The sequence below is a fragment of the Staurois parvus genome, unplaced genomic scaffold (assembly GCF_062004578.1).
Source record: "Staurois parvus isolate SC_StPar_1 unplaced genomic scaffold, SC_StPar_1.0 ptg000078l, whole genome shotgun sequence".
Classification (NCBI taxonomy): Eukaryota; Metazoa; Chordata; class Amphibia; order Anura; family Ranidae; genus Staurois; species Staurois parvus.
In genome coordinates, this window is record NW_028317874.1 from 10,353,995 (window position 1) to 10,498,173 (window position 144,179).

The window sequence follows — 144,179 nt, forward strand, 5'->3', positions numbered from 1 at the left end:
TAACAACAGAAAAGAGAGAGCGCACTAGCCTAGTGCAATATCCAAAAGATGTTTAATATAAATCCAAAGTAAAACTACTCACAAACATAGAAGAAAGCACTTTCATGAAGCCACACTCCCAAAATGATGAGTGGGCTTGATGAGCATGTTTTCTTCTCTGCTTATGAGTAGTTTTATTTTGGATTTATGTTAAACATCTTTTGGATAATGCACTAGGCTAGCCTTCTCTTTTCTGATGTTTTCTTCCAGTGGATTTGGGTAATATCTGTAATAAAGTATTCTGTAAATGAACTCCTTTTCTATTTCACCTTATTTATTTAAATTGGTCTACTCATTTAAATGCAGACCAAGTTTTCCAGCAAAAGTGATAGTTATAGACAGGGGGATGCTTACCCGGGTCAGTTTTAATTTTTATAGTTTAAATCCTTTTCAAAAAGAATTAAAAAAATTTATGTTGTAACTACTTATAAAGTGTTTGCAAAGCTGAGTTTTAGTTTCTCTCCTCCACTAAAGCTGGCGATACATATACTGTGTAGCTTTTTTTGGTTCAGCCAGCAGGCGGATTCTTTCCTCCACACAAATGAGGTGGATTGGGGGCAGCACACAACCAAATACACCACTACTGGTAGTGACATTGTTAGAATACAATGGAGCGGCAAGGGACATTGTATTCTAACAGTGGCACTCCCAGCAGTGGTGTATTTTGGTTGTGTGCTGACCTAGGCAAGAGTAAAATCACCCCCCCTCCATGAGAGTTGGACACCCTTAAGCAACCCACAGGCAGCACTGCTGTGCCTGTGCCTCACCTGCTCCCATCCTCAGTCACTGGCTGCCACATATTTCACTTCTGCCAGGGGGTGGAGCACCCCCCCCTAAAAAAAATGCTGCACTTGGCATGTTTGCCTTGCAGTAATACGCCCCTGACTCCCAGCTGTCAAATATACTGACCAGCCTCTGATCAATGGAAAATTTTTCAACATGCTCCTTAAAAAATCTTTTCTGTCAAGTGAGGGAGCCAACACAATGGATTGCTGGACCAGCCATATCGATCAGTGCATGGCCAACTTTAACCACTTGACATTGGAAAGGTGTTACCCCTTCAATGACCAGGGCATTCAGCACTGTGCTACTTTAAGTAGTAATTACTCGGTCATGCAATACTATACCGATTGAAATGTATATCATTTTTTCACATAAATAGAGCTTTATTTTGGTGGTATTTGGTCACCACTGGGCTGCATATTTTTTATATATAAACAAAAAAAGACTACATTTTGAAAACAAAAATATGTTCTACTTTCTGTTATAAAACATATCCAATAAAAAAAGATTAAAAAAAACTAATTTTCTCATAAATTTAGACCAAAAATGTGTTCCACTACATGTCTTTGGTAAAAAAAAAATCCCAATAGGTGTATGTTAACTGGTTTGTGTTAAAGTTATAGCGCCTACAAACCATGGTATATATACTGGAATTAATGCAGCTAAAGACCCTATACTGGTAATGGCAGTGATCAGCAACTTATAGTGGGACTGTGATAGTGTGGCGGGCAATCTGACGCTAACACTGGCAGGGAGGGACACTAACTGAATAACTGACACTGATATTGCTAGTAAAACTAATACAGTGATTCATAATAATACTCCACACTGTACTAATGACACTGGCTGGGAAGAGGTCAACTAAAGGGGAAATAAAGGGGTTAACTGTGTGCCTAACAAGTATAATGTGTCCTGGTTTTGCTCACAGATCTGGCTATTTTTTTCCCCTGATTTTCAGGGAGAAGAAACTGCCAGATCACTGTGCTGTGTAAACAGAATTCTGTGTGTTTGCAAACACAATACTCTGTCCTGTTATTGGACACAGCTGGTCAGTGGGTTTCAGGCAAAATTATTGGCTGAAACCTGCTGACAAACTGACAGTCCATTCATAACATGGGCCAACAGGAGGAAGCCAGAAGAAGCCGCAAGAAAGCCAGCAATGTACATGCACATTGCTGTACCTGCACCTGCCGCCCGCTGGTGGTACATTTACTGTGAATGGGTTGGCAAGTGGTTAAAGTCTGAAACTACCAGTCAATCTAAAACTACCCACAGTTCCTAAGTGGTTAGCACTTCTGCCTAGCAGCACCAGAGTTGTTGGCTCAAATCCCAACAACGGCACTGCCTGCATGGAGTTTGCATGTTCTGCCTGTGTGGGTTTCCTTCCACACTCCAAAGACCTGCTGGTAATTGGCCCTAGTATGTGTGAGCTAGGGACCTTATATTGTAAGCTCCTTTACTGAGGGCAGGAAACTGATGTAAAAGTACAATATATCTCTAAATCTCTAAGTAAATTGGCATTGCTATATACAGTATGTACATGTAATAAATATCCTGTCCACAGGGTGACAACGCTGTCGTGATTTTACCACACAACAGTTGTTGCAGAGTTGCCACCCTATTAAAGAAAGCAGAAACTCAACAGATAAAAAAACAAACAAACAAAAACTGCTGCGTCCATGCTTTCGACCAATGGCAGCATATACAGCCAAAGTGTCATTTTGGATTTTGCTCATAGTTCCATTATATGTAGAAGTTTAACTGCTAATATCAGGCTAAAATGATGCAAATATGGTCTCCTACTTTTAAATCATTAATAGAAAGATTTTTGGTTTTACATTCAGGTGGTATTATTTAACCTGTGCTAGAGAGAGATAGCTATAACAAACAATGTAATACTGTAATATAATAAATGTAATAATGTAATAGGAATTCCTACATAAAACAGGTACTACTGGTGTTTTGCATTTTATTGTCAATGAAAAATAAGAAAATAAAATTAGATAGCCATATCATGTAAAACAAGTCATATTACATGCAAATTAAATAATCTACTTTTCCAAGATCTTTTTATGTAGACATTCTTGATTTGCATGTCCATTTTTCTAAAGATATTTTTTAGGTTAAATTTTAGTTCTTGGTAAACCTATGTGAAAAATGTGAATCCCACTAACAAAAATGTCAAGGCTTGTCACTGATTTTCAAATGTTTTCACAGAAAAATAAATACCATAATGCACCGTGAATTTAGTAGAATGCCTTGTATTGAAGGCTATACAAAACCTATTGACATAAAAGAGGGATCTTTCCAGACACTGATTCCACCCTTCTCAGTAGGAGGTGGCACCACTACACAAATCGTGTGCCTTTAAAAAAGGTCACTGCCTGGAATTTAGAATGACGATGATGATGATTCATTCTATGTCATAGCGGTACATTTAAAGTGAATCCATCATTCGTGAGTTAACATCATAGTTTCCAATGTAGACTGAAGAGGTGTAGAAATTGTAAAAGAGAAAAAACTTAGCGAGCGCTTACAGTAGCAGCTATAGCACCAAAAAGGAACCACAGACCTTTTCAAGGATAAAAAAGGGGAAAAACAGTGCAGTGCTAAAACCAAATTAAAAACATAATAAAGTATCTCAAAGGGGTAATATAAAGTCCTGTAACTGCCAACTATTAAAAGTGGTATGTATAACGGTGACTCTGAGATAAATCAAAGTTTTCATTCAATAAAAATACAATATTGTACAGGGTGCGGCAAGATAACTTCCTTTTTTCAAAATGCAATAAAACCCATTTTATGAATCAGAATTGTTTTTATTGTCTTTAATAATGTAGGTACATATCTAAAGTTCTGTTTTACACAGTTTTGAAAATCATATCAGGTAGGTGACGCCACCCATTGTCCATACACTGAATAAGCCGATTTCTGGCATTTTTCATGACCCTTACCAGCATAGCAGCAGGTATGTTGGCAATTTCTGCGCGGATGTTGGCCTTCAGGTCTTGTAGGGTCCTTGGACGGTTTACATAAACGCAGGATTTCACATACCGGTCTGAATTCACTGTCACTGTGACCTCATTTTCTTCAAAGAACCAGGGACCAATAATCCCAGCTGAGGCAATTGCACACCACACTGTGACTTTAGATGAATGCAAAGGCCTTTGATGCAATTCTCGAGGATTGGTGTCGGCCCAGTAGCGCATGTTCTGTTTGTTGATGCATCCAGTCAAGTGAAAATGGGCTTCATCACTGTAAAAAACAATTGTGTCCTCAGGGATGTTTTCGAGTACTGCCTCACATGCGTTCCTCCGAGAATTGAAGTCGCGTTCGGAGAGTTCCTGCACAATCGCCAACTTGTATGGATGGTAATGAAGGTCATTGTGAAGAATTCGCCTCACTGAACGATCCAAAAGTCCAAGGGCAGACGCCCTAAAACAGGGGAATCTAATGATCAACTCCTCTCAAACAGGACTGAGGTATAATCTCATTTGATCAGCACATGCAGCCAATTCGCAGCAGAGCTAATCAATGTATTCTGACAGAGGAGGAGTCCCGCTGTCAGAATAAAATAGCACAGCGGGGAGGATAGGGGAATCCGTTCAATTTTTTTTTCAATCAGCCCTCTGGCATCTATGGCCAACTTAAGTTCAGGTTATTGTTTGCCTCTGTTTGCTCTTGGGGAGTGTCCCGGGCATAAATATATGAAGATCCAATAACCTATATATGAATTTATAATAATATAAGTAATTAAATCTCCATGAAATACTACTAGGAGGTTTATTTCTAGTGGTGCATGCTTGGGAATTGTATAAATATTTGAGAGAACCTTCTGTAAGCCTCTCAAGCTTTACCTGGAGATGATGTGTTGATTTGTACTTTAACTTCTCTGGCCTACTTCCTGTGGAGGAGACTTGTTCTTACAGAAATTAGGCCTAATTTTTGGAGTCTAGCAGCTTCCACTGCCTGCCAGTCTACCTGGGAAGAGTGAAGCTGGAACCTGGATTGGCTTTACAGGGGAGGATCTTTTTCTTCCTGAGAGTACTGTCCGTGATACTTTTTTATTTGCACTAACACCCAAAATTTCAAGACAAGATTTCCATGTATACCCCCTTCTTCAAGGTCCAAGCAGTACTGCTTGGACCTTGAAGAATGGGGTACACCCCAAAAACATGGACTTTGAGGAAGGGGATACACCCTGAAAACCTGTCCTGAAAATTTGGATGCAAACAGAAATTTTTTTTTTTTTTCTTTTTTTAGCACGATAAATGCTTTTACACAGCAAGTCTGGTGGCTCCTCTAGAGGGTTTGTGTGCTGCTACTGCTTAAAGTCAAAAGAATACAGGGGGCCAGTCTTTTTTCTTTATGGATGTTAGCAGATCTGGAGTCTGTGTCTGTCATTTTGGGTATCCTGTGCTCTTATCTCTCTCTCCCAAAGGTGTTTAACCCCTTTAACCCTTTAAAAAGTGACTAGCGACAATTTTTCAAAACCCAATAAAAAATTCAACAGTGATAAAAAGTCAGCCCGCCGAGCCATTGGGGGTCTCTAACAACCTCTAGAGGTTAAGGGGGTGCAACACCAATAAGCCCCACCCTCTAATCAATGTAGGTTATTTTTTATACATCTGCACTTTAATTGCACACTTGCCTATATTATTTTCCGATCAATATTATTTAGTAAGCAAAGAGGTATATGTTATAATAGCATTGAAAATGGATGGACTTTCTAGATCATAGGTGTGGGGTTATGCAGATGGCAGTATGAATATATATACAGCCCTGGCCAATCCCAGGGAGCTGGGACCTGATGGCATGCTGGGTAACTGTATGTATTCTCTGAGCACACTGTGCTCTGGGTCTTTTCCAGTAGGAGAACAACACACTCTACCATGTGCTTTCTGTCTGAAAGGCCTCAGGTGGAAGACCTGAGAACCTGGGTGTGGAAGTTACTGAGAGCTGACTGAGGGGCTGTCTATTGATGTTCTAGTCTGGAGCAACATGTTGCTTGGAAGTTGGAAGAAGGCAACCAGCTGTCCCTGAACCTTTCATGAGTATAGACTGCTAAGAGATCTTAGAGACCTTTTGGGCTTCTGCCACCCCACCCCTCTAGTGCTAGAGAGTCAACTGAGTGTGTTTGCTAAAGGGGACATTGCCTGAAGAGCTTAGTCTGCCTAGTTCTCTGTGAAGGGAGTCTGCTCTTGTTTGCTCTAAAGAAAGCAGCCTGTGTGCTTTATTGATCTTGTTAATCTATAGAAGGAAGTCTGTCTGCTTCTACTGTTCTACTGCAAGCCAAATCCACAGTTTGCTATATGCAAGGACTTCTGCTCCAGCCTTGCAGAAAAGAGTTTACAGTCCTCAATTTCTACATAGATTCTGTTTTTGGAGTATTCAACTCAATTCCCTCATCCCTATCCAAGTTCTCAAAAAATAAAAACAACAAAAACAACACCCCATGACTGGTTATTGAGGAAGCAAGCAACTCTGTTACTGTGCCTGGCTGTGGTGCAATCCACTGGGAAGAAACCTGAGCAAAATTACAGTGGCTCATATGGAAATAAGCGCTACACCCCCTTTTTGTGTGTCCCCTCTTTTTTTTATCTTATGTAATGGATAATTTTCGATTGGAAGTTCATCCTATCTGGATGTCTAATTTCCACTGGCAGGGATTGAAAAAAATATAGCAGCCTGGGCAATATAGTCATTTTCACTGTATTAATTCTGCATATTCAAAAAGATCAAAAAGTGACCAGTTAAGAAATTCTTCTTCCAGGCGTTTATATAGGGTAGGATAGTTACAATCGGGGCGGACTGACCATTCCAGCACTCGGGCACTTCCCGAGGGCCCAGGGTCACTAGGGGGCCCCATGAAATTCCCCCAGTACCTTTTATAGTCTTTTTTTAGGTGTTCTTTGAGTGTGGGCAAGAACACAGGGGCCCCATGATCCCCTATTACCCAGGGGCCCCATGAGTTGTCAGTCCGCCCCTGGTTACGATGATAGAACTGTGGAACGGAAGGGATAAGGTGAATGACCAAGTATGAGAGAAACATCTTGCCAGATAAAATGAAAATGTTCTTGCGGTCTATCCAATGTGTACTTAGTGACATTAACATTCATAGCCATCTACTTTGTCTCCTTCCCCCTGAAGCCAGAAAGTCTCCAAAAATAAGGTAAAATATTAAAAATATTAGAAGTAGAAGTAAAGGAAGTGGCAAATAAAAGCAAGTCATCCTCAAACAAAGTGAACTTATGAGTTCAGGGGCCACATTTAACTCCTTTAAAGTTTGGACCATCTGTTATGGTGATAGCTAAAGTATTTTCACTAATACCTTAATAAAGAGTTTAAGATCATTATTTATCAGTCAAATGGGTCTATAGGTTTCTACCTCTCCAGGATCTTTTTGTGGTTTAGAAACCACCAAAATATAATCCATATTTAGGGCTGGGTCTAGGGAATAACCTTTTCTAAGGGCATTGAAAACCCTTTTCAGAAGGGGTACCAATACCTTGTGAACTTTCCAACAATATAAGCTCCGGAACCCATCCAGGCCCAGTGCAGATACTGTTCGAGTTTGTTTGATCAACACCAGAATTTACCCACCATGATAGGATCATTTAAAATATTATGGTGACTAGTAGATAGTGAAGGATATCAAGATCACCAAGGAAGGTAGACAACTGGTCCATGCTCCTGGACACTTGCTTTTATTAAAGTAATATGTTATCTGTCATAAACGTTTGCGTTGAAGCAAAACTCTAGTTTAATTACTAGACATATTTAAGAGTAATAAAAAGAGTAGCTGTGGCTGCAATACTCTCCTCCTGTCTGGCATTATGACCTACAGAAAGTCTTATGTGAGATCTAGCATTGATCATCTTCCAAGTTGAATTACGACTAGCATAATTCAACCTACTTCCTTTGAGTTGTCAATGACATGCCTTGACGGAATGTGTCATACAGCTGGCTTGGGCATATGGGGAAATGATGTAAAGAATGGCACTCACATCACTGCGTAAGTGCTGTTATCTGGATTCTAGATTATTAAGGATCACTGCCGCCCAAGAAAAGACCTGGGGAAGAAAAGGACTATGTGTCAAATGCCTGGCTAGAAAACAGATGAAATTGCATGTATACTTATTTTTTTAAGGAGTTGTGTTCCAATGGAGAGGGGGCAGCTTAACCTGGAGGTGGGATTCAAATATTCTACTGAATTAATTAAAAAAAAAAACAGACTGCAAAGAAGGCATATAGTACTTACCTCTAATGCAGGTGCTTAGCCCTACCCCTGGCAAAATATGCCACCATTCTGTGATTCTGTGTAAAGTGATTGTAAACCCTCACCTTGTAAAACAACCCTTTCAGTTTAAATTAGATATGAAAGGCATTTTGTATAGATCTAAAAACAGTCAAAATAAATGTTTTCCTCCTTTTTGAGTGATCACATTACCGCTGTTCTCAGCTGCAATCAGATGAGGGGAAGGAGAAACAGTGATACACTGAGCTTACCAATGAGCGGCTGTGCAGGGGGCTGTCAGGACAAGTCTGATCATTGGAGGAGAGCACACTGAATTCCCATTTTTTGTTAGGAAAGCAGAGTGACTGGCAGGAACACCAGGGATTTCACACAAAGGAAGAAAAAAGGAAGAGAACAGGATACTTTTACTTACAAGTACATGGTACAGCAGACACCTATCTAGAATATGAATTGTTGGTTTCACATATTATTTAATGTAAGGGCTGACAGAGGAAACCACAATGGGCAGGAGGAGAGATGCAGGCATTCTACAAACCTCAAAGTGTTGGATGCAGGAGATTCTCCGTAAGGCTGTAGCTCTTGAAAACAGAGAAATGAGGACTTTCAAAGTCTGCTTTATTTAGAATATTTTTTTTAGTTGCTTTAAAATAACTGTCTTATGGACTAATTCAAAGATTCATTAGTTCAATTTCAAAATAGCTTCAAATATGAGGTTATAAAGTAATAAATATATGCCTGCAAATATGTCCAATCTTCCAATTATTGAATCACAATTGCCTGGATTCCTAAATCAAGTAAAGCAGATGGACGTGTGTTAAAAATTTTAAGTAAAATAAAAATTGATAAATAACAGATTTTGTTGATTTGATTGTCACTAATTATAAAACAATAGTACTCATTTAAAATATAACCAACCATTTGCCATAAATTGCTGAAAGAAAAAAAATTCCTACACTAAAATTGTGGCCTCTGTAATTATTTTGTTTTAAAAAACTTCATTTTAAGTGTTTGAAACATCTCTTTAAAAAATGTTGCCTAAATAAATAAGAATATTATAATCCTTGTCCTGTGGAAACACCTTGTCCCACAATAAAAAGTCCAATAAAAAGCAGTCCATTAATCAATTTGTTCACCTAAGATTCACACAAACTTTACCCATAATTTACACTTTTTTCTAATTAAATCTTGTAAAAAATCTTCTGCATATACTCCCTGCGTTTGGTCATGAGACATCACGGATCAAGAGACAAAATGCAAGGACTGATCATTGTTGTCTGCCTTGGTCATTAACAGCTTCTCTAAGCAGCTCTACTGTGGGGGCATGGGTCCAAAATATGCACAGGACCCTGTAAATGTGTAGCTTTGCCACCAGTACAATGTGAACTAATACTTAAATAAACATTATACTGTGCATATTTATAAATATGATCAATTAAAAAGTCCCACAATATAATACATACAAATCTCACAACACATATATACATATTCATCAATCTCTCTAATAACCTGCACAGTATGCTATACCAGTTATGATGTCTACAATAAAAAAGACCCTCTTTTGTAAGTAAGTTTTTGTTAGTAAGCATCTTCCTATAGTGGTTGTGGTCATAATCCCTTTTGGCTGTTTTAGAACCCCTGCTTTTATTTCAAGAGAATCATTTTCAGTCACACCCACTAGAGGCTCTTTGGGAGTTTTACCGTAATTGGAGATACAGGTAGAACTAGGAAAAAAATACAATATAAAACCTGCCAGTATTGAAAAACGGAAAAAATGAAAATTTTCTTTGGTAAAGGAACCATTTGAAAGCGTGCAGAAAATTTGCAAAATGCATGACAGTGATCCTTATTAGATGCGGAAAGGGTTTTTGTGCTTCAAGAGCACTGTAAATAAAAATGTGACTTTGGATAAAAACCTCAGCATACCAAAGAACACTTATAAATATACACAAATATATAAAATTCCAAATGTTTAATATCTCAACATTAAAACATAGAGGCAAAAAGAACACCTCAGATTTAAAATAATAAAATGGAATTGGAAATAATAGCTTCTAAATAAATTGTTATTCTGTCAACATATTTTGCAGGAGCTGCTTCATCAGGACAGAGGTGTCAATCTTCAAGATGTTGAGGCACAACTATAAAAATAGATATTCAGAGAAAATATGTTCACACTAAGCGTTATCAAAAACGAAATATATATATGTAAAGTATATATAGGACAATAACAATAACAAAATACAATCTCCAACAAAGAAAACTGTCCATACTCCTAAAAAAAAAAACACAAACAGAACATATACCTGTCTGACCCCAAATGTTAGAATGACAGGTTTTTGGGGGTAGTCAGTTTACCCCAGCCTGAGGGGAGGATACAGGGGCACAAACACATAGACTCTGCAACAAAATTCAAGAAAGGATTCATAACTTAAAACTAGAGAAATATTCAAAATATATATCTCAAATGTAGCTTAAAAGGTGAATAAATAAAATAGAAAATTGCTGGATGCTACCAAAAGTCATATACTCACAGAGGAAGGTGCACTCACAACCCAACAGTATGGTCATAATATGGCACATGTACTAGAAACATTCCCAAAATCCAATGTCCCTTATTAATTTAACCACCAAACTGAGCACTGCGGTTAGTAATGTGACAAAAAGAACTAATGAAAGAAAAAAAATCATGCATATTGGAAAGGGGACCTAACTAATATAGTTTTTAAGCCTGGGTTTTTGTGTCAATCAATAAAAATCCACTTTGAAGTTTTGATCTGTAACAAAATGTAATCCATATCACCACCTCAAGGTGGAGAATGGACTGTCTGTCACAAAAAGCGTAGGTGTATCAACATAGTGATGATAATCGGCAAATTGCCTAGCAATCGGGGTCTCAAAATTGCCTCATTTGATCTCATAAACATGATCAGGGATATGCTGACCATGCCTCCTTTTTGTCTTGCCAGTGGAAAATTAATCACAGCCGCAAGTCAATAAATAGACCACAGCCATGGTCTCACAGTTGACAATGTGCAATAGAGTGAATGGCATATGGTGAGGTAAAATCGGATTATTTTTGGTTCTGATGTATTTACAGTATGCACAGGAACCACAACAAAATGCTTCTTTAGGAAGAGAAAAGCAAGGGTCCTGTGACCTGGATCTACAAATGTGACTTGAAACCAAGAGATCTTTTAAGGATTTACCTCTCCGGAAAGTAAGTAAGGTGTGGTCTATCATCCACAAAATGACATGATAGGATCATCAGTGGGGAGATGACAATGGGTTTTCAATACTTTAAAAATCTCATCATCCTAACTATTAAACCTAGTAATGGGTTGAATTTCATCCATATTGGAATTCTGCTCACCCTGAAACAATAATAGAACCCTAGGTTTGTCCATAGCTTTCTGATAGATTTTTAAGAGGTCTGAGGCTGCATCCTCTTTTGAGGAAACGATGTTGAAGTGCCTTGTTATTTTTTATAACTGTTTGGCCTTTGTATGGTATTTTTCTCTTGCCACAGGTTTTTTCTTTCTTGATTGTGCAGGCCAGAATATTTTGCTTTGGGACCCCCCCCCCCCCCCCGTTCTTCTTGAAGGGACATAAAGAAATGCGAACATGCTTTCAATATATAAGCATACCATCTAGTTTATGACCACACTGTTGGGTTGTAAGCAGGGGTGGACTGACAACTCATGGGGCCCCCGGGCATTAGGGATCATGGGGCCCCTGTGTCCTTGCCCAAACTCAAAAAAGCCTATGAAAAAGGTACCAGGGGCATCTCATGGGGCCCCCTACTGACCCCGGGCCCTCGGGCAGTGCCTGAGTTTCAAAATGGTCAGTCCGCCCCTGGTTGTAAGTGCTCCTTAACCTGTGAGTATATGCCTTTTGGTAACAATCAGCATTTTTCTAGTTTATTTTTCCCCCTTTTTTATCCACAGTTGAGATATATATTTAGGGTCTTTCTCCAGTTTTAAATTTTGAATTCTCTCTTGAATTTTGTTGCAGAGTCTGTATATTTGCTCCCCTGTATCCTCCTTTCAGTCCGGAGTAGACTGGTGTCAGACAGGCAGAGGAGTCCCTAGGGTTGGTGTCACCCGGTGCGGTAACACTTGGTGACACCCCCTCTGACGATCTCTGCAGAATGGATCGGATCTGCGGATTGAGCATAATGGATCGGACTTAAAACTTACCTTTTTGTGGAGTTGGTCCGGTGTCACCCCGTGCGGTCGGTGTCACCCCCCCCCCCACACCTGCCTCGGGATGCCACTGCAGACAGGTATGGATTCTGTTTGTGTTTATATGATTGATTTTTTTTTCTTTTTTTTTTTGAGCAGCATGAATAGTTTTTTTGGGGGGTTTGTTTGCTAAAACTGGAGAGTGCAAAATCTAGTGCAACTCTGCATACAAAACCAATCAGCTAATCTGGTGCAACTCTGCATACAAAACCAATCAGCTTGCAGGTTTTATTGTCCAGTCTTAATTGAACAAGCTGAAGTTAGAAACTGATTGGCTACCATGCACAGCTGCACCAAATTCTAAATGCACCAGTTTTAGTAAATCTACCCCTGTATTTTTCTGTCTGTATTGTTTAGTGTATGTGTTGATTTTCTCTGAAAATCCTTTTTTTAGAGTTGTATCTCAACATCTTGAAGATTGGAACCTCTGTCCTGATGAAGCTGCTTCCAGACAACAGATTGGCAGATTAACAATTTGTTTCAGTGCTATTATTTCCATTTTCTGTATACATTTTATTACTATACATCTTAGGTGTTCTTGTCTCTGTTGCCTCTAAGTGTTGTCTGGTCACCTGAGGTTTATATCTAAAGTCACATCTTTTCTTGAATTTCAGGATGGTACTTTCAGAATACCAGTTTTAAATTCCGCTATGCAAGTTCTACCGTGTGTGTTGAAGTTGGTAAAAGAGTTTTGTGCTCATATGAGAATGAGCTGAACATTTAAAGGAATATGTCTAGCTTAAATATAGATCTGTTCGCACCAGGGGCGGACTGACCATTTGGAAACTGCCCGAGGTCCCGGGGTTAGTAGGGGGCCCCATGAGATGCCCCCGGTACCTTTTTCATAGGCTTTTTTGAGTTTGGGCAAGGACACAGGGGCCCCATGATCCCCTATTGCCCGGGGGCCCCATGAGTTGTCAGTCCGCCCCTGGTTCGCACCTTAAAAACACCATATCTACTTTAATGTTGATGGTTCAAACAAATCACGGGGTTGTTCATCAGTATGAATCTTGTTAACTAGAAGGAAGAAGGAATGGTACAAAATACAGAGGATACATTAAAGGGACCCTTTTCAGCTTGAAAATAATTTATTATTATCATACAGGATTTATATAGCACCAAGTTTGTGCTGCACTTTACAATATAAAGGGAGACAATACAGCAACACTACAAATTCACAACAAGAGGGTTAGGAGGGCCCTGCTCCTGGGAGCTTACAATCTAATAGGGAGAGGCTGGTGGAACAAAAGTTAATAACTGTGGGGGATGAACTGATGGGACAAATAAAAGATTCAGTTATTGATATTATTTGGATAAACAGTCGTTTTCAGTATGTCAGCAATTCTAAACACAATTCCAAAGTGTCACTGGAGTGGTTTGAGAATAAAACAGGTGAGTGACTAACATCTCGATGAATCCAACAAAGCCTTGATTCCGGTCAGAGTGAGAATGTATGGCACTATTAAAAAATTGCAGTGTACAATATAATGTCATCCAGCTAAGCTGAACAACCTGGCATATATCTGCTGGGTGAATAGGCCACACTCACTGCCAAGCACTATGCACAGCTGGTACATACTCATGCCAGATATATGCCAAGATGTTATTTCTGAAAAATGTGGCTCTACAAAGTAGTCAATTATGGTGGGAACGGATGAATATTCAACTCATTTTGTTTTATTATGCTGAAATTGTGAATATGATAACGTTTATAGAATTGATGTTAAGTGAGCTTTTATATATATATATATATATATATATATATATATATATATACATATATATATATGTATATACACTATGTAACTATATACAGTATGTAAACGTTGGCAGCCGTTCCTTCTCATTACCATACTCCTTGGTTGTGGCTGACTGATCCTCTTATCTAACTGGAAATCTGTCAGAAAATATCTGACCAGTAGAAAATAATGACATCTCTGCAGTCTCCAATGACAAGAAACATCCATAATAGTGCTGGCAGCCAGAGATCCTATGATCTATATTGTTGAAGCTCTGGCTTAGAAGGGAGATGAAGGACATTGTTTCTCTTTTATAGCAAACAAATTATGTAATTTTTCTTTAATGGCAAGAAAAAAAAATAGACATAGAAACAAATCATCTTCCATTTTTTTTGGCAAAGCTTAATTGAACAAACTGAAGTTAGAATCTGATTGGCTACCATGCACAACTGCTCCAGTATTAGTAAGGCTCCTTTGACACGGGGCAGAAACTGCCTGCAATATGCTTCCTGTGCAGGGGATCCGTCTGCTGATGCCCGCTGAGCAGGCAAATGACAGGTCCATGTCCATTCTGCAAAAGAAATAGGAGAACTGCTCAAGAACCTGAATATTTTTGCAATGTCCGGTATATATAGACAAGGAAAATATAAAAATTCAAATCTTATACTGTAACCTGCGACATTTATCTGACTTCTTTAGTCAGTCTAGAGATTTTTCATTGTTGTTGTCTTTTATGTAGAGTATATTTACTACTTTTTACTATTACTCTTAAATGATAAGTTCACCTTTTAGTAAAAATTAATAAATGCACATTTTGTGCACTTATTTTTGTCTGCAGGAGCCTGTAAACCATTGCATCAACGATCAGCAGATTGCTGGCACCATGCAGGTCTCCTGCAGATCTGTCAGTATATCTGCTTGTGCAAGCAAGCAGATATACTGACAGAAAGAATGTCCCGCTAAGGCTGTCGGGACTTGTAGTCTCTCATTCACAGAGGACTGTAAATCAGTGATGTGGCTGGGTAGGCAGTGCCCCGCACAGCTGCGTTTTTAAAAATTTGACAGCTAGTAAAGGGGGAGAAGATCCTCCGCTAGCTGTCAAAGCGGGGAGTGGGGAGGAGTGGGGGCTATCCTAAATATGGGTTTAACATGTAACATGTTATGGAAGGTGAACTTATCCTTTAACCATTTGCCCTCCAGAGGATTTATCCCCTTTCCTGACCAGGCAATTTTTTCAATATGGCACTGCATTACTTTAACTGACAATTGTGCGGTCATGCAATGCTGTACCTAAATAAAATTTATGTCCTTTTTTCCCACAAATAGAACTTTCTTTTGGTGGTATTTGATCACCTCTGTGTTTTTTTATTTTCTGCGCTATAAGCAAAACAAAAAGACAATTTTGAAAAAAAAAACAATATTTTTGAATTTTTGCTATAAAACATATCTAATAAAAAAAAAATTTTAAATCAAATTTCATCATAAATTTAGGCCAAAATGTATTCTGCTACATGTCTTTGCTAAACAAATCACCAAGTGCTGACGGGTAATCGCCAGCCGGGACCTGGTAATTGACATCTCTAGCTGCCAATGGACCTCTGCTAAAAAATATATAATGTTTCTAGAAAAAAAGGCTGATTTTTGCATTTGAACAAAAAGTGTCAGAAAAGGTCTGGTCTAAAAATGGCCAATCAGGCTCCAGTGAAGATTTGTGTTTCTTCAGATCAACAGACCACATTTTTCAAATGTTAAATCAAGTTGAGTTATAATATGTAAGCTTCTGCTACTAATTCAACATTTGGAGATTTTGTCTTACTCTGTCATCCAGACATACATCATATGTTGTTTCATACGTGGCTAAAAAGTATCTGCATACTACACTTGCATTTCACAGTTTTATGTTCAATTCTTTTTCCACAATCTGCCAGACGCAACCTGTAGAGCAGCCAAGGAAAGGACGTCTAAAATTACTAATCCCATGCAATAAAATGGTATTCAGCCATTAAATTTCAATGTAACATGTTGCCTTTAAACATGGTCAGATATATGCTGCATAACTAATCATTTCCTATTTTAGAATGTCACACTTGCCATGTATTTAAAATTTAATTATGCATGTAGGTATTTAACTGCTGAACAGAATTCCTATTGCTCTTAGTCTTTTGGCAGGATTCAGAATATGTATAGCTCATTCCATTTATTAAAATAAGACCAAAGTGGCTGGCTTGTTATAGCCATCATTTCTACCCATATTTGTAAAAAAATTGCATTTTCCCTGAGACGGATTTCCTTAGCTATTAAAGACAATCTGGAGTAAACCTTGCTAACAAAAAGTTTAAGTAAATCATCAATGCAATATAAGGAACCTCATCAGCCTTCATATGACAGGCTGTAAATACCACAAAATTTACCATGCTTTCTCATACAGTGTGTCATCTTTACTGTGTGAGACCTATTTGTCTCTATGATGGACAGATATTTGGACAGACAGACACTGACCAATGCAAAATGCATCTCTCTGTATTTTACAGCATAGCTCTGTACAGAGCTTCCTGTTCATTCACAAAACTAAAGCATGGTAAACACAGTTTACTATGTTTCAGTTATGAATGGACACAGGAGAAATCGGTACCGATCACTGACTATTTCCATTCAGGAAAGGAAGGGGCCGGTAAATGGGGAGGGGGGCAAAAAAGCACACAGCGGTGCAGGAGAGCACACAGCAGGGAGAGCACACAGGGGTGCAGGAGAGCACAGCTGGGCAGTAGAGCACACAGCAAGGCAGTAGGACCTAAACAAGAGGGGCGGTGAGGATGGCATGTAGAGAAAACGATCCCTTTCATTTTCCTCCCACAGCCACTGAATGTCTGTGGGAGGGAGAGGAGGGGAAGTGGAATTTCAGCGGCTGCAAGAAGAAAATGGAGAGGATCAATTTCTCTACATGCCGCCTCTGCCACCCCTCCTATCCAGGTGTACAGAGGGGTTGCACGGGCCTCCTGGAGCATGAGGCCAGGTTGCAATTGCAATCCCTGTATTTATGCCCCTGCCTCTTCTAATTAAGTCATTGAAATGTATTAAATTTATTGACATTAATTCTGTGCAGTAAGTTTTGTGATCTAGACACCCTTCATATAGTATTACCAGACCCTTAAACATTATTGTAGCAGCAGTAAGCTTGGTCATGAAAACACACCCAGTCTGTTGGCCAGACAGTGAATAAACAGTAGCACACAAATAACTCATCACTAGAGATGAGATTTCAGTTCAGATTGATGCAGAGTTCAACCAGAGCTTTGCCTGTTTGCATTTCACCACAGCAGCACACTTGCAATGGATTGCATTAACTGTGAACTTTGGTCAGGTGACATTACATGAGCAACAATGGGGTTTTCAAATGTGCCAGCCTCTCCCTATAAAAGTCACCTCTCCCATCAGCATTGTGTTAGTATGCGTTGGAATTTGAGTAAATAGGGACAGCTGACAGCAATTTTATTTTATTTGGTTTTCTTTTTCTTTTTTTTCGTTTCTGTCAGTAAACCAAAATAAATAAATAAATGGACCTGAGTTAGAGTGTTTTTGGGTTGGTGTTTGGGATTGATTGTTTTAGTTATTTTTTTAAATAGAGGTATATATATATATATATATATATATATATATATTAGCGTCAACAGCGTGGACGTACTGCTGACGCAGGCAAAGCTGCCCTTTGTAAGCAGCAAACCACTGCATACTATTTTGGTGCACTTTACTGCACCAAATCACCACACTGTGATGAGATTGAAAGAATCACGTCATCAATCCCCCTTTTTCCATAGATGATAAGAAAAATTAGGCATTCTGCCATTGTCCTCATGTGTGGGAGGCCTAAATGGAGAAGCAGAGGTTCTTCATGTGCAGCTAGTAGGGAAGTGAACAGGTTCTGTCTCCATAGGCCAAAGTGGTCATCCAGCTGCTTGACAGGCAGGGAGCATATGTCTTTCAATCTGTTAGAGAGCTATGAAGCAAGAAGACATGGAAGAGATGAAGTCATCTCAAGGTGTCATCATCCTTTTTCTCCTTCTAGTTGTGCAGTGAGATCAAAAGCTGTAAATTTGCTCCATTCTTAATCCTCTTCTACAGCTAATCTCATGATTGCCTCAAAAACTGACATTTAGGAGTCAGTTTAATTATTTTAGCACACTATAAGTTACTTGCATCATGAAGATGCTCAAGAATTAATTTTATCAGATTTTGAGGAAAAGAGTGCCAGGAGCATAGAGGGAGGTGAAAACAGGCAGGGAGAATCAATTATCAGTGATGTTCACTGGAGGCACATGAAGAGGAGGAGAAGAGTTGGGGTGTCAATGGTGTAGAAGGAAATGGAGCAGGCCTCCAGGGGTGAGATGCTTGGGGACATGATTGCTATCAGCAATTTGCGGCAGATTGGCTCATTCATACTACAGTGCTGCCCAAGGATTGCACTGATAGACACTGAATGGCCACTTTTTTAAAAACACATTACAAGAGGAAAATGCAGGAGCTCATACTGCCATCACAGAGGGAGCAAAATTGCACCATCAGAAAGAAGTGCTGCTGCATAGGAACTTGTAATGTCATTTCTAGTGAGTGGCAGAATCCCCTTTCATGACCAAGTACCTCAGATACTTAGCTTGTTGAAAGATCAACAGTGGCTGCCTAAGTGGGGCTGTCAAGTTTTTCTTCACAATTCTTCATCCAGGCCAGGCGGTTAACTGCAGACACACATAACATCTAAGCTAAATAATTAATAATTATCTGGTGTCAATGGCAGATTTGGACATCCTTAAAATGGATTGCCCCCTTAAATACTGGATGTCTAGGATGACCCACTAGTCCTACTAGCTCTGATGCAGAGCTGTTCTTTGTCCAGTGTGCTTTCAGAATGTGTACTTAGTGCAGCAGGTAGTTTTGTGACATGAGATAGAATTTACCTGTTCTGAGATACAGTTGACTGGATAACATTTATAAAAATGAACCAATCCTGGATTAACAATGAGTACCAAACCCATTCAACTGATGTTATTCAATTCCTCTGATTTTGGACCAACGTTATTGTATTATTTTATCATATATTATTACCCTCTCCTACTACCATTGCTGGCCTGCCATCATTACAATATCCTGCCACTAATGCCATTGTTTAACCTTGCTGCTGGACCACCACTTTTACTATTTCCTTTCACCAATACAATTTCCTGACACCAATGCTGGCCTGTCACCATTACCATGTACTGCCATTGCTGCTTGCCTGTTATCATTAGCATCTCCTAACTGCAGGTCTGCCAACTTTACTGTCTCTTGCCAACACTGCAGACCTACCAGCATTACCATCTTGTGCTGTCTCTTCAGCTGGGACACACTTAATGTTTCAGCAGTTTATATTCAGCTCCCAAATTTTGCCAAGTTTTCCTGCAGGGTGAGGGTATTATGCTTCTTCAGCACTCTTGGGAGTGTCACACCTAATTTTATTTTGCATTTGATCCTCAGCCTTGAAATTTGGTCATTTTTTTCTACCATGTCTAGACTTTGAATAGTTGTATCAACTATTATTAGTGAGGGATTATTTAATCCATTTTTCCAACCTTAGAACCATTCAGTAATAGGGTTTTACCACTATTTTATTCCTGTGGTTTGTAGTATATTCAGGGATTCAGCAAATTGTTGTTTTTTATAGTTTTTTTATGCAACTTCTTTTGAGTCATATATCGTACAATTTTATATGTTGTATTGTTTTAACATTTTTGGGGGGATACTGACACACAATTAGCACAATCTGTGAAGTTGGGGCTCCACTTTATATCTGGAATTTTCAATGACTGATGCAGATCTGATTTGGTTGATGTAGTGTTGATTATACATTTTCATTTAAATATTATAATTTTTGCTTTATATTTTTATATGTTCAATGTATGATTTATAGTGTACATTTAATGAATATATCATTGATATGTAAACCAGCACTTTATGTTCAGAGAACGCCCGAATAGCCAGAATTTTAGTGCAGAAAAAGTTAAACATTGGCTTACAAACTTCTATATCAGAGTGGTTGCCAGGCTGTACAGCCAATCCCTGGACAAATCTGGAATGCCGACATGCATCAGGACATGGCTGTATGGCAACTGGAAGTGACATAGTACATAGGACCAGAAATGACATTCAGGGAGTGACAGAAGAGCAGCCAGGTGAGATGCCAACATAGTCGGCTTGTTCTGGCGTGTCCGATTACTAATTCTGAATGTAAGCCAATGAATAAACTAAAATTGCAACAAATGAGCAGGGTGTCGCTGATGATGTCCCAGTGAATCTTATTGTTCTGTAAGACTGTATGTAACTTAACAGCATTTTGCAAGCATGCAATCTGTAGAGTTTCTGTTTTTCCCATTTCACCCTTGAAAATTGCATAAAATGAATGTCATTATCTCCACTAAATGGTATTTCTTATAATTTTTTTTTCATTACTTTGCATATCCCTCCTAGCCTAGGTGCCCAGCTCTCATGCCTTTTTTTGACAATCCTTTGCCTGTCAGCTTTGAAAATGGCCAGAATTGATTTCTAAGATTCACCTCCAATTGACTACAATGGGCCCAAAGAATGGAGCATGAATCAAACGACAAAACTAATACCTGGTGTTTTTATGTTTTTATATTTGCTTGCAGTTCAGCTGTAAATCTAATCTCTGACCTGACAAAAACGCCTCCAATTATTATTAATTATAAATTAATCATACCATTATTATTTCTAGTTATTCAGAATTATTTCTTATATTATCAATATACTTATAGCTACATATGCAAAATTATTTGTTAAAATTATATTTTACATTCTAAATTTTTTTTCAAAATACCCTACATTATTATGATTATAATTATTATGTTTTTTCTTTTATATTAGGCTCATGCTGGAAGTTTCTGGATGCATTTTCGTTAACTGATCATACCTATAGAGGTGGATTTATTATCACTGAATAGTGCAAAATCTGATGCAGCTGTGCATGGCAGCCAATCAGCTTCTAACTTTAGCTTGTTCAGTTAAAGTGTTACTAAACCCAGAACCCTGCTTTCCGTATATCTGGTATCCCACAGTACACAGAACATAGAAATGCAATTATTTTAGTAAATATAAACTGCTAAATACCTTTTTTCATCAGCAGTTAGAGTAGTCTTGTGAGTTCAGCAGGGCACTGGTTAAAGCTTGTAGGAGACATTTTCTTTCTGCTCTAGAAGGATGTGAAACCCCTGACCCTCTGTCTAGACAGTGCTGATTGGCCTGTGCTGATCACATGCACCCTCCCAAGAAAAAAAAAACCCTCTCTAGCAATACACACAAAACTGAGCATGTGCATGTGACTACAGATTCAGTCTGTATCAGGTGGACATTTCAACAAGAGGAGCGGCAGAGATGAAAGGATCAAACAGCCTTTTTACACAATGAAGAGGATTAACCCCTTAGGTTCCACAGTGAGTCTAACAAGCATGCTTTACTGCATGTATACAGACTGATTTTACTGTTGTGGGTTCAGTAACACTTTAAGCTTTGACAAAAAAAACTGGAAGCTGATTGGTTTCTATGCAGAGCTGACCAGATCTTGCATGCTCCAGTTTTAGTAAATCAGCCCCATATTGTTCATAGTGAGCTACACCACTTCTGAGGATATTCACTGTTTGCTTGCTTGAACGCATAAGTAAGTGAGCATTCTTTTTTCAGTGAGTGTGAAAATTGCTTATCCTCTCTTGAATTGTCAACACAATGTTAGTAAATCAGACTCAAAGAGGAAAGGATTATATAACTGCCACAGATGTATTCTATTAAATGTCTCTTGTGTAACATTTAAAAAAAACTAGTTTCCCACAGAACTATTTAAAATAGCATGACAATGTTCACAAAACACAGAAACTTTATATTATTGTGAAGACTGTTTACCAAATGTTGCTTCCGTATCTGTATGAGACAAAATATTTCATTTCATCCACTGAGTTATTCAATATTTCTCAGATCATTTGCTCGTTCTGTCTCATTGGGGATTTGCATGAATGAAATATTTTTTACTGTAAAACTGATAGTCAGTAAGGCATGTTAAGCATGTGTCTCAAAATGCTAATGTATCAGTGTAATATATATTTTGACTGAAGCAAGCCTAATAGAAGAAGCTTTAGACATAAGCCATATAACTTTGATTCTTTCTGTTGCAAGTTTCCATATGTTCCCATGTAATTTTTAAGCAGAGGAATGAAGTGGGGGTAGGGGGCTAAAACCAATTCAGCATTTTGATGATTGAAAGTGTGTATAAACCCCAAATCTACATTTTTCCCATGTTTTTCATTATGGCTCACAGTTTTTTAAGCAAATTATTTTACCTAGAGATCATGCCAGTCATATCACCACCTATTTCAGACTGACAATGCTAATCTGCTACCAGGGGCAGACTGACAACTCATGGGGCCCCCGGGCAATAGGGGATCATGGGGCCTCTGTGTCCTTGCCCAAACTCAAAAAAGCCTATGAAAAAGGTACCAGGGACATCTCATGGGGACCCCTACTGACCCCGGGCCCTCGGGCAGTGCCCGAGTTTCCGAATGGTCAGTCCGCCCCTGACTGCTACATTGCATTATCAGCAGCATTGTCATCCTGCCTCCTGCACTCATTCATTAGGCCTTTGAGTTGCCCTTCAGGTCTGCCCATGCCTCCTCTAGATCTCCTTTGCAGCCCAATGGCCAATAAAAGTAGGTTGTATAGCTTGCTTACAATACTGCTGCTTATTGCAAGGCAGTGGCTTAGCATTGTGGGCTGGCTACAGCAGCCAGGAGTGTGTGTTTTTACAAGTCAACTGTTGACTTTCTATTGGAAGTGATTGGGCATCTGTGATTTTACTGACCCTTAGAAGTGTGCCCCCAACCCAATCCTTCCACCATGCTTCCTGGCTCTGCCTCTCCCATCTTCAGGCGGGTGCCTCCGGGTTTTCTCCCCTAGCTGCCAATTTTTTCCCCTAGCTGCAAAGAACCTGGAAGCAACTAGTGTCCTGTCACGTCTGGTTTCAAGTGTAATTTTCCCTGGTTGCTGTGGCCAGGGAAGAAGCTAATGGAGCACAATCTGCACTGCAATAACTTCAATGGAAGTCAAATAAAGAGAACATGTGATAAAAAAATCATATCACATAGGGGACTTTTTGTCCCTTAAGTGATATAAATTAAGATGGGTAAAGAAAAAGAGTGTTACAAAATAAGGTTACACCCAAGCACTTAAACCGCAACCATGCCCCCCCCCCCCACTCCGAAAAAATTTTGAGCCCACTCCACCCCTTTGTATATACACATACAAAACTAAATACACCCATTGGGGGTGCCTACATATGAAAACATCACTTGTGCTACTAATGTTACATATTACCGCACATGCCAGAGTAAGTGCAATAATTGTAGGGTCAATATCAATGATTAACTCTAAAGTGATGACATGTAGGGACTTTCAAAAATGTCCTTTATGGAAAATAGTAGTGAAGTTTGCCATGAATGTATGGGTGTGCAAATTTTACATCTTTTATAAATATTAGGTAGTATATTGTGTTTCTGTGCACTGAAATTATTTTTCTTTTGCTAAAAATGTGCAAAAATATGTACAAATACTGTGTGACATGAAGAATTGGAACAACGCTATTTTATTTTGCAGGGTCTCTGCTTTTAGGAAAATATATCATGTTTGGGGGGTTTTAAATATTCTTCAGGCTCAAAATTATTTTTAGAACATGTGTGAACAAAATGGACAAATGGCTCTGGCAATGACAGGGTTAAAGGAAAGTTCAGAAACATTCAGTTGTAAATATGGGAATATGTATACTTGTGCTGTGCATAATATTACATTCAGCAGAGTAAGTTTTTAATGTTATATTGCTGGTTGGGGCATAATGCTAGTGCTGCCTCCTGTCAATATAATCATAGTCAAAGAGTATGCATCAACTTAATGCACTTATTAATGAACAAATACAGGAAAAAAAATTTCAAAAAATGATTTTTTTCCATAATATGTTTATTAAAAAAATATTTTTTGCAAAAATATCAAAGTACAACACAGTGTCGAACAAGAAAAGAAAAAAAAGGACATGAAAACCAGAAACTGGAACACACTACTAAAAAAAATATTGTATCTACCTGCTAGTTCAAACGGGAACATTGCGGTTTTGTTTGCTCCTTGAGCTGATCACAGGCAAATACTGGGTATAATGTTGTTCAATGAAATAGCACTACATCAGCAGTGTTGAAAACATCATCAGTGATACCATTTTTTTTGCTCTAGGTAGACTTTAGTGATCTTCTTATGGTTTTTCTTAGACTATAACACAATATATCAGACTATAATCTTTTTGTAGACCATTCATTTTTTTCTCACTTTTGAAGACCACTCAGGTTATGGTAAAGTGGGCTAAAAAGAACCAAAAAGCCCTTAGAGCAGTGTAACCTACAACAGAACATTTTACATGTTATCACTTTTATCACCAAAAAAGGGATGTATTCTCAATTCATGAACAGTGCATAAAACGATGCAAGTCATTTCATTATGTACATCTAGAACTGCTGGTTTATAGTACAGATGTAGCTTAATACTATAAAGACTTTTATTTCAAATTGCAAACATCTGTTTCTGACTTGTTGACCATTGCTTGCACTATACTTCAGAGCCTTGCTTGGGTATAATTGTAAACCAATAAAATAAAAAATATGGTATACTTACCTGCTCTGTGCAATGGCTTTGCACAGAGAGGCCCATCACTCCCTGCTCACAGGATGTGAGAGGAGAAGAACTGCCACAGGTTGGAGAGCACTGGATTGAGAGAAGACTCAGGTAAGTGTTGGAGGGAGGGTTGCTGGGGGTAGCTGCTGTTGAAAGGTTTTTTACCTTAATGCAGAGAATGCCTTTTGACTTTGCCCTTGGAACCATTTTAAAGTATAAGCCAATAATAGTTTTTTTTTTTATTTGAAATTACAACCCATGCCATTTTTGTGCCATCTGTTTCTTATTGGGGAGATTTCTCCTCACTTCCTGTCCTGTAGTCACAACAGGAATTAAAAGAAAATCTCACCAAAGGGAGTTAGACTGTAGCCACCACAATATTTCCAAATGAAAGGTTTCCCCTCTATTTCTGATCTGGTGTCAACTACAAAATTTTATTTTTCTTCTCTTTCTGTTTTGGTGATAAGGGTCATCAAGGCCAATACAGAGATTGTAGTGGGAACACAAACATCAACAGACATCTAAAGGTTACATCATGCAATATGAAGTCATATAAAGCCATTTATATTTACTAAACTAATTGCATTTTCATGTTTTGTGTACTGTGGGAGACCAGATATAGTGAATGCAGGGTCCTGGGTTTAGTAACACTTTAAAGAAGAATTTATTAAAAATATTCAGTGGAGAGTGCGCATGCACATGTGGCCGGAGTGGATGTCCTACTGACTCCAAGGCTTCCTCGGCTGCTGAGAGATCACAGCGGCACTCACAGGGGACTGAACCTCCTACATCTGACCCTGGATGTTGGGATGACAGCTCCTGTGCAGCCATGGCTCATGTGAGTGATCTCCCTGCACCTGCTGGCTCCTTCTCTAGTCATCCCGGGTCTGCCTCACAGACCGAAAGCCTCTCTCCAAACTTCGTCCCTAAAGGACAGGGAAATGGCAGATATTTTTATTAGTCATTTTTATTAGTCAATCAGGCAGCCAGGAATCCAAACATGATGGTCTAATGGATTCTCCTGCCTTTCCTCCTGCACCCTCACATTATTCCGTGGATTTCATACTTATTGCATGTTTTGCTGATTTATTGCAGCAGGAAATGATGCATAATGCTAGGGAACGTCCAGATCTTGAAGTTGATGTATACCAGATTCAAGTCTTTGCAGACATCTCTCAGGCTACTATCCAAAAGAGAAGGGCCTTCAAGTCGCTACTCTTGCTATTGATCCAGAGGGATATTCGTTATTGATGAAATTATCTTTTTTGTCTACAATTTATTTATAATGGAAAATCCTACTCCTTCTCTACAATTCTTGAGGAGGAACGACTCTTGCTGAACTTGGGTTTTATCTCCCTTAGTTCCTCCTCCCGGAACCAGCCTAAAATTAATGGACCCCCCCACTCTCACCTCTGTGGTCTCCAGCCTCCAGGAAAGAAAACTGCAACACCACATCGAGTGCCTTGAAGTCTCTGTTTGCTAATGTTTGTTAAAGTCTAATGGAGGTCTCTCAGTGGTCCCATTGTGGGGCATTGGCCTCTAAGTGTGCAAACTGGTTTATGGTTCTGTTTGTTATATTTTGGTAAAATGCTCTGGTGGCTTTAAAAGGCTTATTGATGTTACATGTGGACCCAGGGGTATCGGGAAAAGTCTATGCGCTCTCCCTATTTTAAAGACTCTCCCCATTGTTTGACTTTGTGGAGACTCTTTCGGTCCTTGACCTAGTGTCCCTGAAAACCCACCTCTTCAGGGAAGCCTATCTCACCCTCACCTAACTGCTGCTCTCCTTCATTCCTCCTACCACTCCATCCCCCACAGCCACTTCCTCCTGTACCACTACCCCCTCCCTCCTAGATTGTAATCTCGAAAGAGTAGGGCCCTATAACCCCTCGTGTGCTGTTTGTAGTTGCTGTAATGTTTCATGTATTGTCCCCCCCTCTATTGTACAGCGCTGAGCAAACCCTTTGGCGCTATATAAACTCGATGTAATGTAATGTAATGTGTCTAGGATATTGGTATATTACTATCTCACGTTGCCTATTATCAGTTAGCCTGTAGTTGGATGTGGCCCATTTTTCGGCCTTGTCATCCTTGGTTTCTCTTTTTTTACTTTCTTTCTTTTTCTAACCCTTTCCACTTTTTCTGTTTGAGGGTCAACCCGGGAATCTTGAACTGCCCCTGGATACTTGATACTCCATGCGGACGGGTGAGATTGCCTGATGATAGCCATGCCACTTGCTTCCCATGTCTACCCTAAAACAATGCACTGCCATGATCCGCTTGCTCTCTCATAATGTCCATGGGTTGGGCTACCTTTCTAAGTGACTCAAAATATTCTCCCATTATAAGTCTCTGGGAGCCAACATAGTGGCCTTGCAGGAAACATATTTTGCCCCTAATTTTACCCTCAGATATATTCATAGGGATTTTCTGACTTGTTTTTTCGCCAATGCCTCCGAAAAAAATCATTTACTGAAACTAAAGTTTTAAGGGATAGAGAGGGGTAATACCTTCTGGTAAAGTGTCATTTGGAAGGTAATATGGTGTCTTTTCTTATTTACTATGCCCCTAATACGAACCAGGTGGCCTTTTTCAGTTCACTTTTTAAATCTCTGTTTAAAGAACTGGAAGGAGATGTGATTTTGGCAGGGGACTCAAATCTAGCTTTAGACCATATACTCGATAAATCCCATGTAATCAAACTTAAATCACCTTCTAAAGAAAGCCACAATTTTGTGCAGCTTTTACATTGCTTTAAACTTATTGACCCATGGCTTACACCACAGCTGGGGGACATACTCCCCTTTGGGTTTCTATCAAAGCTCTTTCCTGTCACCCTCTAGCTGTTGGGGCATTACTTTGGCTTCCAATCGATTGTGCCCCCCTATATTGTGCCCCACTCTGTCGTTTTTTCTTTGGTGGTTTGGGATGGGGTATGCCATCGCAAGTCATTAGCATCCCCACATACACCTAGTGTTCCTTTTTTTGCAACCCTGAATTTGTGCCTGGATTAGCACCGGCCCCCTTTCAATGGTGGATCAATAAAGGCTTTCTGCGGATAGGAGACTATCTTAACGGTGCTTGTAAACATTCTCTGCAATATTTTAAGGACAAGCTGCATATGCCTACCACTGAAATCTTCAGATATAACAAGATTGTCTCATTTCTCCACTCAAAGCTTGCTTTATTGGATGAGTCACCTTTGTTCACCGCCTTTGAACTTTTCTGCCTGAACAGTGATTCCCCAAGAGGCCGTGTCTCTACAATATATGCTCTCCTCACTGATCCAAATTGTAAATTCCCTTATATGGAACATTGGGAAAGAGATTTAGCTGTTAATTATGAATTATCGGATTGGCAGGACATTGCCTTGGCACTGTCGAAAATTTCTATCAATACTACCTTAATTGAAGCACATTATAAAAACTTTGTTGAGATGGTATTTGGTTCCTACCCGGATTGCAAGGATGCATCCGTCTGCTTCTTTGATGTGTTTCCGGCATTGTGGCCAGGCGGGGTCTATGCATCACATCTGGTGACAATATCCGCTTGTAACTAGATTTTGGATTCGCATGTTCAGTTTGGTAAATTCAGTGATGGGAATAAATATTCGCAGATCCCCGGAGATGGCGCTCTTTCACAAATTTCCAGATAATGTTCCCAAGAAATCCCATAACTTGATCTCCTATATATTCAGCCAGCTCGGAGAGATGCTAGATGTCATAGAGGGAGTGATCAAGGCATCTGGAACCCTGGGCATCCTGCAAGAGATGTAAGACAGTTGTCCTGGGTGCACACCCTAGGGCATTTCTGACAAGCTAGTTAGTGGAGCCAAGTACTGGAACTTGTTCTGGTACTGGGCTCTGGAATTTAGTCTGAAATCCTGGGATGCCAGGATTTAGTTCAGATCACAGTCCAATATGTCGAATCTAGGAAGGTTGGGATATGTGCTTTAACACTTGCTCCACAGTGCCTGCAGTAGCAAAGGTCATTGAGGTCTTGTTTTAAAGCTTGTTAAAATATTTAAATATTTGATTTTCCATATCTCAGTCACAGATTCATGTTATGTTTCTCTGCATAGTATGTGATTACACAGCTCATCATCAAAAATTAAAGGAACCCTTTGAAATCAGCGTATAGCATCAAGTCAATTGAACTCCTGGGATATTGATCTGGTCAGTTGAGTAGCAGAGGGGGTTGTTAATAAGCTTCAGCTGCTTTGTTGTTAATCAAATTAACAACAGGTGCACTAGATGGGCAACAATGAGATGACCCCCAAAACAGGAATGGTTTTACAGGTGGAAGCCACTGAAATTTTTTTCGCTACTCTTCTTCTCTGACTATTTTCACTAGTTTTTAGCTATGCTCAATGTCACTACTAGTAGAAGAGGTGAAACCTGGACTCCTCTTGGATGGCACATCAATATGTGCCATTGCCAGAAGGTTTGCTGTGTCTTAAGAACATGGAGGAGATTCCAGGAGACAGGCAGTTACTCTAGGAGAGCTGGACAGGGCCGTAGAAGGTCCTTAACCCATCAGCAGGACCGGTACCTGCTCCTTTGTGCAAGGAGGAACAGAATGAGCACTGCCAAAGCCCTACAAAATTGCCTCTAGCAGACCACGAGTGTGAATGTCTCTGACCAAACAATCAGAAACAGACTTCATAAGGGTTACCTGAGGGCCCGATGTCCTCTAGTGGGCCCTGTGCTCACAGTCCAGCACCATAGAGCTCAATTAGCATTTGCCATTGTACACCAGAATTTGCAAGTCCACCACTGGCGCCCTGTGCTTTTCACAGATGAGAGCAGGTTCACCCTGAGCAGACCCTGACAGACATGAAAGGGTCTGGAGAAGCTGTTATGCTGCCTGCAACATCGTTTAGTATGACCGTTTTGTTGGTGGGTCAATGATGGTCTGGGGAGGCATATCCATGGAGTGACGCACAGACCTCTACAGGCTAGACAATGGCACCCTGACTGCCATCAGGTATCGGGATGAAATCCTCGGACCCATTGTCAGACCCTACACTGGTGCAGTGAGTCCTGGGTTCCTCCTTATGCATGACAATGCCCGGTCTCATGTGGTTAGAGTATGCAGGCAGTTCCTGGAGGATGAATGAATTGATACCATTCAATGGCCCCCATGCTCACCTGATATAAATCCAATAGAACGCCTCTGGGATATCATGTTTCGGTCCATCTGATACCACCAGGTTGCACCTCAGATTGTCCAGGAGCTCAGTGATGCCCTGGTCCACATCTGAGAGGAAATACCCCAGGATACCATCCGTCGTCTCATTAGAAGCATGCCCCAATGTTGTCAGGCATGCATACAAGCATGTGGGGGCCATACAAACTACCGAGCACCATTTTGACTTGCTGCAATGAAAATTCAGCAAGATGGACTAGCCTGCTGCATCATTTTCTCACTTTGATTTTCGGGGTGTCTTTGAATTCAGTCCTCTGTAGGTTGATAATTTTCATTTCCATCAAACGATGGGGCATCTTTATGTTCCTAACACATTACCCAGTCCATATCAGTATAGATATCCAGCGTGATATTTTTCCCCATTGAGATCTGATGTGTTTTCAAAGAGTGCCTTTAATTTTTTTGAGCAGTGTATGTAAACTGTACTTCCTTTCTTTCTGACCATTCAGCACTGACTAGCCAAACGTAAAAATGTTTTTTTCTTTATATCATGCTACCACTTTATTTTTTAGTAAAGCTAGCACACTTCGGCCTTAGGGACATTTTGTTTCAATGACATGTTACATTTTTGCTTAAATGTCTCCTGAGGTTTGGCATCACTTGCTTTCACCGTTTATTAAAGTCTTAAATCTAACATAAAATATCCATTGTTCAATATTCTAATTTCTGTAAAGAATCTGTTGAAATTTGATTCACTCAAAAGATATTTTTTAAAACCTTAGTGCAGGGCAGCTGTGTTTGTTTTAGAGATCCAACCAAGTTTTTTTTTCATTTTTTAGTTCCCGGTTCATAATTTGGCCGAGAGTACCAACTACCTTTGTCACTAATTACATATACTATGCTTAATTTAATAATTGCTGTTCTGTTAAATATCATAATGGGGTTGATTTACTAAACTGGAGAATGCAAAGTCTGGTGCAGTAGTACATGGTAGCCAATCAGTTTCTAACTTCAGCTTGTTCAATTAAGCTTTGACAAAAAACCTGCAAACTGATTGATTTCTATGTAGAGCAGCACCAGATTTTGCACTCTCCAGTTTTATTAAATCCCCCCATAGAAACTAATTGTTTCATTGTTTGTTTCATTATTTCATTGTTTTTTTTTCAGGTTCACACTATAATGCTGCGCTGAGGTGTTTTTTGTTGTGGTGCATTACACAGTACAATGCACCTCATCGCATGCCACCACACCATAGACAGTCACAGTGCAATGTAGTGCATAAAGTTGAGTAAGGTATATTTTTGTGTCAGTTAAAAAAAGAAAAAAGAATAAATTGCATGATACACTATATTGCCAAAAGTATTGGGACACCCCTCCAAATCATTGGATTCAGGTGTTCCAATCACCTCCATGGCCACAGATGTATAAAATCAAGCAACTAGGCAAACAGATTGCCTCTACAAACATTTATGAAAGAATGGGTCGCTCTCAGAAGCTTAGTGAATTCAAGCGTAGTACTGTGATAGGTTGCCACCTGTGCAATAAGTCAATCTGTGAAGTTTCCTTGCTAATGAATATTCCACAGTCAACTGTTAGTGGTATTTATTATGTATTTATTACAGGTACTTATATAGAGCCATCAATTTATGCAACGCTTTACATATATATATTGTACATTCACATCAGTCCCTAACCCTCAAGGGGCGTACAATCTAAGGTCCCTAACTCACATTCATACATACACATACTACGGCCAATTTAGACAGGATCCAATTAACCTACCAGCATTTCTTTGGAGTGTGGGAGGAAACTGGAGTACCCGGAGGAAACCCACTCAGGCACAGGGAAAACATGCAAACTCCAGGCAGGTACTATAACAAAGTGAAAGCAACTGGGAACAACACCAACTCAGCCACAAAATGGTAGTCCACGTAAAATGACAGAGCAGGATCAGCACATGCTCAAGCGCACAGTGTGTAGAAGTCGTCAATTGTCTGCAGAGTCAATAGCTAAAGACCTCCAAACTTCATGTGGCCTTCAGATTAGCACAACAAGAGTGCATAGAGAGCTTCATGGAATGGGTTTCCATTGCTGAGCAGCTGCATCCAAGCCTTACATCACCAAGTGCAATGCAAAGCTTCGGATGCAGTGGCGTAAAGCACACTGCCACTGGACTCTACAGCAGTGGAGACGTGTTCTGTGGCATGACAAATCATGCTTCTCTATTTGGCAAACCGATAGACATTTCTGGGTTTGGTGGTTGCCAGGAGAACGGTACTTACCTGACTGCATTGTGCCAAGTATACAGCTTGGTGGAGGGGGGATTATGGTGTGGGGTTGTTTTTCAGGGGTTGGGCTTGGCCCCTTAGTTCCAGTGAAGGGAATGCTTAAGGCATCAGCATAGCAATACATTCTGGACAATTTCATGCTCCCAACTTTGTAGGAACAGTTTGGGGATGGCCCCTTCCTGTTCCAACATGACTGCGCACAAGTGCACAAAACAAGGTCCATAAAGATATGGATGAGCGAGTTTGGTGTGGAGAAACTTGACTGGTCTACACAGAGTCCTGACCTCAACCCGATAGAACACCTTTGGGATGAATTAGAGTGGAGACTGCAAGCTAGGCTTTCTCGTCCAACATCAGTGCCTGACCTCACAAATGCGCTTCTGGAAGAATGGTCAAACATTCCCATAGACACACTCCTAAACCTTGTGGACAGCCTTCCCAGAAGAGTTGAAGTTGTTATAGCTGAAAAGGGTGGGCCAACTCAATATTGAACCCTACGGACCAAGACTGGGATGCCATTAAAGTTCATGTGTGTATAAAGGCAGGCATCCCAATACGTTTGACAATATAGTGTATGTTGTAAAACTGATCACATCACCCCTACACAATGTACACCAGTGTACATGTGTTTTAACACCCAGGGTGGTGTGAAAAAGCCCTTCAAAAACAATAAAAAATGTAAACACTAAAATGCATTGTTACAATGCATTGCAATGCAGGTGCACAATGTACACCAGTATGTGCATTATACGCATCATAAAGCATGCATATTGGTGTGAATGGGCAGCAGTTGCAAGCAGCAAAAAAGAATTGTTGCTTGCAAAACTGAATGTGTTGTGCGTCTTTTATAATACACCTGTAGATATAATGCATTTCCCCCTGAGGGTCATGGGAGGAGGAACTATTATGAGGGGCTCCCACATTACCTGTTGGACTTTTATTTATTTTATATTAATAGACATAAAACAGGAGGAACATACAGAGATGGGTGGAGACAAACAAAACCTCCAGGGGGACAGGAACAGCATTGAGAATTATAGTATGGGACCTTACTACTCAAGACAACCTGTTACTCAAAAACACTTTTAGATGAACTGGCCATTTCAAAGCTCTTGTATCTGGACTCTGGACAAAACCACGAGAATTCTGAAAGATTGCTTTTGCTTTGATAACCATGCCTTTATATCATTACCTGCAATTAAAAAAATAAAACGAAAATAGCTTGACTTACAAATTGATGTATTAGTTAGTGGCAGCACCAGAGGGCAGACATGTGTGCAGGATGATCTGGTATACTCGACATCCACACTAGCATTTTAAGTCTCTGAGAGCTCTACGGATTGATTTCTGCTTCTGCCTACCTGCCTACCCTCACACTCTGGTTCACATTTTTGCATGCTGTTCACACATTAGATAGGGCTTTTGTGAGTACTGATATTCATTTAGGAGGAGGGGGCATTTCTGCTTCAACATGCATGTAAATGCATGTATAGGACGTTTTACATGCAGTTTCATCTCTATGGCAGATAAGCTTTGGCACACTGTGGCAGAAATGATGCTGGCAGAAATTTCATGAGAAGAAAATCCGTAAGATGAGAACACTGTTATTGAACATCATGGCACAGATCTCAAATTATGCAGATTCTTCTAAATTTTAAAGCACCAAAAACTTGAAAGCTTAACTCTGGCAAACAGCTAATTTTTGCTGTTTGGTAATATTTTTTTTGTGTTTCTGTTCATCCAGTCCAGAAATTTACACAGCTCTGCCAGACAGAAAGCAACACTATAGTTTTAGACCAGTGGTCTCCAAACTGCGTCCCGGGGGCTGGATGTGTCCCTTTGCTTGGCTTTATGCAGCCCTTGAGGCACTTTTCCTCCCTCTGATACAAGACACTATTCCTCCCACTGACACCAACAATGGGGGATAATTCCCGCTACTAACATCAGCAATGGGGCCCAGTGACACCAACAATTGGGCCCTATTTCTCCCACTGATACCAACAACAGGGCACGATTCCTCCCACTAATACCAATGATGAGGCACTCAAACTGACACCAAGGATAGGGCATTATTCCCCCCACTGACACCAGCAATGGGGCACTATTCCTCCCTCTAATACCAAAGATGCATTGTTTACTCTCACTGACACCAGGACAATTTAAACTCCCAATGGCCACAGACTGGCCGCCCTAAAGCCCGAAGGATAGTAAACTGGCCCTTTGTTTAGAAAGTTCGGAGACCCCTGTTTTAGACAGCGAAAAAGATACAGTGATAACTTTTCTCCATCCAAAACTTGCTGACTGGATAGTGAAGGAGCAATAGCTGATGAGGTTATCCCTATGTTCTCTCTGCTTTCTCCTACTATCAGTATATTCCTTATCAGAACATTTGCATACAGATCCCCTGATTGGCTCCCAGCACAGCCCCTCCCTCTACTAGTTATGGCGTTCCTTTACAGAGAATGCATGGCACTGATGGATGTGATTCTCATTTGAGGGATGAGGTATTGGGCCTTTTACTTATGTGGATATTATACACCATTAGGGTGCCACCATCCTGTGAGGTTTGCATCTTCTCCATGGCTTTTGTCGGTTTCAGCCCTAGTAGGCCCTATGTCCACCTAGGAGACTTTCTTTTGTGCAATTGGTAAATCATCTGGTCATGTGAGAGACCATTTAGTCTATTGTTATAGATGATGTTTATGTATGTTTTCCAATATCATGGTATTTAAAGTGTTACTAAACCCACAACCGTAAAATCAGTCTGTATATGCAGTAAAGCTGGCTTGTTATACTCACTGTGGAGCCTAAGGGGTTAATTCTCTGGATTGTTTAAAAATGCTGTTTGATTCTGACTTCACTGATCCTCCCCTTCTTCCAGTGTCTCCCTCTTATCTCCTGATATCTCATATCCTGTGGAGACACTCTGCACATGCTCAGTTTAGTGTGTATTGCTAGAGATGGGTTTTTTTTTCTTGTGAGAGTGTGTATGATCAGCACAGGGTGAATCAGCACTGTCCAGATAGAGGTCAGGGGTTTTGCATCCTCCTAGAGCAGAAAGAAAACTCCTCCTACAAGCTTTAACATGTAATCTCAAAACAACAGAGTGCAGCGCTTAGAAAGATGAAAAGTCAATAAGGTGATAATCAAATATCCACAATAGTACACTGTAGAAATACGAATTCCCACGGCCGCCACTCTGTCAAATTAACAGAAATGCGCACTCACCGGACACGCATGGGTTATGCGCATGTGTGATCATGCATCACAGGCAATGGATACATCAGAAGTTAGGCAGCCAGGCATCTCCCTCACGGTGGGTCATCACAGACTCCTAAGCCAGGTCCAGGGGGTCCCCTTAAGGTCAGCCAGGTGCTTCATGAAAAAACCTTCTCTCAGGGTGGCAAAGTGCTTTCTCTGTGGGAGTGAAAGCTCCAGACAGGAGCCCCAGAAAACAGATGCCCAAGATAGTGTAGTATGTCCAAAAGGTAAATGTTTATTTATGAAAGCAACAGGGCAGTATGCATGTTATACATCATGTAAAAACATATACAGCAGTACTGACCCCAGTTATGATGGCCGCCGGGCCTCCTCGTGGCTCCGGCGGTGGAATGACGTCACGCTCTGCACAGTTCCTCCTTAGGCCTTTCGTGCTAAAGGCACATCATCAGAGGGGAGACTGTACAGAAGCGTTACAGTAAATCCCCTGGGGTCTGTGGCATAGTCAGTAACCGGTACTGGGGTTCTGTGTATTGAGACTTCCCTGTCTCCTCCTTATTATGTGTTAGATCGCGGATCCACGGCAAAATGGCACTGCCGTGCTCGTGCATGCGCAGTGCTTGCTCTCTCCGGGAAAATGGCCGCGGCTCACTGCGCATGTGCCAATTCCCCTATTTTTGGCACTGACGTTGGTCACGCTTCTGTACAGTCTCCCCTCTGATGATGTGCCTTTAGCACGAAAGGCCTAAGGAGGAACTGTGCAGAGCGTGACGTCATTCCACCGCCGGAGCCACGAGGAGGCCCGGCGGCCATCATAACTGGGGTCAGTACTGCTGTATATGTTTTTACATGATGTATAACATGCATACTGCCCTGTTGCTTTTATAAATAAACATTTACCTTTTGGACATACTACACTATCTTGGGCATCTGTTTTCTGGGGCTCCTGTCTGGAGCTTTCACTCCCACAGAGAAAGCACTTTGCCACCCTGAGAGAAGGTTTTTTCATGAAGCACCTGGCTGACCTTAAGGGGACCCCCTGGACCTGGCTTAGGAGTCTGTGATGACCCACCGTGAGGGAGATGCCTGGCTGCCTAACTTCTGATGTATCCATTGTCTGTGATGCATGATCACACATGCGCATAACCCATGCGTTTTCGGTGAGTGCGCATTTCTGTTAATTTGACAGAGTAGAGGCCGTGGGAATTCGTATTTCTACAGTGTACTATTGTGGATACTTGATTATCACCTTATTGACTTTTCATCTTTCTAAGCGCTGCACTCTGTTGTTTTGAGATTTATTGTTTAGGTTTGAGGCATTATGGTTGCCTAAAGTGTTCCAGCTGCTGACATTTATGAGAGCGCTCACTATCTTTTATATTTATTTCAAGCTTTAACATGTGCTCTGCTGGACACTGATAGAAGTCACAAGATTGCTCTAACTGCTGATGAGAAAAGGTATTTAGCAGTTTATATTTACTAAAATAATTGCATTTCCATGTTGTGTGTACTGTGGGAGACCAGATATAGTGAATGCAGGGTCCTGGTTTTAGTAACACTTTAATTATATTATTTTTGATTATGTTTAGTGTACAGCTGTTCCATCAAGGAGAAGCGGAGTTAGCAATAAAATGCATCTACAGTGAACACTGGAAGGATGCCCTGCTACACACCTCAATATTGATTTATGAAACTATACTATTGTATCAGAAATGAAAATGTACGCCTAGGTAGAATGTCCCTGGAGGTAGACCAACGGTGCTCCAAAATTACAATGTCTTCCTGGCATTTGAACAGCACAAGAATATAAGATGTCCCTGATTCATAAAGGGTACAGTGTGCAAGTTACAGCATCTTCTGCGTTTCAGTAAAATTGGCTATGGATAAGGTTTTTTACTGAAACGGGTAAGATGCTGTAACTTTCACACTGTACCCTTTATGAATAAAGTACTTATATCAGGAGAACAAGTTGCCGGTTCTTCATTTTATACTCCTATACTATTGTATCAGGTTTGGGGGTCTCTATTTGGAAAAATTGTACTGACAGTTTTATCTTTTTAAGCAAGGTTGTATCTGTTTTGGATCCTTGTGGAACCTACCTATATTTTTAAAAGATATTTTGAATAAATTATGTGCTTTTATGACAATTTCGGGGGTCTCATAGTCTACCGTAATAATCTGAAATTGTAGAGCAATTGTAATAATGTTCCTCTATTTTGGGGTTTTGGGGTGGTTTAGAATTTACCAATGTGGCAGTGGAAGTTCTGTATAGATACTGCAAGCTTGCTGAATGTTCTTCATAGCTTCCTGAAGACATCACAACACCCTGTTTCCCTCTCCAAAGGCAGTGAGCTAGTTCTTGGGAGGACTTATGGAAATCAAATGCCTTGATGGATGAATATTGGCCTGGAGAATTGAGTTCTCCTGGGCAAGCTCAGGCTACATCTACATGCTTATTGCACTAGGTCATGCTCACATATAATGCTGGACCTCCATTATTGAAATAACTAAAATACAATGATTGAAAGGGGTGGACCAGGGCTAGTAGGATGGAGAGGAAAAAGCTAGATGATGCTGGACATTCTTCAGTTGAGAAATGATGCAGGCTCTATCTAACTTGCTGCAGCTTCTATTTCACACTGTGAGAAGCTCACAGTGTGAAGTCAAATTAGGATAGGCAATTACAGTACAATAGCAAAGCCTGTACAGCTGTGCAAAACTTAAGGGAAGGAGTTCAGCTTCAATGAATATCTAGCTGCATTGCTTTTGTCTTTCATATCTACCTGGAGTTTAGTTTGAATGTGTGAACCCTATAGACGTATGGAGTTCCCCAATAGTGCACATGGGGAATGGTGGTGAATGGCTGTTGGAGGTTATTTCACCCTTAGGTTTACAACAGTTCTTTCTTATGGAATCTTAGAACCTGGCTGCTTTTGTCTGCCTCTTTTTGATTTAATCTGTTCTAATGATACTGAATACTAATGAAACTTGAATTTTTATGATGAACCGTTATGAACTGATGCTCTTAGAAGACTGACATTAAAACATAGAAGCTGACATTAAAACCCCTTTGGTCTCAGGGTGTATGAAAACAGCTATAGTGGTAAACCACCATGCCTTTGTTCTGTGCAGAAAAGACTTTACAAACAATCAATCTGGGTATTTTTTTACCAATCTAAGCTATCATTCAGTAGCTATATCAGGTAGAAAGTCTTTGTTATATGTCTGCTTATGATAGGTAAATGGGAAAAAAGATAATTCAGTTGGTCAAGTTGCACATAACTAAACTAATGTGATCTACATACATTCAAGATCTGGCAGCCAAATAATCTTTCTAAAGAAGGATCATAGTACAATCATGCACAGTGTTACTGGGAGAGCATACATGGACATTGTAAAGGGAGTGCTCAGCATAGATCCCCAGCACTGGCCTCTAGGGTTAACAATGCAATTGGCTGGGAAGAGTCCAATCTGGCTGAATATCTCTCCATTCTAGAAAGCTTGGGCAAAGGATGTCAGCTTTGGTTGTGTAGTGCCTACAGATATCTGAACATTTTTTTTTATTATTATTTAAATATTTATTGGTTTTTCACAGTAATAACAAAAACATTTTCATCTCAATCATAATAAATATACAATTATTTCTTATTACTTTATTTTTCCCCTCTTAAAACATTACCTTCCCCCCCCCCCCCCCGGAACCCCTCCCCACTCTGCATTTTTCACTATTTCTTTTTTTCCAAAGCAAGCGTATCCTCCTCATCTATCCATTCTATGACTTTCTACTTTTCACTTTCTCACGTTTACTACAAAGTTTTCCCATTTTTCCCATTTCGCGGAATATACCTCCAACTTATCTTCTTGTATATAATATAACTTCTCCATCTTACTGATCCAGTTTACTCTTTCTATCCACTCCTCCTCTTTCGGTATTTCTTTTTTCTTCCAATACTTAGGGATCAGGCTTTTTGCCGCATTCAAATAGTACCCTAAACCTAATTTCTTGATATATGAACATTTTTGATACAACCATAAAAAAGGTCTCATAGGGGAAAACTTTCAGATATGAGTATGCACCTTTAGTATAGCTATTACCAAAACTTTTTTTTTGTTTTAACTTAGAGAGAAGGGAATTAGAGTAGGGAATGGTTACAACCTGTTTTTGTCCCACAAGGGAGATTCCCCTACAGTTTTTGCTCTGGAGACACAACAGGAATCTAGAGGAAATCTCTCCAAAGTAAGGGAACCCCAGCTGCCTTCTCTTGAATGAACTGCCTTTTCATAAGTCATTTTCCATGTTACTATACTGAATAATTATACACAATACACACTCACATTTCTTGTACCTGGAAGCAAGATTTCAATATTTTCTGGCATCATTACCTGGAAACTTAAAGTCCTTGCTATTTATAGAGCAATCTTTCATCTGATGAATGGACCATATGTTTGACTAAGACTCTCTTGCATCCATGAGCATTCAATACATATGTTTAAACATATGAGCATTTTATATATATATATATATATATATATATATATATATATATATATATATATATATATACAGAGTGCCTTGAAAAGCTGGTTTTCAACATTTGTTACAAAGAAATATCTGAAAAGTGTGGCATGTATTTGTACTCCAGCTCCCATTACTCTGATAGCCCTATCTAAAATCTAATGGAACAAATTTCCATCAGAAGTCAACTAATTGGTAAATAGAGTCCACCTGTGTGTAATTTAGTCTCAGTATAAATACAGCTGTTCTGTGAAGCCCTCAGAGGTTTGTTAGAGAACATTATTGAATAAACAGCATCATGAAGGCCAAGGAATGCACCAGACAGCTCAGGGATAAAGTTGTGGAGAAGTTTAAAGCAGGGTTAGGTTACAAAAAAAATATCCCAAGCTTTGAGCATCCCATGGAGCACTGTTTAATCCATGATCTGAAAATGGAAAGAATATGGCATAACTGCAAATGAAGACATGGCCGTCCACCAAAAACTTACAGGCCGGGCAAGCAGAGCACTCATCAAAGAAGTAGCCAAGAGGCCCATGGTAATTCTGGAGGAGTTGCAGAGATCCACAGCTCATGCGGAAGAAGCTGTCCACAGGACAACTATTACTCATGCACTTCACAAATCTGGCCTTTATGGAAGAGTGGCAAGAAGAAAGCCATTGTTGAATAAAAGCCATAAGGAGTCTTGTTTGCTGTTTGTGAAAAGCCATGTGGGGGACACAGCAAACACAGCAAACATGTGGAAAAATGTCTCTGGTCAGGTGAGACCAAAATTGAACTTTTTGGCCTAAAAGCAAAATGCCACGTGAGGTGGAAAACTAACACTGCAAATCACCCTTAACACACCATCCCCACCGTGAAACATGGTGGTGGCAGCATCTTGTTGTGGGGATGCTTTTCTTCAGCAGGGACATGGAAGCTGGACAGAGTTGATGGGAAGATGGATGGAGCCAAATACAGGGCAATCTTAGAAGAAAACCTGTTAGAGTCTGCAAAAGACTTGAGACTGGGGCAGAGGTTCACCTTCCAGCAGGACAATGACCCTAAACATACAGCCAGAGCTACAATGGAATGGTTTAGATCAAAGCATATTCATGTGTTAGAATTATCCAGTAAAAGTCCAGAAATAAATCCAATTGAGAATCTGTGGCAAGACTTGAAAATTGCTGTTCACAGACGCTCTCCATGCAATCTGACAGAGCTTGAACTATTCTGTAATGAAGAATGGGCACAATTTTCATTTTCTAGATATGAAAAGTTGATAGAGACATACCCAAAAAGACTTGTAGCTGTAATTGCAGTGAAAGATGGTTCTACAAAGTATTGACTCAGGGGGGCTGAATTCAAATGCACGCCACACTTTTCAGATATTTATTTGCAAGCAATTTTCAAAACCATTTATCATTTTCCTCCCACTTCACAATTATGTGCCACTTTGTGTTGGTCTATCACATAAAATCCTAAGAAAATACATTTACGTTTTTGGTTGTAACATGACAAAATGTGGAAAATTTCAAGGGGTATGAATACTTTTTCAAGGCACTGTATATATAATTTTTTTTTTTTTGGGGGGGGGGGGGGGGGGTTATACATATGAACATTCTAATACAACAGTATTGGTCATTCAAACACGATCATTTCAGTGCATTGGACGTATTGAAAAATTTGCTAAAGCTGTAACATGTTCTATGTCCACCTAGCCCAGTGAGGGCGTACATAGTTCTTTTAACCATACAATCATCTGCAAATATAAGGTCTGTATATATGTTTTTTTTCCTGTTGTTATGATAGGATGCTTGAAATGAATACAGGTTCACTGAGCAAAGCAAACCTTCTGTTAGTCGACTTAAAAGATGCTAAATTAACCCCTGGATGTACTGTATCTTCATAACAATGCAGGGAGTACTATGGATCAGTCTTAGGTAAAGGTACATAGGGCAGGTGGTATAGCAGTCAATTACATTGCTTTTGCTATCCTCCAAACTGTACTGGGAAAGAGAAACATGGTTGTTGAACCTGGAAAATTGGAACAAAGAAAAATGAGGCAAATGTGATGTTGTTAACCAAAGAAGTTTAGTTCAGTTGAAGGAAAAACCTAATTTTTTGCTGTGGACGACTGATCTACTTTTTCCCACTTTCTGGAAATCTGCCACTGAAAGGCTTCTTTGTCCCCTCATTTTAAAATTCAATTTTGAGATGAATTATCAAATGCCAATAAAGTAATTTGGGGAATCATTTCTTAGAGGGACCCAGGGGCTGATCCCATAAGAGTTGCAAACCTTTAGCTTTCCTATCATGATCTGATATTATTTTTCTCTGGGAATGGTGTCTTAAAAATGCAGTTATAACTACTGGAGGAAATAAATTATAAACCTTTCACTAAAATATCACACAGGATTTAATATTTTAATGTAATTACAACAGTATTTAAAAAATATTTTTAAATCTACAGATTGCATTAAACGACTACCTGGTGATCCTGCCATGAAGATCCTTGTTCATGCACTCTATGTACAGGGAGGCAATGGGGTTGATTTACTAAAGCTTCAGAGTACAAAACCTGATGCAGCTCTGCATAGAAACCAATCAGCTTCCAGGTCTTTGAAGTTAGAAGCTGACTGGATACCATGCAGAGCTGCACCAGATTTTGCACTCTCCAATTTTAGTAAATCATCCCCAATGTTCTGTTCTTATTTCCCAATTGTGTTTCTGCTTTGTCTCCCTGCCTCAAGAGTTTCTGATGGAGACTACAGGTAGCAATTTCAACACACATAATATAAACATGGTCCACTGTTGTCACCATCAGTAACCCCCCCCCCCTTTCCTTTCCCCCATGAAATGCTGATCAGCCATCACTAAAGTGTATTTAGACAGAAAGTGGTTGTAAAGAGGCTACACAATATTAGCAACACTATGGAGGGATATTTACTAAAACTGGTGCACTTAGAATCTGGTGCAGCTGTGCATGGTAGCCAATCAGCTGCTAACTTCAGCTTGTTCAATTAAGCTTTGATAATAAAAACTGGAAGCTGATTGGTTTCTATGCAGAGCTGCACCAGATTTTCCATTATGCAATTTTCCTAAATCTTTCTGTAAAACATAGCAAAGGTGAAATCTATTATTTTATATTTAAGCATGGCACTTATTTGTGCCAAGTAGTGGTTCACAGCCATTCTGTTAGGGTTTACATCTAATTTAAATGTTTGCTTTACAATCCTTGCAGTTTATTTTAACATCCAGTTATACCTAATATATTATTAAATATATAATTAGTTAGCAGTAATGACTATATATATACATTGAAATAATATATACATATTGACATAATATATATATATATATATATATATATATATATATATATATATATGTACTATATATAGTATTATATATATTATGTCAATATGTATATATTATTTCAATATATATATATATATATATATATATATATATATATTTTTTTTTTTTTTTTTTAAATTAGTCATTGGGAATTTGGGTACAACACAATGGTACCTTTCCATTAATATCCATCAGCATAAGCAGACATAATGAGTCTGCATCGACCATCTCCTACCCAGAAAACCAACATACTCTCACAAGAACAAGAGTCCCCCTCCCCCATCCATTCCTATAACTCACTTGTCAACTTATGAGGCTAGTCCAAGCATTCCAATAGGACAAGGTACCCTATGGGTCATATCACAGCTATAGGATCAAAAGCGCTGACCTCTGCTCTCTTGTCTTGCTGAACTGGGATTGTACAGAAATCAATAAGGTCTCATTCAAGTTTATCAATCAGCCTCACATAACGCTCACAAATGGATCTGACGTCTAGAAATTTTAGAAGAGCAGATAGATCAGAAAAAAAACAAATAAATAAAACAGAAGACCGCCTATTGAGCGTTTTTGGAAAAGTTGTATATGACTGGTGAAAACCAATGCATCTCATTACAGGCACATGGGGTTGCAATGCAAAAATAATGGACAAGAGCATTTAGAAAGCTAACGAATTAAAAATCAGACTGTATAGATTTGTATAAAAGCTGCTTTATTTTGTATAATAAAACAATTAACATTTTGCATACAAACGAATTTATTGAAAACGATATTTATTTTCTTTTAATAAAAAAAATATCCTGCTGCAAATTCCTGCGTGTTTATCACTGAAATATAATTTTTGTTAAACTTTAGCAGTTTTTTAATCAGCTGACCAGAACGTATTTGTATGAATAATTCGCAGAATTTGGTGAAGTTTGGTGCAGCGAACGATTGCTCTCAGTGGAGTGAACTGGGCAGGCATGGAGTTTGAAGTGTGCATATTTCATTGAGATGTGTGTAATCCATCTTCCGGAAACCCATCTGAATTATTTCACGAGAGCCTTTAAAAAGAGATTAGGGGGATTTTATCGCTAAATCCTTCTGTTTTTCCCTATTTTATTCTTTTCTTCTTTTTTTTTTTAACTTTTAAAGAACAGTAAAAATTCGGCGAGCTGCATGCAGTACTGTTTTGTAGATGTTGTTGATTGTTGATCGTTGATTTCACTTGTTTAGGTGTGTTTAGACAACATCGGAAAATTAGAGGAAAGTGTTATGTCTGAAAGAAACCTTTCTTTACTAATAGGTCAGGCAACAAAAGTCTGACTTGCGACCTGCAATACACACAAACAAAACTCAAATCTGCTTCTCACGCAGGATTCCACTATTATTTTTTTTCTTTCTTTTTTTTTTCTGCAAAATAAATGTTTTTGTATCTAAACTACAAAACCAAAAATGAATATCTTGCAGCTTACCAGTCCTTAGATTGCAGTTTATCAGTCCAATGTAGTGGCTGCATTGGTTTTCTTTTTTCAAGCTTTTGTTTCTTTCTTTTTTTCTTTTTTTTTTATGGTCATGCCAACATTACACTTCAATTGTATTGATAGCCTGTTCAAATTGCAAACAGATTATAAAATTAATGTGAAAAATGAGTGTCTGTTTTTTTTCCTAATTGCATGTGCACTTAAATGACTTTTTTTGTTGGAAATCTTTGTGCCAGCAGCAAAGTGCTAATCACAGATCACTTTCACCATCTATTGATGCATCTCCAAGTCACTGGTCGTTGATCAATGTTCACTCAAGTGACTTTAGCTTGTAAACAATGTCGGCGGTGATTTGCATAGGGAGATGGAATCTGGTGGAGTTGGAGGAAAGTTTCTGTTCTAGGAGGAGGCTGTCCAAGCTGCAGGCTAGCCAGAGCTGCACACAGACTTCCCAAACTTCAGCCAGGACAATGGAACTTAAAGGGGTATCACAGCACTCCATAGTCATCAACAGTTAAATCATTTCGCGTTCACGAATGAGGGGGGTTTCCCTCAATGTAAATCACGCTTTGTGTGTTATTTAAGTCTGAACACTAATCTCCAACAACCTTTACATAATGTAGCAGAATGTGCTACACTCCTTCGCACCTGCACTGTGAATAGAGGCACATTCTATATAAGACACGCTTGCTGCCCTTCTATTCCAGACTTGTCTGAATGAGGCCAGCTACTTCAATGGCCAAACTCTCTTTCTCTTCCTCCTTTGATCACACAAAATGTCTTCTAATTTGTCCTTTTTCATTGTAACAGCATTTCCACGTCTCTTCCCTCTTTTCTTCTTTTCCAAATCACGAACCTCAAATCAAGGACAAAAGTTTTGTCTTTATTTAGCTGCTGAATTCAACTTGCTGAACGAGTGATGCCTACTTATTTTATGGAGCTGTTTATATTTATTTTGTGTTTTTAATGGTTGTGAGTTATATTTTTTGCCTGTGCTATGTAACATATCTATCTATCTATCTATCTATCTATCTATCTATCTATCTATCTATCTATCTATCTATCTATCTATCTATCTGTCCATCCATTGATCTATTCACTATCAATCCAGACAAAATCAAGTATTAATATCTTTCTCTATTCTTTTCATGTCAACACGTACAAAATTCATACTGGTTCATACAAAACACTATTCTATTATGTGCAAAATAGGCTTGGTTACAGCAAAAAATATCTATCTATCTATCTATCTATCTATCTATCTATCTATCTATATCTTTCTATCTATCTATCCCTTATATCCACTTACCTATCAATCGATAATCGATCATTTGTAGCAAAAACATTGGTCATGAAAAACAACAAAACACAACTTGTATGAAATACTTCTGCTTGCAATTTACTTGCGATAAACAACCTAGTTTCTAATTTTTTTTAAATATCCTTACTTCATTTTTGTAATATATATATATTCAATAAACCGTTGCTTTGTACACAATGCATAAACCCGAACAAAGATGAAAAATCTCGCTCTTTCTTATTCAAACACACACTTTAACTTTCTTCCTGTCTTTCTTTCTTACTTTCTCTTCTTTCTTTCTCTTTCTCTATTTCTTTCACCCCCTCTTCTCCCTCTTTCTCCCCTCTCTTCCTTCTTTTCTCTCTCTCTTCCTCACTCTCTTTCTTCCTGTCTCTTTCTTCCTCTTTATTTCTCTCTATCTTTCTTTATCTCTCTCTTTCTCTTCTTTCTTTTTCTTCCTCTCTTTCTCCTGTTTCTCTTTCTCTACCACTCTCTCTTGTATCATTGTCTTTCTTCCTCTCTGTGTTTCACTCTCTCTTTCTCTCTCTCTCATTCTTCCCCTCTCTCTTTCTCCCCCCTCTTTCTTCCTCTCTCTTTCTCTACTATTTCATTCTATTCGCTTAGTCTCATTCCCTCTCTCCTTCAGTCTTTTGGTCTGCAATGAGAAGTATTAGCACACTGAGTAATCGCTGCCAAATTGCACAGATAAAGCTCTGATGCACTTAAAATATGTTGCCTTTTATTAAGTCAACAGGTCCATCATTTTGGTCTATAAAAGAGAAACCCAATGGTATAGTTACATACCAGCGAACCAGAATGTCATTTTTTTTTTACTTTGATGAGTTTGGTCTTCTGTTTTGGCTTTTATGTAAGTTAATAGCTACAGAATGTAGATGAAATGTGTTTCTGTACAGAAATACAATCATCTGGAAGTCCAGAACCCAGAGCTCATGCACAGCTCTAAACAAATTTTGTAATGCATAATTGCTTTTTGGTTTCTCCAGCAATCCCAAAGGTAAGAGAGGTAATGAGTGAAATTGGTTACAGACACAGCTATGAAAACAATGAACATACCCTATTGTATGTACCCCCTGTAGTCCATATCATATCTTTACAGCAAGGGATGGCTGTGAAGTCCTGTAATTGCAACACCACAATCTTGCAGCCCAAACTACTCCTTCGCGAACACTTTGATGTATCGCCAACCAACTGACTTCCTCCAAGACACAAGTCAACATTTGTTTTTCGCATTATAATGCCGTTAATTTGCTACTGGAAAAAAAATGATGTTAAGAAGCACTTTTTAATTCAATGTATAACAACCGCGGGGGACTAAGGGAAAATGACTGCAATAGCTATAGACACAAATAACTAAATTACCAAAACGTTAGTATATCTCCAAGCTTCATTAATATGGAACAGACACCCCAGTTAATCTCCAAAAGCCAGTGTTCCCCTCTAAAATAGCACTTTGGGACGAATTGTACGTCAGATCAATCACTCCTAATGCAGCAAGGTTTTAGTGTGCTAGAAAAAAAAGAGAAGCCATTTACACCTTCAAATAGAAGCTTTTCAAATCTAAGACTAAGGTCATACATCACCAAGAACAAATGATTATGAATCGGTAAATGCGCCCTCTAGCCATTAACTAGTCTCTGTCATTTATCATTTCTGGGGCTTTTTTCATATCATCTGGCTTCTTGGAATGGAGAACAAGGACGAGAAATATGACCAAGTTTTCTTTGCGATCTCCATACAATTCATACAAATACTTGGAGTAGGTTGACCCCATAGCCTAGCTTGTACAAGGCGCCCTAGTCTAACTTTTTATGTGATTTTTTTTTCAAGTTCAGTTCTAGTTTCTTGTGGTTGAAATGCATTGACCATAACCTTCAAATGACCTTGACAAAGTGGTCTTACAGTGTAAATGGCGCATTCCACAACTACTGGAGGAAGCCACCACACATGTAAGCCATTGCTGCCAAAGCCTGCTGTTAATATGGTGTTTTGATAATGTCTGAAGAGCACATGGCTTCAAATAAGTGCACCAGGAATTGGATTCCTTTTTATGATTGTATTTTGTGATATTTATGGAGTTTTATGTCCCATACAAGTTAACATCAATGTCTCTGCACACAAGAGTGATGGTGGATGGTCTCCAGTGAGAGTGACTCTCTGGAGGACAGCCACATTGAGGTCAGGGGTGGTGAAGGACTATGAGCCCTGTGTTCTCCTAAGTACTAACATAGGGCTGTCTCATAAATTGAATTTCAGTTGTGACCAATGTCTGTGGTGATCAAGTTTAATACGTCTGGAGGACAGTTTATATTAGTGACTAGTACAGTAGACAAATTCCTCTGCTGGAATTTTAGAACTTGTAGACATTTTTCCAGTCTCTTGCTTGCCATCTTGTAAAAGTAGAGTCTGAAAAACAAAGGAACTTTCTTGTTACTGTAAACAATTACTTGTGAAAAAAAGGTACTATGTGGCATTAAAAAATAATAAAGTGGTACTATATTGTGCCGAAAATAATAAAATGATACTATATGATATTAATTAATCATAAAATGGTACTATATGGTACCTAAAATAATAAAATGATACTATATGGTATTAAATAAATAATAAAATGGTACTATATGGTACCTAAAATAATAAAATAGTACTATATATATAGATTGTAAGCTCCAAGGAGCAGGGCCCTCTTATCCATATTGTATTGAACAGCATTGTTGCTGTATTGTCTCCCTTTATATTGTAAAGCACTGAGCAAACTGTTGGTGCTATATAAATCCTGTATAATAATAATATGGTATTAAAAAATAATAAAATGGTACTATATGGTACCTAAAATAATAAAATAGTACTATATGGTATTACAAAAAAAAAAGGTACTAAATGGTACTAAAAACACTAAAATAGTACTATATGGTATAAAAAAATAATACAATGGAATAAAAAAAAGGATACTATATGGTACTAAATATTATTAAAATGGTACTATTCAACAAGACAGTTTTTGCCTTGAGAAATTGTTTGTTACTGAAGGAAAGATGTTTGCAAAAATTATGTGTTTTGACATAGCAATTGATGAATACTCTTAAGCGCTCACAGTATTCATTTTCCACATGAACTTTTGAGCTAGAAAAATAATTATGCGTTATGCCCATGTGAATGTATCCTTTGAAAGTCGCATGTATGTTAACGGCAACAATCCATAATGATATATTCACGCCATTTTTGTAAAAAAAAAAAGAAAAAAGTTATTTTTAGGCCCCATTTATGTCAAATGATTTAAATTGCTGGTGAATAGCAATCATGAAAGACGATTCTGACTCTGTAGAATGGAACCTAACTATGAATTATATATATATATATATATATATATATATATATATATACTTATATAGTTCAGCTATGAAATTAGACTTATGCAGAACGCAATAGCTATTTTAAACATTGCCTTCAACATATTAGTAGATAGTTCTTTGTTATTCGTTTCCACAATAAAACCGTTAAATGGTTTGTTAACTCTTTTTCCTCTTTGACCTTGCTTTTGGAAGATTCGAGGCACTTATGTTCTCTATATTTTTAAAGACTCCTTTTAAAAAAAGATCAAACCAGTTGCCATTTGTTTGACTTCTCCTTGTTCACTTTTTTTTCTTGAAAATGCTTGTAGACTTTATATAATTGCTTTCAAATGTTTTCATAAATTACCGTTAGAAATGTGTCATAGTAAATTACCTTAGTAATAAAATGTAAAAAATGCAAATGGCTCTTCTCTTTATTACGATTTAAACCATTGGTTGATATGCACTATTTCACTTGTCAGTCCCACAATATGCTGGAGTATGGGGAAGGCACAGTTTGATAACAGATAGCTGGAACCTCTTGTGTAATCTAGCAGGCAAAGTAGAGTGCGGGTCATTTGCTGGTCCCCCGCAGAAAAGACATTATCCCTTTCATATTTACATACTTTTTAATATTTGTCAAACATTCATAAATTATAAATTAATGAAATGTTCGACAGTCTTCAGAGATCAGACTAATGAAGACATTTACCTTTTGTGGGGATGGGGTGTCTTATGTGTCTGCCAGTATAATGACATATAGATCCAGGCTCTGTTTTATGACATGGATCCGACCCTCCCGCAGACAGTGAGGGCTCAGTAGGAGCATTGTTATCACCTGCTCCAGGTACACAGGGTGAGGGGGGACCACACTTCTCATGGAATACCAATAAAAACAGCAGCACACTCACATCATGGTGTCACATACAGCTATCGCTTGACATAAGTGAAAATTGTTCTTTGATTTTATTTATTTTATTTCCTTAGATAGCACCAACATGTTCCCCAGAGCCTTAGTACATAGAACAAGTAAGTGGAAACATTGGCCCTGTGGGGCTTATAACCTGATATTCCTATAGAAGTTAGAGATGTCCTCAAATGAGTTTTGTCTTGAGACAGGAGAGATTATTTCTTAAAAGAAAAAAATCTCCAGGTCAGCAAACTTGATTGAGTTTTGAAATGCTCAAGCTGGTTCATAACACTTTCTACACACCCTAAACACATATATACACACAACAGAAAGATAGATAGATAGATAGATAGATAGATAGATAGATAGATAGATAGATTTAATGTCTCAGGGGGTAGAGAAATATATATATATGTATATATATACATGAGAAATATATATATATATATATGTGTGTGTGTGTGTGTGGTATATTTAAGTATACACAGAGATATAAAGATACATATATAGATACAGATAAAGGATTTATACATTTCTGACACATCCACACACGAGATAGATAGATAGATAGATAGATAGATAGGTAGATCCCTACATATCCCTATAAGACACCTTGGTGTCTTAGGTTAAACAAATCAAATATATATATATATATATATATATATATATATATATATATATATATATAATTTTTTTCTCTTATTTTTTTTTCTCCAGTCGTAGGAGATATACATCTCCTACGACTGGAAAAATAAAAGTAAGAGTAAAAAAAATAATACAATATCTATCTATCTATCTATCTATCTATCTATCTATCTATCTATCTATCTATATATGATATACTGATATATTTGTTACCCACATACATCATAAGCATACATAAAGATATCAAGACATATCTTCACATACGTGAAATATACTTTCACATACGTGAAATGGATTTATACATTTATGACACACACACATAATTTAGATCGATCGATCGATAGATAGATAGAGAGATAGATAGATAGATAGATAGATAGATAGATAGATAGATAGATAGATCCCTCTCTCGATCACAATGGTTGGTTTCCTGGGGAAGGGGGGAAATAAATTATATATATATATACAATTTATTTTATTTATTTATTTTTACACACATTCTCAACATACACACAGAGAGACATACATAAATGGACTTATGTATACATAACAGGCACACACACACATCTCTCTCTCTATATATTTTTGCATATAGAATTCTTTGCATTCTATTTGCACAGAGGAATAGAGGGCATTGATAAACACATATCAGAGCTGTAGGTATGGGTGCAGAGTGGGAGATGAGCGTATTTTGGCACGTTTCTAATCGGGTTAAAGGGAAGCAGAATAGGGCGATCATGAATCACACTATGACAAGTTGGTGGATACATATTTGCACTAGAAGGATCCCTAATGATTGATGGAGCCCTATCTCTCTTATAACATTACAAGTGATAGATTAAGTTCGGTGCAGAGGGTCAACTGATCCTCGCTGTTCTACCTTTGACTCTCTCTCGGTAAAATTAAATCACATTTAAAAATGCAAATAGCATCACTCAGCATGGCCTCGCCTCTCTGCGTTGCGTCATTTCGGCAGTAAAGATGTTAAACTCAGAAAGACACATTGTCAAAGTCTTTGTAATCAAGTTGGATAATTTCATTAGCCGGGTTGCAGCTTCCAGAAGCATGTGTTGGTAGACATAGCCCCGCAGTGTCTGTAATTCATAATTTCCAGCACAGCTTCCACATGGGACATACATTGTGTCCTTATGGACAAAGGCACTTGATTTAAAGAAAACTCAAGGCGGCTCCTTCCTTGGCTGGGAGCAACAGCTTTGTTATTCCCACATAGCATGAGCAGAATGGCTGTTTGAGTGACACGGTGACCCCAGTCTGTCTGCGGTGGACTGGCCCCCGGGCAGGCAGGGGTTAAGCCCGGCTGGGACAGAGGATGGGTGTCACTGCAGAGGGAGGGTGTCACTGCAGAGGGTGGGTGTCATGTCAGCTTTACAAACTTTCTTCATTTAGCCGTGCTATTGTAGACAATATTCCCTTTACTACACTATAGAGAGCAGTTCCAGCGCTCGTTGGTAAAGTGAGCATGTGTTCTGCAATCATCAAAAATTGATATGTACCGCCAGTAAACTAATTATACATCATCCTGAGGATACACTGAGCACTACATTGTTAATCCACTTGCACACCCGCGATGACTAGCAGCATCAGGCTGCAAATAGCTTAATTAAGTCATAGACCAGGAATATACCCATATTGGAACAATTCATACTATAGACTGAGCCTCAATTTATTGGATCAATTAATACCAGTGATAGATCTCATTCACAAATCATGACCTCCGGAAGGGGAGGGGTTAACAACAAGAAAGCAAAGGTAAAGTGCTATGCACATGCAAAGGAGAGTATTCAAAATCAAGCCTGTCATAGGTAAAGGTATGAGGAGGCAAAAAGAGGGAATATAGCACTTAGATTATATTTGAACTATCCGGAAGGAAGCTACATTCATGCATCTGATATAGATATGCGACACATTTATACATAGGACAGTCTAAAATGAAGTGACATCCATACACATGATGTCTAATAACACTTATAATATATTCAATATGTCTGAAAGGAAGCCACTTTGCTATATATGATATAGACTATTTCAGATATATCACATTTACTATGTCTGGAAGGAAGCTACATTGATGTAAACATAACACAAATACTATATTTACTATAACATTATTCTACATGGATACATATGATCCATTATATAACTCATAAAACAATGAAAGGGAGCCACTTTGATACATATGGTACAGAACATAACACACATATTATATTTATTATAAAAGGAATCTACATTGATACATATGATACATTATATAACTCACATAACAATGAACTATCTGGAAGGACGCTACATTAATACAAACGTATAACATAAATACCATATTTACTATAAAAGGAATCTACATTGATACATATGATACATTATATAACTCACATAACAATGAAATATCTGGAAGGATGCTACATTAATACAAACGTATAACATAAATAACATATTTACTATAAAAGGAATCTACATTGATACATGTGATACATCATAGAACTCATATAACATATTTACAAATGAAAAGGAGTCACTTTGATACATATGATATAGAACATAACACATATAGTAATATCTGGAAAGAAGCTACATTGATACAAATACATAACATAAATACCATATTTACTATAAAAGGAATCTACATTGATACCTATGATACATTATATAACTCATATAACATATTTCCAAATGAAGGGGAGCCACTTTGATACATATCAAATATAGAACATAACACATATATTATATTTACTTTAAAAAGAAATCTACATTGATACATATGATACATTATATAACTCATATAAACTATTCACAATGAAAGTAAGCAGCCCTGATACAGGCAAAATAAAATATAACACATAGAGTATGTCTAGAAGAAACGGTATTGATACATATGATACATTTATATAACACATATACCATATTTACTATGTCTGAAAGGAATCTACATTTATACATGTGGTACACTTTATAACACATATAACATTATTAGTTTATTATGTCTGAAAAGAAGCTAATTTGTTCTATATGATGCACATATAACATAGGTACTATGGGGTTGATTTACTAAAACTGGAGTGCACAATCTGGTGCAGCTGTGCATGGTAGCCAATCAGCTTCTGACTTCAGTGTGTTCAGTTAAGCTTTGACAATAAAACCCTGACGCTGATTGGTTTCTATGCATAGCTGCACCAGATTTTGCATTCTTGGTTTTGGTAGATCTACCTCAATTGAAATACATCATAAAAAAACACTTATAAAATATTTATTACATCTGAAAAGAAGCTACAATGACTCATATGATACTCATTAAAACACATTTTTACTGAAATGTCACATTGATACATATGATATAGAATATAATATATTTCTTGAAAGTACGCTACATTGATACATTTGATACAGAATATAATAACTGAAAGGAAGCCACAATGTTACATATGTAACAGGATAGAACAGAAATCAAGCAACAATGACGTATATGATACAGAATACAACACTTCTATTCTTCTATTTATTTTATCTGAAAGGATATGATATGAAGAATATATCTATAGCTGAAATGAACCAAAGTTCTATGTGATACTGGATACATCACTCAAAGGAAAATACATTGATGCATATGATACAAAATATAACATTATTTATTTATCTCAATGGAAGGTACATTGGTGTGTGTGTATATATATATAGACATAATATAGCAATATACCATGTGTACGATACAAAATATATTTCAGGGATGATATTATTTTAATGTGGCCATTGTGTTCTTTTCTTGTATGCCTCATTTGCATTTCCTAACATGCTAAAATGAAAAGAAGTAACATATCAGTCTTTCAGAATATTGCATTCATTTCATTTATTACATTTGGAACAATGGGTATAACCATGATGGACCATAAGAGATACTGTATATGTTGTAAATAAAAGAACAAAACAATACAATACAGTGCAAACAAATGATCCTGATGAAACTCATAATAACCAATCACGTGTCAGTTTTCTGGAGTCAGATGAGTGAAAAATGACTCCCTATTGGCTGTTCCCCTTTGGTTTACCTTATTAAATAAAGCCTTATGTGTTTTATTAAGTAACGCTAGCAGTGGGTACTGGAAAGAGGCATTGGAGATGTGTACATAATGAAGGTGATTAAACGGTGTCGGATTTATAAATCTCCTATGACGCCATCCCCCCGACGTCATAACAGTGTGCTCTTTGCTATGTGGTGTCTTCCTCAGCCTGTATGACCCCGGTCACCCTGGTGTCCCCTGCACCCATGCTGTTGTCACCTAGCTAGTGATGGAGCCTGGATTTATGAACTGATAACAGTCAGACATTTCCATGGATGGATATGAAGTAGAAGAGACACATGAGACGGCGGCTGAGCAGAATGAAAGCCTATAGTAGACACTTAGCTTTCCAGCCTTCAATGAGCCTTTGTGGTGACACGCATTGGGTACTAATGGTGTAACATGGAAACAAGAAGCCTGTCCAATGTCTGCATTAATGGCGCTCTCCATTGTGGTCGCGGCTCTGTCTCCTCTGCCCTCCTGACCTCCAGAGTAAAGAGTGTTGATTTTGCCAGGACGCTTCAAGTAGTTGTTTTTTTGTGTGATTGTCTCTAACCATTAACAAACACACATGACCAAGAAATTTCCTCTAAAAGGGAGAGCAAGGCAAAGGAGAAATATGCTTTTGTCTCACTCACAATAAATAAATACACACAACGGCTCGGCTTTGAGGAAATACACACTTAACACGTCTTGTGCTGCTCCCTCATTCTGCTTGGCCTGTGCTGCTGCAGGCTACACAATCCTGATCGGTGTGTGTATGCTGAGCCTGATAGAGAGAGAGAGAGAGAGAGAGAGAGAGAGAGAGAGAGAGAGAGAAAAAGAAAGAATGAAAAAGAAAGAAAGTAAGAATGAAAGAAAGAGTTTAAATTGAGAGAGAAAGAGAGAGAGAGAGAAAGGAAGAAATAATGAAAGAAAGAGTTTAAATTGAGAGAGAAAGAAAAAGAAAGAAGGAAAGAGTGAGAAAGAGAGAGAGAGAGAGAGAGAGAGAGGGGGGGGGGGGGGGAAGAAAGAAAGAAAGAAAGAAAGAAAGAAAGAAAGAAAAAAAGAAAAGAAAGAAAAAAAAATGAATGAGTAACACAAGCGGTATGTAAGTATGCTGTTGGGTTCCTCTTTTACAGACCCTGTTGATGGACCTGTTGGCTTAATAAAAGGCAATATATTTAAATGCATCACATTTTATCTGTGCAATCTGGTAACGATTGTTCAATGTGCTGAACAACACTTCTCACTGACAAAAAAGAAGAGAAGGAATGAGAGAGGAGAAAGAGGAGGAGGGGGGAGAGAGAGAGAGAGAGAGAGAGAGAGAGAGAGAGAGAGAGAGAAAGAAAGGAAGGAAGGAAGGAAGGAAGGAAGGAAAGAAGGAAGGAAGGAGAGGAAAGAAAGAAAGAAAGAAAGAAAGAGAAAGAAAGAAAGAAAGAAAGAAAGAAAGAAAGAAAGAATATCTGCATATTTACTAAAATGTATTTTAGAGCATAACTGGATAGTTATTAGACAGAGAGGTAAGCAGAGGGGGAATGAGAAGAGAGGAGAAAAAAGAGAAAATAAAGAAGAGAGGGAATGAGAGAAGAGAAATAGAAGGAGGAGAGAGAGGGAAAAGAGAGAGAGAGGAGAGAGGGAGAGAGAAATAATGCATCCAATAAAAGAGAACACCCTCAGGAAGAGAGAAAGAAAGAAAGAAAGAAAGATGGATAACTAAATATCTCCATATTTACTTAAATGTATTCTAGAGCATAACCGGATAGTTATTAGACAGAGAGGTAAGCAGCAAAGACAAACAGACAAATAGGCGATAGACGTTGACAGTTATTTGTTACTATTTTTCTGATATTTTGTTTCATTTATTCATTTTTTTCTCATAATATTTGTATACTTTTTGTTACTAGTACGTGTGTGTTTATTTCCTCCTAGAAGCCCCTGAAAGATAATGAATGAGTTGTTTATCTTGTCCCCTATCAGAGGGAATAAAGTGATATACTAATAAAGTGATTTTCTAAAGAGGAAAGTTCCCCCGGCCATCTGGCTGTGTTCGGCTTTGCCCCATGCTGTATGTTTTTTAGCTTAAAATCTCTTCCGTTGTAGACCCTCTTTTATTGAATTCATCAAAAGCAAACTTTCCCTGAGATTTTTTTTTTAAAAAGCCTAAAATAATAAGTCGACCACTGTGACATTCTCTGGGCTTGGGCCATTTTTCATAACGCAGCTGATACTCCTTTGTGCAGCTTAGGCGACCAAGCAGATGAATAACGAGAAAAGTCTACAGAAACTAAGCTCGGAGATTTTCTCATCTTTAAAAAGTTAACTGAAATGGGAGATGCCGCTAAAAGCAGCCCAGCAAAGATCAGTGCAGCACTTTTCATTACACTACTTTCAATGTCAACTTTGTCTTTTTTTTAATGCATCCAAAAGAAAAAAAAAAAAAAAGTTGGAGCTGACGGAGGAGCACAGGTGGTGTTTATAGGACTGGGAGCTGTGTACAGGGACCCAACATTATAGCCACATAATAGTCTGAAAGGTTTACACACAACTTTTCTTGTACCTTATGAGCTCAGCTTAGATTCCTCCAGCAGAAAGCAGCTCGATCAAGCAAGAAGATAAGTGGACAGGACTAATGCCTGCTCAGGGCTCTAAAGAGTTTGGTAAGTAAGGATTTGTTTAGTAAAACTGTCATCTCAGCACGGATACATAGTAAAGGGGATTAGCTATTCTCTAACTATATATAAATATATATGTACACAGACAAACGATCCAAATGTGCCATGAAATATACAAAACTAGATACACAGCTACATCATACTCTAATGCTAACACTGAATATATATATACACACACATACACACACACACTGTACACAGAAATATAAACTATACACACACACATTGCATAATATGAAAAACTGTGCACAGACACTGCACACAGAAATAGAAAGTATACACACACTGCACACAGAAATAGAAAGTATACACACACTGCACACAGAAATAGAAAGTATACACACACTGCACACAGAAATAGAAAGTATACACACACTGCACACAGAAATAGAAAGTATACACACACTGCATACAGAAATAGAAAGTATACACACACTGCACACAGAAATAGAAAGTATACACACACTGCATACAGAAATAGAAAGTATACACACACTGCACACAGAAATAGAAAGTATACACACACTGTATACAGAAATAGAAAGTATACACACACTGCACACAGAAATAGAAAGTATACACAAACTGCACACAGAAATATAAAGTATACACAAACTGTACACAGAAATATAAAGTATACACACACTGCACACAGAAATATAAAGTATACACACACTGTACACAGAAATAGAAAGTATATACACACTGCACACAGAAATAGAAAGTATACACACTGCACACAGAAATAGAAAGTATACACACACTGTATACAGAAATAGAAAGTATACACACACTGCACACAGAAATAGAAAGTATATACACACTGCACACAGAAATAGAAAGTATACACACACTGTATACAGAAATAGAAAGTATACACACACTGCACACAGAAATAGAAAGTATACACACACTGCACACAGAAATAGAAAGTATACACACACTGCACACAGAAATAGAAAGTATACACAAACTGTACACAGAAATAGAAAGTATACACACACTGCACACAGAAATAGAAAGTATACACACACTGTACACAGAAATAGAAAGTATACACAAACTGCACACAGAAATAGAAAGTATACACACACTGTATACAGAAAGATAAAGTTTATACACAGACACACACACACTGTACAAAAAACTGAAACAACAGACAGACACACACACACACACACACACACACACACACACACACTTATGTATTTGATTGATATGGCCCTTGCAGGCTGCTGACAAGTCTGTATCCTAATCTAGGTCTGATCTAGGTAAAGGTTCCTGTGATGCTGGGCTGTCATCACCCCCACCTTGTTGTCTCTACCTATCTGTGACAGGATAACTGGCATGCCTCTTCCTATAAATGCCCGCTGTGTTCCCTTGTACAGTAGGTTGCAGACGAATTGCCCCTCCATACACATATTGCAGTAGGTAGTGGCTTGCTCAGAGAAGAGCTACCTGATAGCAGTGGAGATGGCAGAGGCTTTTTCTCTAATCCAAGCATAAAATGCCACTTTTGCCCTATTGGTTAGCTAGGTAAATTAACACACACTGCAACTGAACAGCACTTGACCTTTGCCTTTATGTTTGCTCAAATGTTTGCCTAAAACACAATCGGCCCTGACAAGAGTGCATGCTACCGTGTGACACCGCCTATTCAACAGATAGATGTTCCCTGCCACACACCACCCAGACCAGCAGCTCCAGCAGCTCCAGCAGCCTCCAAATTACCGTCTGGAGAAGAGGTCCGCCTGGAATGGGCAGCACCAAAGCAGCACATACACAGATAGAAATATACATGTAATATATATATATATATATATATATATATATATATATATACATACAAACAATATATCCGCAGACTTCCCTTTAGCAGGCTCTTTTCTCTTCTCCCTCCCCTCCCTTCCTCTCCACGTTCTCTCTCTCCCTCCTTTTTTCTTTCTTCTCTCTCTGGGTTTCCCATTTCTCTCCATCTCCCTTTCCTCTACACTTGCCTATTTCCCTCTATCTTCAAATATATTTCTCCTTTACTTTCTATATTCTTCTGCCATCTATCCCCCCACCTTCTCTCTCCCCCTCTTTTTCTTTCTTTCTTTTTCTTTCTTTCTCTCTTTCTTTCTTTCTTTCTTTCTTTCTTTCTTTCTTTCTTTCTTTCTTTCTTTCTTTCTTTCTTTCTTTCTTTCTTTCTTTCTTTCTTTCTTTCTCTCTCTCTCTCTCTCTCTCTCTCTCTCTCTGTCTTCCTGGTGATTTTTCGAGTCATGTAGCAAAACTGACATTCGTGAAATTTGAGGGGGGAGGGAGTTGGCTTATACATGATAAAGCACATAACCAGCTCATATGACATCATATCCGATTAGATACAATTCAAACATCAGATCTATCATGAGACCTGCTAATGCTACACAAATATATGTTTTTACCTCGGGCAAGATGCACATAGTAAATGCTAAATATGAGTTTTGAAAGAAATAAAAAAAAATCCCCTTCAACCTGCACTTAGTCTATATATATATATATATATATATATATATATATATATATATCTTTATATATATATATATATATATATATAAATATATAGAGTATGCAGCTAGTGTATACATATTAAAAATGGAAATACATATCAGTTTGCAAATGATGTATTTTGTGATTAGTTTGGTTTGTGATAGTTTACATTATTCTTATGTTGATTTTCATAAGGTCTATTTTTCATCATTTCTTCTTGAATTATTCATTGTGGGCCTGACAAACGATGGTATGAAGTATAGTATAAGGGAACCAGTGTTGACTCCAAATATCCAATCCTATGCAGTGTGTATTAGAACGTTAGCTCTTCTGCACAGGGATGGATTGTTGACGGAAAAAAAAATTCTCCTAATTTCACACTTAGTAAATCGGTTTCTGAATGTGTACTTAAGTGTCATTTAATTCATATTATGCTGTATGCTAATTTATAAAGCACTGCCGGTGTACCTACAAGATACTGTCCATTATTTAGTTTTTATGGAATCCCCTGTGTATTATTTTGGAACACTACAGTATTTTGTAGGCATTGTGAATTATTTTGTAAGACAAAATTCATTTTTCTGAAAATGATGTATAATGTAAGGTAGGTATCTTATTATGCAGACTCTTTGCAACATTTCCTAAGCTACACACATTTTTTGTGAAGACTGCACAATACTCGATAAATATAGTGCTTTTTTTTGGAAGGCACTGCACATTATCTTGTACATTGGCTACATTATTCTAAAGCACTTTGTTAGGTACTACACCTATTTCGTGGGTACAGTGCATTATTTTGTACATTGTTTTATAGGCATCAGTCTATAAATATGCTACATCATTAGAAGGCACCATACTGTTATGTGGGCACAGTACACTTTTTTTGTAAGGCGAAGGGCATTCATCATTAGGGCACTGTACATTTCTGTGGACACAATGCATTATTTTATAAGTCAATGTACATTTCTGTGGACACAATGCATTATCTTATAAGTCAGTGTACATCTGTGGACACAATGCATTATTTTATGTCAGTGTACATCTTCTGTGGACACAATGCATTATTTTATGTCAGTGTACATCTTCTGTGGACACAATACATTATTTTATAAGTCAGTGTACATCTTCTGTGGACACAATGTATTATTTTATTAGTCAGTGTGCATCTTCTGTGGACACAATGTATTATTTTATAAGTCAGTGTACATCTTCTGTGGACATAATGCATTATTTTATAAGTCAGTGTACATCTTCTGTGCGTACAATGTATTATTTTATAAGGCAGTGTACATTTTCTGCGGACACAATGCATTATTTTATGTCAGTGTACATCTTCTGTGGACACATTACATTATTTTATAAGTCAGTGTACATCTTCTGTGGACACAATACATTATTTTATAAGTCAGTGTACATCTTCTGTGGACACAATACATTATTTTATAAGTCAGTGTACATCTTCTGTGGACACAATACATTATTTTATAAGTCAGTGTACATCTTCTGTGGACACAAAACATTATTTTATAAGTCAGTGTACATCTTCTGTGGACACAATGCATTATTTTATAAGTCAGTGTACATCTTCTGTGGACATAATGCATTATTTTATAAGTCAGTGTACATCTTCTGTGCGTACAATGTATTATTTTATAAGGCAGTGTACATTTTCTGCGGACACAATGCATTATTTTATGTCAGTGTACATCTTCTGTGGACACATTACATTATTTTATAAGTCAGTGTACATCTTCTGTGGACACAATACATTATTTTATAAGTCAGTGTACATCTTCTGTGAACACAATACATTATTTTATAAGTCAGTGTACATCTTCTGTGGACACAATACATTATTTTATAAGTCAGTGTACATCTTCTGTGGACACAATGCATTATTTTATAAGTCAGTGTACATCTTCTGTGGACACAATGCATTATTTTATAAGTCAGTGTACATCTTCTGTGCATACAATGTACTATTTTATAAGTCAGTGTACATCTTCTGTGGACATAATGCATTAGTTTATAAGGCAGTGTACATTTTCTGTAGACACAATGTATTATTTTAAGGCAGTGTACATTTTCTGTGGACACAATGCATTAGTTTATAAGGCAGTGTACATTTTTTGTAGATACAAATCATTTGTTTATAAAGCAGTGTAAATTTCCTGTGGAAAACTTGCATCCATTTATATGCCACTGCACATTGTCTGTGGACATATTGCATTATTTTATAAGGCAGTGTACATTTCTGTGGATACACTACAATATTTTATAAGGCAGCATACATCTTCTGTGAACACAATACATTAGTTTATAAGGCAGTGTACATCTTCTGTGAACACAATACATTAGTTTATAAGGCAGTGTACATCTTCTGTGGACACAATGTATTATTTTATAAGGCAGTGTACATCTTCTGTGGACACAATGTATTATTTTATAAGCCAGTGTGCATCTTCTGTGCATACAATGTATTATTTTATAAGTCAGTGTACATCTTCTGTGGACACAATGCATTAGTTTATAAGGCAGTGTACATTTTCTGTAGACACAATGTATTATTTTATAAGGTAGTGTACATTTTCTGTGGACACAATGCATTAGTTTATAAGGCAGCGTACATTTTTTTGTGGATACAATGCATTTGTTTATACAGCAGTGTAAATTTCATGTGGAAAACTTGCATCCATTTATATGCCACTGCACATTGTCTGTGGACACATTGCATTATTTTATAAGGCAGTGTACATTTCTGTGGATACACTACAATATTTTATAAGGCAGCATACATCTTCTGTGAACACAATACATTAGATTATAAGGCAGTGTACAATTTCTGTGGACACGATATATAAGGCAGTGTACTTTATCTGTGGACACAATGAATTATTTTTTAAGGCAGTGTACATTTTCTGTGAACATACTGAATTATTTTATAAAGCAGTATACATTTTCTGTGGACACACTGCATCATTTAATAAGGCACTATTCAATTTCTGTGGACACAATGCAATATTTTATTAGGCACTGTACATTTTCTGTTGAAACACTGCATTATTTTACAAAGCACGGTACATGTTCTGTGGACATTGTGTATTATTTTATAAGGCAGTGTCCACTGGCTATGGGCACAGTACATTATTGTATAGACAGTGTGCATTTTCTATAGGGCATGGTGCATTATTTTAAAAGTCAGTGTACTTTTTATATGGACACAATATATTATTTTATAAGGCAGTGTACTTTTTATGTGGACACAATATATTATTACATAAGGCAGTGTACTTTTTATGTGCACACAATATATTATTACATAAGGCCGTGTACATTTTCTGTGGACATCTTGCATTTTAAAAAAAATATTCTCTGAGCACCTTTGTTTACTTGACAGTATTTTGTAGTTTTTTTAAATTTCTTTTGCAAGGTGTATGTATCTAATTTACCTGAGTATGTATATGATACTTTATTACATACTATAAGCAATGTATATCATTTCCAGTGACCTGCTTGTGGGAGGTATTGGGAAGTCTTGCCTATGTGGTCACTGATTTTGCTGCTTACAAGCCAAAGACAAAACAAGCTGCTTAATATTGAAATGCACATGCTTCTTAATAATACAAATATGCACTTCTCACCTCCCCCTGCCTGGAAGGATGTTTGAATTTGATCAGCACAGAGAGCACATTTCCTTTCTTGAAAAGTGCCCAGCACACGAAGCGGCCTTGTGGAACGTTCAAAGGAGCCATCTCAGTGTGTTGTGGGGTCATTGGAAGAAAGGGCCAGTGTACTAGTTCAGAGCATGAGGGGAACGAGTGCACTCCACATTGCTTCAAAGCCACGCTTTGACAAATTAACACACATGTATACAAAACACTGCAAACAAATGCAAGCTTAGCAGTGTGCAATGGAAACTGCAGAAAATAACATTTATGTTTCCTGATCCCTCAGCTGGGGTTATGATTCCTCTTCCATGCCCTGCAGCCACATACCGCAAAGTAGACTGAGCTACTAGTTGGCTGGACTTACATTCAGTCCTACAGAGAAGCAGTTGTGTCTGTGGAAGCAGATCTCACACCAATGGCTGCTTTACTAGGGGCAGAGAAGGCCAAGCCAACACTCACTTAGCATAGGAAATAAAGCAAAGTTGTGTTTACTTGGAATATCCAATCGTGTGCAGAGCACATTACAAAAATACCTTTTCCTTAAACATGGATCGACGGTGAAGTGAACTCAGCTTCACCTCAGTCACTAAGTAAGTGGACATTCTTTTTTCCTCTAGCAAATCAGCACAAATAATATGCAACACCATGAGGCTGACTTACTAAAGGAGTTGAGGATGTTCACACAACAAATTCACTTCAGTTATCCAATTATGTGCAGATTAAATAAGTAAACAGCAATTTGCTTTTTACAGAATTGGATAATTAACTCAAACCTTTACACAATTTTATTAAGTCTCATCTCCTTCAGTAAACCAGCCACATTGTAAAGTTAAAAGAATCTCTCTTTCTCTCTCTCTTTCTCTCTCTTTCTCCCCTTTCCCCTCCCTCCCTACCTCTTTCTCTCTTACCTTTTCACTCTTCTCTCCCTCTCTTTTCCACTCCCTCCCCACTATCACACTCTCTCTCCCCCCTTCTCCTGTCTCCCTACCCACCTCTCCCCCCTCTCCCTCCCCTCTTCTCCTTTCTCTTCCTCTCTTTCTCTCTCTTTCCTTCCCTCCTCCCCATTCCCTCCCCTCTTCTCTCCTTTCTCTCTCCCTCCTCCTCTCTCTGTCTTCCTTACTTTCTCTCACTTTCTCTTTCTATCTCTGCTCTTCTCCCATTTCTCTCTCTCTTTCTGTCTTTCTCCTTTTATCTTACTCTTTTTCTCTCACTTTCTCTCCCTCCCCTCTTCTCTCCTCTCTCTCCCCCTTTCTTTTTCTCTCTCCATCCCCTTTTCTTTCCTTTCTCAATCCCTCTCTCTTTCTCTCCTTCCCTCTCTCTTTCTCTCTCTCCCTCTTCGCACTCTCCCTCCCTCCCAGGGGTGGACTGACCATTTAGGCACTTGGGCACTTCCCGAAGGGCCTGGTGTCAGTAGGGGGCCCCATGAGATGCCTCTGGTACCTTTCATATGCTTTTTTGGGTGTGGTTTGAGTGTGGGAGAGGACACAGGGGCCCATGATTTCCTATTGCCCTGGGGCCCCATGAGTTGTCAGTCCGCCCCTGCTCCCCCCCCTCTTCTATTCTCTCTCCCCCTCTCTCTTTCACTCTCTCCCTCTTTCTCCCTACCTTCTTCTCCCCTTTCCTTCTCTCCATCTCCCCCCATCTCTACTTCTTCCCCCTCTCCTCCCCGCTCCCTATCTTTTTTCTCTTCTCTCATTCTCTCCTCCACTCCTTCCCCCCACCCCCCCTTCTCCTCTCTCCCTACCCACCTCTCCCTCCCCTCTTCTCCTTTCTCTTCCTCTCTTTCTCTATCTTTCCTTCCCTCCTCCCCATTCTCTCCCCTCTTATCTCCTTTCTCTCTCCTTCCTATTCTCTCTGTCTTCCTTACTTTCTCTCACTCCTTCTTTCTCCCTCTGCTCTTCTCCCATTCTCTCTCTCTCTGCCTCTTTCTCATTTTCTCTCACTCCTTTCTCTCTCATTCTCTCTCTCCCTTTTCCTTTTCTCTCTCCATCTTCTCTTCTCTCTCCCTCCTTCTCTTTTTCTCCCTATCCCTCTTCCCACTCTCTCTCCCTCCCCTCTTCTATCCTCTCTCACCCTCTCACTTTCACTCTCTCCCTCTTTCTCCCTCCCTTCTTCTTCTCTTCTTTTCTCCTCTCCCCCTTATCCCCCATCCCCTCTTCTTTGCTCCCTCCCCATCCCCTCTTCTCTCCTCTCTCTCTCCTTCTCTTTTTCTCTCTCTCCCTCTTCCCACTCTCTCTCCCTCCCCTCTTCTATCCTGTATCCCCCTCTCACTTTCACACTCTGCCTCTTTCTCCCTCCCTTCTTCTCCCCTTTCCTTCTCTCCCTCTCCCCCCTTCTCCCCCCAACCTCTCCCTCTCCCCTCTTCTCTGCTCCCTCCCCATGCCCTCTTCTCTCCCTTCTCCCCCCTCTCTTTCTCTCTCCCTCCCTCCCTCCCTTCTTTTCCCCTTTCCTTCTCCCCCCCCCCAACTCTCCCTCCCCTCTTCTACTCTCACTCCCCTCTCTCCCTCCCCTCTTTTCCTCTTTCTATCTTTTTCCCTCCATCTTCCCTCTTTCTCTCCTCTCTCTCTATCTCCCTCCTCCTTTATCTATTCTTACTTTCTCTCACACCCTTCCACTCCCTCTGTTCTTTTCCACTCTCTCTCTCCCACTCCCACTACCTTTCTTTCTCTCTCTCCCTCTCTATCCCTCCCCTTTTCTCCCCCCTCTCCCTATCTCTCTCTCTCCCTCTCATTCTTTCTCTCTTACTCTTTCTTTCTCCCCCTCTCTTGCTTTCCCCCTCCTTTTATCTTTCTCCCTCTCTCTTCCTCTCTCTCTTCCTTTTGGTCTCTCATTCTCTCTTTTTCTCTCCCCCACTATCCCTCGCATTCTCCCCCTCTCTCTCCTCCCTTTCCTTCTCTCCCTCCTCCTTTCTCTTCACCCTCTCCCTTCTCCCCCCTCTCTATTTGGATATCTTGTGAGTGATTAGACTAATGTAATTTAAATGCAGGCATAGAACTATCACAATCAATGTGCATTGAATTAAATTAAATTAAAATTGAATAGGATTCACTCAGTAAGGAGGAGACTTACTATTGGACTATGTATTTTACTAGGTGTCAGATAAGAATCTCTTCAACGTTTGGATCCGAGTCCTATATCATACAGAAATAAATGAGCATTTTGTCACATATGCCAGAAATTCTACATTAGAAAGTCTCTCCGGACTGAATATGCAGAAAATATATGACTGCAGCAACCCAAGCAATCAGTTACTAGTGCAAGATTTGTTGAGTCCCTTTGTGACTAGTTAGTGTGGGGTGCTGTCTGTACTGCCTAGAGTTCACAATGAAACCCTATTATCCTTGTGATTTTATTTTCATAATTAGCACCAAGAACATCTTCAATGCCGGATTTCCTGTACATTATATTTATAGGACATATCAGTCCTGGTAATGTCCAGGAAAGCTCTTTACATCAGAACACATAGTCATTACACAGCTATGGAGCAGCTGAGGCTTCGTGCTCCTCTATTGTGCAGTGGGGAGGACATAGAGGAATAGCCTAGGAAACCTTACAATGAAGGCCAGGGCTGGGAGTTCACACTGAACCAACAATGTCAGTCCTATGAAAAGCGGGTAACCCTGTTATGGCTCAATTCTTTCCTAGACAGGAGTGTGCGGAGATATGGATTGTAACCAGCAGACACCTCCTCCTCCACTTCTACTGGAGTGACGGTTTCCATGGCAACAACATGCTCACTATGGACCAAGAAAGAGGCAACGGTCCAGCCAGACTCATCCACCATGGCAGTGTTCCTCCCCTAAAAATAGGATCACTAAACTATGGAAAGGAGAGGCTTTCATCCTACCAATTCCATAGCATTGTGTTGAAATTGGCTCTTTCCCTATATTTTTATGCTCCCTTTTTCTCCTCCTCTCTCCATCTCTCTATTTCTCTTTCTCCCATTCTTTCTTTCTCTTCTACTCTCTCTTTCTTCTCATTCTCTTTCTCTCTCTCTTTTTTCACTCTCTCTCATCCTCTTTTTTCTTCTTACTCTCTCTATCCAACACTCACTCTCCATCTCTCTCTTTCTCCTTCTTTCTTTCTTTCTCTTTTTCTTTCTTTCTTTCTTTCTTTCTTTCTTTCTTTCTTTCTTTCTTTCTTTCTTTCTTTCTTTCTTTCTTTCTTTTCCTCCTTCTCTCTTTTTCTTCTCCCTCATACTTTCTCTTTTTCACCATTTCTTTTCTCCTTCCCCTTATTCTCTCTCTTCTTTTTATCTTTTATTTTTGCCTCTTTCTTTTTCTTTCTCCCCCTCACTCCTTTGTCTCTCTTCCTCTTCCTCTTTCTCCTTCTTGTCTTTTTTTTTCTTCCTTTCTCCTTCTTCTCCTACCCTCTCTTTCTTTCTTTCTTCTTCTTCTCTCTCCCTCTCTTCTTCCCTCTCCTCTTTCTTCCCCTTCTCTCTCTCTTATATTCTCCCTCTCTTTTTCTTCCTTCCCTCTTATCCCCCCTCCGCTCATCCTTTCTCTTTTATATTTTCAGCTTTTTCTTTCTTTCTCTTTTTCTCCCCCCCTCCATCCTCTTTCTCTCTTCCTCGCTCCCTCTTTCTCCATCTTGTCTTTTTCTCAATTCCATTCAATTAAATTTAATGCAATTTAATTCACTTCAGCTTTATTTGCAGGACCAAATAGATGTTAGCATTTCCAAAGCAGTTGAGTTTGGATGCGTTTGGATGGAAAGGGGGGGGGGGAGCTCTAGGGCAGCTTTGGGGGGGACCGGGCAATGGGTAATATAAAGGGGGGTAGGGTGTGAGCCCATGTAAGGAATTTTTAAGTCTACAGACTGTGACATGCTCTTTTCTCTCTCTTCCTTTCTCCTCCTTCCTTCTCTTTCTTTCTCCTTCTCTCTCATTTCCTTTTTCCTTCTTCTTTCCCCCTCTCTCTCTTCCTCCTCCTTTTCACTCTTCCTCTCTACTCCTATTTTCCCCCTCTTTCTTGCTCTCCCACCTTCTTCTCTGTCTTTCTTTCTTCTCTTACTCTTTCTCTGTCTCTCTACTTCTCTCCTCTTTCCCTCTTTCTCTCCCTCTCCCTTATTTGTAATCCCCCTCTCATTTCCTCCTCTTTCACTTTTCACTCTCTCTCTCTCTCTTTCCTTCTCCCTATATATTATTATTATTATTATACAGGATTTATATAGCGCCAACAGTTTGCGCAGTGCTTTACAATATATATATATATAAAAAAATATATATTACAGTTTTACTGTTAATAATTCAACTGCAAGAACTGAAAACCTAAACCACACCTCCCTATGTCACCTTTATTTAATATCAAAGATCTATATTTATTACATAATTTTATGTATATTCCTTGGAAGCTGTCATTCATCCTATTTATCCTAGCACTGAATTACAAATGTGGAAATACCATAAAAAAGTAACTCTATAAAACTGCTTGTACATGGAGCTATTCTCATTCTACTTTTTGTTTCACTTAATCAAATGCTTGGACTCCCTCTACACCCTGAACATTTTAAACAGCTCTTTGAATTAGTAATCGTTTACTCAATTGTTCCTTAGGACAATAATTTATGGAGACACTTTCACCAAACCCTACAAGTGGAAAGGACTTGAAACCCATTTTATTAGTATTTTTTTTTTTTTTGTGGGAAAGGCTGGATAGATTGATTTTGTGATGATGACAGTTTTTCCTGTTCTAATAAATACTTAATGACTGTCTAACTTTACTAAATGTGTTAATTGTTGCTTTGCTCTCAAGCCTTTCCCTATCCTTGTCCCCTGTTTATTGCAACAAAAACTTACAACCCAAAAGCCTTAATGATTGGTTTTACTGCAAGCTTATAATTATTCTATAGGATAAACTAATTACAATAACAAAAATACACACAGGACACAAATTAGACAGGCTGAAACCCACTAATTAAATTTTACTCAATCCCATACATCAATTATTTATGAAAATAAAACTTTATTTTTCAAAAAAAAATTTTTTGAAAGAAATAAAAGTCTGTTCTGCATTTGCAATTCAAATCTCAAAAGTCTGAGAACAAAACATTTGTCATAAGAGCAGACTTAACTAGTGGAACTGGTCATTAATTATCAAACTGTATCAGTTTTTGAGCTTATTCAGTTAATTTGACAAAATATAAAGGGCTGCTATGTGCAAAAAGTCTTTTCTCTCCTGACTTTGTTCTTTTGATTTTTTATAGATCAAAGGGAAAATAAGGGTAAAGAAAAATTGGCAGGCAAAGATATACATTGTTCTAGTGACAAGATGACTATCCTGAGGAGAAAGCTCGCTCCATCGGAAGTGGCTGCACAGAGAGGCAAAAAACTCACTTACCCATCCTCCCTAGACATTGTCTTAGAGGCTCTAGCCATACAGTAGGTTGCCATGGCAACGCAACCTGCTGCTGCTACAAAGTTTAAACACTGGCAGCTGAAGTGACTGGCGTTCAGCGCAGCAGAATAAACAATATTTTGATTCATTGGAGAAAAAGAAGGTTACAAAAAAACACAGAATGAATGCTGGCATTGTCCAGGCCTTTCTGAATCTGATTTACCATATCATAACCCCTAGGAAGAAGAAAACATCAATATCCCTAAGGAATGGAGATGTTTCTATGGAAAACCTAGGAATTTTAGCCCATAACAGATCTGGTGTAAAAATCAAAGAGATCAAAGGCAGAGCTCCCGGGAGTATAGATGCGTTTCTGAATAAAGATGGACTATGTAGACTACAAAGTACCACGCTCTTTATTCAGGGCTCTGTTCAATTTCAAGGGAGGCGCTGTCCCAACATCCTATCTGAAACAGACAGGCAGCATTGTACATGCCTGCAAAGGGTGATAAAATAAAAATGGCAACTCATTTTATCTCACCCTAAAAAAACAAACAAACAAAAAAAACCCTACCAAAAAAAACAAAACAAAAAACAAAAAAGCATAATTGTTCAGGAACTTATTTCAAGTAGTATTTTAATTCCAACCATAGGTGCGGGATCTGCTGTGTGCTGACGAACAGCCCATCTAGAGGTAGAGAGGGATCCTATGATCTTTGCAGAGGTCAAGGCTTGTAATGTGACATCTTCATATCTAGATGGACAAAGTGCTGCAAGGTGTGCTCACATCCTGTTTACAATTTACTGTCAATTTCCTCTTAAAGATGATTAAAAAAAAAATCAAGAGTGTACATTTCACTGGAATTGCTTATGGCAAACCATTTGATGACCAGATTCTGGTAAAATAGTTACATTTAGGCTTACTATAAAAGGAAATAGGAAGGAAGTGAGTTAGTAATAGAATTTCATGTCAAGTAACTCTTATATACATTATATACACATTATATACAGCATTAGGGTCTTGGGTAAAAGGAATAAAGAGACAGTGGGGGGTGTTTGCTGGTTGGCTATCATGCACAGCTGCACCAGATTCCGAATTCTCTAGCTGAAGTAAATCTCCCCTTATGTCTCCACACTGCTAATTTCAATCAAATATTTTCATAACATTTAACATATTTTATGCATGTTATTTTATTTGTAAAAGGATCCATTGTGTTGACATCCAGTAGCTCCATAACTGTTGCTGGACACTACCATCTTGAAAGGAGTTTATTTACGATTTTCACAAAAGAAACCACTTACAACAGTAAAATGAATAAAAGACAAAGGTAGAGTAGTACATATCCACAATAGTAATAGAATAAATTTATAAAAGGGGGATACACAGAGCCCACAGAAGACAACTAAGGCAGACTTAAAGTAATATCAAATATAGCTCAGTGAAAAGGCACCATACAGTAGACACACAAACTCAAAAAGGACACTACCACCTTGAATGATGCTCTAAAGTTTTCACCTTTGCTCTTCTCCTGGCAGCTACATAATAGGTTATGTAGGGCGGTGAGGGGTGAGTCAGAGGAGCTGGGTCAGTACAGAGTAAATAGACACTCCCAGAAGAGGAGAGGACTATGACGAGCAAGGAGGGAGAGGGCTGTGCTAGGGAATTGACTCTTCTGGAGTAGTCATGTCTTCTAGCATGATAAAAGGCACATTGCAAATGAATAAAACACAATTTATGGAAATGAAAACACTGCAAATAATAAATTGAATTACTAGTTTAAGTGTTACCTTAAACTTTAAGGAAGGCATAGGGTTCAGTAAATGATTAGGGTCATTGGTGAGAGGGCTGAATTATTTTAACTGTTAAAGGTTAAATTTCAGAGGCAGGCGAGAGGGTTACTTAGGAATAGTAAGTGTCTAAGATATACGGTGAAGGTTAGGTTAGGGGTTCACATAAGATATTAATAAAAGTCTACAGGGCTAAGCATAGAGGGTAGATTAAAGCTGGGTACACACATATAGATTTTTTTTCTTTAAAAAGTTTTACCTATACATGGTATATAGCTCAGATGAATGAATATCTGGCTGTGGCTATATTTTTTTTTGTGACAGTCGCAGCTAGCGTCTGGCAGAATACCCCAAATGTGTTTGATTGCATACAAATGCTACCTTGGCTGGCAATTTTTCACCCGGCTCCCACATAGCAAATTTTATCTGATTCTTCAGGAACCAACTGAATTCAGAAAGCCTGTACCCAGCTTCAGGTTTAAGGCTAGATGGAGAGAAAAATTAAAGTGTATCAAAGCCCCCAAATAATAAAATCACTATATTGCAGCATACAAGTCCTTAGTTGTGGTGTCTATTCCTCTTACTTTCGTTGTGTGACAATGCTCACTCGCTGTACTGCATCTGATTAGGGAGCAGGACTCTCACCCTAGACCAGGGGTCTCCAAACTTTCCAAACAAATGGCCAGTTTACTGTCCTTCAGGCTTACGGGGGCCGGACATTGGACAGTAGAAAATGCCCCAATGTCAGTGAGAGCAAACAATACCCCATCATTGGTTTTACTGGGAGGACTAGTGCCTGATTGTTGGTATCAGTGGGGGGAATAGCACCCCATCATAGGTGTCAGTGGGAGAAATGGTGCAGCATCATTTGTGTCAGTGGGAGGAATAGTGCCCCAAGGGCAGGATAAAGGCAGGAAAGGGGTCACATTTGTCCAGCCCCTGGACCGCAGCTTAGAGACCCCTGACCTAGACTACTCTTCTGATTTGGATTCAAAAACATCTCTATAAAATAGAGGGGAGTTGTTTTGTCTTTCATAGACAATGGCTGAGAAGGTTAATACCATTGTTTGGATGTCACTTTAGTGTATGACAAGTTACAATGATGCTGAAGTTCTGACAAGATCAACTGGTATATTCTGTCTTTGAAAAAAAAATAGAAAACTAATACAGCCACCACATCTATGGACTAGTAAGCTGCAATACATGTATGGTATAGTTCAGTGGTCCAACTATTGCCATAGTAGATACACAGGAACATGTTTTAGGGCGTTTCTAAACCTTTTTTCAGTCAAAACACCCTTTAAAGTTTTAAACAATATTGAGACACCCTTTAACATGATGGTCAGTCCCAAGGCACCCCATTGTAAAATGTAAAAAAATTATTCTCAGTTTTACCTAATGCAGCAACATCCACACATCTAGGACACCAAATGTTAGAGGGGATTTATTCTTCCAAAGCAAATACACTTTTGCACACTGGTACTGACTAGTATTATAATGCTTCTCTTCTCTCTCCCTCTACCACTCAGTTGATTTGACCTTATTACTGAGAAAGAGGGGCAGGGAAGGGTCAAACAAGGATGCCATGCGGGTGACTGACATCCTCCATATTAAATGATGGCATCATTGGTTGTTAGGATGCCGATGGCTAGGCATTTTGCCAAGGCACTCCTGAAGAAACTTCAAGGCACTACAATTGAAAAAAGGTGCTTTAGGATCATGCTTTTACTAGTGGCAGATTTCCTTTGCATCCTTCCTATCTGTAAGTAGATGTATTGCTTTCAGAGTTTCTGGTCAACTTGGTCAGCACTTTGAAATTAACCCTATGTGTATAATACAGTATACCAGAGGCTGAGACCCAGACTGCCCCCTCAGCTAAAGAGTAGTAATTTGAGTTTGTAATTCTGAAAATAAAAGCTGCACTTTAAATAAGTTTGTATATGGTTTAGAGACAAATGTGTGCATGGGAACCCTAAACATTATACTTAATTATATCTAAAACTATACACAAAATTATACATAAATTATACATAAAATTAAAATAATATTTGTTTATTTTCTTCCTTTCTTGGCTGACTAATAAACAAAAATGTTCAGCACTAGCTGGCTGGGTGATAAGGGCTTAGAAATTGCACTAAGGAGTTTATTTACTAAAGTTGGTTCACTCAGAATCTTGTGCACTTCTGCATGGAAATCAGGTTTTATTGCTAAAGCTTAAGTGCCGGTTCACATATATGTGGATTGCATGCAGTTTGAACTACATCCAATCCACATAACATGTGAAAAAACATTGCTTCCTATGGTGCCTGTTCACATATGTATGGTGCACTGCCGGTGGACATTCAGGTGTCCTTTTATGAAACAGAGATCAACAGCGATCCTGAGGATCGTTGCTGATCTCCGATCATTAGTGGTTTAGGAAACAGAGAAGATCAGTGGAGAACATGTTCTCCGCTGATCATCTCAGCACATAGATGGAGTGATGTCAAGACTCCAATGGCGATCTGTATTCTCCGTCCAGATTCTGCAGCCCAGAGGTGGAGAATCGGGGGAACAGCAAAGGAAGCAGCGATAATTTACTGCTGCTTAGTAAACAGTGTTTGACTGATCTCTTACTGTAAGATTATAGTAACAGCAGCCGTTTTCCAGCATTCAAAGTATTTGTAGATCGCTTCTCTCTTCGTTCGGAGAAGCGATCTACACTGCTTCATAAAAAGGCATTCAGAGGAGAACTGTCTCCTCTGAGAATGCCAGAGAACTGAGCAGCGGTCATTTACTGCTGCATGATGAAAGGACACCATAGTGCGGTTTTAAAAAGAGTTGTTCGATTTCTGAGCAGTGTGTCTGGTTCACGTGCTGATTACAGGCTATTGACTTCTATGGGAACTGTTTCTAAACAGTATACTGTATGTGTGAACACTATAAAATCCTGAGTTAATCCTGCCCTGAACCTGACCTAAACCTGATGTGAACTTGTTAACAACTACTGTATGAATTAGCTGTAAAACCTGAGCTTCAATCCACACTGCACATGTGTGAATTAGCTCTAAATTTGCACCGCACATGTGTAAATCAGCTCTAACTGAACACGCTGAGGTTACAAGCTGATTGACTAATATGCAGAGCTGCACCAAATTCTGATTGAACCAGCTTTAGTAAATCATGCACTAAAGCCCTAAGATTTTATATTCCAACTGAGATCACTTGAAACTGAAAAATGCTGGTGAGCTACTGATTGGCTAAAAATGAAAGCGGTTGTGAACCGTTATATATACCCAGTGAAGTGACTGGCCTCAATACACGGAGATGAAAAAAATCCTCCTACATACGTTGTACCTGTTTATCCACAGCTGTCTGTCCCCTACATCAATTCAAAGTGCAGAATTTACACAGAATCCCTCATCTCTGAAAAGCAGGGGTGGGGAGATCAAGTTACACACAGAGAGGAGAGCTCTGAGAGCTGATTGGAGGGAAGTGACACACACCCCTTCACAAAGCACACAAGAACAATGATGAGGCTGTCAATCACAGGCCGTACCTTCCCCTGTCACCATTTTTCTCTTGGTGTCAGGAAAACTCATCAGAAATGACTTATGCTGATGGAATAGAAACGAGGCACTGGACAGAAATTACATTTAGTGCATTGGATAGAGACATGCACACATTAGGAAAAGATATGCTTTGTTCATATTTCATGTCTGAGGTTTACAACCACTTTAAGGTTAAAAGTCAGTTCCTTGTACTGCTTCTCTAACAACCAAAATCAATAGTAGTTCCTAGTAGTGCAATCACTAAGCTGAGAACTCTCTGGCTACCTGTCCTTGATTTAAAGATTCTTCGTGGATAATTTACACTATTATCCCAAATGAGACTGCCAGGTGTCACAGAAAAAGATTTTGTGGGCTTCCCATCAAAATTTTGCTATGTAGCCCCATGAATTGTAGTTACAACTCTGGCATCGTTAGTTAGAACAATACGTGATTACAATAAAATTTAGGACTGGTATCAGCACACCAAAAAGTCCATGTTCAAATGTCCAGTTCCAGGTTACTGGAGACCTAAACTGAACTACTATTACATTTTAAGACACCCTACCATTGCAAAGTAATCAGCAGTAGAAAATTCATAGTTGTTGCCCCTAACAGTTTATTAGAATCTGCTTGACATTTAGCAATTCGATACTGATTTGTCCATTAATCCTGCTATTTTTTAAATTGTACATTTATTATTATATTTTATTTATATAAATTTTATATAAATGTTTAATAACTGTACATTTATTATTATATTAAAGCATAAACCATGACACTGACTGATGCTGGCATGTCAAATTAGTGAATAGCTGCACCTTGAAATGCTGTTTTGTAGGTGACGCATCAGGGGTTATTTACTAAAGGAGTGCATTTTTCATTTAGCTAAGTGAAGCTGTATTCACCTCAATTATCCCAGTATGTGCAAAGAAAACTTCCAGTTTTTAGAATACATCTGCATGTGATTGGGTGTTCATAGTGGTTCACTTACTTCTTAATAAAAACCACCCACAGAGTCTTTAATATGGTATATACAACAATATATAGGTTTAAGTACATGGAATGTGAGAAGCAATGAACTGCTCAAGGATGCAAAGCAATGTAGAGAAGCAGAAAGAATGCATTTTCTCCAGCTTTAGTGTAACAGATTTATGCCTTTGAGCCACATTGCATCACTTAGCATCTAGTTGCATTAGGTGGCTTTAACCTGCTTGATGCCATATGGACACCAATTTACTTAAATGCAAACTTTGATGCATTCTTTGCATTTTTGTTATTGTATTTGTGTTGTTAATGTAATGATTACTTGAAACTCATTTTCTAAATTTTCAAGGGGACTCATATTCACAAGCTTGCCGATCTTTATTTTGATGACTATTTTTCATGTAAAGATTTCTAGAATCTGTTTCTGGTGGATATCTCTTTAATATATATTTATATTAAAATAAGTATAGTGCATTTACTGGTAGGAATTTATTAACAGAGTAGAGGAACACATTCGTGAATAAGGTGAAGCTGTGTTCAGTTTGAATACCCAATCAAGGAAAAAAGGTTTTTGCTTGAACGTGATTGGTTGTGGATGAACCCAATTTTACCCTGTTCACTAAACTAAGTTATCATTAACTTTGGCAAGAGAAAATATTCTACTTCTTTGGTAAATCATTGCCTGCAAAATAGGCACTACAGAGCAGTATTTTCTTCTTGGGAAATACTGTATGTAGTGATCTACTACCTATTTTTTAATTGATTAATTATGTTCAGTGCTAAAAGTATTTTTTTCCTTTTTTTAGGTTGTTATTAAATATTTTAAATTAATATTTCATAGTTTCTCTTTCAAGCTATCAGGCACAGCTCTAGACTGCATTTTTGTAAAAACATTCTTTGTTTTACTTTTTTCAAAAAATAATGTTGGCAGTGAAATATAACAAAAATAATATTGCTCATACACATGAAGGAACATCAAAGAAAGTTCCTCTAGGTTCCTTTTCAACTGTTTACCAGGCTAATCTTAAAGTTCAATTAAAGGAAAAACCTTTTTTTTGTTTTGGATAGAGTGGAGAAGGATTAGAATGTCTGTCAGTTTTTACTGCTGTCTATACCCCAATTAGGGAGATTCACCCTCTCTTTTTTCTGTTTACCATTAGCATTGAAAGTGAAAGTAAAAGAAAATCCCACATTTTGGGTTGTCACCAGAAAAGAAAAAGGGGGGAATCTTCCAATGGGGACACTAGTTCTGGAGACCTGGGGATCCCCAAGGAATTCTCTTAATTTACAGGGATTTCTTCTCACTTCATGAGGTGGCTATGGGACAGAAAGTGAAGGGAAATCTCTGCAATGGGACACAGAGGGCAGAAAAAAAAATCTGACAGGGGTTATAACCCTCCCTTACTCTAACTAAAATGGAAAAAATGTTTTTCTTATAGTTCTACTTTAACTGACTTGCTCAAAAATGCATGCTAATTAAATAACTAGATGACATAGATTGATGCATCCTTGCTTCCTTTCCAGCTCAAAACAGTTCTGTATGGCATTCCATTTTTAGAATAAGAGTCTCAAAGTGAGAGGCTATTGCTTGGCTTTCTCTTTCAAAAACCCTGAATGCTTTGCAAAGCTGGTAATATATGTGCACTCTGTGTTACATTTTTAATTTTACAATTTTAAAGACTGTATCCAAATAAAGAACAATGGTATAAGTTATCTGTTTAAAATGTAAATAAAATTGACCATTACAGTATTACTTTCTTTCATGCATGTATTTAAAAAAGTACCACAGCTGCTCTTTCTTGCATGAATCCCAAAGCCATGTCTAGTGAGGGCTATCTTAGAATTGGAGTTTAACAATTATTTAACGATATTCAATTGTCAAACATAGAATTCCACAGTTCTTCCTTGTGAGAGCGAAAAAAAAAAATGATGGTATGAGCACATTGCAGGTTTGCTTGTATTCCTTGAGACAACAGCTATTGAAGAAGCTCTAGTACCAAGTCATGTCATTACAAGTGATGTTTGGATCAGTTCCAACAAACCAGCATTGAACCTGAATTGCAGATCTGCTGGGTAAATGAATGGCCTCTTAGTGAATTAGTTAAAGTCCCCTTTACCAGCTCACTTAGTAAAGTAAATTAGGGTCCTTTACACTGAGTCTTTAGGTATCAAATGTAACATACAGTAATAGCAGATTGGGTCTACAGTTGCTTATTTTGACTAAAGACGTCATCAGTATGATTTGGATGTAGCCAAGACAGGTCATGATTCCTCTAGGGATTGACATATAGTGATACCCAATCTTGTTCCACTGTTGACTATATGCATCAGGGTTTCTCAACCAGGGTTCCATGGAATCCTAGGATTCCTCCAGAGGTTGCTAGGGGTTCTCTGAGCAATGAGTCATTGATGCCTCTCAGATACATTTCCACTGACACCATTGATCTTTTTGGCTATCTTTGAAGGGTAGTGCATCTCAATGACCAGAAGTGTAAGGTGCATTCTTCTCACTGACCATCAAGCTAATCATGAGCTGTAGTTACAGTAATTTTTGGCAAGTATTCCTGGAGACCAAAAAAGTTATTATAAGGGTCCCTCTGTGTTGGAAAGGTTGAGAAAAGCTGGTATACATGATAATGTGTTCTATTTAAAATAAAAGAAAAGTGTGAACAATGCATGGTTGAGGGGTCTTTGTTGAATAATATGAAAGTGATTTCCATGTACATTGTATGACAGTAAATACATCAGTCCATTATCTCCATAGTCCCTTTCTACAAGTTATCTTCACGGAACATCCCTTGCTTTATTCTGGGATTTTTTTTAACTAGTTCTTTGTTTATAATAGAAATCAAGCAGAACATCACATTCATATGACAAGGGAATGTAGTATAGGAAAGAGTTTAACCTTAGCCTCTAAAACATCAACAATGACAGGCCATTTTCCCTACTGAGGTTGAGGGTTCTAAGTGTTTCCATCCAAAATGCTTCCTTTATCATAAAAAATGTTTCTTTTTTACAAACTTGTTTCAAACCAGGAATAGCTATTTAAATCTTTAATCTCATTTGGAAAACAGTGATCTTTCTCCATAACATGTGCAGGGGCTGCCTTAATAATTTTGTCTGTATTTATAAGTTTTCATAGCAGTTCACTCACTGAAAGTGCATGTTGATTTGTTCTGTGCAAAGGTGCAAACTGGCTATTTTATATGCTTATTAATTAAATTATTTTTTAATTGACGTAAAACAGAGAATACCCCATTTGGCGATTAGAAGGCTCTAAGTATTCAAATAAAAAAAATATATAAAAAGAGGGTGTATAATCTTATATAGTGGGACCTCAATTAACAATCCAAAGATTAGGTCACTGTATTATTAAGCAAGTTAACTCCGGGGAGACCAATAAAGTTTAACCCATTAAACTAGTCTCCCTAGAGGACCAACAACAGTGTAATCAGTAAAAAAGCTTTATTGAGATCACAGACCAAAAAACATAATTTAGCCAAAAAAGGCATACAAAAATCCCCCAATCATCTTATATCCTTAAATCACCAGAATTTCCAATGATATTTAGCACCATCCAGTGGCCAAATTATTTATTTCTGTTTTAACTAAATTAAAATATTTGTCCAACATGAGAAATAGCCTAATAACATTCTTTTCTTTCCCACTCTCACACAACCACATGTACATGCACTTTTCAAAAATTCATGCACTTTGTTTCTATAAATACAACCCTTTGTGCAAATTATCCAATATCTATTAGCCAACATAAACGTTTTTTACAATATATTACAGAACGACTTTTTAAAAAAACCTTGATATTATTATGTTTCCATAAAAAAATTTATAAATTACAATAAAAAGTACATGTGCTCACTCTGACCAGACAATATAAAATAAAATATAAACCTAAAAACAATCAGTTCTTAGGGAATTGTTTTACCAGTCTTTTCAGCTTAGAGACACAGCAGCAACATCACCATTGCTAAAAGGCACTGCAGTTCATCAAAGCAGATATGAAATATCCACAAATGGCTATAAAAAATAAGAAGAACACAGAGTGCACCAATCAAGGGCAATACAAAATCACTCAAAAAACAAGCTGGTTATGAGCCTGTAAGCAGCCAAATAATTTGCAGGGCAAAGTAACAGGTTTACTTTAATGGCAGTCCTACCAGCTAACTCGTTCCCATTTTGAAGCAAAGAGTAATGTTAGCTTCAAGGTGTTGCACAGAAAACCCCCAAATATAGTAAGAAGTATAAAGGAAAAGTAAGTACTGGCTGAGGCTGGGACTGTCATCAAATAGTAAAGTAAATATATTAAAAGCTAAGTTCACTTTTTTTTTCTAAAATACAGATCCCCTATGCACCAATTAATGTACCTCAGTTGAAAACAATATACAAGCTCTCTTTGATCTTGAAAGCAAGGCCTTACCTTAGCCTTTGGTAAATTTCTTAGAAAGCTTTTTTAATTCCTGGAATGTAGACAGAGGACAGAGGAGCCAGTAGAACCCCGGAAGCAGATTACCAGCTGATCTCATTAGCACACACATCCTGCACTGACCTCATTAGTACACATCCTTCACCCATCAACTAGCACACATTTTCCCACTTGAAAAAAACGGGTGACAAATGCAGCAAAACCTGCAGTAAAAAATGTGCAACATACATCATGCCAAAATGAACCATGATCTACTTTGCCACATGTTGCTCAGCCCATTGACATTAACAGGCTCCCCTATGTGTGTCACTGGAAAAACAAGCTAAAAAACATGCACTCCCACTACTCTAGAAGTGAATGGGGCCTGAAAGTGAAATTGGTGCGTTTACACAGAACAAGGAGGCTCCATTCACATCTGTGTGCTTCTGAATGCATGGAAAACTGCATAGAAAATGCACACTTTGCCATGCATTTCAGAAACATGCTGCAAATGTGCATCAAATTTGTGTAGTCATTACATGTTAAAGGTACCCCAAGTGCAGCAAACGCACCAAAAACTGCAAGAACGAATCATGCTCTGCTCCAAAAAAAGTTCTGGAGCTTTTCTGGGGAGATTGTTACTTATAGGGCAGACCATTCAAGTGAATGTGCTGTCCTATGCGTGTTGAGTGAAAATGCTCCAAAACACCCTAACACATGCGGGAATGTGAGTCTTCACTATGTGGAGATGTAAATGGAGCCTGACAACTGAGTGTCCCCATCCACTCCCTCCTATGTACTTGTATAAAGATGGCCATACACTATGCAATCTGATTGTACAATCTCTGTACAATTTACTTTAGATTTACTAGAACTATGGAATAGGAGGACACACCTGAACAATCTATTCAATTTGTATCATATTTAGACAGGCTCTTGTAGTACATAGCTGATGGCTGGAAGGTAGTATTGTAATGAGGGAGGTGTGGTCCAGAGTGGTGCACACACCCTATCACGCCCTCTTCTGTGATGCAACAAGGAAGTGAAGGCTTCTGGGAAGTGGGCTACAGGAAGTAAATGCTGAGGGACCATCTATAGGAAATTATGGAATCTAAAAATCCATTCACAATCTCACAGAAACTGACAAAAAATTAAATCTCCTGTGGATGAGATAAGTGAGAAAAAAGCACATTGTGTTGTCTGGTCCAGAAATGGCATTAGAAAACACTTCAATTTATTATGAAAAGTGAAATTCTACCTGAAAAGGTGAACTTATTCTTTAACCACTCTTCACCTTGTAAAACTAAATTGTACATGGACTTTTCAATTCATGGAACAGATAAAATTCCCCAGCACACATACCAGCTACTCTAAATTGTTTCTACAATTTACATTTTAAACAAAGGCATTTGTGGCATACATTTGCAAGTCAATGTGAAGCCACACAGGTGCCCCAAGGAACCTCTACAAAGTGTGGTCCCTAATTCTAGTCCAACAGAATATACATAACATGAATAAACTGAATACGACCATGTGTGCCTTGAAGGAATCATTTAAATTTTTATTTTGTTTGTAGGATTTGCTGCAGATACTGTACATCCTAGAGATCTTTGGATGCCATTAACCTCTTGGCACCGGACGAACGCAAATGTGCGGCTTCCCAGTGTCTGGGCCTAGACGCTGAGTGGCCGCACATTTGCGTTCTATTACAAAAAAAACATATGTGCTGAGAGCGCGCACCCTGTATACTTCCAGCACACATGTACGGTACTCACGGAAAGGTCCCGATCTCTTTCGATCGGGACCTTTCTCGATCATGTGACCGCCGTGACCGCCATGACGGCGTATCACGGCAGTCACATGACCCTACACCCCACCTCCCGGCTTCTGAAACCCTTAAAGGGCCAGGAGGCGCCGACACCAAGCGGTTAATCAAGTCTAGACTTCTGTCTGTTCTTGCATCTTTGGGGAGGAATGGGCTACCTCCAAGGCACACCTGCTCTTATTTTTTTTTTGCTATACATTGTATATATTGCTATACATTTTCTAAGATGGGAGCTCTGTTAGACTGGAGTTAGAGATCACACTTTTCAGAGGCATCTTGGTACAGCAGTGTGATATCACAAGTATTTTCAAAATTTGCAACAGCAACTTTTGTTTTTACTCAAATTGTTGTAACAATTTCCAATTTCCTTTTGTGCTAAATGTCAAATAGGTATGCTTGGGATTTTTTTTCATATTATTCTGTGATTAAAATGAGCCCATTGTTTTGCTCATGATCACTGTAAGATGCCAAGAGACTTTAGAGAGTATAGTCAGTTCCGTACATATTTATGTGTTTGTAGGCACCTTAATGACTCTGGTTGATGTTTCCCAGTAAAGTTTGCTTGATTGATGGATGGATGAACAGAGGAAAAAGATTTGGAAGTACTTGTTTCAGACAATTGCAAAATGATCAAACACCGTGGCCAGGCAGTGGGAAAAACAAATAGAATTCTAGGACGTTTTACTAGAGAGGTCGCCAGCAGGAGGAAGGAGGTCCTGATTCCCCTATATAGCTTTTTAGTTATACCTCGTTTAGAATACTGGGGTTTATTTACTAAAGCTGGTTCCCTCAGAATCACATGCACTTCTGCATGGAATCCAACCAGCTTCCAGACTGTATTGCTAAAGTTCAGCTTAGAAGCTGATTAGCTATCATGCACATGTGCACAAGATTCTAAGTGAACCAGCTTTAGTAAATCCCTCCTGTGTCCAGTTCTAAGGTAGAACTAGTCCAGAGATGATCAACAAAAATGATGAAAGGTCTGAGAAATAAAACATATCAGGGGAGACTTCAGGAATTTAATATGTACAGTCTGGAGGAAAGAAGGGAAAGGGAAACATGACTGAAAACTTTAAAGATATCAAGGGGGTGAATAAGGATCAGGAGGGCAATATTTTCAATATGAAGTCAATGTCAAGAACATGGGGACATGACCTTAACCACTTGCCTTCCTGAGGATTTACCCCCCTTCCTGACCAGGCCATTTTTTGTGTTATGGCGCTGCATTACTTTAACTGACAATTGTGCGATCATGCAATACTGCACCCAAAAAAAATGTATGTACTTTTTTTTCCATGAATTGAACTTTCTTTTAGTGGTATTTGATTGCCTGTGCGGTTTCTATTTTTTGCGCTATAAAAAAAAAGACTGACAATTTTGAGAAAAAAAACAATATTTTTGACTTTTTTGTCATTAAACATGTGCAGTAAAAAATTAAATTTCATCATTAATTTAGGCCAAAATGTATTTTGCTACATGTCTTTGCTAAAAAAAAAAATCCCAATACGTGTAAATTATTTGGTTTACGTGAATGTTATAGTGTTTACAAATGGCGGTATAGATACTGGAATTTTTTTTTACTAGTAATGACGGCAATCAGCGACTTATAGTGGGACTGCAGGTCTTCAGCGGACATTCTCACACTGTGAGGAACTGACTTGGTGTCACTGGCATCCCCAGTGACACCAATACAGTGATCAGTGCTAAAAAAATGCACTGGGCAGGAAGGGGTTAACATGAGGGGCGGTCAAAGGGTTAACTGTGTGCTGGGAGTGTTTGCTGGGGGGCGGTGTCTGTTTGCTTCACTGTAATCACACTGCTGTGGATGGCTGTGCTGTGCACAGCCATCCACAGCAGTGTGCCCGAGCTGACAGGGAGGAGGACTGTTAGTAAACAAAACAGTCCTCCTCTGCATCGGAGATGCTCGGTAATCACCGGGAGGCCAGCGCGGGTAATCACCGGCCCGGACCCGGTGATTGACAGCCGTGGCCACGAATGGCGGCATGGGTAGGGTGCGCATGCGGCTTCCACGCGCCCCCTACCTGGAAATGCAAAATCACATACATATACATGATTTTGCACACCCCTGCTGCCTTGTAGCAGTATATCTGTCATAGGGTTAAACTAACAGGAAAGTTCAAAACTAAGAATTATTTTACCAAAACAGTAGTTTATACTTGGAATCCAACAGACTTCCAGCAGAGGTAGTAAGTCAGTAAACAGTAAGTGGCTTCAAACATGTTTGGGACAAAAATAGGTCTATACAAAAAGCTAAAAAAAAACACCTACAAAACAGCGAAAAAAAACCCATACTGTATATAAATAAAATAAAACAAAAATAAGTGGGGCAGACTCGATAGACCATTTGGTCTTCCATGTGAAGCAGTGAATAAGTCTATGTTTATCGATGTAAGGTTTGATCTTTCTATTTAGAATTTTTCAGATCAAAGCACATCAGAGCTACTTCCAAACCACTTTCAACACACATCTGTTTTATTGATTGAGAATGATTTACAGAAGGGCATAAGTTTTACAAAAATTCAGTGAACCTGTTTTCACATAAGGGTCCCAATAGGGTAAAAAGGGAAATAGAAATTTTCTTCTAACTTGACTGAAAGAAGCATAGGCTCAAACACATGCACCTTACTTAAAGTATGCTCTAAACATCCTAAGAGTTGTGTTCCTGAACAGAATTATAAGTACAGCAGTCAGTTCAATAATCACATATAAATTATCAACCTTGTCATTTCTGAGCATTTTGTATGACACATTTACTTAAAAGACTGACAGTGATGATTTCAGGGCAGTGAAACTATCAACTTTTAAAAGTAATATTTATTACACACCTTGTTCCCATATCCCTGGGCGGGTTCTGGAAGTAATCATTGTGCCATGCATGCAAATACTAACAATAATGGAAGAAAGTGGACATAACCTTCCTGTAGAATGCAGATTTTGTGCATTCTCTCCATAGAGGCAGATTTCCTTTTTACAGACATGAAAATATAGGTGATTATCAAAGGATAATGCAAAGAACAATAGTGGAAGGCGACAGATTCAACTCTCCCTGGTTAGAGCTGGCAAAACAAATCCCTGTTTGGCTAAATATGCAGCAATGTGTTTGAACATAGAAATGATTAGGAATGGGAACTGATGGTTTCCTTTCAACTTCTGTGGTCTGCCAAGTCTTTAGAAACCCATAGCAATGTTTGCTGGGATGTGTGTTTTATATGCCAGTGCTACCTTTAATTCCAAGTCCAAGTGTATTTCCACTATTGCCTGAATTTCAAAATGATTTGTGATTTAAAAACCACCCAATATAACTGGCAGCTTTGATAAAAGTTTCATAGATAAGCTTTTTATTCATATTCATGCCACTCTGCAGACAGAAAAAAACAAAAATTCACAAACTAGCAAAAAGGAAGCTTTAATAATTCATAGTGCCAATGATGTAAACATTCATCTGGATCTAGTGCCAAAGTTGGTCATACAGGTGGGATGTTACCTAATGAACAGACCTTTTGAAAGCTGTTTTTCATAGGTAACATGCATAATTGCTGTTCAGCCAGGGCAATTTTCCCCAGACTATCCAAGTCAACTGGCCTCATAATGATGTACAGGGTTCTCTTCTATAAGCTGCTCTAGAAAGCCAAAACATAAGCCTTTGGAGGAGTAGAATGATTTGTTTTTTTAGGAATTTGTAATGAAATGCTTAAAACTTTAACTTTTATCTATCATGTTTGTTCTGTGTAAGGTATTTGGTGCCTGAAATCACTTAAAGGGAAAATAGAGTGTATACTGTATGTGTAGAAATATGTTTGCTATTCCATATTTTTGTTACGATAAATTTGCATTTTGCAGTTTTCCCTTCAACCTGAACCCCAACACTGAACCTGAAAATCTAATAGAAACGTAACCTAGCCATACCCACACAGATTACATTTTAAAAGAAAATATATAATTCTAATAGATTCCTCCATGCTAACCATTGTCAATGGGGGACTCATATCTATTGGCTATGGTATTCTAATAACCACCCCTCTTACTGGATGCAGTTGCTGTTCAGCTGACAATTTTTCATCTGGCTCCTTTGACAATAATCAATTAAAAAATCAACACTTGTCAGTATGAGAAGTGCTGACAGCTATTAATGGCAGCCTTTAGCTGTTTGCTAACACCTAATACTTATCCTTACTCTAACTCTAACACTTAAAGTAAAACTTTAGGCAAAACATTTTTCATTTTGGATACAGTAAGGGAGGGTTATAACCCCCTGTCAGTTTTTTGCCATCTGTGTCCCATTTGGGAGATTTCCGTTCACTTCCTGTCCTATAGCTAAAACAGAAAGTGAGAGGAAATACCTGGAAATTAAGGGAGTCCATTGGGGCCCCCCCAGGTCACCAGAACTAGTGTCCCCATTGGAAGATTTCCCCTCTATTACCTTTCTAGGGACAACCCAAAATTGGGTATTTTCTTGCAATTTCACTTTTCATGATAACTGTAAACAGGACAAATAGAGGGGGTGAATCTTTCTAACAAGGGTAAAGGTAGGAATGAAAACTTAGAAGGTGTTCTAATCCATCTCTACTCTAACCAAAACTAAAAATAACGTTTTGCCTTTAGTTATACTTTAGCCTTGAAACTCAATTTATCACTTAACATGAAAATAGCTCCAATTCCTTAATCATATTCTACCTAATAAAAAAACAGCACTCCTTGCTGAGATTTATTAGCTCCTTGATCTCAGTCCCAAAAGCCACTAAGTTGCCTTATTTTCAAAATATGTTAGTCTAGCTTCCAATTGTAAGCAATGCACAGTGCTAAGGAATGTCAGCTGATTTGGCAAATAGCAATAGGTAATCATTCTGTACATAATGACTTTCTTCTATGAAGACAACACTACTCTTACCATGTTTTTATTATGGGGGTTATTGGCAAAGCATGGTGAATTTTTTTTAAAGGTGGAAAAAGTTGATCAGATCTTTTTTCTTTTAAGCAACGTACAGGGATTTTCTGTACTAAGGCTGTATAAATGGTTATTTACAAAGGATGTTTGAACATTGCAGACCAGGTTGGCAGATCTGCTTCCTTCAAATAATGAAGGGAAATCTGATTTACTATCTGATCTTCCAAAACATCTGATTTGTTATGAATAGAATTGTGTTTAATATAGAAAAACTTATATTTTCTTTGGAATCTGAGAAGTTTTGTTAAAATATGAAGGTTGAGGGTTGTACTTAGATACATTAGAGTCATTAATTGCATTTAGCAGCACCTGGGTTTGAATTTGTTGACTTTGCTCCAACTTTCGTTGAGTTGACTTACACGCAGCATGCATTACCTTGAGATTCTGATGTTTAGTAAGGTCTAATTGATGGTTATCAGCTTCTCAGACAGCGAGGGATGTTAAAGCTCGGCAAATTGCTGATGTGATGTAACAGTGACCTAGGATATCCATTATTGTTCTACTCATTACAAGGAAGGCTGGCAGAGCATGCTGGGGCTTGTGGTTTACCTACACCTGGGGAGTTTAGGTTCCTTAGCCTGAAATGATGACATTGGCCATATAATGATTAGTTTTGAAAGTGGCCTATGTTACCATCTTGAATTCAATATATTAACAGAAGAGAGCACTGTTTAAAATGATGTGTTCATAACGTGAATACTGGACTTCCTACAGTAGTACATTAGGATATTACAGATTACAGAGGGGTGTCACAGTCATAAATCATTGTTGTAGACATTTATTATGTAGAGTGAGGATGTCACAGTACAAGTTATGTAAAAGAATGCCATATTTCTCAAAGCAAACTTTTGGGGATCTAGTTCACTATTTAAAACATTACAATGTTACTTGTTTTAAAAATCAAAGTTAAACGATATTTAAAAAAAAACAATAATTAATGAATTTAGCTAGCAACTAAGAATTCCAAGCAACAACTATAATACTGATAGCTTTCTTGTTATTTAGGGAAAAGGATATTTCTGTAATAAACTTACTAGATGCTCATGCAGAATACAGTATGACAGATTAGAAGAAGTAATGCAACAGAAATAGAAATACATCAGGATAGAGCACTAGGCACATTTTTTCTTAATTGAGGATTTGTGAGTTGTTAATCTGTTATATTCATTACAATTAATTACATAAAATCATATATCTTTTATTTATTATAATAATTCATATAAAAACTTTACTCCTTAACTCCTTCCCTCACAGCCCCAGCATACATAGGCTTTAATGTCCAGGGATGGGAAGGTGTGCCTGATCACGTGACCACTGTGATTAGCTGTCAAAGTGTGCATTCCCGTTCATGTTTCTATTGCAAGCCTGGTGTCCCAAACTGGCATAAACTAATCCTTTATGTGGACTCCAGGCAAACAGAAAAACACACTGTTAAAAAAATAAATTCCAGTCTCATACTGTATATGTCCAGTGGAAGGCTGTGAGAGGACAGGTAACATAGAAAGTTGAACCAGGTGGAGGAATTGCTTAATTGGGAACAATGTATATCACTTTTCAGGCTGACCATGTGGAAATATCTGTAAATGACATAATTGGCTGTACAGAACAATACATCTCTTGGCCAGTCAACTGTGTTTAGCTATTTGTAGTTTTGCTTTAAGTTAAATCTTACTTTATGTAAAAGGTATTTGAAAAAAAGTTTAAACAGAAACTGAATTATTCCTCATTTTATCAAGAATGGTAGAGTTGCCTGTTCCCTCTTACCAACCATTTAAGTTAACCGGAGTTAACTTAGGTTTCCTCTGTGGACATGAAGTGTGTAAGAAAACGTAACACCCCATTAAACCAAATTCAGGAAAACTTTATTTAGCTAAGTACATGAAAAATAAGCATAAAAAACTGCAAAAGGTAGTTAAGCATCTCTTCTGTTTTTTTTCTATTTTTATAAAAGTAAGACTAAGCAATGCCTACAAAGTAAAGGTTTATTGATTACCCCTCCCACTGCCCATATTACCAAACTCCAAAGACATGCTGGTAGGTTAATTGGATCCTGTCTAAATTGGCCTTAGTATGTGTTTGTATGAATGTGAGTTAGGGACCTTAGATTGTACACCACTTGAGGGTTAGGGACTGATGTGAATGTACAATATATATGTAAAGCGCTGCGTAGAAATGATGGAGCTATATAAGTACCTGAAATAAATAGAATAAAATAAATAACAACTCCATTATCTTCTAGGGATGATCTTGCTGAAAATTCCTAAGCATCTGACACACTTCCAGGTGTGCTGTACACCTGGCCCCCGTGCACTCTGTGGATCCTTTTGCCAGTCCCTAAATCCCTACTGTGTCCTAATAAAATCACAGATCACAGGGGGGGGCAGGCATCTGATGCCCCTGGAAAGGTTGAATGTGAAAGATTTTTCAGCAAGCTTTTGATCTGGAAAACAATGGGGTTTTACAGCCACAGTAGTGGGAGTGGAAAATGTAAAAACCTTTTCTTTTCAGGCACTGCTTAGTGTTCCTTTTTTTTTAAATAGTAACAGATTCTCTTTAAAAGCTCTTATAACAACTTAAATTTACTTTCACTTTAACAACTCTTTTGTTATGAGGATAATAACTTTACATGAGCAAAAAGTATATTTTTGGGGCTAAAATGTATTTTTTATTTATCTTTATTATATATTGAGAGTGCTTTCCTGAGCTACTTGTGTAAAATGTGCAAATTATCAAGTGTGATTGTTCAGCAAGCATTCAGGTTGTACCCATTACTTAAAGTGACCAAAATATGAAAAGAAGCAATCCCTGCCTCATTGCGTCTGTGGCCAAATTCAGCTGGGTTTAGCTTGCTGAAAGATGTCCAGAAACTTGCACACTTCCTGGAGTGTCAGATGCTGGTATATTTCACTGCACTTTGAGGCTTCTGCATTCTGTTGGGTGTAAGAACAGTGGGAGATACAGACCCTGACACTTACAGAAGTGTGCTGGATGCTGAATATCTTTCTTTAACCCAGAGGAGTTTGGCAGCACAGGCAGTGAGACAGATAAGTATTAATTGTATGTATTCCAGGAACTTCTTCATTTTATCTTTTAAAAATACTGACAGAGGCGATTTAAGAACAACCAGTAATTTTTCTATTATTTTTCCTAACTTGATCTAATTTATAATGATACCATGTTTATTCTTTTAAAACAACTCAGTTATTATATTAAAAAAAGTAACTGCTGTCAGGTATAAAGTGCTTGCTCCTAGAGGTGCCTATACATACTAGCAGCAGCCTCCATCACCCTGACATTACAGCCGAATGCTGACCTTCTGACAGTTAAAGATCCAACACTTCAACATAGCTTTGAGCTTGCCTACTTGCTCCTTCCTGACCCTACTCTCCATATACCTAGGACAGGCTCAATGGAATAGCACAAGAGATAGTAAGGGATGGACAAGTTTAATCATTACAAGAAAGTTTCAGAGTAAGAATGGCCTGACATATAAATGCCTGTGCCTTATACAGAGCAGCAGTTTCTGAGTCTTAGCAGAATTACAACGTTTTCTTTCAAAATGGTCAGTTAAGAATCAATGTTATATTAATCTTAAGTACATTTTCATTACTGAAGATGTTTTGTCCAGTTTTTCCAGTGCCACGATTAAAGCTATAATATAATAATATATAAAATATACATTTCTGGTTGTGGCCAGGTTGAATATTTTGCAGTAATGCATAAGTACAGAGCAGTGTTAAAAGCATCAACAACAACTTTCTGCAAAAGTGTAGGAGATCTAAATAAGAGGCAACAAGACCATGAATTAGCCAGTCATTAGCCATTAGCCAGTCAATTTGACAGTCACTCAAATTCAAAAAGTAAAAGTGATCAAAAAGCAAAACGGATTTCTGCCATGTTTCAGTTTGCTTTATAAAAATGTGATCTGCTCTAACTAAGAAACTCAAAACTACAGATGACTGAACTGTATTGCAGTTATCAGATTTTAAACATGATTGTCCCAATTTTCACACTTGTAAGCCAGGATGACTTTTCTTTTTAAATGTACTCATCAAAATCCTAACTATGTGCAAAACTTGTGATGCATCAGGGCTTGACCTCCATCACAAGAAATATGTTTTAAAAAGAAATAAACATTTACAGTAAAAAAAAAGGCTTACATGACATAGAACAGTTAATGTAAAGAATGTCTTATATAAAAATTAATTAACTTTTTAATTTTTTTTCTCACGCTATTCCATGGAGTCTATCACATTTTTCTTACCAAGAAATACAGATCCTCTTGGACCTGTCATGGTTGAACTGTGTTGTGAATTACACCAATAAATACACAATCTTGTAAACGAGTCAACTAACAGGATCACAATTTTCTTTTTGACAGGTCCAGGTTAATGCTATACTGCAATACTAAAAGTGAACTTTTTGTGCACTCACTTTGAATAGTATTCTCTGGTGTCCACAATAGAGAAGTGGCTAGAACTCTCAGTTACATGTAACTTTGGAACAGATATTTAAAAAAAAAAATGCCAAAATTTTTTTAACTGCATGTTTTCTGGCAATGGAAAAGTTCTGTGTTGGTTTAGTCTACTCTACAATGTTATGATCTTGCTTCATTTGTAATAAATTTTCTTTTAAAGAAACTGAAATGTATTTAATATTAGTTATTATATTTAATATATTTTGCTAACCATGTTGTGTGATGAATACAAAAAGCTAAGCTAAAAAAATGCTGGCTCAGAATAACATTTTTTTCATACTTGATTTGGCTGTTAAAAGTTATTACAAATGTATTGATTCAGCATAAAACTCAATACCCTTAGTAAATGACCCTCTGTTAAGATTTTTTTTCCCACAACTCGACTGTTAGAATTGAGCAAAAATTTGCTTAGCTGGTATAACATTTACATTCATAGATAACAGAAAATAAAATTTACCATTTTCATTTAATTCATAAATCTTTATTTTTTTAATACTCACTTATATGAATATACAAACTATATAAAACATACTGAGCTATTTTACATTTATCCTGATTTTTATGTGAAAATAATACTCTTGTTGTCACTGCATTTTTATTAGAGCTTAAAGCTAGAGAAAACATAAGCAGTAATATCGTAAAGTCAGTTATTTGTTTTGTATCAATGCAGAAATAGTGTACACTGTTAAAAAAAGAAAAGCTAATTATAATGGTTTGATAAGCATATGTATTAGAAGCGAGTCTTACACAGGGGTCAGAAACAACACTAAGTAAACAGAACTGGCAGAAGAGTGAATCTTTTGTTGTGGGTCCCCAGCTGTCCAACCTCCTATTATCCAAATAAGACTAGCTGCATGTTCCCTGCTGCCCCCTCACCAACTCAATGCACAAAAACAGATTGGGATGTTCTGCATGCATGCTCAGCATTGCTGCCCCACTCCCCTTTTTACTGGTTCTTTTTCAGAAGACAAGAAACTCCAGACATTTTTTGTGGGTAACAAAGCATGGTTGTAAAACAGAAAGGGGAAGAAAGGATACCAAGAGAAAAAAAAACTTGTCACGGACAAAAAAAGCATAGGAAGTAGAAAATAGAAATACGAATGAATGTAAGAATTATCCTGTTAAACACTGGCTCTTTTTGTTCATAGTAGTCTTTGTGCAGGGTTGTAAGTATCATGATGTGGAACAAGTGCCGTCTCACACACTCTTTAGCCAGGACACACTGGCTGGACACTGACAGCTTATTTTAACCATGAAAAATGGCAAGTTTTTTTTAAAGTGTGTTTTAAAGTTTGCTTATTTATTACTGAAATATTTAGAAGCACATATACAGTATATTACAAACTCTAGTGCAGGTAAAACATCCCAAAATTCTATGTATTTATAAAGGTTGAATTACTAAAATTTCCTTTTTTTTTTAAGAAATACAGGAAATTATTTAATTAAAACAAGTTGTTATATGCAATAACATTTAAAATTGTTTGCAACACATACACCATAGCAATAGGAAATAATTTGAGTAATACCAAGAAAGTATTTTCATATTATTAAAAAATGTTTTTAAGAAAATGAAACAGAGTAAAGAGTAATTATATTATTTTCAGCTATAACAAAACAAAATATTTTTTTTTTATTATTATTAATAAAATAATAATAATAAGAAAAATAATAATAATACTTTTTCAAAAATGTTATAAACATGGTTGAAGAAGGTTTTACCATGATTACATTTATATTATGTGCTATAATAAATGACAGGCATCGTGTATGCAATTTGTGCAAACAATAATTGTATATTCCTAAATTCTGCCCTGTAACACTTTATCTACAGAACATTATAGCTGTTACTAAGCAATCAGGTTTTTATAGTGTGTATAACAAGTGTTATATTCACACTATGCCAGCTACATTCTCACCAACGAAACACACAACATCATAGAAAACAACAAGGAAAAAAGAGCAAGGTAAAATCTGCAATAATGTAAAACTCTTTTCGGTGAAAGGCCTAACCATTGATTCTCTAATAAGTTTGTTATATCACTTTGAGAAAGTCAGTAATATAAGAAAATGAGGTAAGTTGCTAAAGAAGTTGCTTTGCCTAATCAGACAACAATGCACATTTTTTACATTATGTGTTTATTTATTGCATTTGTTGTTTACAATGATCTTATTTTATTGTTAGCTTGTGAACAAATTGGTTGCTAATTTTATGTAGGATGCTGAATTAATAAGGAATTAATTGAATTTCAGGAGATGCTTTTACCTGCAAAAGAAAATAATTTATTTTTAACATTTACATACACTTTACGGCACTGAAATTGAATATGAACAGCCAATGAGAAACATTCCATTCCGAGTCAATCTTTAAAAATGCAGTCATTTTCAGAAAAGCAAGATTTGCAACAGACCAAGGTCTGCAGAAAAACTGGCTTATGAAAACTTGAACTTGTTGCCAGTACGCCATCATATTTTCTCACCTGTCCATTTTTTCATTTTCATTTTAAAATGAAAAAAATACTAACACAATTTTTTTTTACAAATCTATTTCTTGATTGTCAGATGTAAAATCTCATGTGAGTTTAGTTGTAACACATGACATTCTTCAAACCTTTTTGCTACTGGCACCTTTGCTTATGATTTTGTAAACATAAACCTTACTCAATATATATGATACTCTATTACATGTAAAAATATTGTAGGAAGAAATAGACCACAAGTCTACAGATTTATCAATAGGTAATCTAAAAATTTAAATTAATTTAAACTTTTTATCTCACTGAAAATGTAAAGCAACAGACAATGCAAGGCAACATAATCCTTTATTTCATGTTACACTCAGGAAAAAAAAATATAAAATACTATTTAGGTGGTATAGGCTCTCTGTATCCATGCTCCATATTTTCCTGACTTTTTCAGACATATGGTGGGAATGGCCAAAGATCAATATCTTTTTAACAAGATTTGTGACATTCATAATGAAATTTATGATGATTTATCACTCCTCTCCCCCAAGAAAGCATTTTTCTTTATCTATCTAGTAAAAATATATTACTTTGACATTTCATTACAGCAGCAAGCCAACTTATTCCAAACTTTTGGAAAACAACCTCTTTAACTTCTCTTTCACTGTGGGTCAGTACAGTGATTGATAAAATGAGAATGAAGGAAGTTTTAGCTTCTAATACAAACACTCTAGACCCCTTCCAGGCCCAATGGACCATGTGGATACACTTTTCTTCTACAGATGCCTTGAAGACAAAACTCTGATATATTTGCCCTCTTGAAGTATAGTCTATATAACGGAACTTCTTGTCATCCACTATAAGGTACAATAACATTGTCTAAGGTCAAGCTTCGCACTCTTTTTTTCTTTCATCCCTTTTTCTATACTACTTTCCTTCCCCCTCTTTCCCGCTCTTTTCACCTCTTTTTATACTAATCAGTATAATTTATACTTGTTATATCTACAGCACAGACCTCTAAGGAAAGACTGATGCTCATATTATATCCATAATGCATGGCTGGAGCGTCACTGAACATTAGTATGTGAGTTCTTATGATTTAGCTCTGGTATCTGCATACCTATTCTTCAATGCATGCCTGTCTGACCACATTGTATGATATATACACTATCTGTACACTGTATCTTTGACTGTTTATGTAGCAGTGCCATGATCTATCTTTATGTCTAATTAAAACCAGCTAAAACATAAAACAGATTCAATCATAGACATCTGTTGTTTAGAACCCTTTATTTTGTGGTTAGATTCTAGATATGTCAGATAACGGGCCGATCCCTTGTCTGTACTAAAGGATGGTAGGGGACAAATACCCCCCACACCTTTACAGATAACAGACTTTTTCAGGTGAAAACACTAAAGGCCTGTACACACTGGCTGAAAATCTTCCGGTTGCTTTTGAACCGGCCAATACTGGCTGATATTCAGCCAGTGTGTGCACCAGCCAGTTTGACAGAAGCCGGCTGTATGGCCAACTTCTGTTGAATGGGCATGCTGGAAAACCAATCTAATGGCTGTGTGCGCAGACCGATGTGTTCTGGTGGGGGGGGGGGCAGTCCCCTTGTCAGTACACAATAGCTCAGCGGGGAGATCGATGTAAAAATATTCAGTTTTTTTCATATAGCTTACTGGGTTGAATGAAAAATACTGATAGTGTGGCCGGGCATAAGGCTGCCAACTGAAAGAAGAACTTCACTCTCTCAATCAGAATTGACTGTTTTTAATCCTTATGCTGCTAGTACTAGTAAATGGATAGGAAGGTAAAACATAGTTACTTGTTTTAAACTTTTTTTGCTTCCTGGTTTCAATGCCTAGGCATATGATGTCAAACATCCCAGCAGTCTTCAGGAGGGGAGGGAGGGTTCTCAGTTCAGCCAAAGTTTGAGCTAAGGGCAGATGGATTCCAGGAAGTACAGTAAATGCTATCTGAACCATCCACCTTTACTCAAGTGGCCACTGCCAGAAATGCCAGGGGGTGTTTTTCAAAATAACTTCTTAGCAAAATAAAGCATGGAGACATGGATGGATGGCTGAGTTTGCTTTGAATATTAAAAATGAATTAAATATCATTTTTGGTTTGTGGTGCTCAGGTGCAGTGTAGTTCCACTTGAATATTTTTTTTTCATTCCACCTACAGGCAGAATTAGAATAAATAAACAGATCCTCCTATCCATACAAATGGGGTGAATAGAGGAATCCTTCCTGCTGTGGCATTGTATTTTGACAATGGACTCCTCCCCTTTCAGAATACACTGATCAATAGCCGCTGATTTGATGCAGCCACTGACTTTGCCCCCCACCCCTTTGCTTTTATTTAAAATATAGCAGAATGTGTCAGGCAAGAAGGTACCTCAACAAGAAGATCTACCATGGAAGAGCAGTGCAGGGAAACCATTGTTATGTAACATCACAGATTAGATCACCTGGCCAAATACAAGGCATTTGTATTGAAACATCCCTATGCTTTGTGAAGGTCAGCAAAACAAAAGTGGCAATTGTTCCAGTTACCTTATACAAAAAAAATGAAATGTAACCACAATATGATTCCTATAATAAAAACAGATTATTAATAGTATTTTATTGAAGAGATAATTTACCAGATACTCCATAATGCATTGAAGTGCTTTAAACAGGATCAAAGTTGATAAAAACAATATCTATAACAAAATTACAAAACAGTGCCAACTGATTATATATCGTGACTATACAGTAAAGGGGACTTAAATGCTGTTATTGACCACTAAATATTTTGTATGTTAAAGTCTAAGGTGCTGCTTGTCTCCAAAACCCTGATGCTTTTCACATTATTGATAAATTAAACAAAAAAAGACTGTTTTATGAAACAGTGTCCTTTGTTAGAACTGACCACATTTATATCTGAAGAATGATGAAAATGATTGCAAATAAATATAATGATAATACTAGATAAATCAAATGATTAATTAAACAAATAAATCTCAAGTCATAAAAAATGATGTATTTATTTTGTAGTATATTATGGAGCAGACATACCCTAAAAGAACTGTACTTTGTTCATGATATTGGTTACATCATCACTAATTGTAAAGCAAAAGAGCAAAAGGCACTGCATAGGTAATAGTAACAGAGCAAAACACAGTGATTTAGTTGTAAGAATAGAGACATAGTACATGGGCAATCAGGATGTAATTGCCTTATCCAAGGTTTAAGTGCATACGAATTCTCACTGGCAACTTGCATTGTAATTTACCCTTTAAATTACAGATGGGATTTAAGAATGAAGTAGTTGGTAGTCCAGTAAAACGGTGTTTAAAAACATCTGGTACTGTCCAGGAGGATTTAAACAATTTCAACTTTTCATGAAGCTAACTGGAAATTTAAATCTAAGACCACTTTCACACGAGTGGACCGTCTATCTGTTTTTCATCCATCCATGAACGGATGACAAATGGATGGCAATGCATTCCTATGGACAACTGGGTGTTAACGGACATTCTGGTATGTTTTTTTTAATGTACAAGGCTACATTCAGATCTGTTAAAACTGACGTGAACAGACATTAACGGACGTTAACGGAGACGTTAAAGGCCGCTCAATTAAGATTAGTTTTGAATAAATTATGTTTTTTTAATGTATTGTTTGTGAAGTCAACCTATGACCCAGGTAGTGGTCTTTACTGTAGGAAGTATATGTACTTCCTGGACATGAAGAACATGGCCAAAGACGTTTCCCAGGAGCACCTAATAAACCTGGTGCATGAAATGCTGGGCTTGTGGGACACATCATGCCGGGAGCACAGCAACTGTGGGAAGAAATATATAAAATTGTAACACCAAATTGGTCCCACATGACTGCCAGAGTTATAAACGTGGTAGGTGTCACATATCTGCAGTATGCTCCCAATAACTCAGTGTTTTGCTGTGATCATGGCATTATTATTTGATAAAGAAAAGTTGGACTTGCAAATCACATGACAGTAATGTACTGTTCAGTCTCTCACTGCAGCTGAGCAAAAGCATGTACAGTAGAAGTCTAACTGTATGTATTGTGAGTTTACTTTTGTAGTAATGCATATGAATTTGAGGTCAGTGCAAATCCTTTCTGATTTGATTGATGAAGTACGCATCTCCTCCATGAAGGACATCATTGCTGTGTCCATCTCAACACAAGCTGCCCTTGTTGCACGCCAAGAGTTTGTGGTAAACCTTAGAGGCTAAAAATCTTCTATGTGTTCCAGCTTAGCACTGCAATGATGTTCATCTGAATATGTTGATTTATATACAGCATCCTGTGCACATGAAGTTCAGAATATTTGTGAAAGGTCAAGGGCATGTTAACTCCTACACAGACTGGAGGAGAGTACTAGTGGTTATAGATTTTTTGCTTTACCCCCTTTTATTCAACATATTGCTCATTGTGTCTTACAGGAAATGACATTAACACCAGATGGCGTTCTCTCAGAATCCAGTTTAGAAGAGATTTGAAGGATGAGACATTAGAGAGTTGAAGCGGTTCTGGAGCTACAAAACAAAGAAAAAATCAGTCTACTTTGAAATGTTGTCATTCCTAAGAAAAGTCATGGACGTTAAATCGTAAGTGAAGTTTGGATGCGTCATCTGGAAAGTGAAAAATGGTTGGTCTCTCTATGGTAAGGTTTTGTGACAATATGTTCAATTCCTGTTATCTTTAGTACATTGTCAAACATCTCAGAAGGTCAACACTGAAGAAAACCTTGATGAGACACAAGCAGTGGAGGGAGGTGAGGAAGCCATTATACAAGAGGTCCCAGTCTGTGGTGGAGACATCATGTCCAAGCTCTTCACAAATATACGTACATGTAAGTATACATTTTGAACAATAAGCATAAACAGATGTACACCAAGGCATCATTAGCATATTATCCTCTACAGATTAGTCATGACAGGCCTACAACATGAAGATACTCTCAACATGGGAAAAGGCCTGAAAATAATGAGATGGACAAAGCCATAAAGTCCTTCATGGACAAGATGACCACCTCTAGAAGACAGGAGAGAAAGGATCCATTCTGTGATCCCAATAACACAAATGCATCCTTTTTGAGGACAATTTATCATGTGCTAGAAAAAGCTCCAGTAGAGAAGAAGTTGAGGATCCATCTGGGTATATTTAATTATGTGGGAGGATGTGTTAGAGCTGCCATGTCAGGAAGTCCATTGCCTAATATTAGCCAGAGTGATCCCCCTCAGAGGCCATAACACCAATATCAGTATCAGAGTCCACCTTATCCAAAATCCCCTTTTAATTCATACAGATCTATGCACCATACCCAGGCGATTCCTTATGTTATTTCCTTTCCTGCTTAGTCCTCACAGTCAACATATCCTCCAAGTTCAAAGCCCATCTCACATTCCTCAGATGGTTCACAAGCACTTAGACAATCCAGCTCTGAGTCTTCTTTCCAACTTTCTACCTCATTTTGCTAGCCTCCCAATCCTTTTTATCAGGATTTGTAACTGACCAGCAGAACATTTTTTGTTAAGTTTGCATGGCTTATGCATTGTGAAAACATGCTTTGATAAATAAAAAGAAAAAAAAAACTGAAGCAAAAAAACCCCTTTATTTTGCATAAATTTTGTGCATTTTATATAGTTGTTCCTACAGGTTATGAAAAGCAGAATAAAACAAATCTGTTTTGAACATATTATGTTAACTTTGTGTATTTTATTCTATCAAACATAAAACATGAAATACCTACAAATAGCAAACATCTAATTAACAGAACTTAATTATTTCACATATGGCATCATAGGACATTTTTATGGGAAATCATACAAATACAAATTTGCACAACATCACACATATTGGTATTGCTATGGAACCTCTCCTGCTGGAGATAGAAAGTAGTCCCCAAATTTGTCCCGCATGGCTATGTATGAGCTCCATTCTCTCACTCTGCTTTACTGTACGGAGTGCAGGTTGAACTCTGCTTCTTCCTCAAGGTTTATTCCCTCCTTATCCCAGACAATATTATGTAGAATGCAGCAGGCTTCAATTACTACCTTAGCATTTTCTAGGCTGAGTTGCAAGGTTGTTTGGAAAACACGCCATTTACTTGACAATATGCTAAAAGCACATTCAATGAGCTGCCTTGCATGGCTCAGCCTGTAGTTAAAAGATCCTCTTCTTATCATCCAGATTACTTTTCACATAAGGCCTAAGCAAGTATCTGGAAAGGGCAAAAGCCTCGTCTGCAACCAGCAGGAAAGGTCCTTCTGTTCCAGGCAGGGGCTGATCAGACGTTATGTTGAATTGCCCTTCTCGCAGTCTTCCACCCGTTACAGACTCCTGGAACACTCTGGAATCAGAACCGCTACCAGCAGGAAAGGTCCTTCTGTTCCAGGCAGGGGCTGATTAGACGTTATGTTGAATTGCCCTTCTCGCAGTCTTCCACCCATTACAGACTCCTGGAACACTCTGGAATCAGAACCGCTACCAGCAGGAAAGGTCCTTCTGTTCCAGGCAGGGGCTGATTAGACGTTATGTTGAATAGGCAATCTTGCAGAAGGGCATCTCGCAGTCTTCTACCCATTACAGACTCCTGGAACACTCTGGAATCAGAACTGCTACCATATGTCCCAAATTCCACAGCTATACATTTATAATTGCTATCACAGATAGCCATGAGAACCAAAGAGAAATATTTCTTTTAATTATAAAATCTTGATCCTGAACCAGCAGGCATGCGAATGTGCTTCCCATCAAGGGCTCTTATCCAGTTTGGAAAGTTTGCCTAATTCCAAAAACCATCAGCTATTCTTCACCACATGTTTCCATCTGGGAATGGCATGGCATCGCTGATGGACACGGCTCTTCCAAGATAGGTAAGCAGGTATCATGCACTATCTTCGAAATAGTTGAAATGCCCAGTAGGAAGGAATGGTTTAATGGGGTATAGGACTGGCCAGTTGAAAGAACCTATAAAGAAATTAATATATTTTTAGCTTCTATCTGCAGCAGCATTTAAGTATAAAATACCATTTTTGAAAACATTATTTTTATAATATATATATATCTTCTTTTTTTTTTTGAGGACAGTACTGTTTACATTTCAATACTAGACCATAATAACAAAAAAAATGAATGACTTCTTACCTCAAGGCCACTTACAGGCATTCATCTGCAGACACACACCTTCTCATGTTGGTATGTACTCGATGCAGCTGTGGGTGCAGCTTGTCCAGTAAGTAGTCGAATGTGGTCACAGACATCCTGGTGAAGTTGAAAAATTTGTAAGGTACTGTTGGAGATGAGCATAGTGCAGAGCCACAAATCCTTCAGAAGGCCTCTTTAGCAGCATAGGATGGATCCAATATGTACGACGACTCTTAGCCACAATTTTGTTTCAGACTCTCCTCATAAAACCAAACATGACAATGTCATGCTGTCCCAAAAATTGTGTGAATTAATTGCTAAACTGCAGCACAAACCCGCTAGCACCAAGGACACAGAAGGAAAAAGTGAAACATACTCACTCACTGAAACTGCAATGCAGCATGGGAAGAGCAATGCTTCCTGGCTATTATCACCAAGACTGAAGACAACGGGCGTCAATGGATGGAAAAGCAGATGCAAAAACGAATGGAAATGGATGTTAACAGAAACATTGATGGATATTAATGGAATGGAAGATGGATAAAACAATGGATGTGAACTGATGTGAATCTGTTTTTAACGTAGCTTAACTGATGATGCCATTGTGAAAGAGGCATAATAGATGAACAGCATACTAATGACAGCTGACCATACATGTTGCAATCAGATTCTAAAATCTCCTTAGAATTACCAACATTTAATATTAGAACCCATATAAGCAATCCATTCAGTTCTTTTCAAATCAGCTAAGCCCTTGCGTTGGCAGATCTTCAAGAGATGAAACAATCATTTCCGCACAGTTCTTACAACTGAAATATGTAAAAACATTTATTATTTTTCACAGTTCACCCCAAGAGAATGTGGAGAAATACAAACTGTTAACTAACTGATATATACTCATAAACTGTAACACTTTCTGGCTTTAAGGCCAACATCTTATTACACAGTTCAAATACATACAGTACAGGGGCGGACTGACCATTCTAGCACTTGGCCACTGCCCGAGAGCCCAGGGTCAGTAGGGGGCCCCATGAAATGCCCCTGCTACCTTTTATAGGCTTTTTTGGGTGTGCTTTGAGTGTGGGCAAGGACACAGGGGCCCCATGATCCCCTATTGCCCGGGGGCCCCATGAGTTGTCAGTTCGTCCATGATACAGTATATGGGAAAACGTTTACCTGCTAACTGATTTGTATTTTTATCTACCTATCCCATAGATTTGCAATGCCCTGCCCGAGAGCACAGCCAGTCTGGGAGTTATTTCTGTTATAGTTAGGCAACACATCCTTCTTACCTCCTTATCTAAAGCCTGTGATTGAACAAAGATGATGCAACAAAAAACTGATGAAGTCATCTTTCTCCACTTGTCAGAATGTTCCTTTCTCATCACATGGCTCATCAAATTGGCTATCAGTGCTGCCTCTCCCTTTCCCAGTCTGAACAGAGGATTATGGAGCTGTGTCTGTGTGCTTTGGTTTGTATTAGACCTCTTTTTTCCCTTATACAAGTCAATAGGAATTCAAAAGCAGCTCGAAGCAGGTTAATGCAGTTAAGAAGGAGGTCAAATGCAAGCCAGAAGGAGGTTGGTTTCAGGTTGAACTTATTTTGGTTGAACTTACTTTTCAGCACATCGGGTATTATGCCAGTTGTATTTAAAAACACATTTAGTGGTATATTTATAAAGCATTGAATGAGGCATTGAACAAGGTGATGTCAGCTGACAGCGGGCTTTAGGTTGCTGATGGAGGATTCTGGGTCACAGGAGTGAGAACTAAATGCACTCCTGTGACCCTCAAGAGAAGTATGGCCAAAAAAGCTTTGAACATACTTCTCTTTTAAGCATGTTCAATGCCTTCCAGTGTCTGAAGCTTTTCCACTGCAAAGTTTGTAAATATTAATACATACAGTAAGCAATACTATATCCAAAGTATTAAAACAAGAAAAAAAGTTTTTTCAATGATTCTAAACTAAGTCCTTTCTTCCCTCACTCTATATTTAATTTTTGTTGTTGTTAATAATAAATTAAGGATTTTTGTCAAAATCCCTAAAAATAATTTTTAGTAGTTAAAGTGGTTGTAAAGGCTCAAGGTTTCTTAACTTCATGCATTATATGCATGAAGCTAAAAAACATGTGTGCAGCAGTGCCCCCAGCACCTTCAATACTTTCCTGAGCTTCATCGCAAACCATTAATGTGCACAACAGCCTTCACTGATCTGGGTCTCTGCCTCCTCATTGGCTGAGACAGCAAGCAGGAGCCATTGGCTCCCATTGCTGTCAATCACAGCCGGTCAGTCAATGAGGAGAGAGAGGGGCAGTGGCCAAGTTGTGTTTCCATGTGTGAATAGATACATGGAGCAGTGGTGCCCCCATAGCTGGGAGCACCCAACAGAAAGGAGCCAGGAGTGGCTGCGGGGGACCCGAGAAGAGGAGGACCCAGACAAAATCACTGCACACAGCGGGTAATTATAACATGTTTGTTATTTTGCAAAAAAAAAAAAATTAACCTTTAGTATCGCATTAAATTCGTATTAGATTTTGTGCTGATCCTAGTGGCTTACAGCCTGTTTCATAGTTTTTGATATAGCAGGGTTTTCAGATCTACTCATGAAATGCATGTATGTATGTAACCCTCTACAATTCACACTTTCTGGCACCCAAGTCTTCCTGTGAATTTATTAAAAACAAACACCCATTTTTAAAAGGGGAGTGAATTCTCATTGCAGCGCACAAGCCTAATGTAACATGGTGGGAATATAGTTGAATTATGGGAGATTCATACAGACTGACCAATATGTGGGACTTTGAAAGAAGTACACTTTGCAGACTTTATCAATGGGGATGATTTACAAAAGGATTACAAGCTATTCAAAAAGCAAAGTGTATATTCCCTACAATGGGAATGTTGGTAAATGGAGTAAACTTATGTTTACCTTAAATACCCAATCATGTGTGAGGAAAGTAAAAAAGACAGGATTTCAGCCAGCACATGACCGGGTATGCAAAGTTTACACAGCTTCAGCTTCTTTGCTAACATTCTTCTTGCAAAGTGAACATACACTTTGCAAAGTGAATGGAATTGTATGTAGTCATAAGCAATAATGAGAGCTTTTAATGTAATTTCTAAGGGTTTATACAATAAACACCAAAAAGAAAAAAAATGGAATATATTACACAGAGCCAAGGACCCCCATGATCAGTTCACTTTAAATGTCATTGCAGGGCTGTCAACATTCTAAAGTGCATGATCAAAACGACAGCATTAGGTTCAAAAAAGAACTGCAAGCTCACTGCAATATTTACAAAAAATATTGAAATTTCAAGAATAGCTGTTGATGTAAATCTGGAATAGATGCAAATTTTATGCTTTATGTTTATAAACATAAAAAGCAAGTCACTAAAAAAAGTAATAAAATGTATTAATAGTAAATGTGATTCAACTGGCTGCGGAGGTAGTGGCTTATTGACTTGGAACTTGAAAATGTCTGACTGTGTAGATAAGTGCTGACAATTTACTGGAGAGAACCACTCAGAAACAAGCATTTGTAAAAATATGAATATCCACACTTATGTTCTTATAGTAGTACAGCCTTTCCTCTCAGTAATAGGTGTATGTGCTGTTATTTAGTTGTATTTTCACCCTGGTACGCTAAAAATGTCAACCTGGTATCAGAATGTAAAGCTCAAGGAACGTGGCCCTGTCTGAGTCTTGATAATTGATAGTCTACCTGGACTGCTGCAGGAAAACAACATGGTTAATTAACTATGCCTTTGTTTTTCTTTCATGTAATTTTGACAGACCCAGGGGCGGACTGACCATTTGGAAACTTGTGCACTGCCCGAGGGCCCGGGGTCAGTAGGGGGCCCCATGAGATGCCCCTGGTACCTTTTTCATAGGCTTTTTTGAGTTTGGGCAAGGACACAGGGGCCCCATGGTCCCCTATTGCCCGGGGGCCCCATGAGTTGTCAGTCCGCCCCTGAACAGACCTTTAGTGATATGAAAGTTTTTGAGTGTCTCTTATTAGAACTGAGCTCAGGGAGATGGTACAACCTGTCAGGGAGATAGAGAAGTAAATAATAAAAAATCTGGCGTACGTTAACCACTTGCCTATATCACCCCTTCCTGCCCAGGTCAATTTTCAGCTTTCAGCGCTGTCGCACTTTGAATGACAATTACGTGGTAATGTGACACTGTACCCATATGAAATTCTTAGCATTTTTTTCACACAAATAGAGCTTTATTTTGGTGGTATTTAATTGCCACAGGGTGTTTTATTTTTTGCGCTATAGACAAAAAAAGAGAAAAAATTTGAAAAATAAAAGTTTTTCTTTGTTTCTATTGTACAATTTTGCAAACAGGTAATTTTTCTCCTTCACTGATGTGCATTGATTAGGCTGCACTGTTAGGCAGCAAGGATGGGCACTGATAGGCAGCACTGATGGGCACTGATGAGGTGGCACGGATAGGCAGCACTGTGTTCCTCCCCACACAAAAAACAGAGACAGCAGAGGGAGCCATTGACTCCTGCTACTGTCAATCAAGTTGGGGCAGCGGGGTCTGAGCTGCGCTATGTGTGTCTATGGATGCACACATCCTGGCTTGGGAAAGTGCCTGCACGTGTGCCACCTAAAGCCTGGTACACACTATCATAAAATTGGATGAAAAATACTGCTTTTGAAGTGATTGTATGATAATCTGATTGTTGGTACACAGCTTTTGTTCAAAATTGTTTAAAGGGACAAACACAAACTTTTTTTTCGCATGATACCAGATTGTACAATTTTTGTTTAATCAGTACAATATTTGTCTGAAACAAATCAGAAGAGCAAGACCACGTAGAAACAAGACAATACAATACAACACATTAAATCACTTCTGAAGTTGTATTCTGTTGTACGAGAATTTTCGGAACTTTAGTAACCTTTTCATTTTCAATACAAGACTAGCATGCAAAAAAGAAAAAAAGGGATGATCATTGGTGTGATATTTTTATTGTGTGTACCAGGCTTTAGAAAGTGGCTTCCTATGGTGGTGCATAGAGAAAAGGAGGAGCTGAGAGCACTGGTGGGGGACTTAAGAGGAAGAAGTTAATTTCTGCTCTGTGCAATACCATTTATGCCAAGTATAACATTTTTATTATATTAGTAAAAAAAAAGGAATTTTACAACCTCCTAACGAAAAAAAAACAGTAATTGCTATGCGAGCTGTTTTTTTTCTGTAAATACCTGATCAGTTTAAAGCTATCACAGGTTAAACAGTCAAAAATAAGTATCTTGGCAAGTAAACCTATACTATATTGCAAAAAGTATTGGGACGTCTGCCTTTACATGCACAAGAACTTTAATGGCTTCCCAATGTTAGTCCGCAGGGTTCAATATTGGATTGTCCCACCCTTTGCAGCTATAACAGCTTCTGGGAAGGCTGTCCACAAGGTTTAAGAGTGTGTCTAGGGGAATATTTGACCATTCTTCCAGATGCGTATTTGTGATGTCAGGTACTGATGTCAGACGAGAAGGCCTGGTTCACAGTCTGTTCTAATTCATCCCAAAAGTGTTCTATTGGGTTGCAGGCCAGTCAAGTTCCTCCACCCCAAACTCACTCATCCATGTCTTTATGAACCTTGCTTTGTACACTGGTGCGCAGTCATGTTGTAACAGGAAGGGGCCATCCCCAAACTGTTCCCACAAAATTGGGAGCATGAAATTGTCCAAAATGTCTTGGTATGCTGACGTCTTACGAGCTCCATTCACTGGAACTAAGCTCAACCCCTGAAAAACAACCCCACACCATAATCCCCCCTCCACCAAACTTACACTTGGCACAATGAAGTCAGCCAAGTTCCATTCTCCTGGAAACCGCCAAACCCAGACACATCCATCAGATTGCCAGACAGAGAAGCATGATTCGTCACTTCAGAGAACACATCTCCACCACTCTAGAGTCCAGTGGCAGCGTGCTTTACACCACTGCATCTGACACTTTACATTGCACTTGGTGATGTAGGTCTTGGATGCAGGTGCTCGGCCATGGGAACCCATTCCATGAAGCTCTCTACGCACTGTTGTGAAAATCTGAAGTCTGCATGCCTAAGTGTTTGATTTTATACACCTGTGGCCATGTATATGATTGGAATACCTGAATCCAATGATTCTTAATACTGTCTCAATACTTTTGGCAATATAGTGTAGGTCAGGTAGTACAAAACAGCAGTTGTAAAGCGATATGTTGAATTTGGGCTGTAATTTACTTGTACTAGAGCCTGCTTTCACCACAGAGCTGCATGCAGTCCTTTGCATTCATCACAGAGGTTTTTGGCATATGGTCAGTGCTCTAGCACTTCTTGTGTACACAGACTGAATAGTATTCACCTGATCTGAATGTGCAATACTGCTTGCAATGAATATAAACTGTAATGGATATGTTAGTGCATGTCAAACTGCTGGTGGCAATGGGCACCAACATATATCTGCAGAGAGGTAGTCTTTCATCTGTAAGTACAAGCCCTACTTTCAATGGGTGTTTTAATTAGCATGCATTACTTGTTTTACAAATCGTCACCCTAAAATCTAATAAAAATAAGTATCCATAAAGAATGAATTTTGTGTGGTGTCCAGAACCTTTAGACAAACAGGATTTAAAAAAAAGAATACATGCCTAATTAAAGCAGACACTTTTTTCTACTCAAGTGTCACTGTCTGATAGTAATACCTCCTATGTAGCAATCTTCAAAGATCTCTGAATTTCCTTTGGCCTTCTCTGTTCCATGTTTCTACCGAGAGAGTAATTCTATATATGTTTTTGTGGTCTGGATCCCGCTATTCAAGGAAATGGGCAGAAGGGTCAGGAGCAGCAGGGATACATTACATTTAAGCTTAGTGTAAATGTTTTTTACACATATAACAACATACTAAGTGCAAGTTCATGGGGGATTATGACCTATAGGTTAAGTGGAGAAACTGTTAAAATATTTATATTTTTACATAAATACAATGGCTTCCATGAAAATAATGTAAAAATATGCTAAACCAGAACTTACTTCCTATTGGTTTTAAATACTATAGTACGTTTAAGTATATTTAATGTAAATCATTTGTTGATAGAAGTTGACTTATCTCAGAAATACTGCACTTTAACCCAGACCTGGTATTTAACAGTAATATTTAACATTTTAGGCTCCATGGCGCACACTTCCAGGTTGTGGCTTTGCACTCATGCATATTGTAATCTTGGTGAACCAACTGTGAACTGTGAATTTGATTCACATGTATTTTACATTGTAACCTATACTGCTAAAATGCAGGGTACCTAGAAAACTAATATAATATATATATACTATATAAACAGTCAGGTCCATAAATATTGGGACATCAACACAATTCTAACATTTTTGGCTCTATGGATTTGAAATGAAACGAACAAGATGTGCTTTAACTGCAGACTGTCAGCTTTAATTTGAGGGTATTTACATCCAAATCAGGTGAACGGTGTAGGAATTACAACAGTTTGCATATGTGCCTCCCACTTGTTAACCGTTTCAATACCGTGCAATTTTACACCTTCCTGCCCAGGCCATTTTTCAGGTTTCAGCGCTCTCACACTTTGAATGACAATTGCGCAGTCATACAACATTGTACCCAAACTAAAATTTTATCATTTTCTTCACACAACTAGAGCTTTCTTTTGGTGGTATTTAATCACCGCTGGGGTTTTTATTTTTTGCTAAATTAACAAAAAAAGACCAAAAATTTTGAAAAAAAAACACATTTTTCTTTGTTTCTGTTATAAAAGTTTACAAATAAATAATTGTTCTTCATAAATTTAGGCCGAGATGTATTCTGCTACATGTCTTTGGTGAAAATAACCCAAATTAGGATGTATTATTTAGTTTGTAGGAAAGTTATAGAGTTCACAAACTATGGTATAGATCTGAATATTGATCAATCCTGAAGTACTGACAGCCAATCTAATTTCTTGAGGTCCAAGAATGTCAGAATAGTACAGATATCCCCAAATGACCCCTTTTTGCTGAGTAGACAGTCGGACGTACTTCATAAGAGGCATGGCGAGTTTTTTGAAGTTGTATTTTTTTGTCATAATTTTTCAGAAAATGAAAAAATGAAAAATATTATTTTCACTATTTTTTTTTTTACATACTGTCACCAGTGCAGTACAGCGTCATCATATAACTGGCATGGCAGTGAACAGGGACACTGACTGGTGACAGTATGAAAAAAAAAAAAAATTATATTTTTTTTTAATTTTTTTTTATTTTTTTATTATATTTAATTTTTTATTACATTTTTTTTTTATTTTTTTTAAGATTTTTTTTCATATTTTACTATGACCAAAATAGTACAATGTTACCATAGTAACATTGTACTACTTTGGGGAAGTGATCAGTATTTTTTTTTTTTTTCTTTTTTTTTTTACACAATTTGCTTATAGCAAAGAATTACTTTGCTATAAGCAAGCATTTAGCTGAATGAAATCGATTCATTCAGCTTTTTTTTTTTTTTTTTTTTTTGTGCTTAGCTGTGATTTGGTCACAGCTAATCACATGACATGTGCATGTGATTAGCTGTGACCATTCACAGCTAGGCACTAGTATACAATGGATGGCATCATGAATGAAGCCATCCATTGTATACAACTGTCATGTGACCTGCTGTGATTGGTCGCGGCAGGTCACATGGTACCGGCAACGGGAGCCGGTACTCGGATCTGTCATCGGCCGTGTCCGAGGTGCACGGGCGGTGACAGATCCCGCTGCTGCGCCGCTCTGCAATAGCGCAAACGGCGCATGTGCGGGAGCACGCCAAATGGCGTGGACCCGGAAAGCTGCAGCGCTTTTCAAGCCGCCAAACGGCTATTGGCCGGGCGGCTAATGGTTAAGGGACCAAAAGTAATGGGACAATTGGCTTCTCAGCTGTTCCATGGCCAGGTGTGTGTTATTCCCCCATTATCCCAATTACAATGAGCAGATAAAAGGTCCAGAGTTCATTTCAAGTGTGCTATTTGCATTTGGAAGCTGTTGCTGTCAACTCTCAAGATGAGATCCAAAGAGCTGTTACTATCAGTGAAGCAAGCCATCATTAGGCTGAAAAAAACAAAACAAACCCATCAGAGAGATAGCAAAAACATTAGGCATGGCCAAAACAGCTGTTTGGAACAGTCTTAAAAAGAAGGAACGCACTGGTGAGACCACGGAAAACAACTGTGGTGCATGACGAAGAATTCTTTCCCTGGTGAAGAAAACACCCTTCACAACAGTTGGCCAGATCAAGAACACGCTCCAGGAGGTAGGTGTATGTGTGTCAAAGTCAACAATCAAGAGAAGACTTCACCAGAGTGAATACAGAGGGTTCACCACAAGATGTAAACCATTGGTGAGCCTCAAAAACAGGAAGGCCAGACTAGAGTTTGCCAAACGACATCTAAAAAAGCCTTCACAGTTCTGGAACAACATCCTATGGACAGATGAGACCAAGATCAACTTGTACCAGAGTGATGGGAAGAGAAGAGTATGGAGAAGGAAAGGAACTGCTCATGATCCTAAGTATACCACCTCATCAGTGAAGCATGGTGGTGGTAGTGTCATGGCGTGGGCATGTATGGCTGCCAATGGAACTGGTTCTCTTGTATTTATTGATGATGTGACTGCTGAAAAAAGCAGCAGGATGAATTCTGAAGTGTTTCGGGCAATATTATCTGCTCATATTCAGCCAAATGCTTCACAACTCATTGGACGCCGCTTCACAGTGCAGATGGACAATGACCCAAAGCAGACTGCAAAAGCAACCAAAGAGTTTTTTAAGGGAAAGAAGTGGAATGTTATGCAATGGCCAAGTCAATCACCTGACCTGAATCCGATTGAGCATGCATTTCACTTGCTGAAGACAAAACTGAAGGGAAAATGCCCCAAGAACAAGCAGGAACTGAAGACAGCTGCAGTAGAGGCCTGGCAGAGCATCACCAGGGATGAAACCCAGCGTCTGGTGATGTCTATGCGTTCCAGACTTCAGGCTGTAATTGACTGCAAAGGATTAGCAACCAAGTATTAAAAAGTGAAAGTTTGATTTATGATTATTATTCTGTTCCATTACTTTTGGTCCCTTAACAAGTGGGGGGCACATATGCAAACTGTTGTAATTCCTACACCGTTCACCTGATTTTGATGTAAATACCCTCAAATTAAAGCTGACAGTCTGCAGTTAAAGCACATCTTGTTTGTTTCATTTCAAATCCATTGTGGTGGTGTATAGAGCCAAAAATGTTAGAATTGTGTCCATGTCCCAATATTTATGGACCTGACTGTATATATATATATAATAGTTGTATTCTTATATATAATTATATTGTTTTTGTCTGCTCACATTTTAACAAAAAATAATAAATGCACATTGTTTTGCATTTATTATTACAAATATGCATTTATTATTTTTTGTTTGTGGATCCTCTAAAGCATTGCATCAGTGATCAGCAGATTGCTGGTGCCATGCAGGTCTCCCCCTGACCTGTCAGTATATCTACTTTCTCATACATCCCGTACGGGTAAGAAAATACTTACATGCAGGAAGGCTCAGTGAACTACAATAGTGCTGTGGAGTGTCATGGTAGTTCATTGAAAACTATAAGCCGGTAGCCTCAAAGGCTGCTGGGCCTTATATCTTTCCCATTCATAAAATAATGTGAATGAGCGATGTGGCAGGATGGGCAGAGCCTTGCATGACTGTGTTTTTTTTTAATTGTTACAGCTAGTGAAAGGGAGAAGATCCCCCGCTAGCTGTCACAATGGATATCGGGGGGGGGGGGGGGGGCGGTATGTAATACCTTACATCTAGGCACCTTTGTATTAGTGGCCACAAACAAGATAATAATAATAATAAAATTCAAGAATCCTTTTTGCTACAGTTAAAAAATGTTCACACTTTTTTTAAATATTACACATGAACACACACGCATAACATATACAGTTCACATTTGAAATCCCTAATAAATTTTGATAAAGTCAGGTGACGAAACACGTGTCAGGGTCGGCCCACACGACATGTTCTTTTATGAGGCATCCACCTTACATCCCAGGTGACATATTGCTCACGTGTAGCAAGGAGGATCGGGTGAGACATTCGATTCATGTGACATACAGATACCCTTAACAGTTACTGTGGATATTTTGGCATGCTTTCATTTATTTCATGTGAGTGCAATACTTTCTACCCAATAAATGGTTTTTAACAGATTCACGCTATGAGTTTCCTTTACATCTTTCCTTGAATATGGAGTGTAATAGTTTGGAGGATGTCCCGCCATCATATCAGTCTCTAATTGATGAAGGGCTTGTTGATTGATGATCTGCACTACGCTGACACTCACTATAAGCGTTATTGCCTATCAGGTTTGGATGGGCCATGATATCTGGTGAGTGCTACTGAATTGGGCGAGGTTTCCTCTGGAGCACGTGGTGATATCTGAGTGCACTTTACTCAATCAATTATCGTTATGTAGTTCACGTGGTGATTTCGTTGGATCAATAAGGACTTTGCACTTTGTCACAATTTTCATTTTTCAGTTGATGGACTTATGTCAAATAATTTACATATTTGTGTATTATTATTATTATATTATTATACAGTATTTATATAGCACCAAAGGGTATGCTCAGCGCTGTACAGTATCAAGGGGGACAAAACATGAGACAAGACAGTAACAATACACTACACAAGGGGTTCGAGGGCCCTGCTCTTTCGAGCTTACAATCTAGGAGGGAGGGGAAGGTGGCACAGGAGGAGATGGCTGTGGGGGATGGAGTGGTGGGTGGAGTGGAGGAGGTTAGTTGTTAGGTGAGGTCGGGTGTTAGGTGAGGTTGGGGTAGGCTTCCCTGAAGAGGAGGGTTTTCAGGGTGCGCCTGAAGGTGAGGAGGGTAGGTGACAGTCTGATGGATTGGGGTAGGGAGTTCCAGAGGATGGGGGAAGTCCTGGAGAAGTCCTGCAATCGGGCGTGGGAGGAGGAGACCAGGGAGCTAGAGAGCAGGAGGTCCTGTGAGGAGCGGAGGGTACAGGTAGGGTAGTATCTGGGTATCAGGTCAGTTATGTAGTTCAGGGCGGCATTGTGAATGGCCTTGTAGGTCAGGGTTAGCAGCTTGAACATGATGCGTTGGGCAATCGGGAGCCAATGAAGGGATTGGCAGAGGGGGGAGGCAGATGTGGAGCGCTTGGTGAGGTGGATGAGTCTGGCCGCTGAGTTTAGGATCAACTGGAGTGGGGATAGCGTTCGTTTGGGTAGGCCAGTGAGAAGGGAGTTGCAGTAGTCCAGGCGTGAGATGATGAGGGAGTGTACGAGTTGTTTGGTGTTGTCTGGGGTATATTTACAGTGTTATATTTTGTGTCATATTTTCACTCTGCTAGTGTTTTTTATATATATATAATTTTTTTTTTGCGCTGCTTTTATTCATCATTAGTTGATTCTTTACTTATACTGTGCACCTGGTATATTATCTATTTTGATTGTATTGTACGCAGTATATGCTTGATTACCCATTATCATTGTTTGATGATTGTATCTTTTTGGCAACTATATGTCAAATGTATGGAGAAGTAAAACTAATAGAAACATTTTCAAATAAAATTTGAAAAGAAAATATGACCCCTCAGTCTAAATTCAGCCAAATAAAAGGTTAAGTTAAAAAAAGTTAAACAAGTTTTCAGTGGTGATCAATCAAATAAACATATACAAACCTTTCAGTGTTGATTTTTTGTGTTTCTTTTTCTTCTGGATGAGGACAAATAAGGATCTGCTGCATATGCACCTTGCTTACTTTTTGAAGAAAAACACCGGAGTCAGTGTAGTAATGGTATCTGAGATTAGTAAATTCTAATCTCTAGTCCAATGATATGACCCAGAATTTGAGCTCCCCTCTGAACACTCTCTGTATGCAGTTATTATGTTCTTCTCATATTCTCCAGCTGCTCCAGTTACCTCTCACAACCTCACAATCCTATGGGTTATTTGGATTTTACCTATAATGACCTTACAGTGTTTATGGCAGAGGAAGTTAGAATGTAAGTTATTTTGATAGCAGGGACTGGTATGAGTTATTCACTGTGCTGAAGACTTTTTAGTGCTGTATATATTAGTAAGACAAATAAATATATCGTTTCTTGGTTTTAAGAAGCTTGAGGGCTAAAAAAACTTTGCCTTTTGTGTCAATATTACGCAAAGAAATATCTGGGCATAATTTAGTAAAATATTAACTACAGTAGTGAGTCCATCAATGGATTGGGTAACTGAAAAAAATGAATCTATGGTTAGACCAACTAGAACTGATATTTCAATCACGATTCACCGCTGGTGAATAAAGTAACTTAATGTCACAGAAACACTGAGGTCTATTTACTACACTGAATACGTAAATAGTGTTGCTTTCGTGCCTTCTGTTTCTATAAGGTGCTCTGCTGAATGTGCATGCCAACATTTTTCTGAAAAATGAATTGAAATAACAAAAATTAAAGTGACCTCATGTACTGAGTTAAACAGCATGTCAAAAGAAAAAGATGTACAGTATGTGCAGATATCTATTACTTAGATCTCCATGTTTGACAAGCCACATGTAATAAACATAGAAAAATTATACAAAATACCATACATGGTTGTTCGAATATCAAACTTTAGAGTTGTGAAAGCTGGTTTCTCATTAGAAATCATGGAAGTATTTGGATTGTGGGATCCAAGTGAAGAATTTGGATGTAGGAAACTGCATGGTGCAATACCACTGTTTTAAAAGTGTTTAATTATTTATTTTACATTGAGTGAACTCACATGGAGCCCAAAAATCCCTTTTCTTGCACAGCAGTGGCTGGGAAAACACCTTCTTTGGGAAAGGGTCACTCCACTCAGCAGTAAGCTGGTGTTTAGAGAGAAGGTTCAAGTTTATTTTGGGTTCTCTCTTGAAGGACCTGACTATGGTTGAATGAAGCACAAACTGGTAACTGCACAATACACAAGCTGTCCATCTAATGTTTACAAAAACAGAATGTGTTCCCTTTAAAACAGAACTGTAGTTCTGCTGTTCTTTCAGGTATGCACAGTATACTTGCCTGTTGTAGCATTTGCAGACATTATGACAGACTTAGCTGCCTGTTTGATTTCCTTCAGTGCTGACAGAACTGTCCCTTGCTGTCCCTCATATATCTGTCCAGTAACATCTTCTTCCAGTTTTCTTCTGGGTTACAATAATTTCTCTTCAGCCATTGGTTGGCCACAATTGATGTAGCTTATGTGCATGAGGGCAGACACTAGACTAGACACTCAACTTTTTAATTGGCACCTGACAGATTCCAGAGTATGAGCTGGTACACTGCACTGTACATGCAACATAGGCAGTGTACACTATTAAAACAATTGATAGGAGACAGCGAAAAGTTTTTTCTGCTAACAAATTTCAACATTCTATCATTTTTCTTTTTACACTAAACTTTCTCTAATCTCTCACCAGACATTAGGCCCCATTCACATACTGTATGGGTGATTTGGAATTGTGGGCAGAATCTCTATGATTCTGCCTGCAAATCCAAATTATTGCAAAACACACAATGCGCATTTGGGTGCCATTCATGTTGAATGGCAGTCCAAATGCAATGTGATTTTGCCATGATTGTTGAGTAACAAAACAAGTGAAAAAACTCAAGTGCAAAATCCGCTCTGGCTCAGGGCCAAAATTTGGTCCCAGAACGCCTTTGCAGCAACAATCAATTCTAGGGCAACCCATTCAAGTGAATGGACTGCCTTATGCGTGACATGCGTTTATGCAAAATCTTGAACAGGAATGCAAGTTCCTGCTGCACGTAGTGTGAATGAAGCCTTAAAGACAGTAAGTAATTTACTCATCCTTGCTTTGACTGTCTACTGCCAAGACTGCCCATTGCATGATATAGACAACATTTGCATGTAGATATTTAGTACATTTTAGAGATCTTCCTGCAGCTGGTAAATCTCTGTAAATAGTATTGTGTACTTGCTTGCGTTTAACCTACACATTGTGTGCCTGTCAAAGACAGTGCTTGAATCACTTATGTCTGTTGGGAATTTTAGACTTTGTATGGTTAGCTTAAAGTAGATTTTATAGGTTTCCATGCAGAGATATAGTAAATCACCTAAGGGTCTTTTGTATTATGAGCCCTTAACACTACTCACAGGGTGTGTACAGGATGCACTGACTTATACTTGTAGCTGGGTGTTACTTAATCTCCTGCCACTAGTCTGCAGTGGTTGCTCTTGTCCATCTTGTCAAACATATAGACAGGAAGGAAGGAGTCTAAGGAGCGTAAAGTCTAGAGACTTTCCCTGTGCAGATGTCCTTTACCATTATAGGACCTTAAAGTGGTACCAAAGGCAAATTCAAAAATAACATAAATGATTCAGTCTGTCAGTAGCATTAACAAAGTAGCTTTGTTTTTCTTTGTCCCCACTGTACTTGTCAACCCAACTGTTATTTTTCAACTTCCTCTAATAGACCAAGCTGTGTAGCAAAAGTGGCGGTTAGAGGGACGAAACAAACCATTTAACACTGACAGGGGCTCTTGTAATGGTCAGCTTTTATTCATTTAGGTAAAACCTTTATCCCAAAAGCATGTGTCTATAGCTGCCTAACAAATGTAAGCTGGGATTTGGCTTTAACTTGGTAGTCATTTATGTAAAGTCTAAATCCACCAGTCCATCTAAAACTACCCTGTACGGGATGCTGCTGTGGGGCTGCCTTGACTCCGCTTTCTGCTGCATCTGTCCCCCGACCTGCCTTCTTCTTCTCCCGTACTATCTTTACAATTGATTTCTCCTTTTTCTTTTTTCTCTTCCCTGTAGACTCTTTTCTTCTTTTTTTCTGGTTGGGTTTATACTTTTGGTTACACGGAGTTTCCACATTTTGTTATATATATTTCGTCTGGGGATGCACCCTGTGAACCTATGTTCTCTTTTGTTTTTCTCTATACTTCTGTAATATGTGTTATTGAAACACTTCCATTTTGTTGTTGTTTAGACTTATTGTCATTCATCCGCATGGACTATCGATACTCCTATGATGTTTTTCTAGCCACTTATTTGTCCATGTTATTATTATTTCTCATGTTTTGTATTGTTAACATTGCTGTAAAATATAATAAAGACAAATTTGCCTTTAAAACTACCCTGTGCAGACAGTGCTGCTGTCCAAGCATGTCTCTTAAAACAGGAAGTGTACTACTGGCCGAATCACCAGGTGAAAATGAAAGAAAACAAAAATACTAAAAAACTAGTTCAACCATGACATCTAAGGATTGGTAAAGCTGCAATATAGTAAATATTTATTTATTGGGTTTAAATAAACTTTTATCCACCCCACTTTTGGGAATGGGAATTCAGGAAAAGCCCAGGTATTGGGACCCAAGACTGTATTACTGATTAGCAGGAGAGCAACTAAAAGAACACCTGACCATTGGAGAGCACTTAAGTCTGACTTACAGAAAATTGCACATCCATTAATTGGATTCTGCAAATAAGCAACCATGCAAGTACAGCATTAATCAAAAGCTAACCTTATTGGACATTCAGTATCTGTTGGAGCAGGGAAGAGGGGTGAAAGTGCTGTTAAACATTAAGGGTATGTATACCCTTGTGGAGTCTGCTACTAGCATGAGCAATGGGAAAGTTAAAATGTTGATAGTTCTATAGGTCCATGAGAAGTGTGAGGGTTAGTACTAAAGGGCACCATTAAATATAAGGGGGAACTGTGTGAAACATCCCATGGGCTGTGCAGGTTGTTCTGAGGTAAGTTATTGCTATCCCCTAGAACCAGTACCTGGGTGTGTGAACATTGCAAGTGTAAAGTGAGAAAAGTGAGTTGTACTACTAGTTCTCAGCCACTCAAAACCAGGCAGACCCCAAAGGCCTCCATGATGGCATCATATGTCCCACCCAGGAGGCTGACTTGACCTTGCCCTCATACTAAATACTTGAACATACATATTTGTATAACCAGTATTGATAAGCCCATATCTAATAAATATCTCCTAGGTTGTAAGCTCTAACGAGCAGGGCCCTCCGTTGCCTCTTGTACCAAATTGTATTGTAACTGTAATGTCTGACTTCATTTTGTAAAGCACTGCGCAAACTGTTGGCACTATATAAATCCTGTATAAAAATAATAATAATAATAATAAAAAAGACATGCAAGATCACTGTTTGTTGTCCTGGTTCATTTTAGGCATCAGAACTGCAACAGTAGTATCAGAAAACTCAGACCTACTAGTATTATTAATTGAATAATTAATGCAAACCATCAATCAATTAATTGCACAGCATGTCTAAAGCAAAGCTTAAATAACTTTGAGAGATATTCATTTATGGTAAAAAAGCATACTTACTTGACAAGTACATGCATATACTTGTCCTATTGATGATGTTTGTTAGGACGTCATAGTACCTGCACTCATGCTGGACTTTTTAGTTAAGTTTTGACTCACTATTCACTTTCAAAATGCCTAGCATGTACTTGTGAGAGTCCATTTGAGTTGGAGAATGATGTTCTGCTATGAATCCAAAGCTAAACACGACTATACACATTACTATTATGTATTATTTCTTCTTGGTAAAAAGAAAAATAAGACTAATACATTTATTTGGGGGCAAAGTTGTATAATTATGATGACTTTATAATAAATTACTGCAAAATCCTGTATACTAAAGGAGTATCTTTAAGGTTTTTTAGATGTAAGTGCTGCATTCTGGTTGAGCCTCCAGTACTATCATAAACATATTTGCATATCTAAAAAACTTACTATGTTTATGTCTTCTGGAGACCTGGATATTTGCCACACTACAGTTTTAAAGTAGGCCTGTTAAAAACCTGTCACAGTGCCAAGCAAGTAAAACTGACCATATAATGACAATGAATAATAAGGATAGCTTATTGTTAGATAATGAGTTTATGCGAAATCTCCATTACCACTGTAAATAATATTGTAATTATGAATATATTTCAGTTAGAGCTGTATCAGAGAAATATTATATTGCATAATCCATAGATTTGGTCAACACTTACCTTATTTGAAAAAGGCACGTTGAAATGATCTGTAGATGTCTGTATAGTGTATAGGTAAAATCACCTAGATTTATCTGCAATTCTCAGCTTTGTTAATATCAAGTCTACCATTGCAACCTCCCACCTCTCAAACCTCCACGTTGGCCCTTAAACGTAGGAAACAGTCCCAGAAGGTTTAAGGGTGGTTCAAGCTCCACTTTTGTAAGAAAAGTCAAGATCTGCATATAACATTTAGTACCCATAATGCCATACAACTCATTTTTGCTAAAGATAACTTTTCCTTATGCCTTTTTATCATATTGTGATTTCAACTTTCAAAGTTTTTCATACTTTTGCACAGGAAAAAACATTTGTCTAGACTCTCTAAGCAACAGAAATATGTTCATCTATTTACATTCAACATAATTGTTTACTGGACGATGTCACATTTGTTACATATCACTTGCATAATGTAATTGTTTTTATTATTTGTGTTATTTTTGACCAGAACATTTCTTCAGAATTACATGTATGTACTTATTATTTAAGCCTATTTTTATAAAAAAAGTACTTTTAAACTGAAGTATCATTAATATCCTTGACAATACTTTGTTCTTAGAGTGTCCCCAGCAATGCAAAATGTTTTAATCCACAAACCACAACATTATTCAGGTTTGATTGAGTTTAATTTTAAGTAACCTTTGCAAATCACAAATGTCTGAAATGAACGTTCATTTTTAATCAGTAGGTTTATAATTACTTTTTTTTCAGAAGCTCTGAGGCTTTAAGAATTCAGTGTATTTAAAAAAAAAATAAGTCTACAAATATTTCTGTAGTATGGAATTATGGAGCAAGGAGAGCTATTTATATCAGACATCACTTTCTAAAACAACAAATGTAATATCTAAATACTTCTCCTATTTCTCTTTATTCTTATTTTTTATCTTAGGGTTGCCACAGCTGACTACAAGAATAGCTTTATTAATGTATTTCCTGTGTTCCCCAAAGAATGAGCCAAAATACCTAGGAGGAAATTATCCAACAATATAGATCACTGTATGGTTTATCTATGAAAATATAACAGAAATTGCTTTTTTCTGTCTGATACTATGTGATTTTACATCCTCCCTGGTAGTCTTAAATTTCAAAGAATTATGGCCAAGAACTCCACCGAACATCTAGAAATGGTGGTTTTATTTAGACCAAATGATGGGTAAGCAGACCAATTGTAAGGCGCAACGGTTAGACAAAATCCTTGCCAATCTCCTGTCAGACTTATTAATCTTTTTTTTCTGTGGTTGATTGAGAAGGGGCTGAGCTCAGTTGAGACCTAACTATATCAATTGTAGAAAGCACAGTGGGGGAAAATACACCACTGATATTCCTTCTTTTTGATGTAGACAATCTACAGCCAGCAAGCACATACAGCAGCTTCAAATTGAACCTGGCAGCAAAGGCCTTGCTAAATGGACACATTAAATAGAAAAAGCAACTAAGTGAGCACAAGACTATTGACTATTTGAAATGGTGTGATGAAAATCTTGCTGAACAATCACAAAATTGCCCAACATCCTTTTGTGCAATTTAACCAATCAGTTTCATGAACTATATATATTAAACAAATACATCAAAGACACTTGTCCCGAATCACAGTAGTAGCTCCCATTTTAGTATACTGTACATAGTGCAAAGACTGCTTATCGTTTATGTGGTAGATCTTATGGTCACTGTATTTTCAGGTGAAAGTTATGATACTGTTTTGAAATGTGCTTTAGCCAGACTATAAACTTCTCTATGGCAAATCTTTTATCTCTGTAAATACAAGTGTGTTGGAAAGTGCTAGTTCACTGTGTAGCAGTCTGTTTGGATATATCACAGCAAACAGAGACAAAACAGCGTTCAGAATAGGGGAGGGGCTTGCTGACGTCATGAAGCTCCTTTGATGTTGTTTGGTAATTATACATTGGAGAAAACAAAATAGAAGAAATTTCTCCTTGCATATTGTGTGGAACAGTGTGATGCGCAATGGCACCAAGTACACGTGAGTGCAATATTGGGAGTTTTGTTTTTATGGTAAATGAAGCTTTTAAACAGATAAAACGTTATGTATGGCGATTTATCTTCCTATATGTATGGCTGAGGAGGAATGAAGTGTGGGATGAAGGAAGTATTAAGAAGCAGTGTATAACCATTTGCGAAGTGGAATCATCTGACATACTGAGGAATCATTATATTAGTCCGGTGAGAGAGGACGCAAGCATTATATGACCTCACTTAACGGTTTGGTCATATACCACAGGTGAGAGAACATCTCGTGGTGGGTTTCACTAATACCAGTATTTTTGGCACATAAAAGGTGATGATTAAGAATGAAGAAGTAAAAGGTGGTTTATAACACCATTGTGAAACACAGAAGATATATAATAGGACTTTTTGTTGGACTGCACTATTGTGGAACTTTGTGGATTGTTCACATGATTTTTTGAACTACACATTTGATTGTTTTTTCAGAGAAGTGTGGTACTGGTATATATTATTTTAGAATATACATCTTTAGTAGGTTCCGATTTGTCACTACAATCCTGCAAGTACAAGATTTGTGGTCTTGGCAAGTTTATGTGTAGATATGCTAGAGATAATATTTAAAACCATAATGAATGACACTGCTTTTGAATGATGGCTAGCAGGCTTAGCAGGGTCAATAAGGGGGCTTTTGGATAAGCCAGCCCCCTCACTATAAAAGGAGGGTGGAGCACAGAGCAACCAAAGTATCGGTGAATTGGAATATGTGGTAAGGCAAGCAGTGGTAATGTTCACAAACTGCATATAGAAATCTTAGGGTCAGTTAGAAAACTACTTTAATTCTAATTTCTGGCATTTTTGGGCAATGAACCCTTTTTTATTTGTTTTATTGGGGCCTTTGTAATTTTAATTTGTGGTTGGCTTGATGTCAGCAGTCACTTTCACCTGCTTTCCCTTCCATACTAACAGAAAAATGTTTTTGTTTAAGGGATGATATTTTGGGAGTATATTGTTTTTATATTTTATGTTGCTTTTTTGCTGAAAGGCTTTAAAAAGTGGGGGTTTGATTCAGGGGTGGTATTTTGATGTTTTTATTTCCTTCGCAGGTTTTTAAAATGTATTTTATGTTTATAGGGCATATTTTTAAGTCGGGGGGCTCAAAGGGGAACATTCACTTGTTAAAGACCATTTGTTGCTTTTTGTTCTCAGATACATCATTTGACAGAGCAAAAAACAAAGTGAAAAAGCAGTGTGCACCTAAACGACCTCATGTTATAAAATTCATATTCACCCTACTCCACTATTCTCCTAGATAAAATAACAGTTAGACGCAAACCAGTTAGGCCATTTCTCCTTGATTTAAACAGTCCTGCTGCTGGCCAATTTTATATTTCTATTTCCTCTGCAGTAACATAATTCCCTGCTTGTACTTTTTGTCTCTATTTAATTTGGACTTAGCCTTGATCATTAAAATTGTTTTCCTGCTGGCCAATTTTACACTATGGTATCATCAACAGTCTTTTAATTCTTGTAGCAAACCATCTGCCTTGACTCTTTGGGATTGATTTACTAAAGGAAAATAGGCTGTTCACTTTGTAAGGGAGTTTACCTTAGCTTAGTGATTGAAGTAAAACTCTGCTGACTTCCATCATCCAAACATGCACAAGTAAAAATATATATATATATTTTTCTTGCATGTGACTAAGTATTATTTGCAAAAGAGGATTTTCACCACATTCACTAAGCTAAGGGTACATTTCATTGCAAATTGAAAATTCCCTTGTACACTGAACAGCCTATTTGCCTTTAGAAAATAAACCGTTTTATCTCTGGTACATTTAAGCCCATTATCCTTGATTAAACTGACCAATTGTACATCTATATCTATATCTTCTACAATATTTTAATTCTTGCAGTAAAATCCCAGCATGTGCTCTTTTTTTCTGGTAAATTTAGGCATAACTATGCTATTTAAAATTGTCCCGCTGCTAGCCAGTTTTACATTGCTGTGTCATCTACTGTCTCTTAATTGTTGTAGAAAACAGCTGTCTTTACTCTTTTTCTCTAGTACATTTCTGCTGATTCTTTATCATTAAAAATGTCCTGCTGCTGGCCAGTTTTAATCTGCTGTATCATTTGTGATCTATTAATTCTTAATGAAAGCTTGATGGAATTTGGACAGCAGCAGGATAGGTTTACATCGGTGAAAACAGGAACAGCCACAGAGAACTGCTAGCCAATTACTATCTGCTGGTAAGGGCTGGTCTTGTTTGATGAAAAGCCATATGTTGCTGCTAAAGCTACCCAAAAAAATATTTTCAATGGTTTATTGGAAAAAAGAAGAGTACAATTTGTCATCACATGTAAAGAAGTTACTATGGCACATATAGTAACCGTACAATGGTCATTTGCATTGAGTCTTCATAGCAGTACATCCTCGTCAACAGCTACCAAACCTGATTTCATAATGATATTGTACATCAGAACATAATTCAAATCGAGCAATTTGAATCAAAGTTTTTTAAATCATAAAGAGGTATGGGAGAGGATCAGGAGGGAGGGGGAAGGGGGTGAGTGCCCTCAAACTACAACAGAGAGTTTCAGGTCCCGATAGCAAAGGAGTAAAATGTATAGGTCTATCAAGCGTCATTCAAACTTCCCAGTAGATAAAGCCTAATTTTAACGGAAATTAATCAGATTGGGGTGTTCTTACTGTATATATAGCACGCTAACTGTACAAGAAGAAAACAAATTCCACAGCCATGTATGCACTGTCCTTGATGCTGGGTCTATCAGTGAAAATTGTACTGTTCCATAACACCATGCACAGCTGTAAGGTGTTACCCAAACATAGTATTTAACCAGTTCCTGACCAGCCTATAGTAAAATGATGGCTGGGCAAACTTTCGTCGATCTAGATGTGCATCATATGATGTCTTCCTGGATCACTACCTCGCGAACACTCAAAGGGCCACGCTGTGGTGAGATCAGTCACTGACTGTGTCCATCAGACACAACCAATGGCTGGTCTGTGTACTGCCCCATTGCCACTACCATGTGACCGCTGTGACCAATCACAGCAGGTCACATGACAATTGTAAACAATGGATGGCTTCCTTTCATTCCATCCATTGTATACAATTGTGTTGCTAGCTGTGATTGCTTACAGTGATCACTTGGTACAGATTGGGCCAATCACAGTCCATCTGTGTCATGTGATTAGCTGTGGCCAATCACAGCTAATCAGAACAAAACAAACTGAATTAATCAATTTAATTCAGTAAAATGCTTATAGCAATGAAATTCATTTGTATTGTCACCAGTCAGTGTCCCTGCACTGTCTTCATTTTCCAAAAAAATTATGACAAAAAATGACAACTTCAAAAAACTGACCATGCCACTTTCTAAATACTTCAGGCTGTCTACTTTACAAAAAGGGGTAATTTGAGGGATATCTGTACCATTTTTGGGCCCAAAGAAATTGGATAGGCCATCATTACAGCAAGATTGATCCATTTTCAGATATATACTATAGTTTGTGGACTCAAAAACTTTCCTACAGACTAAATAATATACATTGATTTGGGTAATTGCACCAAAGAAATGTAGCAGTATACATTTTGGCCTAACTTTATGAAGAACAATTATTTATTTGCAAAATTTTATAATAGAAACAAAGAAATACTTTTTTTCCAAAATTTTCAGTCTTTTTTTGTTTTTAGAAAAAAAAAACTCCACAGTGTTGATCAAATGCCAGTGGTGAACAAAATGATAAAAATTTAGTTTGGGTACAGTGTTGCATGACTGCGCAATTGTCATTCAAAGCGCGACAGAGTTGAAAAGCTGAAAATTGACCTGGGCAGAGAAGGAGGTAAAAGTGCCCGATATTGAAGTGGTTAAAGGATAAGTTCAAAAAAATGATTAATAAATCTCGTGCTCCCAATCTGAGTGAAAATATAAAAATATATATATAAATCAGCTCATTAAATCCCTAAAACATAATCTAAATAATAATCCCAAACAAAATCTTAACCACTTGCCTACCAGGCACTTATACCCCCTTATTTACCAGGCCAATTTTCAGCTTTCAGCGCTGCCGCACTTTGATTGACAATTGCGCGGTCATGCAACATTGTACCCATATGAAATTTTGATCATTTTTTTCTCACAAATAGAGCTTTCTTTTGGTGGTATTTAATCGCCACTGGGCACTTTACTTTTTGTGCTATAAATACAAAAAGTGCAAAAAATTTGAAAAAAAAAAAAAAGTTTCTTTGTTTCTATTATAAAATTTTTCAAATAGGTAATTTTTCTCCTTCACTGATGTGCGTTGATGAGGCAGCACTGATGGGCACTGATAGGCGGCACTGATGGGCACTGATAGGCAGCACTAAAGGGCACTGATAGGCAGTAATAATGAGGTGGCACGGATAGGCGGCACTGATAGACAGCACTAATGAGGTGTCACGGATAGGTGGCACTAATATGCAGCACTGATAGGCGGCACTGATAGGTGACGCTGATGATGGGTACTGATAGACGGCACTGACTGGCATCACTGCTGGGCACTGACTGGCGGCACTGACTGGCACAACCCCTGGGCACTGACTGGTGGCACTGACTGGCAGTACTGGTGGGTGGCACTGGTGGGTGGGCACTGGTGGGTGGCACTGGTGGGTGGGCACAGGTGGGTGGGCACAGGTGGGTGGCACTGCTGGGCACAGGTGGGTGGCACTTCTGGGCACAGGTGTGTGACACTGCAGAGTGGCACAGGTGGGTGCACTGCTGGGCACAGGTGGGTGCACTGCTGGGCACAGGTGGGTGATCTGCTGGCCACAGGTGGGCGGAGCTAGTGGGCGCACTGCTGGGTACAGGTGGGCGGAGCTTGCGGGTGGCACTGCTGGGCACCGATCATCAGGGCACTGATCATCAGTGCCCTGATGATCGGTGCTGATCCCCGCTCTGACAACTGCTGGTTCTCGGCAGTACTTTCCTCACGATCTGACAGCGTGAGGAAAGTGCAGCCGAGAACCGGCACTTGCATTTTCCTCTGATCAGCGTGTCATTGGACACCACTGATCACGTGGTAAAAGGCCGCTGTGATTGGCCTTTTACCACATCACGTGATCAGCTGTGTCCGTAGGACACAGCGATCACGGAGATCGCCGGGTGCGCGCCCCCTGGGGCGCGCAGGAGAGCGCGTTCTGGGAGGACGTCATATGACGTCCACCCAGAACTGGCCGGCCGCAGTGCAGCCGTCATTCGGCTATCTGCGGTCGGCAGTTGGTTAATGATCAAATCCAAAAACTATGTGATCAAAAAACAAAAAACAATGTGATCAGAAAACAAAAAACAATGTGATCAAATAAATATATAGTGACTACTATAAAAATAAATACTGAATAATGCAAAGAAGTCTCTGTTGAAATAAGGTGACAACTCCTGTGATGTGATAATAAAAGATGTTATAGTGAGCGTGACTTAGATGAAAAAGTGTATAGGTATATATATACAACAATGTTACTGAGCAGCTGATACACCGAAAAGGTAACCAAATGAAAACCTCCAATCAGACATAAATATTAAATAAAATGGTGCAGAGCTAAATAATAAAGCACAGTTTATACACACAATATATGCACATGCGTGATATCACTCTGATGGTGATCCATAGATACAAAAGTTCAATGTAATAGTGCAGATCATGGAGAGATCCTAATTCAAGGTGAGTGGACGTCCTGATCCAAGGTGTGATGTTAAGTGTGAACCACACAAAATAGGTGAAAAACGCACTCACCAGATGTGCGTTTAATATACGCAATATGTAATCCTGCGTCACCAGGCCATAGAACGATCATCAGATCCCAGATCAGATTGTACCCAGATCACCATCCCGGCTCCACAGAAGTAAGGTCATCCGAAACCGCTACCAGGTGTCACCACCAGGATCCTGAGTCCTCCAAATGGGCACTGCGAATGATAGCACTCACACAGAGTGCCCAATAAGAGACCTCATAGCGTGATACTGCTTTAAAACCTTTATTCAGGGTTGGTAGGTGTGGGGTACATAAAAATTTCAACCAAAAAGTTTACTGACCATATGCATTTCAAGGTGGTTAGGTGTCCTGCTGTTGTTGCTGCCCCCCTGACGCGTTTCGTGCGATGCACGTATTCATAGGGTTCAGGGCCCAACTCCTGTGATGTGATTCAAATAAAATATACATTTCCGGTGATTCCTTAGTGTGATTAAATTGTGCGCTCACCTCCTTATTAGCCTATGATAGGCTTACTGCGCTTTTTGTTCACTTATGGAACTTTTGAAACCTGTGTTACATCATATGAAGGGTGGTGGGTATCTCTCAGTTGGCTCCCCGTACTCCTATCCCTGCAGGGATCTCTCTCTCCTGCTGCTACTCTCTTGTTTAAGTGTTGAATTGAGTGTTACTTGTGAGCCACTAATTAAAATCAATACAGGTGCTCTGTCATCAAACACATCCTCTATTCATGTGTATATAAGTCCCAAAAAAATGATTAATATATGTCGTGTTCCCAATCTGAGTGAAAATATAAAAAATATACATAAAACAGCTCAATAGATCCCTAAAACATAATCTAAATAATAATCCCAAAACACATTTTAATGATCAAATCCAACAACAATGTGATCAAAACACAATGTGATCAAATAAATATATAGTGACTACTATAAAAATAAATATTGAAAAATGCAAAGAAGTCTCTGTTGAAATAAGGTGACAACTCCTGTGATGTGATTCAAATAAAATATAAATTTCCGGTGATTCCTTAGTGTGATTAAGTTGTGCGCTCACCTCCTTATTAACCTATGATAGGCTTACTGTGCTTTTTGTTCACTTATGGAACTTTTGAAACCTGTGTTACATCATATGAAGGGTGGTGGGTATCTCTCAGTTGGCTCCCCGTACTCCTATCCCTGCAGGGATCTCTCTCTCCTGCTGCTACTCTCTCGTTTCCCTCCTTAGGTGTTCCTCAGTGGGAGAGAAATACAAAAATAGTGCTTTATCCTTTTAAGGTTAAATTATTTTATTATGTGCCCAAAGGCACTCACATTCAATATAATTTAAAATCACTTTGTTAAAATCAATAGCTGATTACAGCGTGCTCTGTGTATACTCGCCATCCACGAATGGTCTGTGACGTTGTAGCTCCTCCTCTACGCGTTACGCCGCAGGTCATGCGGCTTCATCAGTGGCTTGTGATTGGACGTTCACTACACTAAAGGATAAGTTCACCTTTCATAACATGTTACATGTTACACCCACATATTACACTGACACCCACACCCCTCGTTCCCTTATTTTGACAGCTAGGGGGGATCTTCTCCCCCCCCCCGCTAGCTGTCACAATTTAAAAAAAGTGGCTGAGCAGGGCTCTACCCACCCAGCCACATCACTCGTTCACAGTATGAACCTGTGTGAACCTAGCCTATAACTTTTCAGAAGTAGTGTCTGTTGTATCCATGTTGGGCTTTGTATGTTACCTATAACTGCACTGATTATACTGTCATGTCAGACCTAACCTCCCCATAATGAAGCCACATATTGGCCAGTCCCAGACAATCAAATTCTGTATACATGCAACCAAGTATTGAACTGCAGGGTAGGAATATGCAGTCATAGGTAGGGCAACACCAACTAGTGGTTTGATTCTTGTTCAAACATTGCCATTATTTCTGTTCTATCTGGAGGCTTTTAGTTGCCAAATATCCAGATTAGTTAGTGTGAATCTAACTCGGCCCTTTTTCAGTTGGACAGTCCAATCTGCACATGTGTAGGCTATATTACTCATTAATTAATATTTAGTGAATGATGGTAATTAATGATTTCAATAATTAATTTACTTACCTAAAAACATGTGTTTGTAAACACATGAAACACAAGTAGAATGTCAGTTGATGAAAACCATATGTAAGAAACCCAAATTTCCACTAAGACTCAGCAGGTGTTGTGTTTATTTTACTAAATTAAAATTAATTTACAATGTCAACCAAGTATAAAAATAATAAAAGGCTGTATAACTGATCATACTTCATAAGTCTGTACTGCTGCCTGAAAAGCAGGGATAAAGTAAAATAAAAACTTCCCTGTTTTACTGACTATTTCAAGCTTAGCAGAGTAAAAATAAGTCCTGTACAAACAGGGGATGTTTTGATTGGTGTAGTGATGGTAAGGGTTAACACAAAGGTTAGAAGTCAGGAGAACAATCACCTATTTCATTATAGTAAAATCCTTAGAGATGTTAACACATTTGCTTCACAACCTTAATTGCCTCAGGATAAAGCAGTCCTACACATCTTTTTAGGAGCATTAATGGCCTACTTCACCTGATTGCCGTAAGTGTTTCATCAGACGATTTGTCAAATTGTAAATTGAAGACTTTTATTCAGTGCTAACAAATGTTAGCCCGCCCTGAGCAAGGATTATATTCTTTCCCCAATTAATCATTTTTAGTTACAAAGGCAAATTGTCCTATTAATAGAACCTGTTTATTTAATTAACAAAATTAGTTATATCATTAATTAAGACAGACACAACTATAAAATACTGTACATTAAACTTTATCTAGACTTCTCAGGTGTGTATGCTGTTAGATTATGCTTTGCTGGCACAAACTATTTTCTATTCTTCGGGTCCTTTCCAATGCAAATTGCAAAAGATATTTTATTAAAAATGCAATGTTATTAATATTAATAATGGTAAATGTTATTAATATAGTGTGTCTAGTGTATTTTTTTAATCATACAAATACATCTGCATAATGTACAATTGGATTGTCAGCAGCCCAGGTGTACAAACAACAATATATAAGCTTGTTTAATTGTCTCTTCTTTATTTCTATAATTTTCTAATTTATAAGTTAATGATGTAATTTAAAATGTCCCTTTTTAAGAATGCTCAAAATCAAAATGAAAATGTTTTGCTGCATACACATGTGTTTTTGCATTGCACATATATGCTTGTGTATGCGTGGGTGTGTGTTTGCAATGTGTAGGTATATATGTCTGTGATTACTGTTTAACCAGGGGTGTTTATGGTATATTATGCATTTAGTATATATATATATATATATATATATATATATATATATATATATATAAAAATCTATCTATCTACTACTATACAGAATCTGTGAGTTGAAGGTTCCTTAATCTTGCAAGATTTAAAAATGACTCTAAACCCCCCTGGAGCTGGATTATCGTAGCAATACAGCTGGGGATATTTACAATATGCCTCAAGAAATGTAATTCACACACAACTATAGTGTTGGCCTGCCTCCTCCAGCCTTCTTTCTCTTTAAATTAGAAGTCTTTTGTGTCCCACTTCCTCCATGCTCTATTCAAATACACTTCTCATTGGGAGATTTAACATGATGTGCAGCTCAATCACACAAATATTTTAATCTCTTGTGTCTTTGACTAGTTGATGTGGTGGGCATCCTGGATCAGTCCCCACAAGGCATTCACAAGCATTTTTAGCAAACAATGACCTGTGGCAGACAAGTTTAGTTCAGCCTTAATTTGGCAGTTCATAATATAATTACTTGGAAAAAAATATTGTGAACTTTTTGTATGTACTATTAATATGCAGTAATAACTATTTTTTACTACAGCCTTAAAGGATAAGTTAACCTTTATGTTACAAATAAAATTATTTGTTAGATTTCTTACTAGATGCAAGGAGCCATAACTATTGAATTTTCCATGTTCTAAATGAAGTATAAAAACTGTACAGAAAAAAAAAAGGTAGAGGACAGAAGCTGCAGAAAGACATCAGATCAAAGGCCACGCTATATAACCCCTTCCACTTAATTGTAGTAAACTTTTAGTGACATGACCATCCAAATGTATCTCAAGATGCTCCATTTTATGCATCTGTTCACACAGATTTCTTGAAACACATACAAGCTTGAAATAAATAATTGCATTAGAAAAGGCTGGAATCTTGAAGGCAATTCTCACAGATCATCAAAATTAAGGAAAAACTATTTAAACAGTATTCATTTGCCTAGATACAGTATATTTATTGAGCTATTGGCATTGAAACTGTTTACTTGCAAAGGTAGTATTTGATGAACCGATAAATAAAGTTAAGCTGTGTTTGTTTCAATAAACCAGTCCTGTGCTAGCAATCCTATTTTGCAATGTAACTCCTTGCCACCCACCCCAGCATCATTTTAACTGGGCTTGTAAGCCAGGGGGCAGGAAGGTCAGCTTAGTTATGTGAGCACTGTGATTGCCTGTCGGATCGGGAGTCTGTTCTACCGGTTCCCAATTATTGGTACAGAGCAAGAGCTGTCTTTGAAAGCTCAGGCTCTTTGCAGGGAGTATGCAGTGAGTGCTTTCTCAGAAGAGAAATTTCTGACGTCCATAGATGCATATGGGTGGCGTGCGGGTGTTAAAGCCAGCCCTCTTTGCCCCCCGACAAATACATTCTGTGGGCATCAACAGGGTAACATTTACTTTACCAATTGAACATTCACTTTGCAAAGTCAACATATACTTTCACAAATGAGCATTCACTTTGCAAAATGAAAATATATTTTATCAAGTGAGCATTCATTTTGTAAACAGTATCTATATCTTGGGTAATTTAACATCAATGTGCATTTTAAGAGAATGGAATGTACATAGGTTTTGCAAAGAATAACAACATTATAGAACAGAAAGGGAAACTGTGATGACAAAAAAAGGATGCGTACTACCTAATCCAATTGTCATGTCATCTTTGATGTCACTCATGTTTTCCTTCATTTTCACCTGTTGATTCGGCCAGTATTTCTGTTCTTCTTCAACTTCTTTTAACAGACAAAACTGTTTGGAAAATGTGGCAGTTAGAGTGCTGAGACAAACCATTTACCATTGACAGGGGTGCTTAAAATGGCCATCTTTTATTCATTTGTGTAAAACATTTATCTCAAAAGGAAAAAACTTACTGTGAGTGCCTAAATAGTGTTGGCTAAAATTCAGCTTTAATTTGTTAGTCAAGTCCACCTAAACCTCTTAGTGCATCTAACACTACTCTCTCCTAAAACTGACAATGATGCCCTCAAATGGTGTCTTCATTGTTTCTTCAGTGGAGTGGAGACACTCCAAGGCACAAAGTATGTTCCTGAAAATACTGAAAAAAAGGCTAAAAAGAGAAAACAAATGCAGCCACCAAATTCAAATATTGGTAAGCTGAAATAAATTACATTTTTGTTTTTGGGTTTAATACCACTTTAAGGTTTTGGCAATTTCAGTTTTAATAAGGTATGTACAGGCATATAAGGATTGGTGTTATGGAGTAGGTTTGGTAGTAGGTTAGAGGTTAAGTTATGGTTAGGCTTTGCTCATGCAGGACAAAGGTTATTGTTCAAGCTAATTTGTTTTTTTTTAATGTCAAAAAGCACACCCTACAAAAGGATAGGGTTTATAATCACTTGTCCTGCCTCCCACTCCTGTAGTCTTTTGCAGAACAACAGCCTCTTTACATTTAACACTCTTCCGGATGTTTTAGATTCCTGGTCACCTGCTAAGCTCTCTGGTTCCTCCCACCAGTGGTGTTGAAATTGAGGGATTTCAGGTGGTTGTAGCTCTTGATCTGAGTGCAGACAGGAGAATTGGTTGCTTTAAAGTCCTCAAGCAGCACATGCTGACTTCTCCTGTGCTCCTTTATATCCCTTTTCTTCCTTTCATGTGACAGTGCTGTTTAGTGGCTGGCTCACCAATGGCAGGTCCTTAGCCCTGCTTAAGCTTCAGCTAAAGATCTCACTATAGCTTACACAAGGCTTGTTTTCTTTGCTTCTAGCAAGTGAACTTAGTGAGCAAGCAAAACGGAATGGCTTTAAAAATAACTCTTGTTTTGCCCCACATGGGAAATTGACAGGTTTCTTCAAAATCAAGGGTTATAAGATTAATTTAGTAATTTTTCAAAAGTTAAAGTTTGTTTTTTTTATAATTCATGCCTCTTCCCTTTTTAGGGCATGCTGTATGTTTTTTTAACTTCTAGGAAGTGCAAAACTGGGGTTTCTTTGGTACTTAACTCTGCACAGCCTGGAGTGCGCTCATCAATTCCTCCCCATGCAGGGTGCCCCTAGGACTACATTTCCATCCTAGAAATGTTATAGTCCTACTTTTGCTGAAGATTTATTCTACTATCCCAAGTAATTGTCATTTTAATCCAACTCCAATTCCAGGTGCTGCTACTCATAACATTACCAGCTTCTGTTTGTAGTTAACTTGGAGACTACCCAAACAAACTACAGGTGAAACTCGAAAAATTAGAATATCGTGCAAAAGTTCATTTATTTCAGTAATGCAACTTAAAAGGTGAAACTAATATATGAGATAGACTCATTACATGCAAAGCAAGATAGTTCAAGCCGTGATTTGTCATAATTGTGATGATTATGGCTTACAGCTCATGAAAACCCCAAATCCACAATCTCAGAAAATTAGAATATTACATGGAATCAATAAAACAAGGATTGTACATAGAACAATATTGGACCTCTTAAAAGTATAAGCATGCATATGTACTCATTACTTGGTTTGGGCCCCTTTTGCAGCAATTACTGCCTCAATGCGGCGTGGCATGGAAGCTATCAGCCTGTGGCACTGCTGAGGTGTTATGGAAGACCAGGATGCTTCAATAGCGGCCTTCAGCTCTTCTGCATTGTTCGGTCTCATGTCTCTCATCTTTCTCTTGGCAATGCCCCATAGATTCTCTATGGGGTTCAGCTCAGGCGAGCTTGCTGGCCAATCAAGCACAGTAATCCCACAGTCATTGAACCAGGTTTTGGTGCTTTTGGCAGTGTGGGCAGGTGCCAAGTCCTGCTGGAAAATGCAGTCAGCATCCCCATAAAGCTCGTCTGTGGAAGGAAGCATGAAGTGCTCCAAAATCTCCTGGTAGATGGCTGCGTTGACCTTGGACTTAATGAAGCACAGTGGACCAACACCAGCAGATGACATGGCTCCCCAAATCAACACAGACTGTGGAAACTTCACACTGGACTTCAAGCATCTTGCAGTGTGTGCCTCTCCATTCTTCCCCCATACTCTGGGTCCTTGGTTTCCAAATGAGATGCAAAAGTTGCTCTCATCAGAAAAGAGGACTTTGGACCACTGAAGAACAGACCAGGTCTGTTTTTATTTAGCCCAAATAAGACGCTTCTGTTGTTCAGGAGCAGCTTGACAAGAGGAATACAACATTTGAAGCTCATGTCCAGGATCCATCTGTGTGTGGTGGCTCTTGATGCACTGACTCCAGCCTCAGACCATTCCTTGTGAAAGTCCCCAACATTTTGAATGGCCTTTTCCTGACAATCCTCTCCAGGCTGCAATCATCCCTGCTGCTTGTGCACCTTTTTCTTCCACACTTTTCCCTTCCACATAACTTTCTAATAATGTGCTTTGATACAGCACTTTGGGAACATCCAACTTCTTTTGCAATTACCTTCTGAGGCTTTCCCTCCTTATGGAGGGTGTCAATGATGGTTTTCTGCACAACTGTCAGGTCAGCAGTCTTTCCCATGATTGTGATTCCTACTGCACCAGACTGAGAGACCATTTAAAGGCTCAGGAACTCTTTGCAGGTGTTATGGCTTAATTAGCTGATTAGAGTGGGACATTTTGATCCTAGAATATTGCATCTTTTCACAATATTCTAATTTTCTGAGATTGTGGATTTGGGTTTTTCATGAGCTGTAAGACATAATCATCACAATTATGACAAATCATGGCTTGAACTATCTTGTTTTGTATGTAATGAGTCTATCTTATATATTAGTTTCACCTTTTAAGTTGCATTACTGAAATAAATTAACTTTAGCACGATATTCAAATTTTTCGAGTTTCACCTGTATATATAGTACGTATCACATAAGCATAATCACGGACAACAAGTGAAGTTATATAAAGTGATTTGTACAGGTAATTTTTTTAATAACAAACATGTTATACGTACCTGCTCTGTGCAATAGTTTTACACAGAGAGACCCCGAACCTTCTCTTCTGGGGTCCCTCGCTAATGCTCCCCACTCATTATGTCTGCCCCAACTTGCTAGTTGGGGCAGACATGTTGGCTTGATCCTGGGCTGGGATGTGTGTTTCTATTGACACACACGGTGCGGCTTTGCCCCCTCCCCTGCTCACTTCTCAAAGAATACGATTGACAGCAGCATGCTCCCACTGCTGCCTTCATGTCCAGTGAGGGGATGGAGAGAAAAAGAGCAGCATTGCTGCTCCCAGGCATAGTGCTGGATAAAGATTGGGCTCAGATAAATATTTAAGGGGGCCTGGGGCTGTACTTACCATGAAAGTTTTTTTTACCTTACTGCAGAGAATGCATTAAGGTAAAAAATGCCTTAAGCCTTTACAACCACTTTAAAGTAGATGTTAAACCAAACACTAAAATCTTATTTAAGCTTTAACATGTTAATAGAAAGCTGTTTTTCAAGTGGAACTACACTCACCCCCACTACAGCATTGCTGTGTCCCTGCGCTCCTTCACTGGCCAATGACATCTTCAGCCGCTCATTTTTTGGGTACCGATCTTCAGTCATTTTCACTGGCTGGGCCGAGATCACCCCACTCCCATGCGTGAGCAGAAGTTCATTCATTGCAGCAGAATTATTTTTTTATTATAGGTATTTATATAGTGCTGTCAATTTATGCAGCTCTTTACACATATATTGTACATTCATATCAGTCCCTGCCCTCAAGGCACTTGTCACCTAAGGTCCCTAACTCACATTCATACATACCCAGACTAAGGTCAATGTAGACAGGAGCCAATTAACCTACAGGGGCGGACTGACCATTTGAGCACTCGGGCACTGCCCGAGGGCCCGAGGGTCAGTAGGGGGCCCCATGAGATGCCCCTGGTACCTTTCATTGGCTTTTTCATACGTTTTTTTGGGTGTGGGTGAGGATACGGGGGCCCCATGATCCCCTATTGCCCGGGGGCCCCATGAGTTTCAGTCTGCCCCTGTTAACCTACCAGCATATTTGGAGTGTGGGAGGAAAGTGATTACCACATAGCCACTGTGTTGCCCCAGATGCCAAAATTGTCACAAAGCTGTGTGTGCATAGCTCGGTGTACAGTGTGGCCTGGCAGGTAAAAAACCATAATGCATCTAGAATATGCTTCTGTATTACAAAAACCTACCTATTTGCATTTCTTAAACTTACAGATCCACTTTCACAACTTTCTAAATCTGTGGATTATCTTGTGATCCTGCCATGCATGTCATTGTTCAGGCATTTCTCTTTATAGGGTGACATCTGTTTCCAAACAGTGCTTCTGTATTGTCAACCTGTCACATCTACCCTTAGTGGAGACTACAAACAGCCAAACTAATGTTGTTATCACTATCAGTAAACCAGCCTTTAACAACAATGTACAGACAATGCTGCACTGCTACAGTGCATGTAGATAGGAATTGGCTGAAAGAGGCTTGAGGAGATCAGTAGCCCTGGTGGGTGATGGCTTATGAAACATTGGGGTTGATGTATTAAACCTGGAGAGTGCAAAATCTGGTGCAGCTGTGCATGGTAGCCAATCAGCTTCTAACTTCAGCTTGTTCAATTAAGCTTTGACAAAAATAAAAATAGAAGTTGATTGGTTTCTATGCAGAGCTGCACCAGATTTTACACTCTCCAGTTTTAGTAAATTGACCCTATAGTGTTCTAGCAAACAATATGTTATTCAAGTAGGGGTTAAATCTGGGACAGATCGCTTTCCCACTGTGACGATCCTCAATCATAGATACATAGAAGAGTGACGGAAGAAGAAAGTGGTCCATTGAATATGCCCTATTTTTTTAAATTTAAATGTATACAAGGTTTTTGTTTTTGTTTCAACTACCCTTTCAGTAAAATAATGCTTTCTAAGATTGGTTTTGAACTTACCTCCTGCTAGTTTGAAGTCTTGTCCCAGTGTTCTTGACTTGGCTTCTTATTGAAAATACTGTCCTCCCAAACTTTATTCACCCCCTTGATGTATTTAAAGGTTTCAATCATGTCTTTCCTTTCTCTTCTTTCCTCCAGACTGTACATATTAGGTTCCTGAAGTCCCTTCTGCTATGTTTTATCCCTCAGTCCTTTCAAACAGAAGTGATATTGCTCTCTACATGCAAAGCAGCTCAGGAAAGCTGTGGTACTACTGGCCTCAACACTCTGCATTACCTACTACTGCCCCCTTTACTCTGAATTACTTACTAATGAGCCCTATACTTATACATACTACTGACCTCTGAACTTTGATTCACCTACTCCTTACCCACGCAGGGAAACAATGGTGAGTTATAGCTGTCTGCTCTGCCACACTTGTTTTCTACTGATCTCTGTATACTTACTCCTAACCACTTCATAGAGAGAAAACAGGTGGCGCACACACCTAGTGCATTATCCAAGGTTTATTGTAGGAATTACATCATAAAAACATACTCATAGACGAAGCATGTATCTAAAAAGCATAGAAAAATGACAATGGCCACAACGGCGGGCAAGGTGTTCTCACTGTAAGTGCGGTCAAATGGCTGACGCGTTTCGGGGCCGAATCCCTTTCCTCAGAGCTGATGACTAGAGATGAGCGAAGAAATGAAAAATTCGATTCGACTGATTCGGCGAATTCGTGGACAATATTCGATTCGAGTCGAATAAATTCGCTGTGAATTTAACTTAAAAAAGGGTGTTTCTAGGCTTCAGAGAGACTTAATATTAGTGCAGAACACTGTACCTTTAATTTAAATGCCCTTGGAGTCTGCTGGGGAAGAGAAATAATACTGTCAGTCAGTATGACATGCAGATGAGTGCCGTCGATCTTAGAATCACCGCACACTTCACTCATTTGGGCAGTCACGGGGCCAAAACCAGAGTGTGGAGCCACAGTGTGGCGGTGGAGGCAGCAGCAATGGGAGGCCATACAGCACCCTATGACAAAAATGGAAACCACCAGCAGTGTGAGGAGACCTGAAAGTGGCACATGGCAGAGTGTGGCGATAGAGACAGCAGCAATGGGAGGCCGTACAGGGACCCATGACACACTCTGGACCTGGCAGCAGCATGAGGAGGCGGTACAGGGGCCCATGACAGATTACGGGCCTGGCAGCAGCATGAGGAGTCGGTACAGGGGCCCATGGCAGATTACGGGCCTGGCAGCAGCAATGGGAGGCCGTACAGGGACCCATGACACACTCTGGACCTGGCAGCAGCATGGGGAGGCGGTACAGGGGCCCATGACAGATTACGGGCCTGGCAGCAGCATGAGGAGTCGGTACGGGGGCCCATGACACACTCTGGACCTGGCAGCAGCATGAGGAGGCGGTACAGGGGCGCATGACAGATTACGAGCCTGGCAGCAGCAACTTGGACAGGAGGACGTTCAGCTTCTGCACCGTCGGGTGCGTGCTCGCAAACTGTTGTCTCTTGGAAACGGATTCCAAGAAAGACTGCTGACGGAATCCGTGAAGAGGAGTAGCAGGAGAAGGAGCATCTGAACGAGCGGAATATGCCAACAAGCGACAACAGTGGCCCATGACAGATTACGGGCCTGGCAGCAGCATGAGGAGTCGGTACGGGGGCCCATGGCAGATTACGGGCCTGGCAGCAGCTATGGGAGGCCCGTAATCTGCCAGCACCCTATGACAAAAAATGGAACCCACCAGCAGTGTGAGGAGACCTGAAAGTGGCACATGGCAGAGTGTGGCGATGGAGACAGCAGCAATGGGAGGCCGTACAGGGACCCATGAGAGACTCTGGACCTGGCAGCAGCATGAGGAGGCGGTATAGGGGCCCATGGCAGATTAGGGGCCTGGCAGCAGCTATGGGAGGCCCGTAATCTGCCAGCACCCTATGACAAAAAATGGAACACACCAGCAGTGTGAGGAGACCTGAAAGTGGCACATGGCAGAGTGTGGCGATGGAGGCAGCAGCAATGGGAGGCCGTACAGGGACCCATGAGAGACTCTGGACTTGGCAGCAGCATGAGGAGGCGGTATAGGGGCCCATGGCAGATTAGGGGCCTGGCAGCAGCTATGGGAGGCCCGTAATCTGCCAGCACCCTATGACAAAAAATGGAACACACCAGCAGTGTGAGGAGACCTGAAAGTGGCACATGTTTGGGGCATGATTCATGGCGGATTTAGTCAGTTGTGTCAGGAACTGGTGGTTTGAAATCCAGACTAATCCACGCCTGATTCATTTTCACAAACGTGAGTCTCTCCACACTTTGGGTGGACAGTCGTGTCCTCCGCGGAGTTGCAATACCTCCTGCCGCACTAAACACGCGCTCCGATGCCACGCTACTGGCCGGGCATGACAGCCTTTCAAGGGCAAATTCAGCTAGTTGGGGCCAAAGGTCAAGTTTCGTTGCCCAGTAGTCAAGGGGATTGTCTACCTCGGTTGGCAGGGTGCTGTCCAAGTAGGCCTAAGCCTGTTGTTTGAGGTCCTGCTCCAGGTCCACCTGATGCTGCTGCTGCTGCTGCGGCTGGTTAGTAGTTTCCTCACTGCGCTGGTGAAGAAAGCTACTCATCATCGACTGCAGACTGAGGCAGCCGCTGCTGGTGGAGCTGCCACTGCTCCTACCACCCCACCCCTCCCCTGCTGCCATGGCAGCGGAACACGAGCGCACAGGGCCCACAGTGTCTGAGGATGGACGTTGGCGCAGACAGGCAGAGACCAGCTGACTACATAGGTGTTTTTTATAGTACGTTATTTTGGCCTCCCTCTCAGCAGGTGTGAAAAAGGCCACCATTTTTGAACGGTAGCGAGGGTCCAACAAGGTGGACAGCCAAAAGTCATCCCTCTGTCTGATGGTTATTATTCGGCTGTCGCTACGCAAGCAACCGAGCATGCTATGGGCCATTTGTGCCAAGGAATGCGAGGGACTCCCTGCCTCCATCTCCACAGCATACTGCCACGGTGCGTCTAGGTCCTCTGTCTCCTCTTCCTCCTCCTCTACCAGATGCTCCTGCTCCTCCACTCCTGTCCGCTGAGTGGAAAAACCACCCATTTCACTCAATAATTCCTGAGCACCAATGTCCTCCTCTACCTCCTCCTCTTCTTCCAGTCCTGCCCCCACAGGGGCCATGTGGCGTTGAGATCTGTGCGCCACGTCTACCGCACCCTGACCAGCCATTGTTAACAGCATTTGTTCCAGGACGTGCAACAGAGGAATGACGTCGTTCATCCCATAGTCCTGCCGACTCACGAATAGCGTGGCCTCCTCAAAGGGCCTGAGCAAGCGCAGGTGTCACGCATGAGCTGCCAATGGCTGACATCTAAGTTACACAGGGAGTACCTTTATCTGCTTTTAACATCAGGAAATCTGTGATGGCCTTTTGCTGTTCGTAAAGGCGGTCTAACATATGTAGGGTTGAATTCCACCTTGTTGCAACGTCACAGCATGAGGAGTCGGTATAGGGGCCCATGGCAGATTAGGGGCCTGGCAGCAGTTATGGGAGGCCCATAATCTGCCAGCACCCTATGACAAAAAATGGAACACACCAGCAGTGTGAGGAGACCTGAAAGTGGCACATGGCAGAGTGTGGCGATGGAGACAGCAGCAATGGGAGGCCGTACAGGGACCCATGAGAGACTCTGGACCTGGCAGCAGCATGAGGAGGCGGTATATAGGGGCCTACGGCAGATTAGGGGCCTGGCAGCAGCTATAGGAGGCCCGTAATCTGCCAGCACCCTATGTCAAAAAATTCAACACACCAGCAGTGTGTGAGGAGACCTGAAAGTGGCACATGGCAGAGTGTGGCGATGGAGACAGCAGCAATGGGAGGCCGTACAGGGACCCATGACAGACTCTGGACTTGGCAGCAGCATGAGGAGGCGGTATATAGGGGCTTATGGCAGATTAGGGGCCTGGCAGCAGCTATAGGAGGCCCGTAATCTGCCAGCACCCTATGTCAAAAAATTCAACACACCAGCAGTGTGAGGAGACCTGAAAGTGGCACATGGCAGAGTGTGGCGATGGAGACAGCAGCAATGGGAGGCCGTACAGGGACCCATGACAGACTCTGAACTTGGCAGCAGCATGAGGAGGCGGTATATAGGGGCCCATGGCAGATTAGGGGCCTGGCAGCAGCTATAGGAGGCCCGTAATCTGCCAGCACCCTATGTCAAAAAATTCAACACACCAGCAGTGTGAGGAGACCTGAAAGTGGCACATGGCAGAGTGTGGCGATGGAGACAGCAGCAATGGGAGGCCGTACAGGGACCCATGACAGACTCTGGACTTGGCAGCAGCATGAGGAGGCGGTATATAGGGGCCCATGGCAGATTAGGGGCCTGGCAGCAGCTATGGGAGGCCCGTAATCTGCCAGCACCCTATGTCAAAAAATTCAACACACCAGCAGTGTGTGAGGAGACCTGAAAGTGGCACATGGCAGAGTGTGGCGATGGAGAAAGCAGCAATGGGAGGCCGTACAGGGACCCATGAGAGACTCTGGACCTGGCAGCAGCATGAGGAGGCGGTATATAGGGGCCCATGGCAGATTAGGGGCCTGGCAGCAGCTATGTGAGGCCCGTAATCTGCCTGCACCCTATGTCAAAAAATTAAACACACCAGCAGTGTGAAGAGACCTGAAAGTGGCACATGGCATGAGAGACTCTGGACCTGGCAGCAGCAGGAGGAGGCGGTATAGGGGCCCATGGCTGATTAGGGGCCTGGCAGCAGCTATGTGAGGCCCGTTATCTTGCAGCACCCTATGTCAAAAAATTTAACACACCAGCAGTGTGAAGATACCTGAAAGTGGCACATGGCAGCAGAGTGTGGCGATGGAGACAGCAGCAATGGGAGGCCGTACAGGGACCCATGAGAGACTCTGGACCTGGCAGCAGCAGGAGGAGGTGGTATATAGGGGCCCATGGCAGATTAGGGGCCTGGCAGCAGCTATGTGAGGCCCGTAATCTGCCTGCACCCTATGTCAAAAAATTTAACACACCAGCAGTGTGAAGAGACCTGAAAGTGGCACATGGCAGCAGAGTGTGGCGATGGAGACAGCAGCAATGGGAGGCCGTACAGGGACCATGACAGACTCTGGACTTGGCAGCAGCATGAGGAGGCGGTATATAGGGGCCTATGGCAGATTAGGGGCCTGGCAGCAGCTATGTGAGGCCCGTAATCTGCCTGCACCCTATGTCAAAAAATTTAACACACCAGCAGTGTGAAGAGACCTGAAAGTGGCACATGGCAGCAGAGTGTGGCGATGGAGACAGCAGCAATGGGAGGCCGTACAGGGACCATGACAGACTCTGGACTTGGCAGCAGCATGAGGAGGCGGTATATAGGGGCCCATGGCAGATTAGGGGCCTGGCAGCAGCTATGTGAGGCCCGTAATCTGCCTGCACCCTATGTCAAAAAATTAAACACACCAGCAGTGTGAAGAGACCTGAAAGTGGCACATGGCATGAGAGACTCTGGACCTGGCAGCAGCAGGAGGAGGCGGTATAGGGGCCCATGGCTGATTAGGGGCCTGGCAGCAGCTATGTGAGGCCCGTTATCTTGCAGCACCCTATGTCAAAAAATTTAACACACCAGCAGTGTGAAGAGACCTGAAAGTGGCACATGGCAGCAGAGTGTGGCGATGGAGACAGCAGCAATGGGAGGCCGTACAGGGACCCATGAGAGACTCTGGACCTGGCAGCAGCAGGAGGAGGTGGTATATAGGGGCCCATGGCAGATTAGGGGCCTGGCAGCAGCTATGTGAGGCCCGTAATCTGCCTGCACCCTATGTCAAAAAATTTAACACACCAGCAGTGTGAAGAGACCTGAAAGTGGCACATGGCAGCAGAGTGTGGCGATGGAGACAGCAGCAATGGGAGGCCGTACAGGGACCATGACAGACTCTGGACTTGGCAGCAGCATGAGGAGGCGGTATATAGGGGCCTATGGCAGATTAGGGGCCTGGCAGCAGCTATGTGAGGCCCGTAATCTGCCTGCACCCTATGTCAAAAAATTTAACACACCAGCAGTGTGAAGAGACCTGAAAGTGGCACATGGCAGCAGAGTGTGGCGATGGAGACAGCAGCAATGGGAGGCCGTACAGGGACCATGACAGACTCTGGACTTGGCAGCAGCATGAGGAGGCGGTATATAGGGGCCCATGGCAGATTAGGGGCCTGGCAGCAGCTATGTGAGGCCCGTAATCTGCCTGCACCCTATGTCAAAAAATTAAACACACCAGCAGTGTGAAGAGACCTGAAAGTGGCACATGGCATGAGAGACTCTGGACCTGGCAGCAGCAGGAGGAG

General features: G+C 39.0%; 1 long non-coding RNA gene across 1 annotated transcript; it reads left to right on the forward strand.

Annotated features, from left to right (window-relative positions):
- The first annotated feature begins 57,300 nt into the window (after positions 1–57,300).
- On the forward strand, positions 57,301–100,346 carry LOC149469261 (uncharacterized). The gene is made up of 3 exons (XR_016311625.1): positions 57,301–57,681; positions 99,123–99,287; positions 99,386–100,346. It is a non-coding gene; the product is annotated as an uncharacterized LOC149469261 (long non-coding RNA).
- The last annotated feature ends 43,833 nt before the right edge of the window (positions 100,347–144,179 follow it).